Source organism: Harpia harpyja, chromosome 13 (genome assembly GCF_026419915.1).
Source record: "Harpia harpyja isolate bHarHar1 chromosome 13, bHarHar1 primary haplotype, whole genome shotgun sequence".
Taxonomy (NCBI): domain Eukaryota; kingdom Metazoa; phylum Chordata; class Aves; order Accipitriformes; family Accipitridae; genus Harpia; species Harpia harpyja.
The window spans coordinates 43,661,337-43,781,190 of NC_068952.1; the positions used below are offsets into that span (position 1 = coordinate 43,661,337).

At 63.4% G+C, this 119,854-nt stretch overlaps 18 protein-coding genes across 22 annotated transcripts; 10 read left to right on the forward strand and 8 right to left on the reverse strand.

The window, feature by feature from the left end:
• The first annotated feature begins 4,210 nt into the window (after positions 1-4,210).
• LOC128150362 (28S ribosomal protein S24, mitochondrial-like) lies at positions 4,211-6,259 on the forward strand. Its single transcript, XM_052806491.1, has 4 exons — positions 4,211-4,268; positions 4,977-5,045; positions 5,119-5,230; positions 5,925-6,259. Exons 1-4 carry the CDS (start codon positions 4,236-4,238, stop codon positions 6,206-6,208), a joined length of 498 nt encoding a protein of 165 aa, XP_052662451.1. The 5' UTR covers positions 4,211-4,235; the 3' UTR covers positions 6,209-6,259.
• Positions 6,260-6,768: 509 nt separating this feature from the next.
• Positions 6,769-16,409, reverse strand: NPC1L1 (NPC1 like intracellular cholesterol transporter 1). Its single transcript, XM_052806489.1, is given in 21 exon segments — positions 6,769-7,110; positions 7,212-7,374; positions 7,479-7,592; positions 7,861-8,092; positions 8,477-8,627; positions 8,710-8,765; positions 8,928-9,048; positions 9,774-9,901; positions 9,978-10,168; positions 10,686-10,775; positions 11,017-11,154; positions 11,946-12,073; positions 12,267-12,381; positions 12,773-12,955; positions 13,081-13,209; positions 13,298-13,470; positions 13,559-13,659; positions 14,526-15,313; positions 15,315-15,872; positions 15,874-16,071; positions 16,324-16,409. Coding segments are annotated over 21 exon segments (3,999 nt in total). The 5' UTR covers positions 16,378-16,409; the 3' UTR covers positions 6,769-6,922.
• Positions 16,410-17,540: 1,131 nt separating this feature from the next.
• Positions 17,541-22,946, reverse strand: DDX56 (DEAD-box helicase 56). The gene is given in 15 exon segments (XM_052806420.1): positions 17,541-17,767; positions 17,866-17,963; positions 18,142-18,247; positions 18,377-18,426; positions 18,429-18,465; positions 18,566-18,586; positions 18,588-18,640; positions 18,733-19,046; positions 19,612-19,734; positions 20,176-20,420; positions 20,666-20,756; positions 21,405-21,575; positions 21,687-21,847; positions 22,309-22,470; positions 22,799-22,946. Coding segments are annotated over 15 exon segments (1,773 nt in total). The 5' UTR covers positions 22,859-22,946; the 3' UTR covers positions 17,541-17,686.
• A 213-nt stretch (positions 22,947-23,159) lies between these two features.
• Positions 23,160-25,177, reverse strand: TMED4 (transmembrane p24 trafficking protein 4). Its single transcript, XM_052806421.1, has 5 exons — positions 24,976-25,177; positions 24,606-24,706; positions 23,869-23,994; positions 23,605-23,751; positions 23,160-23,497 (listed from the first exon to the last, which is right to left on the reverse strand). Exons 1-5 carry the CDS (start codon positions 25,160-25,162, stop codon positions 23,348-23,350), a joined length of 711 nt encoding a protein of 236 aa, XP_052662381.1. The 5' UTR covers positions 25,163-25,177; the 3' UTR covers positions 23,160-23,347.
• A 443-nt stretch (positions 25,178-25,620) lies between these two features.
• LOC128150319 (interleukin-36 receptor antagonist protein-like) lies at positions 25,621-27,431 on the forward strand. 2 transcript variants are annotated; one of them, XM_052806424.1, is made up of 5 exons: positions 25,621-25,696; positions 25,919-25,979; positions 26,100-26,188; positions 26,277-26,401; positions 27,075-27,431. In XM_052806424.1, exons 1-5 carry the CDS (start codon positions 25,693-25,695, stop codon positions 27,282-27,284), a joined length of 489 nt encoding a protein of 162 aa, XP_052662384.1. In that variant the 5' UTR covers positions 25,621-25,692; the 3' UTR covers positions 27,285-27,431. The 2 variants fall into 2 exon arrangements, with proteins under 2 accessions (XP_052662384.1, XP_052662382.1); XM_052806422.1 differs by lacking the exon at positions 25,621-25,696 and having other exon boundaries at positions 25,725-25,979.
• Positions 27,432-28,069: 638 nt separating this feature from the next.
• LOC128149902 (uncharacterized) lies at positions 28,070-30,853 on the forward strand. Its single transcript, XM_052805457.1, is given in 7 exon segments — positions 28,070-28,120; positions 28,298-28,334; positions 28,447-28,601; positions 29,175-29,330; positions 29,403-29,446; positions 29,448-29,528; positions 30,263-30,853. Coding segments are annotated over 6 exon segments (1,056 nt in total). The 5' UTR covers positions 28,070-28,120; positions 28,298-28,305.
• On the forward strand, positions 30,776-35,077 carry LOC128150504 (bridging integrator 2-like). Of its 2 annotated transcripts, none has more exons than XM_052806728.1 (3): positions 30,776-30,849; positions 32,954-34,652; positions 34,755-35,077. In XM_052806728.1, exons 2-3 carry the CDS (start codon positions 33,813-33,815, stop codon positions 34,776-34,778), a joined length of 864 nt encoding a protein of 287 aa, XP_052662688.1. In that variant the 5' UTR covers positions 30,776-30,849; positions 32,954-33,812; the 3' UTR covers positions 34,779-35,077. The 2 variants fall into 2 exon arrangements, with proteins under 2 accessions (XP_052662688.1, XP_052662690.1); XM_052806730.1 differs by lacking the exon at positions 30,776-30,849 and adding an exon at positions 31,917-31,980.
• Positions 35,078-36,404: 1,327 nt separating this feature from the next.
• On the forward strand, positions 36,405-40,866 carry LOC128150482 (PH and SEC7 domain-containing protein 4-like). Its single transcript, XM_052806694.1, is given in 14 exon segments — positions 36,405-36,533; positions 36,635-36,715; positions 37,625-37,737; positions 37,971-38,029; positions 38,159-38,248; positions 38,348-38,391; positions 38,469-38,516; positions 38,518-38,639; positions 39,087-39,325; positions 39,327-39,358; positions 39,450-39,594; positions 39,677-39,820; positions 40,491-40,606; positions 40,608-40,866. Coding segments are annotated over 13 exon segments (1,356 nt in total). The 5' UTR covers positions 36,405-36,533; positions 36,635-36,650; the 3' UTR covers positions 40,747-40,866.
• A 1,302-nt stretch (positions 40,867-42,168) lies between these two features.
• STARD7 (StAR related lipid transfer domain containing 7) lies at positions 42,169-52,039 on the reverse strand. The gene is made up of 8 exons (XM_052806303.1): positions 51,584-52,039; positions 46,804-47,009; positions 46,469-46,518; positions 45,900-46,010; positions 45,724-45,806; positions 45,530-45,629; positions 44,915-44,999; positions 42,169-43,293 (listed from the first exon to the last, which is right to left on the reverse strand). Exons 1-8 carry the CDS (start codon positions 52,003-52,005, stop codon positions 43,106-43,108), a joined length of 1,245 nt encoding a protein of 414 aa, XP_052662263.1. The 5' UTR covers positions 52,006-52,039; the 3' UTR covers positions 42,169-43,105.
• Positions 52,040-52,762: 723 nt separating this feature from the next.
• Positions 52,763-57,692, reverse strand: TMEM127 (transmembrane protein 127). The gene is made up of 3 exons (XM_052805485.1): positions 57,371-57,692; positions 55,781-55,945; positions 52,763-55,012 (listed from the first exon to the last, which is right to left on the reverse strand). The coding sequence occupies exons 1-3, from the start codon at positions 57,612-57,614 to the stop codon at positions 54,705-54,707; spliced, it is 717 nt and encodes a 238-aa protein (XP_052661445.1). The 5' UTR covers positions 57,615-57,692; the 3' UTR covers positions 52,763-54,704.
• Positions 57,693-57,735: 43 nt separating this feature from the next.
• On the forward strand, positions 57,736-60,118 carry CIAO1 (cytosolic iron-sulfur assembly component 1). Its single transcript, XM_052805484.1, has 7 exons — positions 57,736-57,923; positions 58,302-58,450; positions 58,534-58,645; positions 58,812-58,900; positions 59,090-59,291; positions 59,396-59,483; positions 59,575-60,118. Exons 1-7 carry the CDS (start codon positions 57,785-57,787, stop codon positions 59,813-59,815), a joined length of 1,020 nt encoding a protein of 339 aa, XP_052661444.1. The 5' UTR covers positions 57,736-57,784; the 3' UTR covers positions 59,816-60,118.
• A 346-nt stretch (positions 60,119-60,464) lies between these two features.
• SNRNP200 (small nuclear ribonucleoprotein U5 subunit 200) lies at positions 60,465-83,369 on the reverse strand. Its single transcript, XM_052805483.1, has 45 exons — positions 83,216-83,369; positions 82,435-82,598; positions 81,837-82,008; positions 81,365-81,557; positions 79,822-79,877; positions 79,108-79,206; positions 78,649-78,801; positions 78,091-78,190; positions 77,765-77,901; positions 76,789-76,872; positions 76,386-76,559; positions 74,772-74,909; positions 74,473-74,628; positions 73,961-74,131; positions 73,510-73,703; positions 72,783-72,906; positions 72,243-72,392; positions 71,947-72,057; positions 71,244-71,375; positions 70,678-70,866; positions 69,936-70,133; positions 69,283-69,435; positions 69,076-69,156; positions 68,675-68,758; positions 67,809-67,915; positions 67,459-67,577; positions 67,036-67,190; positions 66,684-66,873; positions 66,291-66,464; positions 65,509-65,669; positions 65,005-65,232; positions 64,475-64,666; positions 64,215-64,393; positions 63,870-64,021; positions 63,459-63,567; positions 63,152-63,260; positions 62,768-62,957; positions 62,462-62,626; positions 62,099-62,220; positions 61,821-61,964; positions 61,552-61,728; positions 61,304-61,464; positions 61,127-61,208; positions 60,941-61,033; positions 60,465-60,823 (listed from the first exon to the last, which is right to left on the reverse strand). Exons 1-45 carry the CDS (start codon positions 83,258-83,260, stop codon positions 60,680-60,682), a joined length of 6,411 nt encoding a protein of 2,136 aa, XP_052661443.1. The 5' UTR covers positions 83,261-83,369; the 3' UTR covers positions 60,465-60,679.
• A 111-nt stretch (positions 83,370-83,480) lies between these two features.
• FAM178B (family with sequence similarity 178 member B) lies at positions 83,481-88,080 on the forward strand. The gene is given in 15 exon segments (XM_052805458.1): positions 83,481-84,029; positions 84,449-85,047; positions 85,167-85,228; positions 85,327-85,437; positions 85,525-85,674; positions 85,777-85,882; positions 85,957-86,026; positions 86,109-86,229; positions 86,307-86,397; positions 86,602-86,778; positions 86,872-87,366; positions 87,369-87,452; positions 87,548-87,649; positions 87,736-87,813; positions 87,912-88,080. Coding segments are annotated over 15 exon segments (2,649 nt in total). The 5' UTR covers positions 83,481-83,767; the 3' UTR covers positions 88,053-88,080.
• A 1,989-nt stretch (positions 88,081-90,069) lies between these two features.
• Positions 90,070-95,795, forward strand: SEMA4C (semaphorin 4C). Its single transcript, XM_052806500.1, is given in 18 exon segments — positions 90,070-90,498; positions 90,500-90,530; positions 90,532-90,550; positions 91,720-91,868; positions 91,955-92,017; positions 92,131-92,229; positions 92,748-92,844; positions 92,931-93,047; positions 93,143-93,204; positions 93,206-93,304; positions 93,406-93,562; positions 93,565-93,580; positions 93,662-93,806; positions 93,887-94,109; positions 94,202-94,317; positions 94,413-94,570; positions 94,655-94,725; positions 94,832-95,795. Coding segments are annotated over 18 exon segments (2,619 nt in total). The 5' UTR covers positions 90,070-90,328; the 3' UTR covers positions 95,659-95,795.
• A 1,290-nt stretch (positions 95,796-97,085) lies between these two features.
• Positions 97,086-98,232, forward strand: ANKRD39 (ankyrin repeat domain 39). Its single transcript, XM_052806305.1, is given in 6 exon segments — positions 97,086-97,305; positions 97,516-97,619; positions 97,724-97,732; positions 97,734-97,928; positions 98,010-98,108; positions 98,110-98,232. Coding segments are annotated over 6 exon segments (546 nt in total). The 5' UTR covers positions 97,086-97,205; the 3' UTR covers positions 98,149-98,232.
• Positions 98,233-98,370: 138 nt separating this feature from the next.
• LOC128150264 (metal transporter CNNM4-like) lies at positions 98,371-99,555 on the reverse strand. 2 transcript variants are annotated; one of them, XM_052806321.1, is made up of 5 exons: positions 99,465-99,555; positions 99,223-99,365; positions 98,912-99,048; positions 98,680-98,775; positions 98,371-98,564 (listed from the first exon to the last, which is right to left on the reverse strand). In XM_052806321.1, exons 1-5 carry the CDS (start codon positions 99,553-99,555, stop codon positions 98,456-98,458), a joined length of 576 nt encoding a protein of 191 aa, XP_052662281.1. In that variant the 3' UTR covers positions 98,371-98,455. The 2 variants fall into 2 exon arrangements, with proteins under 2 accessions (XP_052662281.1, XP_052662280.1); XM_052806320.1 differs by having other exon boundaries at positions 99,223-99,555.
• A 1,314-nt stretch (positions 99,556-100,869) lies between these two features.
• Positions 100,870-110,840, reverse strand: LOC128150260 (metal transporter CNNM4-like). Its single transcript, XM_052806315.1, has 7 exons — positions 109,369-110,840; positions 105,664-105,807; positions 105,443-105,580; positions 104,724-104,893; positions 104,470-104,569; positions 102,754-102,935; positions 100,870-102,651 (listed from the first exon to the last, which is right to left on the reverse strand). The coding sequence occupies exons 1-7, from the start codon at positions 110,819-110,821 to the stop codon at positions 102,442-102,444; spliced, it is 2,397 nt and encodes a 798-aa protein (XP_052662275.1). The 5' UTR covers positions 110,822-110,840; the 3' UTR covers positions 100,870-102,441.
• Positions 110,841-111,411: 571 nt separating this feature from the next.
• Positions 111,412-118,877, forward strand: LMAN2L (lectin, mannose binding 2 like). Of its 2 annotated transcripts, XM_052806317.1 has the most exons (9): positions 111,412-111,598; positions 111,680-111,798; positions 113,418-113,535; positions 114,115-114,197; positions 115,812-115,844; positions 116,209-116,370; positions 116,443-116,557; positions 117,850-117,969; positions 118,633-118,877. In XM_052806317.1, the coding sequence occupies exons 1-9, from the start codon at positions 111,412-111,414 to the stop codon at positions 118,773-118,775; spliced, it is 1,080 nt and encodes a 359-aa protein (XP_052662277.1). In that variant the 3' UTR covers positions 118,776-118,877. The 2 variants fall into 2 exon arrangements, with proteins under 2 accessions (XP_052662277.1, XP_052662278.1); XM_052806318.1 differs by lacking the exon at positions 115,812-115,844 and having other exon boundaries at positions 111,439-111,598.
• The last annotated feature ends 977 nt before the right edge of the window (positions 118,878-119,854 follow it).

Consider the following 119,854-nt stretch of genomic DNA (forward strand, 5'->3'; position numbering starts at 1 on the left):
GACCTCTCAGTCACTCCCAGCAGCCCCCAGTAGCCCCCACAGGGGTTTAAAAGGCCCCCGGATTGGGCCCTGCCCAGGCCCCCAATGGGACACAGCTGTGCTGAGGGGGGGGCCCAGCCCCCCAGCAGCTGGGGCTCATCGCTTCGTTAGCACAGCTGGTGTCATTAGCACCCGGCCCTGCACCCAGGCACCCTTCCCGGGGGGCGTGTGGGGGGCGTGTGGGGGGTGTGTGTGGATGCAGGGTACGGGATGGAGGGTGCAGGGTGCGAGGGGGGGGGTCTCGCCTTGCACAAGGGTGTTGCATGGGGAGGGAATCTCACGTTGCACGTGGTGGGGGTATCGCTTTGCACGGGGGGGGGAATCGCACAAGGGGCAGGGTGCAGAGCGGGGGGCTTTGCGCAGGGCGGGGGGCATCGCCTCACACGGGGACGCGGCCTGGCACGGGCACCTCGCACGGGGACGTCTTGCACGAGGGCAGCGTCTGCGTGTGTGTCCCCTTATCCTTGGGGTTGGCCCCCACATCCCCGAGTGCCGGCACAGCGCACGCAGCCGGGGGCAGCCCCCCACCCTGCCCCAGCACCTGCCTGCCCCCCGTGCTCACCAGTGCCCACCAGTGCCATCCCAGTGCCCCCTCAGCGACAACACAGTCCCCCATGGGTCCCTGCCCCATGCCCACCAGTACACCTCAGGAACATCCAATATCCCCCTGTACCCCTACAGTATCTCCTGTTAGCACCAGTGCTCCCCAGTACCTCTCAACACCCACCCAGCACCCCCAGTACCTCCCAATAATCCCCCATTAACCCCAAGTACCCCCAGTATCTTCCAGTACCCCCAGTACCTCCCAATAATCCCCCAGTAACCCCGAGTACCGCCAGTATCTTCCAGTACCCCGAGTATCTTCCAGTACCCCCAGTACCTCCCAATAACCCCCCAGTAACCCCGAGTACCCCCAGTATCTTCCAGTACCCCCAGTACCTCCCAGTAACCCCCCATTAACCCCGAGTACCCCCAGTATCTTCCAGTACCCCCAGTACCTCCCAATAACCCCCAGTAACGCCAAGTACCCCCAGTATCTTCCAGTACCCCCAGTACCTCCCAATAACCCCCCAGTAACCCCGAGTACCCCCAGTATCTTCCAGTACCCCCAGTACCTCCCAGTAACCCCCCATTAACCCCAAGTACCCCCAGTATCTTCCAGTACCCCCAGTACCTCCCAGTAACCCCCCATTAACCCCAAGTACCCCCAGTATCTTCCAGTACCCCCAGTACCTCCCAATAACCCCCCAGTAACCCCAAGTACCCCCAGTATCTTCCAGTACCCCCAGTACCTCCCAATAACCCCCCATTAACCCCGAGTACCCCCAGTATCTTCCAGTACCCCCAGTACCTCCCAATAACCCCCCAGTAACCCCGAGTACCCCCAGTATCTTCCAGTACCCCCAGTACCTCCTAGTAACCCCCCAGTAACCCCGGGTACCCCCAGTATCTTCCAGTACCCCCAGTACCTCCTAGTAACCCCCCATTAACCCCAAGTACCCCCAGTATCTTCCAGTACCCCCAGTACCTCCTAGTAACCCCCCATTAACCCCAAGTACCCCCAGTATCTTCCAGTACCCCCAGTACCTCCCAATAACCCCCAGTAACGCCAAGTACCCCCAGTATCTTCCAGTACCCCCAGTACCTCCCAATAACCCCCCAGTAACCCCAAGTACCCCCAGTATCTTCCAGTACCCCCAGTATCTTCCAGTACCCCCAGTACCTCCCAATAACCCCCCAGTAACCCCGAGTACCCCCAGTATCTTCCAGTACCCCCAGTACCTCCCAATAACCCCCCAGTAACCCCGAGTACCCCCAGTATCTTCCAGTACCCCCAGTACCTCCTAGTAACCCCCCAGTAACCCCGGGTACCCCCAGTATCTTCCAGTACCCCCAGTACCTCCCAATAACCCCCCAGTAACGTCAAGTACCTCCAGTACCTCCCATTAACCCCCCAGTAACCCCGAGTACCCCCAGTATCTTCCTGTACCCCCAGTGCTCCCAGTAGCCCCATATACCCCCAGTGCCCCCAGTTACCCCCAGTACCCCCCATTACTACCACTACTGCTATCTGTCTGCACTTCAGCAAGGCTCACAGCACGCTCCTTGAGAAAGAAGCTGGTGGCTCATGGCTTAGACAAGTATACTCTTCGCTGGGTGAAAAACTGGCTGGCTGGACGAGCCCAGAGGGTTGTGGTGAACGGAGCTAAATCCAGTTGGTGCCCGGTCACGAGTGGTGGTCCCCAGGGCTCAGTTTTGGGGCCAGTTCTCTTTAGTATCTTTATCAATGATCTGGACAAGGGGATTCAGTGCACCCTGAGCAAGTTTGCAGATGATGCCAAGTTGGGAGGGAGGGTCGATCTGCTCGAGGGTAGGAAGGCTCTACAGAGGGATCCGGACAGGCTGGATCGACGGGCCGAGGCCAACTGCATGAGGTTCAACAACGTCGAGCGCCGGGTCCTGCGCTTCAGTCACAATAACCCCATGCAACGCTACGGGCCTGGGGAAGAGCGGCTGGAAAATCTGCCCGGCAGAGAAAGACCTGGAGGTGCTGGTAGGCAGCCGGCTGAATATGAGCCAGCAGTGTGCCCAGGTGGCCAATAATGCCAATAGCATCCTGGCTTGCATCAGAAATCGCGTGGCCAGCAGGAGCAGGGCAGGGATCGTCCCCCTGTACTGGCACTGGTGAGGTGACACCTCGAGTACCGTGTTCAGTTTTGGGCCCCTCACTGCAGGAAAGACATGGAGGGGCTGGAGTGTGTCCAGAGGAGAGCAACCGAGCTGGTGAGGGGTCTGGAGCACGAGTCTTACAAGGAGCGGCTGAGGGAACTGGGGTTGTTTAGTCTGGAGAAACGGAGGCTGAGGGGAGACCTTATCGCTCCCTACAACCACCTGAAAGGAGGGTGCAGTGAGGTGGGTGCTGGTCTCTTCTATCAAGTAACTAGTGATAGGACGAGAGGAAATGGCCTCAAGCTGCGCCAGGGGAAGTTTAGATTGGATATTAGGAAAAATTTCTTTACCGAAAGGGTCATCAGGCATTAGAACAGGCTGCCCAGGGAAGTGGTGGAGTCACCATCCCTGGAGGTGTTCAAAAAGCACGTAGACAAGGCACTTCAGAACATGGTTTAGTGGGCATGGTTGACGGTTGGACTCGATGATCTTGAAGGTCTTTTCCAACCTAAATGATTCTATGATTACCCCCAGTACCTCCCCAGTATCCCCCCTCACCCCCCATTACCCCGGTTACCGAAATCCGGAATAAAACTCCTTAACACCAACGTGAAGTTAAGAAGCGGGCACTTCGTTTATCGCAGCGCTGGGGACACGGGGGATCGCTCCTCCAAAGTTGTGTCCCACTCAGTATCAAAACCCGTCAGTTTTTACAGACTTTTTCTGTCAGGTCATTGTTACATAAGCTCTTTCCATAAAATGCGTACTATGCTCGTTCTTAAATTTAACCTTCCTAAGGATTGGTCCTGTGATTATACAACCTTATCAATACTCTTATTTAAAACCAATCGTTGGTCAGTTACGCTTAGCTCTACTGACTGGAATCTTCGATACTCAAATCAAGATGGGAAGGGTAAGGGGGTTTCCAAGCAGCAAACTGGCGTCCACGACGGTTTCCTTCGTTTCTTGAAACGGAACATAGAAAAACCTGTAACTTCCTGGTGAGGTTTCTAGGGTTGGCTATTTCCAACCTTAACAATATTAAGGTTCCGATAGTCACGCGTAACGCAGTTCCTAAAGTTTCTATGGCTACGTTTCAAACTTCACAATCCTATACGTTACGCTTCACAATTTTACTTCTCAATCAAACCTAACTCTTCTATGTGATTAAATTTTGATTTCTTTACCAAAATATTTGCAACACCCCCAGTACCCCCAGTACCCCCCCCCACTACCCCCCAAGTACCCCCCATTACGCCCATTACCCCCAGTACCCCCCCATTACCCCAGTACCCCCCCAGTACCCCCCATTACCCCCAGTACCCCCAGTACCCCCCATTATCCCCAGTACCCCCCCATTACCCCCAGTACGCCCCCAGTACCCCCAGTACCCCCCCAGTACCCCCAGTACCCCCCCAGTACCCCCAGCCTCCCACCCCAGTGCCCCCATTCCTCCGCCGCGACCTCCAGCCGCCAGGGGGCGCCACCGCCGCCACCTTCGCCCCGCCCCGCCCCGCCCCGCCAAGATGGCGGCGCCCACGGCTGCCCGGGCGCTGCGGGTGAGGGACGGGACGGGGGGGGACACCGGGGGTGGGGGGCACCGGGGGCTCCAGGCCCGGGGGTATGGGCTGGGGGGGGGCTCTGGGGACACCGGCTGTGGGGGGACACTGGATATGGGGGGGACACCGGGTATGGGGGGGCACTGGGGACACTGGGCATAGGGGACACCAGGCCTGGGGGACACTGGGGACAGCAGCTGTGGGGGGCTCTGGGGATACTGGATATGGGGGACACTGACTGTGGGGGGACACTGGGCATAGGGGATGCCAGGCATGGGGGACACTGGGGACACCGGGCGTGGGGGGGTACCAGATGTGGGGGGCTCTGGGGACACTGGCTGTGGGGGGACACTGGGTGTGGGGGGCACCAGGACACTGGATATGGGGAGACACCTGGTATGGGGGGGCACTGGGGACATGGGGCATGGATATGGGGGCCACCTGGTATGGGGGGACACCAGGTGTGGGGGGCACTGGTCACAGGAGGCTGCAGGGACGCCATGTCGGGGGGACTCCAGCAATGATGGCCCCGCTCTGGGGACAGCGGGCAGGGGGTCCCAGGGCGGCAGAGGAAGGGCTCCAGGCATGGGGGACACTGGGGACACTGGCCCTTGGGGGCACGGGGGGCCGGGCAGGGCCAGACACCCCCCCCCCCCGCCCCGGCCGCTGTGGGGTGCCCGCTGTCCCTCACCCCCGTCACCTCACCAGGCAGTGCCCCGCATCCGCCCCGTCCCCGAGGCCCCCCGGCACCTCCACACCACCCCCGCCTGCCTCAAGGTAAGCCCCGGGGGTGCCCCCTCCCCGCCTCCCCCGCCGGGTCCCCCCGCCTCTGACGCCGCCGTCCCCACAGACGCGGGCGGCGCGGGTGCGCGTGGGCAAAGGGGACAAGCCGGTGACCTACGAGCAGGCGCACGCCCCCCACTACATCGCCCACCGCAAGGGCTGGCTCTCCCTGCACACCGGTGGGTCACCCCACGTCCCACCCCCCCGCACCCCGGGGACGGGGGGGGACCGGGATGGGGCGGCGGGGACTGGGGCGTGTGGGGCACGGGGCGCCCGTGGGCATCGCGGGGACGGGGGGTGCGGGGATGGGGACATACGGGGCACGAGGGCATCACGGGGATGGGGTGTTGTGGGGACAGGGACGTGTGGGGCACACGGGTATTGCGGAGGCAGGGATATGTGGGGCACACGGGCATCACGGGGGGGGGACAGGGGCACGTGGGGCACGAGGGCATCTGTGGGGATGAGCCACAGGGTCGCGTGGGGACAGGAACGTGTGGGGCACACGGGCATGGTGTGGGCAGGAGCACGTGGGGCACACGGGCATCGTGGACATGGGACACACGGACATCTTGGGGACCAGGACGTGTGGGGCACATGGGTGTCACAGGGACGGGGCCACGTGGGGCGTGAGGGCACTGTGGGGACGGGCCGTGGGGCATCGTGGGGACGGGGACATGTGGGGCCCACGGGCATGGTGCGGGCAGGAGCACGTGGGGCACACGGGCGTCGTGGGGACGGGACACACGGTCATCGTGGGGACGGGGACGTGTGGGGCGCATGGCCGTGGCGGGGCCAGCGACGTGCGGGGCGGGCACACGGTGACCCGGCGAGGCGCGTCGGTGCCGGCGCCGACCCTCTCTGTGCCCGCAGGGAACCTGGCCGAGGAGCCGGGCGCGGCGGAGCGGGCGGTGGAGGACGCCTTCCTGCGCCGATTCTTCTACGGCACCTTCCCCGGCGTCCTGGCGGACGAGGTCGTGCTGAAGCGCCGCGCCAACCTGCTGGTGGTCTGCCTGGTGCTGGCGCGGGGCCTGCCGCCCGCCAAGCTCTACTTTCTGGTGGGCTACGCCGAGACCCTCCTCTCCCACTTCTACAAGTGCCCCGTGCGCCTGGAGCTGCAGACGGTGCCCGCCAAGGTGGTCTACAAGTACCTCTAGCGTCCGGCGGTGCCCCCCCGGGGCGGGGAATAAAGCGGGGGTTTGTGCTCACCCTGCCTCGCCTGTGGGTCTCGGAGGGGTTGGGGGGGGCACCCCGTCGCCGTGGGGTGGGCCTGGCCCCGCGACGCCCCTGTGCCCCCAATGGCCCCATCCCTGCGGTGCCCGCGTGCCCCCCGTGTCCCTCTCCCCACAATGTCCACGTGCCCCCCGTGTCCCTGTCCCGATAGCGCCCGTGTGTCCCACATGTCGCTGTCCCCACGACGCCCTTTGTGCCCCACACGGCCCGGCGATGCCCTCGTGCCCCATGTGGCCCCATTCCTGTGGGCCCCATCGCTGCCATGCCCACGTGCCCCACGTGTCCTTGTCCCCTGTGCCCCCCACGGCCCCAGCCTTGGGGTGCCCGTGTGCCCCACATGTCCGTGTCCCTGTGATGCCCGCGTGCCCCACAGGGCTCCATCGCCACCGTCCCCTCGCGCCCTGTATGTCCCCATCGCCCTGGTGCCCACGTGCCCCGCACGTCCTGATCCCGTGTCCCCGTCCCCGCACAGACCCCGTGACGCTTCAGAGCCAAGATGCAGTTTCTGTATAAGGTGCCCCTTCTTCCCCCCCTTGGCTGTCCCAGTTAAACCCAATCCTGAATCTGAGAAAACCAGTTTAAATACGACAGCTGTAGAAAAAGCGGCGGCGGGAGGGGGCGGTGAGGGGCAGCGGGGCTCAGCCCTGCCTGGGGGCCGTGGCCTTGTCCTTGTCCTCGGCCTTGTCCTTGTCCTTGTCCTCGTCCTTGTCCTTGTCCTCGAAGGAGGGGTTGCCGAGGGCCAGCCCCACACCCTGCTCGGCGCCAGCCGCCGTGTCCCTCGCTGTGTCCCCCACCGTGTCCGCCACCGGCACCCGTGGGCTGGGTCCTGCGGGGACGATAGGGGACAGCGGGAGGCTGCCATCGTCCTCCCGGGGGGCACTTCGGGGACAGGGCACCGTCCCCGGGGGGGAGACAGGGGGGTCTTACCAATGTAGCTGAGGAGGACGGGGAGGAAGATGAGGCCGTGGGCCAGCCCCACCAGGGTGATGATGAAGTTGAGGCGGAAGAAGAAGATCTGGATGAGCTGCGCCTTGGCGAAGGCCAGCACCACGATGCCGGGCAGGTTGGTCATGGCCACCCCGGCCACCACCTGCGCCCAGGACGGGGTCAGCGACGGTCGGGTCACCCTGTCCCTCCTGTCCCCGGGGAGGGAAGGGGGTCCGCGCGGCCGTCACCCCCCCGTCCCGTGCCCACCTTGCTGCCCATGTTGACGGTGGCCTCGGCGGCTCGTTCCACCCGGTCGGGCTTGGTGCTGTGGGCGAAGGCGCAGGTGATGTGGGACACGAACTCCACCGAGATGCCCACGGCCTGCGGGGACGGGCTGTCACCCAGGGGCACCCCTGGGTGCTCCTCCGGGCTGCCACGGGGTGGGGGGGGGCCCACGGCTGGGCATGGCTGGTGGGCGCCCATCCCGTGCTTGTGCACCCTGCGTGTCCCAGTGCCCTGTGCCGCCCTGCACGCCGCAGGCTGCTCTGTCCCCACGTCACCCTGTGCGTCCCACGTCCTTCTGCCGCCTCCCGTACCCCCCGCCACCCCACGTGGCCCAAATCCCCGCGTCGCCCCGCGTGCCCCGCACCGCGACGAGGTTGATGAGGGCCACGGCGTTGTAGGGGACATCCCAGAGGGTCATGGCGCCCACGGTGTCCAACAGGATCATGGCGATGGTGAGGAGGGTGGCAACGCTGGAGCGCAGGTCCATGCCCAGCAGGAGGAAGGAGACGACGAAGGTGGGCACCAGGCACAGCGCCAGCGTGATGACGCCCTCGGCCACCACCGTCAGATACTGCTCGTAGTAGACGTAGGTCACCCTGCCAGGGAGCGTCACCGTCACGCTGGCACCCCGAGACGGGCACCCGTGCTGACCCCGGCCGGGTACCGCTGACCGGGCACCCGTGCTGACACCTAACCGGGACACCCGCGCGGACCCCGGCCCCGAACTGGGCACCCGTGTTAATCCCCAGCAAGGCTGTGGGGTGCCCACACTGACCCTGGCCGGGCACCCCAAGCGGAGCACCCACTTCGGACCCCTAACAGGGGCACTGGGGCACCCACCACACCCCAGGCTGGGCACCCTGACCTGGGCACCCACTTCTGACCCCTAACCAGGTACTGGGACGCCCCCAGCACCCTGTGCTGAGCACCCTTCCCCGTCCTCCCGCGGTCAAGCCCCCCGACCCGCGGCGGGTGCTTACGTGTAGGGGAAGACTCGGAAGTCGGGGTGGGTGCCGGGCACCCGGCGCAGGGTGGTGGTGATCTCCTCGGCCAGGTCGCGGGCAGCCCGCAGTGCCGCCGTGTACTCCTGCGAGGTGCGCAGGGGGCTCTGGTACGCCATGAAGCGGGAGGCTGTGGGAGATGGGTGGGTTGGGGGGGGGGGTCAGCCGGGCACCCTAGGGTGCCCACGCCACGCCACCCGCCCTACACTCACCCAGGATGGTGCCGTTGGCGTCCATGCTCACCGCCGTGTCGTAGGCGCCCAGACCGCTGCGGGGAGGGGGGCAAGGGGTGAGGTGGGCACCCAGAGCGTGGGCGCCCATCTGCCCGCACCGACGTCCGTGTGTACGTCTGTGCCCACGTGCGTGTGCGTGCCCCCCCGTGTACGTGTGTTGCCCCTCGTTGCCGGTGCCCCCCCCGGGTGGCACCTACCCCTTGGCGCACTGCAGGGTGGGGTGGTCGTGGAGGAACCAGGGCAGGAACCGCTCGAACTCCTCCACCGTCGGGCGCCGCGTGGCGTTCAGGCACTGGCCCCCGAGGCAGCTGGGGTCATCTGCGGGCACGGCCGCGGTCAGCACCCCGGGGGTGGTGACCAGCACCCAACGGGCACCACGGCAGGCACCCAGTGGACACCATGGCACACAACCAGTAGAGCCCATGGCACCCCAGTAGGCACCCAACGCCCAGCCAACGGCATTCCATGGGCACCGTGGCGGGCAACCAGTTGGCACCATGGCAAGCATCCAGCGGCCACCCAATGGGAATACAACAGGCACCCAATAGGATCCCAGTGGTCTCCGAATGGGACCCACGGTGGCCATCATCACAGGCACCCAACAGACACCTAATGGGATCCCAATGGGCATCACGATGTCCGCCCGATGGGCGCCCAACATACAACCAATGACCTCCACAGCGGGGACCTCACATGCACCCGACGGCCACCATGGTGGGCACCCAATGTACACCATGGTGGGCACCCAGCAGCCACCATGGTGGGCACCCAATGTACACCATGGTGGGCACCCAGCAGCCACCATGATGGGCACCCAACGGCCACCATGATGGGCACCCAATGTACACCATGGTGGGCACCCAACGGCCACCATGGTGGGCACCCAATGTACACCATGGTGGGCACCCAACGGCCACCATGGTGGGCACCCAATGTACACCCAACGAGCACCATGATGGGCGCCGGACGGCCACCCGGGCGTAGACCTCGCGTGCCCCCGACGGCCACCACGGCATCCCCCCAGCGCCCCGGTGCCCACTCACTGCTGGTGGAAGGACAGAACTCCCCGGTGAGGTTGCCGAACCGGTGGATGCGGCAGCAGCGGCTGGTGGGGTTGAGCCAGTCGACGAAATCGTCCACCCAGGAGGTGGCGGGGATGGCGAGGTAGGACCTGGGCAGAGACAGGGCTGGCAAGAGGCTGGCGGGACCCTGCCCGCCCAGCCCCGTGCCCCCCGCGCCCCACTCACACGTTGGGGAAGCGCGTGGCGTACTGGATGGTGTGGGTGAGGGAGTCGGTGGCGCAGCCGGCGCTGGAGCAGATGCTGTTGATGCCGGCCGGGGAGGAGAAGTTGTAGCCGCCGGTGGTGACGAAGTAGGTGGGTACCCCCACCGCCAGGTACTGGTTCAGGGCGGCGAAGTACTCCAGCATGTAGGAGTCCTGGGGGGGGGCACCCACCCATAGTGTCCCGGTGGTCCCCAGACGGGGTCCCACCATCCCCACGTCCCCGTATAGGGCCGTGCCACCCCCCCGCCCGATGTATCGCCCCCGTGCGTTCCCGTACGGGGCCGTCAGCTCCACGGTGGCCGTGCTGTGCCCGTACGGGGCCACGCCATCCCCGCGCTGGCCCCATACAGGGCTGTGCTGGCCCCACAGGGGCCGTGCCGTCCCCGGGCTGTGCCCGTAAAGGGCCGTGCCGTCCCTGCGGTGGCCCTATACGGGGCTATACTGTCCCACGCCTCCCTGTCTGGGGCCGTGCCACCCCCGTGCATCCCCGTACGGGGCCGTGCCACCCTCGCGCTGTGCCCATACGGGGCCACGCTGTCCCCGTGCATCCCCATAGGAGCCGTACCACCCCCGCGCATCCTCGTAGAGGACCACGCTGTCCCCGCGTGTCCCCGGGCACCCGTCACCCCCTGCAGCCTGGGGCGGGGGTACCCCCAGAGCCAGCCCCCACCTTGGGCATGGCGAGCTCCTGGTCCAGCCCCACGGGCACCTGCAGCGTGAAGTAGAGCCCGGCGCAGGCGAAGAAGAGGAAGAGCAGCACCTGCCAGCCAGCGGCACCCCAGTGAGGGGACCCCCCAAATCCCCTCGCAACGCCTCTACGTCCCCCCCCAAACCTCCCACACTCCTCCGGAGGGCCCCCAGCCCCCCCACGTCCCATTCCCCCTCCACCTCCCGAGACCACCCAGACACCCCCCCCGCCTACACCCCACATCCCCACCGATCCCCAGGAACCTCGCCATGCCCACGGCCCCCCAAGACCCCCCCAGACCCCCCCCCCTCACCACGACGGGTCGCGCCAGGCGGTGCAGCAGCAGCGGGGTGTAGTAGCGGTGCAGCAGCGGGCGCAGCAGGCGGGCACCCGGCCCCGCCGGACCCCCCTCGCCCATCCCGCAGCAGCAGCAGAGGTCGAAGCGGGCGGCCTGCGGGCAGCGACGGGTTGGCACGGGGCACGGCACGGCACCCCGGCTGCCGGGGAGGGGGGGGTGCCCTCTGCCCACCCCGGGCACCCCAGTGTCCATGGGTGGGCACCCCACGGCAATCCCAAAGACCCCTGGGCACACGGGCGCCCCGTGCTCGTTCAGGGCACCCTAAGGGCTTTGGGCACCCCGTGCCCACCCTGTATCCACCTTGACCCCCCCCCCCCCGTGTCCACCCCAGGTACCTCAGGCACAGAGGTACCCCACGGGCACCCCATACCCACCCTGGGCACCCCACGCCCACCCTGGGGACCCTAACGTCACCCCATGCCAACCCCTGAACACCCTCATACCCATGGGCACCCCACGCCCATCCTGGGCATCCTCACTCCCACGGGAACCCCGTGCCCACTCGTGGCACCCCATGCCCACCCCGTGCCCCCTCGTGCCCACGGGCACCCCGTGCCCACCCCACGCCCACCCCGTGCCCACCCTGTGCCCACAGGCACCCCGTTGCCCACCCCATGCCCACCCCGTGCCCACCCTGTGCCCACGGGCACCCCTTTGCCCACCCCATGCCCACCCCGTGCCCACCCCGTGCCCCCTCGTGCCCATGGGCACCCCGTTGCCCACCCCACGCCCACCCTGTGCCCCCTCGTGCCCACGGGCACCCAGTTGCCCACCCCATGCCCATCATGGGACCACCCGGGCACCCTCCCACCCGGTGCCCACCCCGTGCCCACCCCCCCAGGCAGGGGCACCCCGTGCTCCCCCCCCGTCCCCGCGCGCCGTACCTCCTGCCGCCGGGCATCGAGCGCCAACAGGGCGACGAACCCCGACATTTGGAGGAGAAAGTCGAAGGCGATGGCCACGGCGGCCGTGAGGGCGAAGGTGCGGACGGCGGGCATGGAGGAGAGGGCGCCTGCGGGTACCCGGCGTCAGCACCCCCGCAACGTACCCCCCCCCAGCCCCGCGCGCCCGCATCCACTGCACCCACCGCGTGCACCGTGCCCGCCGCGTGTGCCGCGTCCCTGCGCTCCCCCCGGCCCCGGCCCCGTGCCCCTGCTGTCCCCCCCATGCCCCTGTGCCCCCCCCCTCCGCGTGCCCCCACTCACCCAAAAAGAAGCAGATGACCTCGGAGAGGCTGCAGAGCAGCATGCTGGGTGCCACCCGCCCCAGCACTCGCCCGATGTGCTGCTCCCGCGTCTCGCCCGGTTCTCGCTGCGACTGCTGCTGGCCGGGGGCGGTGAGGAGGGGGCACCCGCCGTGGGTGGCCCCCACCCCGGGGACCCCGCGACAGGCACCCACCGCCCCGGCCTGGGGGGTGCTTCCACGTGTACGGCGAGGGCTGCGGTGCCCCACGGGGATCCCGGCGCCCGTGGGTGCCCCCTGCCCCTGCGCCCCACGGGGACGTCCCCACTCAAGGGTGCCCACCTGCCCCACGGGGAGACCCTTGCCCAAAGGTAACACCCCCCCCCCCCCCCAGGGCCACATTCCCCGTGGGAATCCCCGCACCCAAAGGTGCCCCTGTGCCCCACGGGGACCCCGTCCCCAGAGCGTCCCCGTCCCCATGGGGACCCCTGTACCCGCCGGGTACCCCCCCCCCGCCATGCCCACCGACCTGGTACTCCTGCACGAAGATGAAGATGTTGTCCGCGCCCACGGCGAGGACAAGGAAGGGCACGACCTCGAGGATGACGAGGGACGAAGGCAACCCCAGCAGCGCCAGGAACCCCATGGAGGCGAAAACGGCGCCCAGCACCACGGCGATGCCCCCCAGCGCCAATGTCACCTTCGACTCCACCTGCAACGGGGTTGGGGCGGGGGGGGGGGGGAGACACGACACGACCGCCGCCCGCTCAGCACCCGGCGGGGGACCCTAGGGTGCTGGCATCACCCCGACACCCACCCTCTGCCCCCGGCGCGTACCAGGACGCGGCGCCAGGCCGTGTACTCGCCCAGCGCCAGGGCGATGTAGGCGAAGACCACGAGGTAGCTGATGGCGAAGACGGGGATGTCCTCCCCCGTGGTGCGGTTGATCTCATCCTCCAGCGAGCGCTGGCGGAAAAGAGACGGGTCGGGGGGTGCCGGGCACCCTGGGGTGCCCCCCCCCCCCCCTCCAAAACCCAGCCAGCGGGTGCTTCACCTCGGCCATGAAGGCGACGGAGAGGCTGGGGCCGTGGGCGCGCTGGAAGTCGCCCACCACCTCGAGGAAGCGGCGCTCCCAGCTCAGCACCCACTCGTGGCGGGGATCGTCGCGGGGGAAGTTGTTGAGGGAGTAGGTGACGATCAACGCCTCCGCCTCCGTGTACTCCGAGCCTGCGGGGACAGCGGGGGACGTGACGTCCCCCACGGGTGACATCCCACCCGCCGCGCCCACCCCGTCCCGGCGATGCCCGGCGCTTACCGGGGTAGCCGCCGAAGGCGATGTAGGGGAAGACGGGGCCGCCGTACTCGGCCATGCAGCTCAGCTCCAGCGCCGTGATGTCCTTGAAGGAGAGCGGGGAGCTGGTGGGGACACGGCGCCGGGTGAGCAGGCGGCTGCGCCCGCCACGGTGCCCCCCCCCCGCCGGCGCCCACCCCCAGCCCGCCGCGGGGTTCGGCACCGCGGGGTCACGCCGAGCCACGCAAGCGGCGCCCCGCGGGCAATGCGCCGTGCTGGGTGCCCCCGAGGTGGCACCTGGGGGGCCAGCAGCACCCTGACCCCGCACCCCAGCACCCCACGGGCACCCTGCCGTGCTCAGCGCCCCACGGGCATCACCCCGACCCCGCACCCCGGCACCCCACGGGCACCACGCCGTGCTCAGCGCCCCACGGGCATCACCCCGACCCCGCACCCCGGCACCCCACGGGCACCACGCTGTGCTCAGCGCCCCACGGGCATCACCCCGACCCAGCACCCCGCGGGCACCCTGCCGTGCTGGATATCCCATATATATCACCCCGACCCCACAGCTCGGCACCCCGTGGGCACTGCGCTGGGCCCAGCACCCTGTGGCCGTCACCCTGACCCCACGACAGCCCAGCACCCCACGGGCACCGTGCCGTGCCCGGCACCCTGCGGGCATCGCCCTGACCCCGTGGGCACCGTGCCGTGCTGGGCACCCCGCAGATAGCACCCCGGCCCCACAGCTCAGCACCCCATGGGCGCCGCGCCTTGCTGGGCACCCCATAGATAGCACCCCAACCCCACGACCTAGCACCCCACAGGTACCGTGCCGTGCCCAGCACCCCATAGAGAGCACCCCAGTCCCACAGCCCAGCACCCTGAGGACACCGTCCCATGCCCAGCACCCTGCGGGCATCGCCCCGGCCCCACAGCCCAGCACCCTACATCTATCCCCCCGGCCCCATGCCCGGGGAGCGGCACCCACTTGACGCAGTAGAGGAGATGGTCGTGCCAGTCGACGGTGCCCGTCTTCTTGCCGTCGGTCTGGGTGGCCGTCATGGCCAGGCGGGTGCCGTTGTTCTGGAAGTACTGGGTGACGCTGTTGACGCAGCAGTCGGCCAGCCCGGGCTGCGTAGGGTTGAGGGGGGCATAGCAGACGTCGCTCAGCGTCACCTCCCTGCCCGCCACCGGTGCCCACGCCGTGGTGGCCGCCAGCCGCTCCTGCAGCTCCAGCAGCGCCCGCAGCACCTCCTCCGACAGCACCCCGCTGAAGTTCTTGGCGCCCAACACCACCGACTCGTAGCCGGAGCCGGGCCGGCCCGGTGCCGTCACGATCACCTGGTTGGTGCGGAAGAAAGGACCGAAGTGTCGGTCGTAAAAGGCTTTTTCTTGCCGGGCACGGCTGCCCGGCGCCGACCACAGCTCCACCGGGTCGGTGGTGAGACGTAGGGTAACCAAACCGGCCGATAAACCGCCCGCCAGCGCCGCCACCACCGCCAGCACCGTCACGGGGTGCCCGGCCACCAGCGTGCCCCACCGGCGGAAAGCCCTCGCCAGGACGCGGTGGCTGGCGTCGCCCAGGCGCGCCGAGCAGCCGGCGGCAGGCGCCGGCGCCGGCTGCGGCGCGGTGCCCTTCTTCTTCTTGGCCCGCCAGCACTGGCGCAGCAAGGCGACGACGAAGACGAGGGCGAGGTGGCCGAAGAGCAGCCCGCAGAGGACCAAGGCGCCGTTGGCGTTGCCCAGGAGAAAGTGGGGCTGCGGGGCGGGGGGGGGCGATCACCGGCGGGCAGGATTCGGCACAGTCCTGGCAAGAGCAAGGCTGCTCCTGGGCGCTGAGAGCCTGGTCGCAGCGCCAGGCCGTCCCGCCCAGCGGCACGATGGCATCGCCGGGCTGCGTGCCGTTGGGCACCAGCTGGAAGTCGATCTGCAGCGGCGCCAAGCCGTTGTTTTTATCCCCTTGGAAATCCAACCAGCGCTGGGTGGTGCAGAGCCGGGCGCCGTAACGCCCGCACATGGTATCGATGGCGTAACCGCCGGTAGCCGGTAACCGGACGCCCCGGCAGGAAGCGAAAGAGTCGTCGGTGAAATACTGCCGGTAAAAACACTGGTACTCCACGACGGCGAGCTGGGGCGTCCCCTGCGCCGTGGTGCGGTTGATGACGCGGGTGACGTTGGTGAAGAGGCTCTGGTCGGGGCTGCAGATGTTGTTGCAGTAAAGGTTGGCGAAATTCCTGGCACACGCCGGGCAGCGGGAAAGGACGGCGCCGGAAAGCGCCACGCTGAGCTGGAGGGCGCTCAGTTGCGCCAGGGAGCAGCAAACCCGCGTCGTCTCCGCGCTCCCCCCGCGCCAGCTCGGGGCAGACGGTGCGGAGCAGCGCCAGCACCGGGGCCGTGGCCGCCCGCGCCGGCGTGTTGGAGAGGCATGGCACTTTGGAGGACACCAGCGAGATGTTCACCTCCGGGTTGCGACCGCATTCGCCGTAGAAGGCGCAGTAACCGGCGCGGTGGATGGGAGTGAACGTCGGCGCAGCCTGTGGCGGGGAGGTGGTGGTGGGGGGGGGGATCGGTGGGCAGCACCCCGTCCCACGGGGCACGACACCCAGCCCCTCCAAACGGCACCTGACGGGCAGCGTGCCGGCGTCCCCCCCCCCCCCGGTTCTGCCACCCCCCGGCCCCTCCGAGCCTCACCCCACGGGCACTGCCACGGCTTTGCCACCAGCGGTCACCGCGGCCCGGCCCCCGGCACCCCTCCGGCTCGGCCGTGCCAACCCCCAGGCACCTACCAGCGCCAGGAAGGCGCCGAGCACCGCGCCGGCCAGCGCGGCAGAGCCCGGCATCCTGGGCAAAAGGGTGCCGCCGGCTTCTCCCGGCTCCTCGCCGGCTCCTATAAGACCCCGGATCCCCTGGGCGGTTGCCCGCCACCGGTGAGCTCTTCTGGCCTGACGACGCCGAAGCCAATCAGCCCTCGCCGGAGCTGTAAAGCCCTTGTGATCATTAACCCTGATCGATAGCCGCCGCAGCCGGCCGACACATCCCCGCCGGGGAGGTGCCCAGGGGCACCCCTGCCCGAGGAGGGGGGCACCCCGCTTCCCCGGCAGAGCCTTGTTTTGAGGGGGGAAAAGAGGGAAGTTTTGGAGCCGTGCCCACCCAGGGTGCCCCGCGGGGTCGTGGGTTTCGCAGGGCGGAGGAGGAAGCGGAGAGGCCGTGCCGGCCATGGTGCCAACCGCGGGAAACTCATCCCGCCCAGCCTAGCGCCAGGGAGACGGGCGCCTCGGCGGTGCCGGCGGCGCGCGCCAGGCCACCGGCAGCGAGGGGGCAAGAGAAACCGTCTCCCTCCCCACGCCGCGTGGGCAGCAAAACCTCCGCCGTTACCGAAGCAGGGCTGCCGTGCCCGCGGGGAGGGGTGCCGCTGCCAGAGCCCTCTGCCCCAGTACCAGGAACGGTTCAGGGCCAGCAGGCAGCCTTGGACCAGAGCGGCGGGCCCCCGATAAGACGCCGTAACCCCGATAAGATGCCTTGGCGGGTGATTTCAGGCACCCCGAGGGGTAACGCCTGCCTCGTATGCCACGGGGCAGGGGCTGGGTGAACCTGGGCACTCCGGGAGGCAGCCGGCCGGGGCGAGCGGGCAGCACGCAAGCCGCGTGCTGCCCAAGGCACGGTGCCAGCTCCAGGGAAAGACGTGCCAGGCTACCAGGCTCACGGCAACGTCGGCACAGGGGTGGTGGGGCGCTTGGGGGGGACCCCGGGCCCCCCAAAGCCGGCAGTGCCACGCCCCCACCGCGTCCTTGCCCCGATTTATGGCCCTTGTACAGCCTTGGCCTCGATAAGGGGGGGGGGGGCGATAACGCCCTGGCACCTTTGCCCGGCATCAACCAGAGACGCCGCTTCCCGCCCCTGCGTCACCAACCTTCCCCCGTCACGTAGCCGGCGGGGGCACCGCACACGGGCCGGCAAGAAGAAGCGCCCGGCAAGGTGACGGCACAACACGGCACACAGCTGGCACAGTCCGTTGGCACCCTTTATTGGGCACGGCCGCCCCGCAGGGTACGGCACGGAGATACCCCGTTCCTCGGCCGGGCGGGCTGCGAGGCGGCCGCGGTGCCCCCTCCCCGGAGCAGGCAGAGTCCGTGGGGCACCGGGGGAAGCTCAGGAGGGCGGCGCGGCCGGGCGCTTGGCGCGGCGTCGGGCGTACTTGAAGCTCTGCAGCGGGTTGCCGGTGCCGCGGGACTGGAGGTGGGGGCGGAAAGAAAAGCAGCGTCGGACCCCCTGGCAGCCAGGGGGATGTGTGTGTGGAGGGGGTCCCTCCCTGCCCGTTCCGCACTCACCGTCGAGCCGCCCCGACGGTTGGCACCGGCGTGGCGCGGCCGCAGACACTTGCGCTTCTTGAGGTGGGGTTTGGCGATGCCGCGGAGGCTGGGGGGCACTGCGGGCAGAGAGCAGCGGGTGAGAGGGTGCCGGTGGCCCCAGGGACGTCCCCGTCCCCCCACAAACATCACCCCCAGGCACCGCTTTGCCTCTACGCCGCTGTCGCCACCCAGGGTCCCAAATCCCACTCCTTTTCTCCCCCCAAACCAGCGCCGGCCGCCGGCACGGGGACGTACCCAGGTACTCGGGCACGTTGCGGAGGTGAGGCTTGACGATGGCGGGGTGCAGGGGCTTGTCGTGGCGCAGGACGTGCAGGTCGCGGGGGTTGTCCTCGAAGTACGCCTGGGGGCGGAGAATCGGGGGGGCTGGCAGCGCCCGGTACCCACCCCACGCTGCCCGCGGACCCCCAGGACGCTGCCCTCTGCCCCCTCGGGCAGCCCCGAGCCCGCCGGGAACCGGAGTGGGGCTTACCTTGAGTTTCTCCGAGTTGAGCAGCTCATCCTTGATCTCCCGCAGCCGGCCTCCTTCACCGCCTGCTTGGTGACGGAGCGCATGGCGTCCTGGGAGTGGGGGACACGTGGGGTGTCAGAGCCTGGCACCCCCCCCGCCAGCCGGTGCCACCGGCCACCCCCTCCCCGGCGTTGCCCGCCGCCCACCTACCCGGCAGCGGTAGCGCAGTCCCCTCGATCTCCTCCGTGGAGAACTTGTAGGGCTGCAGCATCAACTCGCCGTTCTCTGGGGACACACGGGGACACGTGGGGTCGCCCCCCACCCTCGCTCCCAGCACCCGCCCCCCCTCCCCAAAGCGACACGGTGTCCCCCCCGACCTCCGGCGAGCGTGTCCTCGATCTGGGCCAGGGAATCCTGCTCCTCGGGCAGCGCGAAGGTTAGCGCCGTGCCGGGGTTGTCGGCGCGGGCCGTCCTGCGGGCACGGAGGGGACGCGGCGGTGGGGACGGCCACCCGAGGGGGCCGCCAGCCACCGTGGGCACCGCCGCGTCCCCTCCCCGTGTCCCCACGTACCTGCCCCACGGCGGTGGATGTAGGACTCGAACCGTCGGCGGCACGTCGAAGTTGATGACGGCGGCCACGTTTTGGAAGTCGATGCCCCGCGCGACGCCATACTCCGGGTCCTTGCCCTTGCTTGGGGGACACACACACACACGAGGTGTTGGGGTGGCTCGGGGACCCCTGAGGACACGGGGACACCCCGGGCAAGGGGACATTTGGGACACAGACACTCACGTGTGCGCAGGGACGCTGGGAAAAGGGGATCCCTGTGGGTACGAGGACACGCTGGGTACCGACACTCACACGGGCACAGGGACACACCCTGGACAGGATGACCCCAGAGCCACGGGGACAGGGCAAGGAGACCCCCACAAAGAAGGGGACACGCTGGGCACAGGGACCTCCCTTGGGCACGCACACAGGCACACGGGCACGAGGCATAAACACGAGGCATAAACCCCCCCAGACAAGAGAACTGCCCCCCTGCCTTGGGGACATGGCGGGCACGGGGAACCCCCTGGAGACAGGGACATCCCCGCGGGCACAGGGACCTCCTCTGGGCACGGGACCTTGGTGGGGACAGGGACACCCCAAGCAGAAGCACCCCGACAGCTCTGGGTGACCTTCCCTGGCCTGAGCCCTCCCTGGCTGCAGCGTGACATCGCCCTGGTGACACCGCGGCACCCGCGGGACTCACCTCTGGGCAGCACCCCTGCGCTTCTTGCGTGGGGGCTGCTCCGCGGGCACCGCCGGCGCCTCCTCGTCGGTGGCCACGATGTAGTCGTAGATGCCCCGGTTGAACTGGGTGATGACGTGACACCTGGGGACAAAGCGGGTGCCCGTCAGCGTCCCCACCACGGGCACCCCTCTCTGGTGTCCGCCCCCCTGCCCCAAACCCACAGGTACCCCTGCCCTTCTTCCGCGGGCACGCTGCACCCTCCTGGGACCCCCCCAGGGCGTCCTTACCCCCATGGGCATTTCCTCTGGCACCCCAAGGGCACCCTACTTCCCCGGGCACCCCTTAGCTCACCCGAGATGCCCTCGGGCACCCCTTGTCCCCAGGGAGCACCCCGCTTTCCCCCGATCCAAGGCTGCCCCTCACCTTCTTCCACAAGCCCCCAGCAGTCACCCTCCTCCCCGGGGGCACCCCGTCACCCCCTGGGCCCTTCGTGGACACCCCGCTTTCCCCTTTCCCCTCCTCCGCACCACCCCAGGGGTACCCTCACCCAGCCGAGCACCCCACCGTCCCCTTGGGCGTTACCGGGAGCGGGCCGGCAGCTCGGAATTAAGGGCGCAGGCAGGGATGCCAAACTGCTCGAGGAAGAGCTTGAGGCGGTAGCAGCGAGCGAGGGTGCCCACGAAGAGCAGGGCCCGGCCCCGCAGCAGCCGCAGCTTCAGCAGGGCGCAGAGCAGCAGGAACTTGTCCTCCTCCGTGCCGCAGCGCACCACGAATTGCCGCAGTTGGGAGCTGCCGGGTAGCTGCGGCTCCGGCGGGCGCACCGTCACCTGCACCCACCGCGGCAGGGTTGGGGGGACGTGGGCACGGGGCTGTCGTGCCCCCACCCCCCTCCACCCGCTGGTGCGCCCCAGTGTCCGCCGTACCCCGTGTGTCCCCCAAAACGTGCCCCTGTGGGTGCTGCGTTCCCAAGTCCCGCTGTCTCCCCATCTCTGTGCCCACCTCCCAAATCTCCCCTCGTACCCCCCCCGGACACCCTAAACCTCTCCCCGTGCCCCCCCAAGTGCCCACTCACCGGGTTGTGCAGCACCAGCTCCTTGAGGGCCTCCACGTCGGGGCTGAACGTGGCCGACATGAGCAGCGCCTGGTAGATCTTGGGGAGGTGGCTGGGGGGGCGCGGGGCGGGGGGAGGCTCAGCGCCAGCCCCCCAGAACCCTTGGCACCAGAGCCGGCAATACCCGGTTTCCCCCTCTTGAGCCCCACTGCACCCCTCAGCCCTGGCAACGCACCCCAAACGTCCCCCAGCTCTGCACGTGGCCGCCCGTGTTGTCCTGCCCTGGCTGGGCCCCCCGTGTCCTCCAGCCCCACTGTGCCCCACAGCCCTGGCAGTGGCCCCAAACCCCCGGCTGTGGCCCCCATGTTCTCTACTTCCAGCAGTACCCCCCAAACCCTCAGCGTCCCCCAAACCTCCAGCTGTACTCCCCATGTCCTCCAACCCCAGCAGTGCCCCCCAGCCGTGGCACTGACCCCCAAAATCCTCAGCGTCCTCCCCAGCCCCAGCAGTGCCCCCCATGCCCCCCCAGCCCCAGCACTGTCCTCCAGCCCTGGCACTGTCCCCCAAAACCTTGGCTGTACCCCCTATGTTCTCCAGCCGCAAAAGTCCCCCCCAAACCCTCAGTGCCCTCAAACTCCTGGCTGTGCCCCCCAAACCTTCAGTGTCCCCCAAGCCCCTAGCTGTGCCCCCCACGTCCTCCAGCCCTGGCAGTGTCCCCCAGGTCCCCTGCAGTGCCCCCCCGCGCCGGGGTGCCCCTCACCACAGCAGGGACTTGATGTCCTCGCCGAAGCCGAAGGAGAGCAGCAGGTCGGCCTCATCCAGCACCAGCAGCTCCAGCGAGTGCCGCAGGCTCAGGCTGCGGGCGCTGAGGTGTGCCAGCACCCGCGCCGGCGTGCCCACCACCACGTCCGGCTTCTCCATCAGCACCGGCCTGGCGACACACGGCGTCACCCACCTCTCCCGTCAACCCCCCCCCCCGCTTGCCGGGGGGACCCAGGCGTCCGGGGCCGGTGGGTGGGGAGCGGTTTGGGGGTGAGCTTACCGCTGGGCGGCGAGGTCGGTCTGGGCGCAGAGGTCGGCCACCCGCACGTGGCGGGCGCAGAAAGCCGCCAGCTGCCGCAGGCTGCGCACCACTTGCTGCCCCAGCTCCTTGGAAGGCACCAGCACCAGCGCCCGCACCGCCTGCGCCACCGCCGAGGGTGCCTGCGCCCGCCCGCCGTCACCGCCGGCGCACGGGAGAGCTGCCCCGGCGCCCCACAGAGCCCGTCCCTGCCCACACAGCCCAGGGTCCCCCCGTGCCCCACAGCGTGTCCCCCCCCCAGCTCAACACTCCACAGCACCCAGCTCTGCCCCACGGTGCCCACCCGTGCCCAGGCACCCCACCGAGGCCGCGTACCCCACGGCGCTCACCCCTGCCTACATACCCCATGTGCCCCACAGTGCCCACTCCTGCCCGCACACCCCAAACCCCACCTGCCCCACAGTGCCCACCCCTCCCTAGATACCCCACGGTGCCCCCCCCCATGCCCAACACCCCACAGAGCCTGCATACCCGCCGCTACCCACCCAAGCCCAACACCCCAGGGTGCCCCCATGCCCCCCAGCACCCACCCCTGCTTGACACCCCACGTACCCCCCAGCACCTGATCCCCCGCCCCGCTCACCGCCTTGAGGCGCAGGAGGTGCTGAAGCAGGGGCAGCCCGTAGGCCCCCGTCTTCCCGGAGCCGGTCCTGGCCCGGGCCAGGAGATCGCGGCCTTCCAGCGCCAGGGGAATGGCCTCGGCCTGGATGGCCGTGGGGGCGGCCCAGCCCAGCTCCGCCACCGCCTGCGGGGTCCGTCACCTCGGGGGTCCCAACTACCCGGGATCCCCAGTGCCCCACTCCCCCCATCACGGCGGGGGTGAACCAGGCCTGCGAAGCACCCCCACCCCAAGGCACCCCGGTGTCCCGGCCCCTCAGGGCCGCCCCCTCCCCACCGAGGAGCCCCGGTCCCTCACGGCCTCCCCCCCCAAAAGGGACCCCTGTGTGCCGGCCCCCTCCACAAGGCCTCTCCCCTCGCCCACCCTGACACCCGCCCACCCCGACCGAGCCCATCCCCAGGACCCCACAGCCCACCCTGACCGTCTCACACCCCCCTTCCCCGCCCCGGCGCACCCGCAGCAGCCGCCCGTCCAAGCCCATGTGCTCGAAGCCCGGCGCTGTCGCAGCCGCCATGGTGGCCTCCTCGCCCGCCTACTGACACTTCCGCCGAGCGCCCAGAGAGACCGCGAGGAGAGCGGAGGAGCCGCCGTTGTCGCCCCCTACCGGTGGAGGACTGAACAGCACCGGTGGGGGGGAGCCCCCTCCCCGGTCCTTGGCGGGGGGGGGGGGCGGAATCGGGACACGCACACCCGGGGGGGCTTAACAAACAACCTGAGCCCCCCACCCGGCTTGGTGCAGCACCCCAGGCTCCCCCCGCCCCCCAAAAAAGCACCAGCAAACTCCATCGGACCCCAAAAACCTTTATTTCACCCCCCCCCCCCCGCAAATGCCACCGCGGGGGTCGGCCCCCACCCTCCCCAATGGCGGCCAGGGCCCCCCCGCACCCTTCACGTTTGCCCATCACCCCTGGGGTGCCGGCAGGCAGCAGGGGTTCCCCCTGTGGGGGCTGTGGGAGCCCCCCGGGGTGGGGTGGGGGGGGGTCCCAGTGAGGTGAGGGGGGGGCTACACCAGCTTTTTGGCCTCAAAGAAGCTCTTGAGGTGCCTCATCTGCCAAATGCCGGTGAGGATGAGGATGATGGTTTGGGCGATGGACCACCACAGCACCCGCTGGTTGGTGCTCTCGCTCGTCATGCGGAAACGCTCCTCCCGGTACTGTCGGTCAAAGAAACAAAAATAAATGGAGGGGGTGTCATGGGGGTTTGGGGGGGGGGGGGGGGAGAAAAAGGGTTCTACCCACCCCACCGGAGCCCCCTCCTCACCCGTTGGTAGTTTTGCTCCTTCTGGATCTGCTCTACCTGGTCGAGGAGCTGGCGGGCGCGGAGCTGCAGCTCCGTCAGCTTGTCCTTTGCGGCGATTTCGGGGTAGTTGTTGGTGTGTTCACCCACCTGGATGTCCAGGTGCACCCGCTGCGGGGCCGAGAAGTGAGACACACACACGTCAGCGGACCCCCGCTGCCGCTGACACCCCCTCCCCGGGTTTGGGGGGTGTCCCGTCCCGTCCCATCCCCCCCGCCCCGCAATTACCAGTTTGCCGCCGGCGAAGAGCGCCATGCGGGTGGAGTTGGAGTGGAGGCAGATCTGGTGCTCGCCCGGTGTGTGGGAGGTGAAGGTGAACCGTCCTTCGGAGCCGTACTGCCGCGACAGCACCACCTACGCCGGGACGCGGCCACCGTCACCCAGTGCCCACCCTGGGGCAGGGGGGGACACCGGGACAGCCCCCGCGTCTCCCGTGGGCCCCCCAGTCCTGGCTGGTGGGTGCCCCGTGCACCCCAAGGAACCCCTGCCCTTGTTGGGGGGGTACACTGGGCACCCCAGGGACCCCGTGCCCCAGCTGGAGGGCAGCCCATATGCCGCAGAGACCCCACACCCAGGACAGCGGGCACCCCATGCACCCCAGCAACCCCCTGCCTTGGCTGGAAGGCACCCCAAAACCCCCTCCAACCCAGCCAGCAGGCACCCCAGGGACCCCCCACCCAGGCTGGCAGGCACCCCATGTGCTCCAGGGACCCCCCACCCAGGCTGGCAGGCCCCCCGTGCACCCCAGGGACCCCCCCACCCCAGCTAGCAGGCACCCCAAGGACCCCAAAGACACCCCCACCATGCTGGCGGGTGCCCCATGCACCCCAGGAACCCCCTACCCCAGATGCTAGGCACCCCACATGCCCCAGGGGGCCAACCCCCTGCCTGATGGGTACCCGAGCCCCCCGGGGACACCCACCCCGGGGTGCCCGATCCCCCCCCGCCCCACCCGGGACACTCACCTTGCCGTCGGGGTCCTTCACTTCCACGTGCATGCCCAGCCCCGGGGTGGAGGGCAGGAACGACTCTGACTGTTTGTCCCACAGCTGCGTCCGGTAGTTCCCTGGGGGGGGCGGGGGGCGGGCAGCGGGTCGGAGCGGGCCCAGAACCCCCCGGCACCGCCCGCCCCCCACACCCGTCCCGGTATCGCCCCCCCCCCACCCCTCCCGGTTCCTGCGAATCTCTCCTGCCCCTCCCCACCCCCGTCGTTCCTGCGGGAGCCCCCGGTCCCTCCCGCTGGTCCCTCCCGTTACCCCTCCAGGTCCCCGGTGGTCTCCTGGCTCCTCCCCGCCCCCGCCTCAGCCCCCCGCCGGCCCCTCCCGCGCCCCGTACCGATAACCATGGTCTCATCCGGGATTTCTTCGATGAAGCAGCGCTTCTCGGTCTCGCCGATGTGGAAATACAGACCGTGGGCGCTCCAGGCCGCTAACACCACGGCGACCAAAGCCGCCCGCAACGTCTCCCCGCCCGCCATGGCCCCTCTCCCTCCCCCCGGCCCCGCCGGGGCGACACTGCGCATGCGCCGTTGTAGCCCACGAGCACACCGCGCATGCGCCGCCGGCTCCCCCGAACACACCGCGCATGCGCCGCTGCCCTATCCGCCCACACCGCGCATGCGCTACCCGCCGGCGGCCACTCACTGGTCCCCACGATACACCTACGGGTGCCCGCTGGGTTCCCGCCGGCGGCGGCCCGCCTTCGCTTCGCTGCGCATGCGCCGTCGCCACAGCGACACTGGCATGAGCGGAGCGCCCCGCCCGGTGGCGCAGCGGGGAGGGCGCCGCGCCCCTAGCGCTGAGGTTACGGGTTCGAGTCCCGCTTGGGCTAGCTCCGAGGGGGCTCGCTCACCCCCGGCTGTGTCCCGGTGTGCCCCCCCCGGGAACGACCGGCCTCGGTCGTCGCCCCCGGCCGCGCCGAGTTCCCCGGCGGGGCGGAGCCAACCCCTCACACCCCGCCAGCCAGCGGTGTGGCAACACCACCACCAACCTCCTTCCTTCCTTCCTTCCTCCCAGCCGCTGCCCCAGGGCTTGGCCAGGGTTGGGGGGTCCCATGGGTGAGCGGGTGATCGGGGGGACCCCCCCCGGGGAAGGACCCGACGAGGCGGGAGGGGAAGCGGAACCGCGGGGACGATTGCGCCACCGGCAGCCCCCCGCCTCCGCAGGCTGGAAATTTCGGGAGGGGTTATAAAGGCGAGGGGGGCACGCGGGTGGCGGGGATCGGGGTGCCATGGCGTGCCAGCCCGTGCTCACCCTCGCCCTCCTCTTCCTCTGCGCAGAGGCCGAAGGCTTCGCCCTCTGCAACGCTCCCGCCCTGCAGACCAAAGTCTTCCAGTATCGGTAAGTCGGGGGGGGGGGGGGGGCACCCATGGGTGACACCTCGGTGCCGGGGGACGGGGACGGGACACGGGACGTCAGGGTGCTGGGGTGGGCACCGCCGTCACCCGCTGTCGCCGGCAGGATTTGGGACGTCAACCAGAAGTCACTTTACCTGCGCAATGACCAGCTGGTGGCCGGGCACCTGCAAGGGGCCAATGCCGCCCTCGAAGGTGAGATGGGGACATGGGGACATGGGACAGGGGGACACACACACGTGTCGGGTACGTCCTGATGGCCCCGTGCATGTGTGTCCCCCAGAGAAGGTGTTTTGGGTGCCCAACCGCGCCTTCGAGCCCGCCCGGCTGCCCGTCATCCTGGGCATTCAGAATGGCACCCGCTGCCTGGCCAGCCCCCCCGCCAGCCAGCCCACCCTGCAGCTGCAGGTCAGGGGACACCGCGGGGACGGGGATGCTGCGGGGACACCAAAGGGATGGGGACATCAAAGGGATGGGGACATCAAAGGGATGGGGATGCCACGGGGATGGGGATGCCAGGGGGATGGGGACACTGTGGGGACAGGGACACTGTGGGGACGGGGACACCGTGGGGACGGGGATGCCATGGGGACGGGGATGCCACAAGGATGGGGACACCAAAGGGATGAGGACACCACAGGGATGGGGATGCCATGGGGACAGGGACACCAAAGGGATGGGGACGTGAAAGGGATGGGGATGGGGACATGGTGGGGATGGGGATGTCACAGGGATGGGGACACCGTGGGGATGGGGACACCGTGGGGATGGGGACATGGGGATGTCACGGGGATGGAGACATCATGGGGACGGGGACACCGTGGGGATGGGGATGTCGCAGGGACAGGGACACCATGGGGACGGGGACACCGTGGGGATGGGGACATGGGGATGTCACGGGGATGGAGACATCATGGGGACGGGGACGCCACAGGGCACATGGGGATCACCGGGCTGGGGCATCACAGGGATGGGGACACGACGGGGAGGGGACACCTGGGGACAGGGACACCGCAGGTGGCGCGGTCACCCCGTCTCCAGCCGGCCGCCGGTGACGTTCCGGCACCGGTCCCCACCGCAGGACGCCGACATCAGGGAGCTGCCCCGCGCCGGGGTGGCCTCGGCCGCCTTCACCTTCTTCCGCTCCTACAAGGACGGGCTGTGGCGCTTCGAGTCGGCCGCCAACCCCGGCTGGTTCCTCTGCACCTCGGCACGAGGCCACCAGCCCCTGGGGCTCTCCCGGCACCCCGATGCCACCCACCTCCTCGACTTCTACTTCCAGCTCTGCTGAACCCCCTCGTCCCCCGGGACGGTGACGTCCCCCACCGGGGACGGTGACGTCCTCACCCCACGGACGGTGACATCCCCCCCGGGATGGCGACATCCACCCGGGGATGTAGACGTCCTCCCCCTGGGGACGGTGACATCCCACCCTGGGGACGGTGACATCCCCTGGGAATAAAGATGTTTAGGACACCTTGGTCCCCGTGACGTGGGGGTGACAGCGAGGAATGGGGGGGGGGGCAGGGCAGGGCAGAGCGAGCGGTGGCCCCCGGTGCCCATGTCACCACGGCGGGATGGCCGTTGTTGCGCCACCGGTTCGTTAGGGATGGGGACGGGACGTCCCCAAGAGGGGTGACGCAGCTGGCGGGGCTGCCCCGTAGCCGGGTGCCTCCCAGATTCGGCCCCTTCCCGGATTTCGCCCGGCGCACCCCCAACCGCCGCCGGCACGGCACGGCGTGGCACGGCACGGCGTGGCACGGCACGGTGGGGATGGGGCGCGTGGGACTGTGGGGACGGGGTGGACGGGCACCGGGGGGACACGGTACATGGGACCACCGGGACCGTGCACCGCGGGGACGGGGCACAGGGGCCATCCCAGCCACGGTGAGCACGGGCATGATGGGGGGGGACACGGGGGACAGCGGGACCAGGTGGTGTTTCACCATCGCTCCGCGTCCCCGTCACCCGTCCTCCCGCCCAGCCCAGCTCACTCCCGTACAATTACCTGGGCGGGATCTGCCCCCACCACCCTGCCCAGCCCTATAAGAGCCACCGTCACCCGGGGGGACACACACACAACCCAGAGGACGCGGGACGGGATTTCGGAAGCTGACGGGTTTGCAGGTATCGCTGGGGACGGGGACAAGCTGGGTCCTATGTGAGCGATGTTCTGGGGGCGTTCACTCTGGAGCCTACTGACAACTGGGAGCTTATTGGCAACCAGGAGACCAGGTGCATTAGGGGGGGATCCCCCACCCACATCACCCGTGTCACCTACACGCTACACTTTCTCTTGTGCAGGCTTGGCCATGTCCCACGTGTCCAGACCTGCCTTCAGGTGAGCGGTGACGGGGTGGGGATGGGGTCCCTCCCCTCATACCCGGGGCTTGAGTCACCTGGTGTGGCGCCCGCCCTCACCCCTCTCTCCCCATCCTCCCCCCCGGCTGCAGCGGGGCCGAGGGTCCCGAGGGACACCCGCAGCAGTCCCAGCCCCTTGGGCACCCGCTGGGTGTCGCGGCGGGGCTGAGCATGGGGACCGGCGACGCGGCGGAGTCTGTCATCGACCCTGACATGGTGGCCTTGTTCGAGGATTTCCTGGGGAAAGGTAGTGCCCGGTGGGCATGGGGGCCCTGTGCCCCGTGCCTCCACCTGCCCCCTCCGTGTTCCCGTCCCCGTGTCCCTGTGTCATGTCCCCATGTCCGCCATCCGCACGTCCCTGTGATGCCCACACGTCCCCAGGATGCCCGTGTTTCCCACCCATGTCCCCATGCGCCCATGTGCCTCTGTTCCCGGTCCCCACGTGCCCATCACACCCGTGTCCCCCATCCCCGTGTCCCCATGTCCCTGTGTCCCCTAACCCCACATGCCTGTGATGCCTACATGTCCCCGTGTCCCCATGTCCCCACAGGTCCATCACACCCGTGTCGCCCATCCCCACGTCCCCACGTCCCCCGTGATGCCCACATGTCCCCATGTCCCCATGCACCTGTGCCACCCCGTGTCCCCTCCCCGTGTCCCGCATCCCCATGTCCCCCATCCCCACGTGCCCATCACCCCTGTGCGCCCCATCCCCACGTCCCCACGTCCCCCAGCCCCACATCCCTGGGACGCGCCCGCATCCCCACGTGCCCATGACGCCCCGTGTGTCCCCTCCCCGTGTCCCCACGTCCCCTGGCAGAGGTCTCGGAGGAGGCGACGATGTCCTCGGCGGGGGTGCATCCCCTGGCACAGCCCTACCACTACGTGGTGCGGGACACGGAGCAGAACGGGCTCTGCCTGCACAACGGGCACCTGGTGGCCACCAGACTGCAGGGTGCCAACGCCGCCCAGGAAGGTGGGTGCCCTGGGTGGGGAGGGTGCACCCATGGGTGCTCCCACCCAACCCATCCGCCCCATCTCCTCGTAGAACCCATCAGCGTGGTGCCCAACCAGTACCTGGAGCGCCGGCGCTCTCCCCCTCATCGTGGGCATCCGTGGTGGCACCCAGGCCCTCTCCTGCGGCACCGGTCCCAAGCCCCAGCTGAAGCTGGAGGTGAGCACGGGGCGGGCGTCATGATGGGGGGTGGCCCAGCGGTGGGGGGCACCCAGCGGTGGGTCAACCCTAGGTGGGTCAACCCAAGGTAGGCAACCCAAGGTGGGGGCACCCTGGGGTGGTGGGGACCCAGGTGGGTCAACCCAAGGTAGACGACCCAAGGTGGGGTCACCCAGAGGTGGGTCAACCCAAGGTGGGGGCACCCTGGGGTGGTGGGGACCCAAAGGTGGGTCAACTCAAGGTGGGGGCACCCTGGGGTGGTGGGGACCCAAAGGTGGGTCAACCCAAGGTAGACGACCCAAGGTGGGGTCACCCAGAGGTGGGTCAACCCAAGGTGGGGGCACCCTGGGGTGGTGGGGACCCAAAGGTGGGTCAACTCAAGGTGGGGGCACCCTGGGGTGGTGGGGACCCAAAGGTGGGTCAACCCAAGGTAGACGACCCAAGGTGGGGTCACCCAGAGGTGGGTCAACCCAAGGTGGGGGCATCCTGGGGTGGGGCATGCCAAGGTGGATCAACTCAAGGTGGGCAACCTAAGGTGGTGGCACCCTAAGATGGTGTCATCGCCAGATGGTGTCACCCTGAGGTGGTGTCACCTGGAGGTGGGGGGTTCCCCAGGGTGTTGTCGCCTCATGATGGCATCACCTGGAGGTGGGTGTCCCTTGAGATGGTGGCACCTGGAGATGGTGATGGACGCCCGGGTGGTGTCCCAGCGGTGACCCCCCCTCCCATGACAGGAGGTGGGGCTGCTGGACCTGTTCTCGCGGGGGGCCGAGGCCACCCCCTACACCTTCTACAAGACCTTCAGTGGCTCCACGCACACCTTCGAGGCTGCCGCCTTCCCCGGGCACTTCCTCAGCACCACCCAGGGGCAGGGGAAGGCACTGTCCCTGGCCCCCCCCCCCCGCCGTCACCTGCTTCTACCTGCTCCGCAAGTGACCGCGGCACCCGTGGGTGGGGGAGGCACCCGTGGGTGGGGGTGTCCTCCCCACCATAGGTCCCCCCCAGGGTGGGGGAATAAAGCGATGGCGTTTGTCACAGCTTGTGGTGTGGGGTTTGGGGCCGGGGGGGGCAGGATCGGGCCCTGTGGGGCAGGATCGGACTCAGTGGGGCAGGATCAGGCTATGGGGGGGCAGGATCGGGCCCCGTGGGGGCAGGAGGAGGGGCCTGCCACGCCGAGGGGGCGTGGCCTCACCACGGGGCGTGACCGGGGGCGGGTTGGTGTGCTGCCTTGCCCCGCCCCCGCCGGGAGGGGAGGGGAGGGGCGGAGGAAGGGGGCGGGTCCGGCGGTGCACACGCCCCGCGCCGCGCGCCGGCAGTGCCGGTAAGGGGAGGGGAGGGGAGGGGAGCGGGGGGGGGCGGCCGGGGGGTCCCCACGGCCCGGGGGGGGACACGCGGGGTCCCCTTGGGGCCCCCCCCCAATAGCTCTCAGTGCTCCCCAGGGCCGACCCCCCCCCCCCCGGCCCTGGAGGGTCCCCCGAGACTTGAGGGTCCCCCCAAAAACCCTTGGGACCCCGCCAGCGGGGGCCCCCCCATAACTCTGGGGGTCCCCCGTGGCCCCTGAGGGTCCCCCACGGCTCCTCTGGAACCCCCACAGGTCTCTGGGTGCGCCCCGTGGGGTCCCCCACACTCCGTTGGGGTCCCCCCCCAACCTTTGGGGTCCCCACCCCCAGCGCCCCCCCATAACCCCTTGGGGTCCCCCATAGACCTTTGCCCCCCCCCAGACCCCTCTTAGGAGCCTTTGGGGTCCCCACCCCTTGGGGTCCCCCCCGAGCCCCCTCATAACCCTTTGGGTACCCCCCTACCCCTTGGGGTCCCCCCTGCCCCGTTGGGGGGGGGGGCATTTGGGGGGAGGGGGTGCAGGGTTTGGGGGGGGGGGGTCCCACCAGGGTGTCCACCCCACAGTGCACAGGCAGCACCCACTTTGGGGCGCGCACCCCCTGGCCTCAGCAGGGACATCCCCCCCCCCCCCAAAATACAGGCAGCACCCACTGCTGGGTGCAAGACCCCCCCTCCTTGATTTGGGGACCCCCCCCAGTGCTGCAGGAAGCCTCACCCTTGAGTGCTCCCCCCCCCCCCACTCGGGACAGGGGTCCTGGCGTGGGGAGGGGGACAAGGGTGGGTGAGCCGTGACCCCCCCACCATGACGGCGGTGGCTTCTCCGATGGCTGCTATGGGGTTGTGCTCCGCAGCGGCCTACGCGGGAGGGAGGTGTGGGGCGCGGCGTGGGGCGCGGCGTGGGGTGCAGCCCCCCCCCGAGCTGGGGGGGTCGTTCGGGTCCTCTTCCCCCCTTCCCATCCCCCTTTCCTGCCCCGGCAGGGCCGGAAGCCGGCGGCGGTGGCGGTGACGCGGGTGACGTGGGGGCCGTGACGTGGGGGCCGTGGGGTGACGCGGGGGACGGGGACGGGGTGCGGGTGCTGGGGTGCGGGTGCTCGGCCCCCACCCCTGCCCGGAGGTGCCCACCCTGACCCCCTCCCTCCCCTGCCCCCCCCAAGTTCTCCTTCCTCCTCCTCCTTCCTCCTTCCATCCCTCCTTCCTCCTCTGATCCCTCCCTCCTTCCTCCTCCGTCCCTTCCTCCTTCCCTCTCCCCCGCCTCCCTCCCTTCCTCCTCCCTCCCTCCCTCCCTCCTTCATCCCTCCATCCTCCCTCCATCCCCGCTTCCTCCATCCTTCCCTCCCTTCCTTCCTCCTCCTTCCCTCCCTCCCTTCCCTCCTTCCTCCATTCTTCCCTCCCTCCCTTCCTCTCTCCTTCCTTCCTCCTTCCTTCATCCCTCCCTGCTCCCTCCCTCCTTCCTTCCCTTCCTCCCTCCTTCCTCCATCCTTCCCTCCTTCCTTCCCTTCCTGCCTCCTTCCTCCAACCTTCCCTCCCTTCCTTCCCCTCCTTCCTCCATCCTTCCCTCCTCCTTCATTCCCTTCCTTCCCCTCTTTCCTCCATCCTTCCCTCCTTCCTTCCTTTCCTTCCTCCCTCCATCCTTCCCTCCTTCCTCCCCTTCCTTCCTCCCTCCTTCCCTCCCTTCCTTCCCCTCCTTCCTCCCTCCTTCCTCCCTCCTTCCTCCCTCCTTCCTCCCTCCTTCCTCCTCCTCCTTCCCTCCCTTCCTTCCCTCCCTTCCTTCCCCTCCTTCCTCCATCCTCCCCTCCTTCCTTCCCCTCCTTCCTCCATCCTTCCCTCCTTCCTTCATTCCCTTCCTTCCCCTCTTTCCTCCATCCCTCCCTCCTTCCTTCCTTTCCTTCTTCCCTCCATCCTTCCCTCCTTCCTTCCCCTCCTTCCTCCATCCTTCCCTCCCTTCCTTCCCCTCCTTCCTCCATCCTTCCCTCCCTTCCTTCCCCTCCTTCCTCCATCCTTCCCTCCCTTCCTCCCCTTCCTCCATCCCTCCCCCGGTGCAGGGACCCCCCCACCCACCCCCGTCTCCTCCTGCTCCCCCCCCACAGGCCCTGACCCACGGCCATGGGGCCGGGCAGCGGGACGCCGGGCAGGACAGGCAGCTGCCCGTACGCGGCGGGCGGGCAGCCGTAGCGGCGGGCACCGTGCCATGGAGCCGGCGGGCACCACCACCACCACCACCGCCACCCGCCGCCGCCACCACCACCACCACCGCCGGGGTCCTGGCGGCGCAGGACGCCATCGTCTTCTCCGGGACGGGCGCCGAAGGGGTGACCCCCCCCGCCGTGGCACCCGCCGCGGCACCCCGCCGGCACCGACGTCTTCTGGGCCAGCCTGGTGCGAGCCCAGCTCTGCGTCCAGGAGCTGCAGGGAGCCATCGAGGGGCGGCCGGACGGCGACGACCGCGACCGAACGTCCCGGGACGTCTGGCACCACGGCCACGGGGCCGCCGCCGCGGCAGCGCCGAGCGTCTCGCACCGGCGACGCGGTCCCAGCTCTACGGGGGAGAGCGTCTCGCACCAGCACGTGCCCACGGATGGGAGCGTCTCGCCCGAGTTCGTGCCCGCGGGCGGGAGCAGCTCGCGGGAGCGCCGAGGCCTGGGATCCACGTACGAGAACTTCTTCCGCACGCCCACCGGTGGGAGCGTCTCGCCCAAGTCCACCCCCGTGGATGAGAGCATTTTCCGCCAGCACCGAGGCCACGGATCCGCACACGAGAGCATCTTCCGTGTGCCCACGGATGGGACCGTCTCCCCCAAGTCCGTGCCCGTGGGTGGGAGCATCTTCCACGAGCACCAAGGCTGTGGAATCGCATACGAGAGCGTCTCGCACGTGTCCGTGGGTGGGAGCGTCTCAAACGAGCACCGTGGCCGCGTGCCTACCGATGGGAACATCTCGCCCAGGTCCATGTCCGTGGATGGGAGCATCTCGCCCGTGTCCGTGCCCACGGATGAGACCGGCTTGCAGGAGCACGTGCCGATAGATGGCACCAACTCGTCAAGTCCACACCCGTGGATGAGACCAACTCAACCAAGTCCGTGCCCACGGATGGGAGCATCTCGCATCAACGTGTGCCAAAGGATGGGAGCATCTCGCCCGCGTCCGTGCCCCACGGATGGGAGCATCTCGCAGGATCACGTGCCCACGGATGGGAGCATCTCGCCCGCGTCCGTGCCCACGGATGGGAGCATCTCGCATCAACATGTGCCAAAGGATGGGAGCATCTCGCCCGCGTCCGTGCCCAGGGATGGAACCATCTCTCCGGAGCACGTTCCCATGGGTGGGCGCGTCTCGCCCAAGGCTCTGACCGTGGGTTGGACCACCGCGCCCAAGTCGCTGCCCGCGGACGGGAGCATCTCGCCCGAGTTCACGCCCACGGGTGGGACCACCTCGCCCAAGCGCTGGAACCCCCAGTGCAGCGAAGAGGAAGAGGAGGAGGACGACGAAGATGACGACAGCTGCTCTTCCCGGGAGGAAGACGCCGAGGAAGAGGAAGATCTGGAGGAGGAGGAGCCCCACTTCCACACCAACCCCCCTCTTCCAGAGCCGGGTGCCGGCACCCACGGGTGCCCGCCGGGTGCCCCTCTACCGCCCCACGGTGCGCCCTGCGGCCGCTGCTCGTCACCGAGGGGGACGACGGCACGGGGGGCACCGGGGAGGGACGGGGGTGTCCCCCCCCCACCAGCACCCCCCCGCCCCTTGGGTGCCGCCCGGCAGGAGGGGACGTCGGCAGCACCACGGAGGGGGGTGAGTGCGGGGACCCCCCAACCTTGGGGGTTTTTTTTGGGGGGGGGGGGCACTAAATGGTGATGGGGACCCCCCCCCCGGCTCTGTCTTCTCCACCCCCAGGACCCCCCCGACTCCCAGGCCTGATGCTCTCCGACCCCCCGGATCTGCCCCCGGGATCTGGGGGGTCCCCAGATCCCTACGGCTGCAGCCAGAATGGGGGTACTGGGACCCCCCCGGACCCCTGGCCCCACTGGAGCTTACCCTACGGGGGGGTGACCAGGACCCCCCCAGCCCCGGTTACCCCCCAAGGTGTGGCCCCAGGAGGGGGAGACCAGGATCTGCCCCTCCCCAGGCCCCTGACCCCCCAAAGCCGCCCCTGGGAGGGGGGTACCGGACCCCCCCACCCCCCCCAGATTTGCCCCAAGGAGGGGGATTACCAGAAACCCCCAACACCCCCCGTATCAGCCCATAGGAGGGGGGTACGAGCCCCCCCCCAGCCCCCCGAGCCCCCTCAATTTCCTCAAGCCCCCCCCCAGCCCCCCATACCAGCCCATGGAGGGGCGGTACCAGCCCCCCCCAGCCTCCAGCCCCCCCTAGATCACCCACAGCCCCCCCCCACCCCCCTGTATTGGCCCATGGGAGGGGGGTACCAGCCCCCCCCCAATCCCCTGCCCCCCCCGGACCACCCCCAGCCCCCCTCCCCACTCTCCTCCCTGCCACCGCGGGGTCCCCCAGGACCGGGGGTTATCAGGGGGGCCTGGGGGGGCCCCCCCATGCCAGGACACGGCTGTGCCTGGCTGTTGGCGTCCCCGGACGCTTCCTGCCCGGGGGGGGAAGTGGTGCAGGGCCCCCCCCTCCCCGCCACCCCACCACCGCACCCCACCATGGAGGAGCTGCCCCCCGAGACGGGCGAGGAGCCCCCGCCGGACCCCCCCGCCAGCACCCATGGGTGAGGGACACCGGCACCGGCCACGTGGCCTCCCCAGCACCCTCAGTCCCACGTGGGCGTTCCCCCCCCCTTTCCTCTGTCCCCCCCCCCGGTCCCTTCCTAAAGCCCTCTCTGTCCCTCCCAGACCCCCCCCCATCCATCTGCCCCCCCAAACCCTCTCCCAGCCCCCCTGCATCCCCCCGCCACACCCCTGTCTGTGCCCGCTGACCCCCCTCTGTCTGTCTGTGTCCCCCCCGCACCCACCGGTCCCCCAGACCCCTGTCTGTCCCCCCCCCTGGACCCCCATCTGCCCCCCCATTCCCCATCCACCCCCCCCAGAACCCTGTCTGCTCCCCCAAACCCCCACCCAGCCCCCAAATCCTGTCTGTCCGTCTGCCCCCCAGACTTCCATCTGTCTGTCCATCCCTCCCGGACCCCCCCATCCCCCCTGGCCCCCCTCCACCCCCCCCATTCCCTCCCCCCAAACCCCCCAAGCCCCCCATTCCCCCCCAAACCCCTCCACCCCCCCCAAGCCCCCCCATCCCCTCCCAGAGCCGTACCAGCCAGCAGGGCAGAGTCAAGGGGATCCCCCCCAGCACTGGCTGACCCCCCCAAACCCCTGTCTGCTCTGTCTGTCTGTCCCCCAACCACCCCCCAGACCCCTGTCCACCCCCCCAGACCCCCTCCATCCCCCCCCCCGACCCCCCCCATTCCTTCCCCCCATCCCACTCCCACAGCCATACCAGCCAGCGGGCAGAGTTAAGGGGACAGCCCCCCCCCCAGCACTGTCTGACCCCCCCACCTCGTTGTTGTGTCCCCCCCCCAGGTGCCCACCGGGGGGGGTCAGCGGTGACACCGGCGCTGGCAAACGGGGGACAGGGACGACGGGGGGAGGCGCAGCGTTTGGCCGCCCGCCTCTTCCACCTCGACGGCTTCAAGAAGTCCCAGGTGGCCGCGTTCCTCCGCAAGAAGTAAGGATGGGGGGGGGGACACACACACACCCCCACCCTTTGGGGGGGGGTCCCCTGGGTTTGGGGACCCCCCCTCAAGCTCATGTCGTGTCCCCCCCCAGCAATGATTTCAGCGGGATGGTGGCCCAGGAGTACCTGGACTTCTTCCAGTTTGGTGGCCAGACGCTGGACCAGGCGCTCAGGTAGTGATGGGAGGGGGCTTGGGTTTTTTTTTTGGGGGGGGGGGGGGGGGGCAAAGGTATCCCCCCCCCCCCCCCCCCAATCGATAGCGTGGCTGGGATCTGCTGGCAGGGGAGAGATGGGGCTCTTGGAGCTTTGGGGGAGGAGAGATTTGGGGTGGTTTGGGGGCTGTTGGGGTCTGGGGGGGGCAGATTTGAGGTTTGCTGGGGTCCAGGAAGGCAGATTTGGGGTGTTTTGGGACCGGGGGGGGGGCAAATTCAGGATGTTTTGTGGCTGGGAGGGTAAATCTGGCATATTTTGGGGCCAGGAGGGGCAGATTTGGGGTGTTTTGGGGTCTGGGAGAAGACTTGGGGTCTCAGAGTTGGGGGGGGCAGATTTGTAGGGTTTTGGGATCCAGGGAGGCAGATTTGGGGTGTTTTGGGGCTGGGGGGCAGATCTGGGGGCTCTCAGCCTCTCTTGGGGTCCAGGGGGGTAATTTTGGGGTCTGTCGGAATCTACAGAGGCTTTGGGGTCTGTCGGAATCTACAGAGGCTGATGTGGGGGCTGTCTGCCTTGGGGGGGGGGCAGTTGTGGGGTCATTTGGGGTCCATCAAGGTGCTGGGACAGGGGGAGGCACAACAGCAGGGTCTGTTGGAGCCTGGGGGGGGTCCCAGGTCTGGGGGGGGGGGATTTGAGCTCTTTTGGGGTCCTGGGGGAGGGTCCTTAGGGTCGGGGGGGCAGATTTGGGGTCTATAGGATTGGGGGGGGCAGATTTGGGATCCACCAGGCTCTAGATGGGGGGAGATTTGGGGTCTGCGGGGAGTGGATTATAGGGGCAGGGGGGCAGCCAGCATCTGGGGAGGGGTTCTGGGGGGGGCGGGGAATTAGGTGTTTTGGGGGGTCCCGCTGCCATCGCGGGGGGGCCCCCCCAGGTCCTTCCTGCAGGCGCTGGTGCTGACGGGCGAGACGCAGGAGCGCGAGCGCATCCTCGGCCACTTCTCCCGGCGTTACCACCACTGCAACCCCGGTGCCTTCCCCTCCCCGGGTGAGACCCTGCGAGGGAGGGGGGAGCACCCCTAGGGGCCCCCCCCCTACACCCCCAGATCCTCCCCCCCCCGCCAACCCCAAACCGTGCCTCAGTTTCCCCACCCATCACCCATCCCCTCCCAGTGCTTTGGGGCATCCCCAGCTGCACCCCACTGGGGTTCACGGTGACGGGTGTCCTCACCTGGGGGGGACGGACGCCCCCACCCTGACCCCCCCTCACGTCCCCCCCAGATGCCGTGCACTCCCTGACGTGTGCCATCATGCTGCTGAACACCGACCTCCACGGGCAGGTAAGGAAAGGGGGAGGACCCCAAAAATCCACACCCTGCATTTTTGGGGTGCTTTGGGGGGGGGTGTGTGTGCAAAATTATGGGGGGGGGGGTCGAGGGGGCACCCATACACCCACCCCGCTCCCACAGCGCCTCGGCCGTGCCATGACCAGCGCCGAATTTGTGGCCAACCTGAGCGGGATGATGGACGGGCAGGATTTCCCCAGGGAGCAGCTGAAGGTATTTTGGGGGGGGGGGCGGTTTGTGAGGCTGGAAAAGGGTGGGGGGGCACCCCCCTGGACCCTCCCTGAACCCCACTTTCCCCCCCCCTCCCCACAGGCTCTATACGGCTCCATCCGCAGCGAGAAGCTGGCGTGGGCAGAGTGAGTATGGGGTTATGGGGGGGGGGGGGGAAGGAATATGGGGTGGGGGCCACCCCGTGATGCTCAGCACCCCGTAGGGATGAGGAGGAAGAGGAGGAGGAAGAGACGGCGGGGGGGGGGCAGCCTGGCCCCCCCTGGCTGTAAGAAGAGCAACCCTTTCCTGGACCTGCCGGGGGGGGCCGGGGCTGTCACCTACCGCCGGGGCTGGCTGGCCAGGAAGGTGCTGGCCGAGGCCGACGGCAAGAAAAGTGAGTGGGGGGGGACTTGGGGGGGGATTTGGGGTGTTTTGGGGCAGATTTGGGGGCTGCTGGGACTGGGGGGGGGCAGATCTGGGGTGGGTTGGGAGCAGGTTTGGGGTTTCTCGGGGTCTGCGGAGGCAGATTTGGGGTCTGTTGGGACCCAAGGGGGCAGATTTGGGGTATTTTGGGGTTGGGGGGGGCAGACCTGGGGGCTCTCAGCCTCTCTTGGGGCCCAGGAGGGTAATTTTGGGGTCTGTTGGGGTCTACGGAGGCAGATTTGGGGCTGCCCATCTCGGGGGGCAGACAGATGTGGGGCCATTTGGGGTCCATCGGGGTCCCGGGGAGGGGGGGTGCAATGCCAAGGCCTATTGGACCTGAGGAGGGGGGTGTCTCATTTTTGGGGAGGGTGTCTTTTGGGGGTCCGACCATGCCCCCCAACTTCTCCCTCCCTTTCAGCGCCGTGGGGCAGACGAGGCTGGAAACCCTTCCAGGCTGTGCTAAAGGGGACAGTCCTCTACTTCCTCAAACCTGGGGGGCGAACGGGGGTCCCCCGCCGTCCCCCCGAGCCGGGACCCTTCCCGGCCCCCCAGGAGGAGGAAGGACCCGAGGCCGAAGAGCCCTTGGGGGTCCACCACGCCTTGGCCGAGCGCGCCAGCAAATACACCAAGCGCCCCAACGTCTTCCGACTGCAGACGGGCCGACTGGCGCGTCTTCCTCTTCCAAGCCCCGTGAGTACCCCCCCCTCTCCCCCCCGCCGGGAGGGGATAGAGATGTCCCCAAGGGTGATGACATCACCCCCGACCTCATCTGTCACGGTAGGACGTCGGAGGAGATGTTCTCCTGGATCTCCCGCATCAACTTGGTGGCCGCCCTCTTCTCCTCTCCCCCCTTCCCCGCCGCCGTCGGTTCCCAACGCCGCTTCGTCCGCCCCATCCTCCCCGCCGCCCCCAGCCGCGTCCCCCCGGTGAGCCCCCGCTGCCGGGATGGGGTGGGTGTCACCCACGGGTGCCCACCGTCACCCGCCCCAACCTTCTCCCCACGGGCAGGAGGAGCAGCACCGCTCCCACGAGGCGTGGATGGAGCGGGTGGCCCAGGAGCTCTTCGAGCATCAACGCAACCTCCCCGAAAAGCGGGGACGAGCCCGCGACCTGGACGAGTACCGCCTGAAGAAGGAGTATCTCCTCTACGAGGTGGGGCAGATCGATTCCTCATTAATTTCATTATACGGGACACCCGGGCGACGTGGGGGACATTGGGGATGTCCCCACGGTGGTGGCTCATCTCCATCCTTATCTTCCCGATGGGAGAGATGCCACTAGGGGACATGGGGGACATTGGGGACACCAGGGATGTCCCCATGGTGGTGGCTCATCTCCATCCTTATCTTCCCGATGGGAGAGGTGCCACTAGGGGACATGGGGGATATTGGGGACATGGGGGACACCAGGGATGTCCCCACGGTGGCGGCTCATCTCCATCCTTATCTTCCCCATGGGAGAGATGCCACTAGGGGACATGGGGGACATTGGGGACATGGGGGACACCAGGGATGTCCCCACAGTGGCGGCTCATCTCCATCCTTATCTTCCCGATGGGAGAGGTGCCGCTATGGGACATGGGGGACACAGAGGACACTGGGGACATGGGGACGTCCCCATGGTGGTGGCTCACCGTCCTTATCTTCCCCACGGTAGAGAGACCACTATGGGACATGGGGGACATTGGGGACGTCCCCACGGTGGTGGCTCATCTCCATCCTCATTTTCCCGATGGGAGAGGTGCCGCTATGGGACATGGGGGACACCAGGGACGTCCCCATGGTGGTTGCTCACCTCCGTCCTTATCTTCCCCCCCCGGCAGAGACGTCGCTATGAGACCTACGTGCAGGTGCTGGAGACGTGGATCAGCGCCGGCGCCCAGGACCTGGAAGGGTGGGAAGCCCAAGCGGGGCCGGTGGTGGCCCCCCCGGACCCCCCCCACCCTGACCAAAGCCCACTCCAGCCCCTCGCTGGTCCCCGAGCCCCCCATCGCCCCCACCGTCCGCGTCAAGAGGAACATCTCCGAGCGCCGGACGGTGAGGAAGATCGTCCCCAAACGCAACAAGAACCTGCTGTGATGGACACGGGGGGGGGGGAAACATGGGGATATTGGGGGGGGCAACCCCCCCCCCCCCCCCCGGTACGAGGTTCCTTCGGGCACCACCAGTTTTGAGCCAACCTGGGGGAGGTGGGCTTGGGATTAAGAATAGGGAAACTCAGGGAGAACACCACCCCCCCCCAAAAAAAGGGATGAGGGGGGGTTGGGGGGGCCGCAGCCCACCCCAGCCCCCCCCCCAAAGCGTCGCCGCTGCACCCCCTCCCCGCGTCCGCTGCCTGCTGCTCTCCGTCGTGCAATAAAGGTGTGTGTCCCACCGCTGCCACCCCCCGTGTCCCCAAAACACCCGGGGGGGGGGCATAGGGTTGGGGGGGGACACGGCGGTGGCCTCTGTCCTCACCTTGGTAGGGATGGAGAACGGCTGGCGGGGGGGGGGGGTGGCTGGCGAACCTGGGAGGTGACAGTATATACGTTACCTGTAGGGTGACACCCCCCCCGGGGGGTGCAGCCCCCCCAGCACCCATGGGTGTGCACCCACCATCTGCAGGGACCAGCCCCCCCCAGCACCCATGGGTGCACAACCCCACAGCCACCAGCACGGATCCAAAATCACCCGACGCTGCCCGCAGCACCCGGGCACTGCCTTCATTTGAAAGGGGGGGGTATGGAATCCAGCCATCAGCCCCCCCCCCACCAGCAGGGACCCCCCCCCAACACCAGCAGCCCCCCCCCAGCATTGCTGTGACACAGTGTAGGGGACAGGGATGACCCCCCTCCTCTCTGGCCATTTGGGGTGGGCGGCAAAGGCTGGGGAGGGGTCCTGGGGGGGGGGGCAGAATGGACCCGGCCCTCAGTTCCCCCCCCCCACTGCCTCCCCCCCCCCCCCCCCCGTTGCATGCCAAATCCCAGCCTTGTGCCACTGGGACAGAGCAGGGCGAAGCCGCCGACCCGTTCCCACCCTGCCACCCCTGTCCCCAAATCCTCAGTGGGGACATTTTGACCCCCCCCGCCCCCCAGGGGACATTTCAGGGCCATAACCCCCCCGGGCTGATTTGTGCCAACGGCCACAGCGCTGTCCCCCCCCTGCCCCCCAAAATCCCACCAGAGCAGCATCTATGAACCCCAGAACACCCAGGATGGGGACAAGACACCCCCCCACACCCCCCGAAAAGCCCCCACAACCTGGGGGGGGGGCCCTTCCCTCGCCCATCAGCAGCCAAAAGATACTGCCCAGGAGCAGCTGCACGTGCCGACCCGGAGCCACAGCACCAACAAACCCAAAATGATGGGGACCCCCCCCCCCCAAAAATTCTTTATATGGGACAAGCGGGTCCTAGCCCCAGAGCTCACCCTTGTAAAAGGGCTAATTAACACCAGTAACAGGGGCTGCTGACTGGGGTGGGACGCCGAGTTTCCCAGCAGCGAACGCAGGATGCTGCAGGTATGAAGGGGGTGATAAATATATGATAAATTTATTTTAAGTTGGGAATTTATATTTAAGATAAAATTATTTTAAGGTGGGGATTGAAGGGGGTGCGAGAGGGACCCATCCGTCAGACCCCAGAGGGGTTCATTAATGTGGGATGCTAATTAGGATCCCAGGGGGTGCCACCACAGCTGTGGCTAGGACAGATAATTTATTAGTATTTTGCCGATCCTACAGCTTTCGCTGCCCCCCCCACCTCGTGCCACAACCCGGCGGGATCAGCCCCTGTAACACCACAAACAACGGTGGGGGGGGGTCGCGGTGACCCAGGTTAGCACCGGCAGAAAGGTGCCCCCCGCCCCAATCCCACAAGCTCCACCCTCCCCTACAACAAACCAGCAGCTAAAAACCACCCCAAAAATAGCATTTTTCCCCCAGTTCCACCAGTTCAGGCCACCCACCCCAATAACAACCAACCCCTCCTTGCGGGCCGAGGAGGTTGAAGGGTCTTTTGGTGGGGGGAAAAAAACCCCACCGTGAGACGGTGACGTGGAACATCCTCATCCAACTGCCGCCGTACAAAAGCAAGACCCAAAAATATTTGGGGTCGAGAGTCCGAAGAGGGACGAGAAAAGGAGGGGGTGGGCAGGGCAGGGGGAGGCTGTCCGTGCCGCGATAAAAGTTTTTTTTTTTTTAGGGTATTTTTTTCTGTCGGGGAGGGGAAATATTTACCGGTACAGAAAAATGATTACACGACATGAGATTTCATCAGCCTGGCCACGAACACATACGGCGTGGGGGACAGGATCCCCATCCTGAAGAGGGAGCAGAGCTTTGGAGATGAGACGGGGAGGGAAAAAAACTGAACTAAGCTCCAGCGGCAGCGGCACGGCACAGGTCCCTCTCCGGAGCTCGGCTCCCCGTCCCGGGGCCGGAGGAGCGGAGGTTTGGCTTCTCAGGCATATTCCAGCTGGGCAGGGCTGCAGGTACCATCGCTCTTGTGCTCCGCTGCTGCCATACTCGCCTTCCCCTCGCTGCCGCCGCTCTCGATGGGCTTGGCAGACATATAGTCCCGCACTTCGATCTCCATTTTTTTGGCTTTCAGCGCTGCCGTGTGCAGCTTCTCCAGGAAATCCGGCATACCTGGCGGGAAGGAGAAGCGGGAGATGGTGAGCGAAGCGGGAGAGGGACGGGCATCCGCTCGGCTCCGGAGATGCCGGAGAGAAGATCCTCCTGTCTTACGCCCTTCTCCCGCTCCATTCCCATCTCCCCCAATTTTTCTTTACCCTCCTGATTCTTCTTTTCCCTTCCAGTAACGCCGCTCTGCCGCTTTATGCAAGGGGGATCCCACAGCCTCGCTGGCAGTAAGGGGTCTCTGCCGCTTCCCATCCCCCTGCTCAGTGATAACCTCGTGGTTGGGGTGCTTTAGAGTGGTTTGGGTTTTTTTTAATTAAAAAAATTAATCAACTCTTATTTGATTCACAGAGATCTGTTCTGGAAGAGGGGTGCAAAGACCTCAGAGCCCAGCAGCCCCTCCTGTGAGCCCTGGGGACCCTCACCCACCTCCTGGCTACCTTCTAAGTGAGCTGGGAGTGAGCCTGTGACATGTTAATTAATGTTTAATGTTTAAAATTATTGCCTCTGCCCCAGGAAGGGCTGCACCAGCTCCGCCCAGTCCCACCTGGAGATGCCGTTCTCCCACCACTCATTTTTATTCTAAAAAATGAACATTAAGTGCGTGGAGGAGGCCCCTGCACCAGGCGGTTACCGTGGCACGGGGGTGCGTGGGTGATGCCAGCCCCCCCACCAGAGCTTTAGCCGCCTTTTTAGATGCATTAAAGAGCGCACTCCGGAAGAAAAGAGGTTTCAGTGGTTGGCGAAGCAGGGAGGTGCAAGAAAAAAAAAGTTGGTCTGACGCTCGAGTGTGTTGAATGAATGTATTTCAACTCTTTCTCGCCTCAGTCTCTACCATGAGCCACATGATGGCAAGAGGGGCAAAAAAAAAAAAAAAAAAATCACCACAGACAACACTTCTGATTTTATTCCCCTCCCCGATGAATAAAATGAGAGTTAAAGGTGGTGACAGCTCCTTTTTCTCCCAATTTCACAAGAAAACAGCGCTCTCCATCTTTCCCCTGCTGGGGGAGGGGGGGGGGCGGTGCATTGAACCAGTGGGTATTGCAACGCCAAGCGCGCCTCGGGCTCTTCCAGGTTTATTTGGGGGTGGCTCTGCCCTTGGCTCGGCCAGATCCTTTAAATGCCGCTTTTACCCCCCCAACCAGGTAAAGCTGAGCTGCTTCGTGGGAGTCTCGGCACAGGCACTGTACCTCTAAACTAGAAGGAGTTTTCTCCCCTGTTCACTGTAATGGGGAAGAACTCGATTGCAGAAATACTTCAGAGCCACCGCTGCTCTAAAGTAAGGAAAAACCAGCTCATTTTATTAAAAAAAATTTTAAAAAGGATCCTGCTGTTTTTTCCTTCTGCCTGGGGTAGACTGAAGAGAAGGAATATCCTTGTGCACAGACCCCGTTCCTCCTCACAGCCAGGAATGCAGGCAGGACTCCCCGTGATAAAGGAAGAGCAGCCCAAGGCACCAGAAGTACCCCCAAATCCTCCAGAACTCAGTTTTTAAGCTTCTCCGTCTATTTTCTGCCCCTCACAGGTGCAAGAAGGGGAAGGCAGGAGCACCCGGGCTCGCTCCAGAGCAAAGAGCCGGAGGGATTTCTTACCAAGGGGTGAATTCTCACCACCAACGCTCACTCACCGCTCGAGACCATCCAGCTGACGCAGTAACGGGGGAACACAGTCTGAGGGTTGTCGCTGTAGGTCAGCAAGTAGTCGAAACCGTTCTGGGAAAGGAGAAGGCGAGTAAGCCTGAGCTGGCAGAGAAACTCCGCTGGGTTTTGCATCCTCACCTAAATTCCCTTTAGGATCGCTCTTTTGGAGAAGGAGGTGTCATTCCCCTAGTCCTTCAGTAACCCAGCACGCTCTCTTGGGGCTCTGGATACCCTGCGAAGACCCAGCGATGCTTTTTCTGAGAGCATTAAGTGCTAGGAACGAGACTCGCGAGGCTTAAGGCTTTTAAAAAAAGGAGCCTGGTGCTCCGAAGCGGCGTGTTTGGCTCTCCAGGAGCACCACGCTCCTGCAGGAAGTCTCAAGCTACTGGGATAGAGCTTCACGTCCTTCCAGAGCCAGACATGGGATGGGTTTCTCTTGCCTTTGGGAAAATAACTCATCCCTCTTTTCCGACTCTGGACTATTGACCCCAGCTTAGCGCTACGGACGATGGCCGGAGAAGGAACAGCTCCCCTTGGAGCAGCAGGAAGCTCTCTTGTGACAAGCTTTCTGCTCCGTTTCCCAGCCCACTCCCAAAACGTACCTCGTCAAAGGTTTTGTGGGGACGGATGACCATTTGGGATTCATAGGTTCTGACCCGAACGTACTCAGGGTCTTCAGGGACGCTTGGATGCTCCACTGCCCTGGAGGGAACAAAAAAAGGGAGCAGCTCTCGACTTCATTTTACAGATGGGAGACGGCAGAGAGCCGTCGGCAGGTCGGCCCGGCAATACCTACCGTGAGACTAGTACCATGAGGTTGTTCTCTTTGTCTACGCTGTACCGTCGAACGTATACGTAGTCTCGTGAGTACATAGGGTACTGGGGAAGAGAAAGAACAGGCATCAACCCCGCTGCTGGCCGTTTGCCCGGGGGAAGGAGGATCACCGGAGCAGGAAAAAAGGAACCACTCACCGGGAAATGAGTGACCCAGTGAATCACTTCTGATCCAGTGGCCAAGTCTCTCTCGATTACGTCCAATTTGATGACCAGTGAGTCCCACTTCTTCCTGTATTCAGTGTCCAGCTGGCAAGAAAGAGAGACCGAGTCAGAACAAAGTGCAATAGTGTTGTTAAAGGAAGGTAACCGGCCCTTTTCCTCATCCTGTGGAAACAAGCTGCGTCATGGTCAGGTGTTTTACCCACCAGGAAATTATTAAAAACTCTTTGAAAGTCACCAGAAGAGGAAGTGCAGGAGCTGGCAGGGCGGGCAGCGAGCAAGCTCGGACCAGGAACCCGCTGAGCTCCTGCAGCTGACTGCAACCCACACGTGCCGATCCTTCATTTCCAGCAGGGACGGGCAGCAAAACCCGATAAGGGCATGGGATAACTCGCCCTACTTCTGATCTATACTGGGATCGGCTCTAGATCATGTGAATGGTATAAAGAGAAGAGAATATTCACCGTTTCTCCGTCCCACCCCTCTGGCAGAGGCTGTACTTTAGTTCTAACACGCCAAACAGCCCGGATTTCAAAGGCGCTCACCTGTACGTTGAAGAACTGCCTGGGAGTCACATCTGTGTATGACCCAAACACTGCGGTAAAGAGAAAGATTTTAGTCCCAAGGCATAAGCAAGTCTTTAACTCAGTGCAGCAAGGTTAAAACGAAAAGGCATTTTCTAAGGCAGGTGGCAGGGCTGGGACTCCTCCAAAGAGCTAAGCGGGGGACAGGACTACAGAGAGGGATGCAAAGGATGACAATTCCCTTTTTTTCCGGTTTCCTACAAATACAAGCCAGGCAGGATGCAGGAGGGACACCGCTAACGAGGACTCGGCGCAAGAAAAACAAGCTACAGGCAGGGTACGGGGAGCACCGTTACCTCGGTACTGGTATAAGTGGGTACCCTCGATTGGCCGCCGCCAGAGCTTAAAGTGCTTCTTGTCCATGATCATCTCCCAGGGCTGCTCCCCAGGAGCTGCGATCGCCTCTCGTTCCAATTTGGGATCCAGCCGCTGATACTCGCCCGGACTGCCGCCCTGTAACAGGCTGGATATGTTCTCCATGTGCTTCATCTCCTGCGCAGACCTGGTGGAAGACAAAAACCAAAACACCGGTTAGTAACCAAAGCCTCGTTGGAGCCTTTCTGCTACAAACAGAGTCCCTCCAGACCAGCAAAAAACCTTCCCAGCACAGTCCAGGCTTCATCTAGAAGGTTCTTGGTGTGGGAAGAGCAGCCTGGGCTCTCCCCTCCTGCCTCGACATGGAAAACCCACCCTTGCAGCCTTTTTCTTTCAGCCTAAGGGTCTTGTGCTTATATATATTATACAGCATTGAAAAATCATGCCGTGGTGTGTTCAGTAGGGGCTTCCACATGTCCTCTTGCAGGGTAGAAACCTAGTATGGGGTTGAACGCAGCTGCTGGGGAGTCCCTAAGCCAGGTGGCCCTTACAGCACCACAAAATGTCACTGGCAGCACCACAAAATGTCACTGGCAGCACCAGGACGGGCTGCAGGGCTCGCTCTTCAAGGAGAAGGAGGAAAAAAACCCTGCGGGATGGTAGCAGTGTTGTTGTGCTGGCTGTTTCTTAGGGGAAGCGTGCAGGGGCTTGTTCCTTGTACAGATGGGAAGTGCTTCTCCCCCGCCCTGGTGAGATCTGGCAGACAAACCACCCTCCGTCCTCAGCAAATATCAGCCTTTCCATGAAGGAAAAAAAACCCCAACCCCGCAGCAGTCGCCGTCACATGCTCGCAAAACAGGATTTGTTTTCCTGGCTGAATTGAAGCTGCAGAGGATGAAACAAAGTAAGATGGATTTAAGGAAAAGAAGGATTTTTGGATTGAAGGCACCGAGCTATGAAGTTGTTCGCAGGATTGAGACTTGGGGTGCAAGAGGAGGCGGAGAGGGGGCTCCCTGCCATTTCAGGGGGTGGCTTGGCTCGTGAGAGCCTGTCTCGGTCTCCAAAGCGACAAGAGGCGAATCAGCGACGGCAGCTAGAGTTTGCAAGGCAGCAAATGGGAACAGCAGCCTCTCCTATGAGAGGGAAGGAGAGAGAAGGAGTAGGGGCTTCCCACAAACGGGGCTCCACGGACCATCAACCCCCCAGTTTCAGCATCCTTCACCTACAGAAACTGGAACTGGATTCAGATCTCGGGTCTCAAAAATACAGGGGGAAGAGAAGAGGGTAGGAAAACTTCCCACTGCTGGGGTAAATCCCTCTGAGCCACGGCTTCAGCCCCCAAAATACACATTGGAGAGGAACGGCTGGTTTATCTACACCTGGAGTCCTCAACCTTAAGGAAGGAGGATCACTCACTGTCTGCAGCGCTTTCAACCCTCCCAGCGGTACATGAAGACACTAATTATATTAAAGTAATTAGCATCAGCCAGAACTAAAGTACCAATTTGTAACCTGTAAGGCAGGTCTCACTGGTCTGCCTGAATTAATGTTCATGGTCCCTGGAAATCACCAAGCTCCCAGCCTCCCCCGGACTGCTCTGAAAGCTTTGCAGGACAAATTTGATCCACAAACCCACCTTCCCCCAGGTTTGGGGGGCACAGCTCCAGCGTGACCCCCCCCAAACGCTCCTCCGCCCCCCGACACAGCCCTACCATTACCTTCACCGAGCAGGGAGAGCCCCGCTCCCTCCATCCCACCTCTGGTTTATTTATTACAGCCTTCGCTCTGTCCCTCTGTGAGCCGGCTCCTCTCACAGATGCGGCAAAACCCGAACGGTCTGGGTTCGCAAACTGAGATAGGGGTGCAGAGGGCACGGAGCCCGCGGGAGTGGTGGCAAGCTGAGGAATCAGGACCGGGAGATATTTCCAAGCGGGATCATCTCCGTGACCGCAACCGAGCCGCTCCACAGAGGGCAGCGGGATGGGATGGGATCAAACCAGGGCAGGGAGCAAAGCCTCTGTGCTCCTGCTTTGCCACCTCTATCCTCATCGGAGAAGAGCTACAAGAATAACAGCCACAGGATTTATTTGCATCAAGGCACGAGGCTGCTACCAGCCTGGCCCTTCTCCCACTGCAAACAAGCGCCCGTCTCACGGCGTAAGAAACAAAATCCACGATTCCCCTCTCCGTGAGGAAGGGGCACGGTATCGCAACACCCGAAAACCAAACCACCGTCGCCAGTGTTTGAACGGCGAGGGCTTGGCGGTGCCCGCAAGCCCAGCCCCACACCTTAAACCTGCACGTTTTAACTTCTAAACGAAGCTAATGCTGGAGGAGTTGGCCCCCAGCCCGACAGCAAAGCTCTCACCTCGACAGGGCCTCCATCACCCAGCGCAGCCTGCTCCGACCGGCCGTGCGGAGGACGAGGCGCCTCCGTTAGCCGGCAGCCGAAGGACTGGCAGACGCCGACAGCCGCCTGAGCCACTTCCCTGGCCGGCGTCCAGCCCTGGCCTCACTTTACCGGGGGGGGCTGCGTCGGTGTTTCTGCACCCGCTGCGGGCGGGATGCCAGCGCAAGGGATGGCTGGGCAGGCTGGAGGTGACGCCGGCCAGGGGCAGAGCTCTCCCTTGCCATTTTTGAACCCCCCCGACGGCTACAAACCATCACGTCAGGTGGGGATGGCATCGCCGGAGCAGGGATTTTGGTTTTACCAAAAAAAAAGAAAAGCCTTCCCCAAAGTTAAATGAGTGGGGGACAGAGAGCCGGGAGGGGAAGAGAAAGACGATACCCAAGCAGCGAGCTATTTTAAACCCCGGGGAGGAGACACAGCTCCCTGGCTGACACAAAGCCACGGGGGAGCAACCTGGGAGGGGAGAGCTAAGTGGGAAGAGTTTCACCACACGGTTTTATCCTATTTATTTATTTCCGCCATCATTTGGAGCCCGCACGTGGCATACTCCCACCTGCCTTGTAAAAAATACATCGGCTGTTGAAGAGAAGAGAGCAAAGCTCTCCTGCTGACACCTCCTGCGACTCCCAATTCGTTGTAACAATGAGCAAAGACTTTGCTGAGGACTTTATCGCTCCCGCAACTAAACTGAAGCCTAGCGAGCCATGATGGACAGTAAATGATTACAGGAATAAGGAGAAAGTAAATAGTAAAGAGGAATAATAAAAGTGAACTCTCCCTTGCCTCGTAAAGTGCACTGGAAGAGGATTGGGCTTGCAGAGTCCTTAATTAAGGTGAGGAGGCTCAAGCCCGCAAGAGGTAACCTTGAACAAGAAAAGACTGACTCTGCTTTTAATCCCAGGCCTAAGCCAAGCCCTGCTGAGCCCGCTGGAAAACATCAGGCAGGGTTTATCGTCAGCGCTGGGACCTGAAAGGCTGCACGATGCAGAGCGGCGGCTCTCTCTGTCGGGGAATAAAACCAGGATTTGGTCCTTTTTCCAGCGCTGGCTGCGCATAAAGGTTGGGGATCTCTCCAAAGTGTTCGAAGGTGTCATAAATCAGGGTGTGAGGGTTGTTTCTCATTAGCTCTAAGATTTAATTAAGCCTTAGGTAAGCTACTTAAACAAATACCAGGTATTTAACGCCCACAGGATGGTCTGGACAAAGCACCCGGACGCATTATTTAAGAGAGGGGAAAGCTGGCGATGCCCCATCGCACCCCGAGCTTCTCATTAAGTTGTAATTACCCTCTCCTGACTCAACCCTACTTTATCACATGCTACGCTGGGTAATTACACCTAAACGAAGCTGCGCGCTTCCCCAGCCATCTCAAGAAGCGACTCGAAAGGTTGGAGGGTCCTTCTGTTGTCATCCCGTCAGATTGGGGGGCACCGCCCCCCGTCCCCCCCTTATGCCAGCGCTGTCCACAAGGTGTAAATACTCCGTGTAGCAGCACGATGTGGGGGCACCCAGTATTGGGGCGGGGGGCACCCCTTTCCATAGCACTCTCAGGGTGGGAGGGGGGGTAGGGAGCCACCCTGAAACTATCGCAGGGAGGGTTTGGGGGAGGCACCCTGCTGGGACAGGATTTGGGGGGTGGAGGGTGCACCCCCAGATCCTAAGGAGGGGAGGGAGCTCGGTGGGGGGGAACCAAGCAGAAAATTGGGGGGTAGGGGGACACCCCAAGGCCTGAGTGAGTTTGTAGGGGCTACACCATGCAGGAACAGGATTTAGGGAATGAGGGATGGTGCACCCCCCCAGCACCCCACAAAAAGGGCTGGGGGACACCCTCCCAGGACAGCGGCCAGGGGAGGATTTGGGGGAGCACCCCAGTAGATTTACGATGGGCACCCTGTGGGGGAAAGGACTTGAGGGGTGCACCCCCAGGGTAACATACGGGGCAGAACATGCAGAGAGTAGCAATCCCAGGCCCGGAAATGTTTGTGAGGACACCCCCACCCGAGAAAATATGGGGGGCACCCCCAAAGGTTTGGGAGGGCACCCTCGAGCTTTAGAAAGCTAGGGTGCACCCCTAGTGATGGGCAGCTTGGAGGGGGGGGCATCTCCAAAGAGCTTGGTGGGGCACCCCCAGCTCTAGTGCATCTGGCACAGAGAGGGGGGGGGCAGCCCTGAGGATTTGGGGGGCACCCCAGGCCCTAAGGAACGGCGAGTTTGGGGACCCCAACCGCCGGGTAGCCCGGGCCACCGAGGACCTGGGGGGGGGGGGGGGGGGCTGGTTCCCGGACCACCGGGGATAGGGGTGTGTGTGGGGGGGTGTCCCGGTCCCGGGGGGCCCCGCGGCGGACACCCACCGCTGCAGCTCCTCCTCCTCGATGCGCTGCCCGTCCCAGACGAAGACACCGGCCAGGGTCGCCATGAGGCGGCCGGTAGCGGCGAAGGCGGGGCGGCCTCGGAGCAGCCCCCGCCACCACCACCACCACCACCACCCCCCTCCTCCTCCTCCGCAGCCTCGCCTCGCCCGCTCCGCCGCCCCGTCCCCGCCGCTACCACCGCCTCGGTACCAGGCCCGCCGGGCCCGCCGCGCCCGCTGCCCCGTCACGCAGCTGCACTGCCGCGCCAGCAGGCCCAACAGGCCCCGCCGACCCGCGCCGCCCCCCGCCTGGCCACCGGCAGCGGGGGGGGCCTCGGCGGGCCCGGGCGGGCGGGGGCCGAGGCGGGCGGTCCGGGCACAGCGGGCGACGAGGCCGACGAGCGGCCGCCGCGGCTGCAACATGCCGCCGCTCCCTCAGCGGGACGCCCCGCGTCGCAGCCGGACGCGTCATCGCGCCGCGCCGACCACGCTATTGGCCGTCTCCTCGCCGCCCCGCTCCACTCATTGGGCGGCGGAGGGGAGCGCCCGCCCCTGCGCGCTCGGGGATGCGGCGGGGGGGGGAGGAGGGCGGGCAAGGGCGCGCGGAGGGCCCGGAGGGCGGGGTCTGAGGGGGAGAGGCGGGGTTTGCCGCGGGAGGGGCGGGGCTTACCGCGGGGACACGCCCCCCCAGCAGCAGAGTGCAGGGCAGTGGGTGCGGGCAGTGGGTGGTTACTGGGGGGCAGTGGGTGGTTCTTGGGGACAGTGAGTGCAGGCAGCAGTGGTTATTGGGGGCAAGACTGGTTATTGGGGGACGGGGTGGTTATTGGGGGCAGTGGGTGCAGGCAGGGGTGGTTATTGGGGTGCGGTGGGTGGTTACTGGGGGGCAAGGCTGGTTATTAGGGTGCAGGGGTGGTTATTGGGGGGCAGTGGGTCCAGGCAGGGGTGGTTATTGGGGTGCAGGGCTGGTTATTGGGGGCAGTGAGTGCAGGTAGGGCTGGTTATTGGGGTGCAGTGGGTGGTTACTGGGGGGCAAGGCTGGTTATTAGGGTGCAGGGGTGGTTATTGGGGGGCAGTGGGTCCAGGCAGGGGTGGTTATTGGGGTGCAGGGGTGGTTATTGGGGGGCAGCGCAATGAGGGGCACCCCCCTTTCCAGAACAAAGCGCAAGCTCCCACACACGGCTCTTTGCACCCCCTTTATTTCCTCTAGAGAAGGGCAGGGGGGAGCCCCAAACCCCACGGCACCCGCGCCCCATCTAGATTCCATCGAGCTACGGGGATCAGCGGAGAGGAGGGAAATGACATCATTTGTCTCTTTCTGGTTTTGTTTTTTTACAGAAATACAGTATGTTTATGCACAGACTATTTACACTCAAGCCCCTCTCTTGCATATAAGTCACCGGCGGGGAAACCCAAACTGTTTTCCAGCCGGATTGCCACGCCAGCCGGGGAAGAGCCGGCAGGATGTCTTCTTTGGCCGAGGACCCGGAGGTGGGACGGAGGAGGAAGAGGAGCCGCCCCGGGGCCGCTAAACCCCCTGAACGCCACGCTGCCGGGTTCTCCCCACGCTCCGCGCCCTTCCATCAAAACCCTCGAGGGGTTTAAGGGGCTGATTTTCCTTCTTTGAGTCTTGCAGGGCACGGGCAGTGCTCTCCCCGGGCCGAGTTTTTCAGTTTCGTGCCACAGCCTGAGCCCCGGAGATCGGCCGAAGCTCTTGCATAGCCAGTGCTGCTGCGGGTGCAGGGGGAAGGGGAAAGGGATGAGCTGGGCAAGACAGATGGCAGCAAGAAAATAGGTAATAAAAGCCTTAGAGGGACAGCTGAGAACCTACAACACGCAGTATTCCTGTCCTAAAACTCCCTCCCTAAACCACCGCACCCTCTGCAGAGCCAGCCTTGAGCTTTTCAGTGCTGCGGTGCTCGGGTCGATGCATCCTTGCGTGTTTTTTTCCTATCGGGTTTACTTTAAACAGCCCCCAAAAACCCCACTCTGTCCCTGCCAACTACCTCCTCCGGGTTTGGCTGCAGGTCTGGGCATGCCAGGATCGGCCTTCCCTCGGTTCTCCGGCACCGTCCGGGAAAGCGCTAGCTCCTTGAGGTCCGGTGTCTCTCGGGGCTTGTGGAAGGAAACAGGGTAATAAACTAAGAGCAGGACAGAAAAACACCGAGATTAAAAGTGGGGGCAAAAAGCAGGAGAGTCAGATTGGCGCGGAGGTCAGGAACTTGCATAAAAGCTACAGGCAGAGATGCCGGTTTTCCAGCGCAGGCTCAACCTGCTTCCCGGGAGCTGTCGCTGTACCAAAGTCTGGCTTTATCTTGGCTGAAAAAAAAAAACCCCAAGATTTGCTCGGTGAGAAGCCGAAAGCAGCTGGATGCTGCAGTGGTGGGGGACAGAACTCCCCCAAAACCACCGCCGGCGGCAAAAGAGCTTCTTTGAAATCAGCCCGTGCTGTGCCGCCCACTTGCAAACGGGGTTTTACAGCGGTGACAGTCCCCGGCAGCTGGCCCCGAAACTGTCACCGTCCTCCCCCGAGCCTGAAATAAAGTGCAAAATGCTCGCGTGGTCAGCGCCAGTCAGGAAAGAGGAACAGACAGAGCGGCGGGAGGGTTCGCTCTACCTTCCTCCTGCTGTATAGCCACTACAAAGGGCCGTTCCTCTCCCACCAGCACGCCGTGGCGGGTGTTTCCCATATATATATATATATATATATATAAATATATACACGCACGCGTGCACCACACCTTTCTCTGGGTGTGTGTCGCACCTCGGCAGAGGAGGAACCGAGTTCACTGCGCGCCGGGCTGGGAATCTGGCGCAATTTCCCCCTCCTTCCCGGTGCAGGGTGGGGACGAGATCTCCGATGGAGAAGAGCAGATCCCACCACCCCTCATGCCGGGGAGAAGCTGCGTGGGGGGTAACGCCATCGTTATTTCGGCCAGCCGAGCCGGTGCGGGGTTAAAAATCACACCATCGAGTTAATAAAATAAAAGACGGGAAGAAAACGCCGATCGTCTGACCCGTAAAGTTCTTTCCTCTGCACGGGAGAGATCAGAATAGTGAAGGAGGTGCCGAGAAAATGAAGTTCGGGGGCGGAAGAAAGCAACGACTGCGTCCTGGTGCCGGCATCAGGGGGTGTACGCCGGCGGCGGCTGGAATTGATTGATCACTTCGTACTCGGCTGGGTAAGGTTCGTTCTCCTCCATCTCAGACAGGAGCTCCAGGGCTTGCTCCTCTTCCTCGGTGGGGTAGTGACGCAGCAGGTTGGCAGCGGTGGCGAGGATGGAGGCTCCCCCGGCGCCCGCGACCAGGTAGAAGCTGATGGCGAAGGTGACGTAGACTTGGGACCCGTGGTACTTTTTGTGCTGCTGTTGTTGGGCGAGGATCAGCTCCGAGGCCCAGTAGCAGAATCCGATGACCGTGGCACACTGCAGGACTGAGAGACCGGGAAAGACACGCTGAGCAGCCAGCAAAAAAAATAAATCAGCAAGCTTGTTTCACGGCTTTCGGCAAAGGGACGCCAAGCCCGGCTTGGCGGCGGTTTAAGCAGGCAGAGTGCAAAAGCCTGCGGTGAAAGGAAGCGGCAGATGCCTGAAATCCAGCCCCGGAGAGAGGAAAACACGGTGGAGGACCAGAGGCTGAGAACGAACCCGGCCGAGCGGGGAGACCAGCAACACAAAGCAAAGCTGAACGGTTTGGAATGGGGTTTTGGTTTTGGGGTTTTTTTTTTTTTTTTTTGCGACCTAGCAGGAGTGGCAGGGACAAATCGGCGCTCAGCGTTTGGGGTGGGCTGACAGCTCAGGACGTTCCCTGAGCCACTCAGGTCTGACGTGGGTAATTCTGCCAGGGATAAAGGATATTAAAGCTCCTTCGACCTCAGGAGCCAGAAAAGATGGCCTTCTTCCTCAGAAAGGTGCTACGGGATCTCTTGGAAAAATAAGGCCTGTTAGTAGATACTTAATGTTCATCCTTAACCTATTCCCCCCAAGATTTAACTCCAATTTTAGCTGTGTGAGGCTTCCGTGGCCCTTCAGACCCGAAACGCCATGAAGGGGAAGCTCTGTGGGTAGGATGGGCGCCGCAGCTCCCAACCGAAGGCTGAAAAAAACCCCCCAAGTTTGGGGGCTTTTTTTCCTTCCCCTTGAGGGTCGGGGATGGAAAAAAAGAAAGGGAGAGCTTTCCTCCAGCGCCGGCGGGGATTTACCTGTGAGGATGTGAGCGAAAGCGTAGCGGCGAGTGATCTTTAACGCCGGGTGCTTGGGTCCGAAGACGTCCAGGAGGAAAGCCGAGAGGCTGCAGATGATTCCCAGGAAGCAGAAGGCAGCGATGACCCGGAGCAGCAGGACTGTCTGCGGGTTCATGCAGTAATCTGCGAGGGGAGGAAAAAAGGCAGGCGCTGAGCACCAGAAAATTCCTCTTTTCCACCCAAACCACTCAGCAGACAGAGCAACCGGCATCACGACACCCCCTGCTCCGATCCCACCCAGTGTTTTCCTTTGAGGTTTAAAAACGCAGCTCTTGACAGAAACCGGAGCACAGCGGGGCGCTTTTAATTAGGGTCTAGAAAACGAACCTCCATTATACAATAGCAGTTAGCCTGGTCACGTATTTCACTTTATAAACTATTATTACCATGGAAATTAAAGCTAAAGAAACACTCCCAACACACCAAAACAGCTGAGAGAACAAAGCGGGTTGCACGGGTTCCTTATTTAAAGCGAACCTGGGGGTGTTACTAGAAAGTCTTTTGACTAACGCCACGTCCCGCTGGCGAACAAGAGGAGGACGTGACCCCGAATTCAAGTGCCTGCGGGCTCTGCCTGTCCATAACCGGGTCCGCAGCTGGCGCTGGGGGCATCCGGAGGTTCAAAGTCATGCCCCTCGGCTTCCAGGAGGTCGTGGGGGAGAGGAAGGAGGGGAAGGGGCTGCAATCGCCTCCCCCCCCACAAGCCACGAGAGATTTTAATAAAGCAAGCCAAGCGCTCGTTTTATCGTCACATTAAAAAGCGCTAATAAACACGCCGGTGTGATACACGGCTGGAAACGAGGCGCAGGAGCGCGGCTCTAACTCCATCCCTGCTGGGAAAGTGGCGGGGGGGGGGGGGGGGAACTGATGACTAAATGCTCTCCTGCAAGAGAGGGGGGGACTCTCCTCGTGCCACCGCGGCTGTCGGGCTGAAAGTAACCAAAAGCAGGAAAACAAAGGCGTAATGCAGCCGCCCACTGCGTTTTACCATCAGAATTGTGCATTTGAAGGCATTATCCGCATTCACTTCTTGTTTTAACTCATTGAAAAAAAAACCCCGACGACGCACAAATCCCGCCATAGGGATGCAGTCGCCTGTTAGCTCAGAAAATGAGTTGGGAACAGCGGTTTTGTGCTTCTCTCCTTCCTGGCTGATTTAATCACGCCAGAGCCGCTCAGGCTGGGGGCCGAGGCCCGTTTCACTGCCGGTAACGGCATACGCACGCGTTTATCGCCGATATTCGGAGGTGAATTTGTACAGCGGGGCGGCATGCGCCGAACCCCGAACAGATTCGACGCTAAAATGGGGAAAACCCACCTCGTTTGGGTGACGCTGGAAGGCAGAAACCTTTATTAATAACCTTCAGGAAGAGGCACGGGGGGGTGGCTGAGGCTCAACCCTACCCCCGGGGCCCAGAGGGGACGGCGTGGCGGCCCAGGCGAGGCCCGAAGCCCCCCCCTGCCCACACCGGGCCCGGCGCCCCCGAGCACCGGGGCCGAGGTGGGGACGGACGGAGACGGGGACGAACCCACCCGGCCCGGCCTCACCTCGCAGCAGCTCGGGGTCGACGTATCCCAAGACATCGGCGACTCCCAGCTCCTGACGGGCGCAGGTCCCGCCGTGGATACGGAGCCAGGCGGGTTCGGCCAGCGCCGTGCAAAGCGCCGTGATGGAGAGAGCACCGGGCAGCGCCGAGGCCAGGCTGCGCTCCGGTTGTTTGGGCAGGCCGCTCCCCGCCGCTCCCCTCCGCCGACGACCGCCGGGCAGCCCCGGCCCGCCCGGGGTGTACATCCCGTCCCGCCGCCGAACCTCCGGGCCCCGCCGACGGCCGCTCCGCCTCGGATCCCGGCCAAACCCCCCCCCAACCCCGGCCTCCCCCTCCGCCACCGCCCCGCTTCCGGTTGAGCGGCGCTTCCGCTTCCGGCGCGCTGACGTCACGCCGCGCCGCCGGCAGCGTCGCCATGAAGGAAGCCTTGGAGCTGCTGTGCCGCGTACCGGCGCATCCCGACTCCCGCTGCTGGTTCCTGGCCTGGAGCCCCGGCGGAGGGCTGCTGGCCTCCTGCGGCGGCGACCGGCTCGTCCGGCTCTGGGGAAGGGAAGGTGGGCGGCGGCGGCGGCGGGCCGGGGGGTGGGCGGGGCGAGGCGGGGGGGCGGGGGCGGAGGGGCGGTGAGGGGGCGGGGCCAGAGAGGCTGTGGTAAGGGGCGGGGCTAGAAGGGAGGGGCTGCGGTGAAGGGGCGGGATCAGAGAGAGGATGTAGTGGGGGCGGGGCTACGGTGAAGGGGCGGGATCAGAGAGAGGATGTGGTGAGGGGGCGTGGCTAGAAGGGGCTGTAGTGAGGGACAGAAAGGCTGTAAGGGAGGGGCTGTGGTGAGGGGGCGGGGCTAGAGGGCGGTGTGGGAGGGGCAGCTTGCAGGCAGGGGCGGGGCTTGGGGCGGGGCCTGTCCCCCGCCGGTGGGCAGCAGGGTTGTTGCCCCCAGGGCCGGGCTGGTCCTGCCGGGCGGTGCTGGGCGAGGGGCACCAGCGCACGGTGCGCAGGGTGGCCTGGTCCCCCTGCGGCTCCTACCTGGCCTCCGCCAGCTTCGACGCCACCACCTGCATCTGGAAGAAGCAAGAGGATGGCTTTGAGGTGAGACCCCCCCACACCCCGTCCGGCCCCCGATCCCCCTCCCCGTACCCCCCCCACTCCTCCCCTCTCCTCTCCCTCCCCAGTGCGTCACCACCCTGGAGGGGCACGAGAACGAGGTGAAGTCGGTGGCCTGGGCTCCCTCCGGCACCCTGCTCGCCACCTGCAGCCGAGACAAGAGCGTCTGGGTCTGGGAAGGTGAGGGGAGAGCGGGGGGACGGGGGGGAGCAGCCCTCCCCCCGGGCACCACAAGGGACAAGGCGGGGGGGACAATGGAGGGGCCTGAGGCGGGACGTGGCTGAGCCAAAGCTGACCCCCAGCCCCAGCCTCCCCTCCTCTCACTGTAACAGTTTTCTCGCTGCAGTGGATGAGGAGGAGGAGTACGAGTGCGTCAGCGTCCTCAACTCCCACACGCAGGACGTCAAGCACGTGGTTTGGCACCCCAACCAGGAGGTAAGAACTGCGCCTGGCCAGGGCGACCCCAGTTTCCACCCCAGACCCTACCCCAGTGCTGGGAACGGGCCTGGAAAGCGGCAACCTCGTCCCGTTCTGGCTCCACCAACCTCAAACCACGGGTGAAGGGCAGCTTCACGGGTGCAGGCAGCTGCCTGGCGCCTGGTTCATTCCTCTGCCCTCCCTCAGCTGTTGGCCTCGGCCAGCTACGATGACACGGTGAAGCTGTACCACGAAGAGGAGGACGACTGGGTGTGCTGCGCCACGCTGGAGGGACACGAGTCGACGGTGTGGAGCGTAGCCTTCGACCGCAGCGGCGAGCGCTTGGCTTCCTGCAGCGACGACAAGACGGTGCGCATCTGGCGCCAGTACAAGCCGGGCAACGAGGAAGGTGAGGCTCCGAGCCCGTCTTACATGCCACAGTGCTTGGAGCTGCGCGTAACCGGCTGGGGAAAAGAGCGGGCAGGGAGCCAAAGTTATTCTCTTGCTTTCCAGGGGTGGCTTGCAGCGGCACCGACCCCACCTGGAAGTGCGTCTGCAACCTCTCTGGCTACCACACCAGGACTATCTACGACGTGGCCTGGTGAGTGGAGGGAGGCGGTGGCGGAGCCGCCCGGCTCCCATTTCTCCCGGCGGCAGCGTGGGTGACCCGCCTGGCGCTGTCTCCGCTCTAGGTGCCACCTCACCGGGGCGCTGGCGACGGCCTGCGGCGACGACGCCATCCGAGTCTTCGAGGAGAGCGCGTCCTCCGACCCGCAGCAGCCCACCTTCGGCCTCGCCGCTCACGTTCCCCGGGCGCACTCGCAGGACGTTAACTGCGTGGCCTGGAACCCGAAGGAGCCGGGCTTGCTGGCCTCCTGCAGCGATGACGGCGAGATCGCCTTCTGGAAGTACCAGCGCCCCGAACTTTGCTGAGACGTTCAATTCTCTTGCGTGTTGTCTCCCCTACCCAGCAGCGGGACCCTTCGGCGCTGCCGCCGGCACCCAGCCCCATGCCGGTGCGGAAAGCAGGGCAGGGAAGAGGGTGACCAATCTCTTCTGCCTCACGGGCTGGACTTCTGCATGCCCAGGACCATGGGGGTCCCACCAGCCTCCCCGGGGATGCACATGGGAGCACGGTGCCTTTGCCGGGATCTGGCTGGCTTTCAGAGACGGGGCAGGACTTGCTCCCCGCTCCTTCTGCCCCACGCTCAATAAATCTGTGCTCTCCTGGCCAAAGCCTCCGGCTCTTCCTTTTGGTGCCGTCACTGGTGCAGCCGGCACCCTCGGGGTGTAGGTGCTCCCCCAGGAGCTGCACGAGGTGGCAGAGGAGGACAGGCCTGCCAGGGAGCTGGTTTTACACCTCATGGTGAAGCACAGCCCCAGGGAAAGCATTTAGGTCTGCTGGCGCCGGCATAGTGCTCCCAGAAACGGCTACTAAGCTAACTCTGCCTTAATTAGTTCTGCTAATGAACTTTTTTGAGCCCCACAGTGAAGGCACAGAGCTACTCGGTGAGTAGCCTCAGGGTCATGCCCGTTCCCTCCTCCCCTTTCCCCCCCAGACCCAGCAATGCAGAGGGCAAGATGGATCTCAAGATTTATTCCAGCTGCCACAGTTACGCTTCTGCGTGCAGCTCCTGTCTAAAAAACACTGTACAAAACATCACCACCTTAAAAAAACAAAACAAAACAGGAAAATACACAGAATCCACAAAAAGGGAGGCGACACAAAGCGCTACCACGGCTGGGGTTTGGTGCCTGAACTACTGGGGGATCCTCACTGGGCCCTGCGGCCCCACGTTAGTCGGAGTCGCTGTCGCTTTCCGCCTCCTTCACGTCCACGCTGAACTTGTACTCCTGGTCGCAGCCCATGTAGGCGTCGCTCATGAAATACAGCGTGTAGTTGTGCGTCCCCGTAGCCGGGGCCACAAAATCCAGCTTCACCTACGCAGCGAGGAAGAGCAGCTGTTGGGGTGGCAGCGGGCAGACCGGGCACCCGTCCAGCACACTCAAACCACGTCCTTTTGGGTGCCGGCCGCCCCTCTGCCCGGTCCCCCTCACCTTGGCTTTCTGCTGCAGCGTCAACCGCTTGATGGAGATGAGGCTGTTGGATTTGGAGTCGCCGATCACCACCCACCAACCTTCCTCACGTTTCTGCCGGAGAGGTAAGAGTTAATGGGCTGGGGGCAGTGGGGGACAATCCCCCCATACTTTTGCCACCCCAGTGTCACCAGGTTCGGCACATACCTGTGGGAAAAGGGGAGCGATGACGGGCCCGGTGACCTCCTCTTCACGCTCCAGCTGCACCAGCACCACCACGGGCCCACCGCTGCGGCAAGAGAACCGAGACCCGAGGGTCAGGGCATCCCCCCCACCAGTGCCGGCACAGCAACTGGGGGACCGCGCCACCCCTCCCCGCCTCACCTGCGGATGCTTTCCTTCTCCACCACCTCGTAGGAGAGCTCGATGTTGGGGTAACGGTTACAGAAGCGGGCAACGTCTGCGATCTGGGCATCCGAGAGCTGCAGCAGGGCGTTCCGGTCCTCATCCTCCATCTCCATGATGTCGAAGACGCTCTCCACCCCCTGCAAGGAAAAAGTTTTCAGCCCTGCGCTTACCCGGGGCTCCTCAGTGGGCGAGGGCAGGACCACAGCGCTTCCCCCCGGCTTTACCTTGTCGGTGCAGCGCTTGATGTGCTCAGAGGTGAAGTGAGGCAGCTGCTTGAGGTAAGAATCCTTCGACCACATGGCCTGCGTCACCATCTGCGCCAGCTCCATGGCAGCCAGCGCAGGGCTGAGCCAGCCGTTGCTGGACAGCACGTCCACGCAGGCCTGGATCAGCCGGATCGCCTGGATGTGAGGGGACAGGGACAGGTCAGACCACGGTGACACAACGCAGTGACACAGGCAAGGCGGGCAGGTTCCCACCCACCCCGTCGTACCTTGCTGAGGATTTCCTCGGTGTCTGACTGCAGCTCGGCGCTCAGCTGCATGCGCGACAAGTGAGCCTGCAGCAGGAGGTTGGTCTTGACGTGGGGATCGTTGAATTTGGGGTTGGTCAGCTTGTGGGGAACTTTTTGGGCCAGCTACGGGGAGAAATGATAAACCCATCAGTGCTTCAGCCCTACAGAGCCAAAAACGCGGGCAGCTTCCTTCCCCCGACCCTGCAGGAACCCACGTCCGTCCCCTCCGACCCCAGATCTGACGCGCTGCCGCTCACCTGCCGCAGCAGGTTGTCCTCATGGTGCCTGATGGGGATGTTCTCGTACTCTGCAGCGTTGGAGATGATTTCAATCAGCCCTCGCACCTTCGTCTTGGCGTTGAGGGACATGCTGAAGAGCTCTGGGAAAGTCAGAGAGGTAGAGGGGTCAGGGGAAACGAGACAGCATTACGCCCCACGGTACAAGAGACACCTTCAGGCAGACAACACACAGCCTCATGCTAAAGGACAGTTTTACACACCCGACCACACGGCACCTTCTCTCCATCGCCTGTGGCACAGGGAGCGACGCAGAGAGTGGACAGAGAGCAGGAGCGCCAGCGAGCACTTGCATGCGGTACCTGCCCCTCGCAGAGCCCTTACCGATGGTGGTGTAGTTGATGTAGTAATAAGCGGCAATCATCCCCAGGTTCAGTGGAGCCACGTCCATCTCGTCCTCGATGCTGATGCACTTGGACTGCTCCAGGTCACTGAGGGTCTGTTCCACCAGCTCAGAGAGGTGATCCGAGAGATGCCTGTGGGACACACCTGCGGGTACAGCAGCATTGCGGTGGGCTCAGAAACTCCCCAGGACAGAGAGAAGCTGCTCTTGTGAAAGCAGAGCCCACAGGCAGAGGATCCCCAATATCCTCCAACCCTGTATCCACCAGTGCAGACCCCTCTGCTCACCTTGCAGGTTGTAGTAGTTTGGATTCTGCGTCATCCTGCGATACAGGAACGTCCAAGTGAGGTAGTCCACCGCATCCTGCTTGTTTTCGATGGTCTTGGTGACAATCTCGGCGTTGAAGTGATCGTGCATGCAGTGGTCCAAGTGCGACTCCACTGGCAGGGGCTCATAGAGGAATTTCTTGAAGAAATCCTACGGCGGGGCAGGAGTAGAGGGAAGGGGTAAATAAACCCCAGCACCTCCAAAATCTGGGAGCACCTCCCAATCAGCAGGGCTCCGAGTGAGGGTTATACATCCAGCCTGCCCAAAGCTGGGAGAAGAAATCCACTCCCCAAGCAGGAGACAGACATTCACAGGCCAGAAACAGTGCCCTGCTTCTCACCCACCTTCTTGGATCCCTGGCACATGATGACACAACGGCCCTCGTCGTCCTGCAGCGGACGATTAGCGTGGCCCACCATCTGCAGCACGTCATAGATGGGGTAATCCACGTACCTGGGACACGGAGAGAGAGTTAACGAAGCTCCACGGAAAGCTACCACCACTCTCCCGCAATTCCCAGCCTCTGCCTGGACAGGGATGAAGCCCTTTGGGATTAGGGCCTCGTTCCTCCATGCTCAGCACAGCCTGAACTAGCAGGGTAGACGCCGAGGGAAGCCACGGCCGGTCTCGCCCGCAGCGCAACACACTCACGCGTGGATCTTGCCGTTGTAGTACTGCGTGTCCATGATGATCACCAGGTGAGCGGCGATGTTCATACCCCAGCAGAGGCTGCGGGAGGCAACCATCACCTGAACCGCCCCTGAAAGGTGTGCAGGGAGAGCAGTCAGCCCGTGGGCAGAGCACGTCTCCGGGTCACAGAAATTCGGGGCGGGGAGAAAGATCTGGGGGTTCTGTGCTTGAGTAGATCGGTCTCAGCATACAGGGAGGTCCAGGAAAGATGTTGAAGTTTAAGATTGCAGCCTTTTTGGACCCGGGAGACACAGAAGTGACACGAGGCTTGGGCAAGCTGTTGCCTCCAGTCCAAAGACTGTGAGCAGTGCCAAGCTCCGGGGAAAACGGTTTATGGTTGGAAGTGGTGTGTTCCCATCCCACCCTGCTCACCGGAGCTGAAAAGCTGCTCCACCACTCGCCGTTCCATGGCGGTCAGCCCCTCGTGCAGGTAGCCCACCCCGTTCACGAGCGTCTCCTTCAGGGTGTTGTCGTTCAGCTTGTCCAGGTACGGTACCAGATCCTTCTCCGCACAGTGCAGGAACCTGCCCAAGAAAGGGAGTAAAGAGACCGCTGCCAGGCCCAACAAGCCTGTCCCTCCCCGATACCACAGCAGATGCTTGAGTGACATCTAACAAGACCATTTTCCATCACTAGTTCTCCCTCAGCCCAGCCAAACAGCCCAAAAACTTGCTCCTACCTCAATCAGAGGAGGGACACGGGCCACAGCACGATTACCTTTGCCTCTGGACATCCGAAGCGCACGTGGTGAGGATGTTGATGGCTGTGAGCCGCGTCTGCTTGCGGGACGGGACGAAGACGATGACTGGCTTTTTGGGCGAGTGCTTCATGATGGCATGGTAGACAGGCTTGGCCATGGAGAGCAGGCGAGTCTGCGTGTGGCTGATGTTGAAGCCCTACAGAGGAAGAGGAGCAGGCAGTGACACTGTCTGGAGACCAGGCAGAAGCGAAAGGAGACGAGGTTGCCCAAACCCTACCTGAATGTGCAGCTCCAGGGGCACGGGGCGGACGTTGGGGTGGAAGTTGAAGGTGGAAGTGGCGCTGCAGCCCAGCCAGTGAGCCACGTCCTTGGCGTTGGACAGGGACGAGCTAAGGGCCACGATGCGGATGGGTCGCTCGATTTGGGAGGAGATGTAGCGCATGCGAGAGCAGATGACCTCCAGCACCGGCTGCAAGCGGGAGAGGGCAGGTTATAGCAGGAACAGGAGGGGAACGCTGACCTCTCCGCACTGCGGCCGCCTCTCCTGGCTGAGCTCCAGCCACTTCAGCCCAAGCACTCTCACCCATGGAGACGCCAGGGGATACCACTCCTGAGCTTCCCCAAGGATATGGCCCTCCTATCCCAGCCCATCCTGCAGCCTGGGGAAACTCCCAGCAGGAGAAGCTGACCTCGGACCAGATATTAGGAGTGAGCAACCATCCACCCCACAGCGGGTCTACTACCAAGACCAACGTGATGACGAGCATCGCTCAAACAAGTAGCTGCCTCCTCCCCTCCCAGACGCACCCCATTTTCGCCCCCAATGAGATGCACTTCGTCCACGATGAAGAGGTTGACGTTCTGGACGTTCTTGCGCTGCTTCCAGCGTCGCGAGAGGATGTCCCATTTCTCAGGGGTGCTGATGATGATGTTCCCTTTGCCCAGCAGCTTCAGGTCGGTGCTGGTCTCCCCCGTCAGCAAGACCACCTTCTTATTGAGACGCTCCTGGAACTTTTCGTACCAGTCCAAGAAGACCTGCCAAAAATGCAAGGGATGCTGCTGTTAACCTCAAATTAGAACAAATCCTACCAAATCCCTAGAGACACACATATGCACACACCGACATCAGCAGGTCGGCAGTGGGGCGGTGTCTCTTTGCTCCCTCAGAGAGACCACAATTAATCAAAAGACTCTGGAGTCATCCTGAGGGACGTGACAGCAAAGAAGGGATGAGGAAAAGTGAAACAGGAGATGAGGAAGCTAATCTAAGCTGGGGTAAGGCTCCAGTTCCCTGCAGGATGCCGGGCTTACCTGCTCTGCCAGGGCCTCCATGGGGGTGATGTACACGCAGCGTCCCTCCGAGTTCTGGAGCAACATCCTCAGGATGGCAAATTCAGCACAAATGGTCTTTCCGCTTCCCGTGGGGGCACCCACAAACACATTGTCATCACTGTTATAAACCGTGTTAAACACTGGGGACAGACAGACAACACAGAAGAGAGCAGTTTAAGGAAAATCTGCATGGATTTCTATCAAAGCTCTAGAAACAGGCAGGGAAAACACAGCCCAGACCCAGCCCGCGCAAGGTGGAGCTACAGGAAAGGCTGTTTTAAGAGTTTTAGCCCAGGATCCACCAAGCAAAACAGGTTCTAGTCTGTCACAGTAGCTCGTAAGTGTGAATTCCCCACTCAGGCAGAGAAACACAGACAGGGCAGCTTTGGTTTGCTCACAACTCCACCCATACAAGCAGCACAGATGCAGAAATTTGGGGCCAGCCGGCTGAGTGAACCTGAGCCACGGTGTTAGCACAGACATGGCTTCCAGGAGCAAACCTGCTGCTCTCAGACAGCCCCGGACTACCTGCTTGATGTACTTGAGGAATATATCAAAGATACTCTGGCCCATGGAGAAAGACTTCAAGCCATCAAACCTCTAAGGCTCAAGAAGGTAGAGGGGATACACTATTTGCTACAGAAGTTCCTCACATTATACGAATAAACCCCACAAAACCAAGGCTATGGGACTGTGAACACCAAAGGGGCCAGGACTCGCCGAGGGGCAGTTTGGAGGAGGTGAGCAGAGGCAATACCCACCCTGAGTCTGGATAGGGTTGAAGAAAGGGAACTTGTCCTGGTAGAGGCTCTCGAAGGCGCTGTTTCGCAGAGCCGACACAGGCAGCGGCTGCAGATCCAGCAGCTCAGTCGGAGGAGGGTACTTCTCAGGGAGGATCAGGTGGCGGAAGGAAACAGGCAGCTGGGTCTCACAGGCTGTCAGACACATGAAAAAACATCTTCAATCTCCGAAAGCACTCCAACGGTTTCATCTCCGAGATCCCTTTGCCAATGCGATCCCCAGCCCTGCTGTTACTTGGATGTCAGAAGTCTTTCCCCCAACACAGCACTAGGAGAGGGACCTAGGCGCCCTCTGACACCCTAGGGAGAAGCGCTGCTGTATAACCAAGGTGCTCCTGAAAGAATGAGACTTACAGAGCCAGCGGTCAGAGACCACTCGGATGAAGTACTGTGGGGGCAGCGGCTCAAACACGGGCACGAAGAAGGTGACGAGGTGCTCGTCCTGCGCGTACTTGGCTTTCAGCAGGAAGTACTCGTGGTGCAGGATCACTTCGCTGTCCACATCCTCCACCAGGATCCAGAAAGCTTCGGATGAACCATGTACCTGAGCAAGGGCAGCTGTTACCTTTGTATCAGAGTCCAGATCCCCCCGCTTCCAGACCTCCAAGAGCTAAACACCAGCCCTCCCACAGAAATCCTGCCCCAGAAGTGCCCTCCTCCTCCCAGCATGGTATTTAGCCTGATGCTATTTAGCTGCACAACTCACCTTTTCATCCCACTGGAAGTCAGGGGCAATGGTGAGCTCTACTTTCAGGGTGGAGCGGGTAATGGGCTGCAAGTGGACCGAGAGCTCCAGCTTTGGAAACAGATGAACGTATTTGTGGATGGTCTTGCCCATCTTGGGCATTCGGATCAGTTCCCCTGCAACAGGAAGGCACTGCCGTCAGGACAGACAGATAACAGCGTGACCAACAGCTCCCAAACTGAACAGTATTCGCTATCAGCAATCCAAGCAGCCAGAAGGTGCCAGGGCAAAGCCTCTGCCCTCCTCAGGCTGTAACAAGACCCTCACCAGTCCTGCTCCTTCTATCAGATAGGAACAAGGCCCCCAGACTCTGGGTCAAAACACAGCAGAGGAGAACAAAGAGGCAGACACCTCTCCCTGCCACACTTGCCCGTGTCTGCGTACCTATTTCGTTATGGTTCAAGTCATAGAGCCGTTCAAACGGGAAATTCTTCTTCTCGATTTTCTTCACCACTTCTTCAGGCAGTTTCTTGAACTGGCGCAAAGGGCACATGGACTGCCACCTGCCGAGGACACCGCAGGGTGAGACAAGCAAAGAAACAGAGACGAAGCCTTCAGAGCACCAGGCTCTCTGTGCTGCCGAAGACCAGCCCTCGGCCAGACACACGCGGCAGCTCCTTTACACCCCGACAGGCGCAAGCACTCTCCTTCCCAAATGCTGCAGACCTAGCCAGGCTATGCTGAAGGATCTCATCCAGCCTGCAATCAGAAAATACCTCCGGGATCTCACTTACATTCGTTTGTCAATCATCTTGCAGAGGTTAAGAGTCTTGTCAGTGAGCTGGGCCCAGCCACGGTTCAGGACGATCTCAAAGATGGCACGCATCAGCCGCCCAGCAGACTGGGGGAACAGAGAGCAGCTCTCAGAGCTTGGCTGCGATCATCACATTTAACTCTTCCTTCCTTTCTACCCATTTTCCTGCCCAGCCACAAGGTGATAGAATGGTTTGGGTTGGAGGGGATCTTCTAAAGATCATCTAGTCCAACCCCCCTGCCACGTGCAGGGCCATCTTTCACTAGATCAGGTTGCTCTGAGCCAGATCCAACCTGGCTTTAAACACTTCCAGGGATGGGGCATCCACAGCTTCTCTGGGCAACCTGGTCCAGTGTCTCACCACCCTCATCGTAAAAAAATTCTTCTGTATATCCAACCTAAAACTACCCTCTTTCAGTTTAAAACCATTATCCCTTGTCCCATCACTACAGATGCTGGTAAAAAGTCTTTCCCCATCTTTCTTATAAGTCCCCTTTCAGTATTGAATCATACTTAAAAGGTCCTTCATCCCAAACACCTACAGGTGGAGCAATTGCTCGATTCCCAGCCTTGGGAACTTGGCCTTTGTGGTAGAAGAATAAGGCTACACTGTAGTCCTCTAGCACTGAATTATTTTGATTACCAATTGGAGACTCCAATGAAGATCTAATTCCCATCCCGATAGGAGTTAGACCTTCTCACCACTCACAGCTCTAGTTATTCTCAGTGATCTATGACCACAAACCCCATTTCCGAGGCACAAATAGTTGTCTGAGACTGAGACATGGCTGGACTGCACACACCTAAATGGAAACAGAGAGGCCCCAGCCACGTTTCCTCACTCACCTGGGTAACGTACACCATGTCTGCCATGAGAGCAAATCCTTCCAGCTTCAGTTGGGAGATGAAGGCCTGGAGGAGCACGTTGATCTGGGGAAGCAGAACAGAGAGGCTCTCAGTGTCCTCTGCATCATCAGCACCTGACCCTGGTGGGCTTTGACGCATGGCAGGACAGAAGTGATCAACAGGGACTGACTGTCCTACGCCGCAGGACAGCAAGCTCAACCAGAGACAAGAAGCACCTGCAGCTCTTTGAGGATCTCTGACACAGTCCAGGATGTCCCACAGAGGGAAGAGAAAAGAAATCCTCCCCAGAGCGGCATTTACCATGACAGCTCTCCCACAACGATCACTGCTCCCCACAAGACAGGTGGAGAAGTCCCCTCGAAGGGGCAGGCAGGGCTCACCTTGGCACTGGGCTCCTCTATGCTCTCCTTCACTGGGATGGGAACTCGCTCCAGCAACTTTTGAAGCTCGAGCTTCTCCTCCTACAGAAAACCAAAGCAGAAGAGATGAGAACGGTCCCTCACAGCGCTAGCTCTGCACCTTCCCCTGCAGCATCAAGACCAATGCCTCAGGGCTGTCTCACTTGGGACGGGTGTCTGGCTCCATACCTCCCTCACGGTGATATTCCTGAACTCCGAGGACAGCGAGAAGACCCGAAACAGCTCAATTTCACTCAGGGTGGGTTTCAAGAGCTGATTGTAAGTTTGCATCGTCTCATTGGTGATGTAGTAGTGGCTGGCAATGCGGCCCAGCTCTGTCACCTGCCACAAGGACAACAGCCAGAGTGAAGCAGCAAAGACACCTGACTGTTCATAGCACAGACAGAAGGTGCTGAACGGGAACTAGGTTGCAGCAGGGGAGATGTCTCCAGAGAAGCTAAGCATAAACCCTCAGGCTACAAATCACCCAGGAAAGCTGCTTTTTACCTAGCACACAATTCCATACATCACAGCCTCCTCTTTCTCATCTTGCTGCCTCTGAAGCAATGAAAATGCAACGGGAATGTGAATTTGCTTAGGAGGCAGCAGCAAACACACAACAGTGACAGACCGAGGGTCAGATTTTACACCAGCACTCTCTGTGCCAGCAAACGGCTCCCCGGAATCACAGACATGCACAACACCGGGTCTGAATGATGCGGCATCATTCCCTGGGATCTGTATTTAATCAGGGAGGTGCCTCTTGCACACTTTCACTCAGCCAGAGGATGCTCCTGTCCAGCTCTGCTTGGTCACAGCACCTTTCCCAGGTCCCATCTCACCTGGAAGTTCCCCGTCTTCTTGTCGTACTTCACCAGGTTGTTCTTGTCCAACATGAGGGCTGCGGTGTGAACCAGATCCAGGCGGCGCTGGTCCAGCAGCGGATCCCCCTTCAGATCATCGTGGGATATCCCGTAGAGAGTGGGGGAGCGCAGCATTCGGATGTACAGGTAGGTATAGCCCAGCCAATTCACTGCATCCTGAAGAAACACCAACACACCGTAAGAGCTGACGAACACGCCTCACGGCAAGCAAGGGTGATGCTCCGGCTTGGAGTCCAGCGCTCCCAGCACTAGCGTAGGACACAGTAGGCTGAGCCCAGCTGAATCCAGACAGGTCAACATTAAACCAGAGCTTGGAAGCCCAGCAGTGCCATACGCAACTCTTCTCCACTACCAGAAAAAGATTTAAGGAATTAAAACCCAAAAAACGCCACCTCCACATGCAGACTTTTCCCCAGCATCCTTCTCCATGTGGAGAGCTCTGTCTGCTCTGAATTACAGAAGCATCTACCCACTCACCTGACACACCAGCCGGCCTTACAGGAAGGTAGTTCTCATGGCTGCCCTTCTGAATCTTAAAAATTTGCTCCCTGGGCAGCAAAGGTTGCAAATATCTTTGCTCCCGTACAACGATGGCATCTTTCCCCAACAGTGATCATCCTTTGGCCCCTGCAATTCCCACCAGCTCTCTGGGTGCAACAAAGGGCACGCGTACACAGGGAAAGCAAAGATTCACACTCGCCTTTGCGTTCTGGACATTGCCGAGCACAGTCTCTGCATTCAGCATGTCTGGGAGCTTCGACACCATCTGACTTTCAATGGGGAGCTGCTGGTTGAGCAGAGACAGGTAATACTGCAGCTCACCGTGGGATGTGATGAGGATCCCCTCTCCTTTGGTATCGTACTGAGGCCTCCCAGCACGCCCCAGCATCTAAGAAATGAGAAGGTGACGTCAGCAAAACGTAAAAGCTTTTAGCTTGGCAATTTCTCCTTGCTGCCATGTCCTGGGGCTTTACTGCCAGATTGCTCAATCTGCTGTTACTTCTAGCTGGCAGGAGACACAGAAATATCTCAGATGTGTCTGGGCAAGATACTGGGAGAGGAATCATTTGTCCTCTTCTCCTACTGATCTGCTTCTCCTCTGCCCTCGCAGCAGGGCTGTTCCCAGAACAGCTGAGACAGTCTGACAGTAGAAAACAGGGAGTGACTACACTGAGAAAATACAAAAGCAGACGTCGAATGTGCCTCAGCGGGAAAGGAAAAATCCTGCCCTGGGTCCCGGCAGCATCTTTGTTACCAGAACTTCACCTGCAGGATGTCCAGAGCACCCAGCTCGGTCCAGCGCCCTTTCTCGGGGCTGTACACCTGCGTCCCCTTGATGATGACGGTGTGAGCAGGGAGGTTCACACCCCAGGCCAGTGTGGCTGTGGAGACCAGCACCTGCAGGAGCAAAACAGCAATCAAAACCAGGTAGAAGCATCTTCCTAGGGAAAAAAAAGTATCTAAAATGCTGGTCCTGACATTTGAGACACACACAAAAGGGACAAAGTCTGAGAACTGTGACTGTCTCGACAGCTCAGCAGAGGAAGCTCAGATAAACAGCAAGATCTTTGCCCATATTTCCCAGCTCACTGCATGACCCTGAGAAAATCCTCTGCCTTCCATTTATAATGCAGCCAGGAAATCGCTTGGATGGGGTTTTTCCAAAATGGCAACTTTGGGGAAGATGGCCTGCTCTGGGACAGACCTCTAACTTTAAATGCTCAGCTAGGCCCAGGGGAGAAGTTCTTGCCCTCTCCGCTCCTGGCCGTGTGCTTTTAGTTTCTATTCTTTACACGAAAATCAAGACTGCCTTCATCAGGCACCAGCTTCAGTAGAGCAGGATGGGAGTTGGCTACGCTTCATCCTCTTGATTTTGCCCAAAGGGCTATTGGAAAACACGACTCAATCGTTTCTTGTGAAGTACCTACCCCAAACAAATGTGCAACTCCTCCTGGGAAGTGAGGCTCACCTGAATGTGCTTGTCAGCAAACAGATCCTCCACCAGTGTCCGGTCCACTCGCGTCATCCCGGCATGGTGAATGGCAAAGCCGTAAGGAAGGAGGTCCTTCAGCTCCAGGTTCTGCAGCAGAAACACAACCAGCTCTAGGTTTTCCACCCGAGCCAAGTAACACCAGGGAGAAAAGAAGCAACAGAAGGTAGTGCATATCCTAGAGGAAAGACTGCGGAACTCCACAAAACTGGCAGCATCTTTGTAGCTGTGCTCCTGCTATCGCTGCGTCGGAACAGCCCTGGCCGGGCAGTTACCTTGCACTGCTCAGCTTCGGTCCTCAGGACCTCGGTGGAGGCTGAGCCCTCCCGCAAGAAGAGGCCCAGGGTATCTTTCTCCAGGCACATGTCCCTGATGGCCCGGGCAGTCTTCCCAGTCTCCTTCCTGGAGTGCACGAACACCAGCACCTGTTAAACAAGCAGATGGTACCATTGCTGAGAGAGAAATCATCATGGTCGCAGCTAGCAAAGATGCTTGACTCAGCCTGCTCCTGGTGTTCAGGGTGGGAAGAGATCTAGAATTAGTCCAGATGCCCTGTGAACCATGCACAGAGCTCCTGATTTAATAGGGTAGCATCACAAAACCTCCTTCATCCTAAAAGGACAGGTCATATATTAATCAGACAGCTGGCACAGAGAGAAAACCTGTGTTCCTTCCTCTCTTGGCAACGACCACCCAAGCCTACCCTCTTCTCCACTGCAGTGTTTCTGCAGCAACAGCAGCTCGAAAGAGTCTCACCAGCAACAGACAAGCACGAGGATTAAGTGTGTCAGGAACAATAAAATAAAGTATCAAACCTGGTTCTTTCCAGCATGCTCCATAATCTTCTCATAAACAATCTCATTCATTATCTGGAAGCGTTTGATTGCTTTCTTTTCTGTAATACCCACATAGGTCTGCTCTAGGGGCACTGGTCGGAAGCTATAATGAAAAAAAACCCCAAGTCCATAAAAGAGCAGAAGAATGGAGAAATCCTGCTACAAAGGTCCTGTCAAAAGGCATCCTGTATTTACTGCTACCAAGTTCAATATACCTCCTTTGTGCCTCAATTTAGTCAGAGATTTGATGGCTCCAGTTCTGCCCAGTTAGATTAAACAGTAGGGGACAGTAACATGTATTCCTGTTTCCTGGAATCCATTTGCTACGCACACACTCAGGGAGCAAAAATGGTGTTTCAGGAACTGCCATAATCCTATTTTAGGCTTCCTTCAAACGGCTTCTGCAGCACACAGGTACAGCAGAGTTTATCTGCCTTCTCTAAAGCATCTTCTTGCAAGTATGACATTGCAGGAAGCCTAGCACACATTCTGAGGCTGTATTTAACTGCTTCAGTCCTGAACCTGCATTTACCAGCACATCTAAGAGCAAACAAATGCTTGTCGAAGTAGGCTGAAGGCCCGGTGAGACTCTGGCTCCATCTGACAGATAAACACTTAACTGCCTCCACAGGACGCAGGTCTTTCCCAGCTCTCAACAGCTACCCACCATCTGACCGTAAAGATCTCTCCCAGCTTTCCATGGTACCTGTTATCAAAATAGAACAAGCCTTTGGCCGGGTCCACTCTCAGGAACGTAGCCACGTCCTCGTAGTTGGGGAGGGTGGCACTCAAGCCAACGAGCCTCACGTCCTCCTGAGTCATCTCGATGTTGCGGATGGCTCTGGCTACCAAAGACTCCAGGACAGGACCTCGGTCATCATGCAGTAGGTGTATCTCATCCTAAAGAAAGGAAACAGGAACAGAGTTATTCCCACTCCAAACCCGCTCTATTTACCCGGTTTTGTTCTGGTTTCTTAGCTTGTGTGGACTGAAGCACACTCATCCCACAGCTCAAACGCCCAGTCTCTCCACAACCAAGCACCAGAGACATCTTCAACCGCTAACGCACGTTCAGGAACCGCAACACCGAAAGACCCAGCGCCCGTCATTGCCCCCCTCCTCCACACCAGGGCTTTGCGGGCACCGGCGCTGCTCACCAGGATGACCAGCCGCACCAGCTGGGTATAGGTGCGTTCTCCTCCCTTGCGGGTGATGATGTCCCACTTCTCCGGGGTACAGACGATGATCTGGGTAGCGCTGATTTCCTCCTTGCACAGCTGGTGATCCCCCGTCAACTCAGCCACGTTGATGCCATAAGTCGCCAGGCGCTAGGAGGAAGCCCACAGGCGGTTAAGATGGATAAAGGTGCGTTCCTGGGGGCAGCATTAGAGCAGCGCAGCCCTGAGACGCTCGCAGACAGTTTCATACTTGTCCCGCTACAGCACTGGAAGAAATGCGCAGATTTCATACCCCACACCGACATCCAAAGCCTAGTGAATGCAGACTACACAAACAGAGATTAAAGGCACAACCCAAACTCATCCTCTCCCGACAAGCTTCTGCCAGAGCTTATAACTTTCTGTAAGCATAATATAAGGAAGCCACCGCAATAAAGCTCATCCTCCCTAACCTACAGTTCAAGCAGGAGCAGGACCAAACCTCTCCTTACCTTCCCAAAGCTGCCCACCATCTCCTGCACCAAGGACCTCATGGGCGCGATGTAGATAATCTTGAAATCATCCACGTTGATGGTTCCGTCGATATTAATGTGTTTCCCTATTTCTCGCAACATGCACATGAGGGCCACGTTTGTCTTCCCAGCACCCTAGAACGCAAGCAGAACCAGTCCCATCAAATTTGTGCCCTCTCCAGGGTAAAAGTTCACCCACAGCAGCCAGCCTTTTCTGCCCAAGCAGGTCATCCTTCTGGATTCCCCATCACAGAGGACCCGAACAACAGGATCCTTACCGTGGGAGCACACAGCAGCAAGTTCTCATCCGACTCCAGTGCAGCACGGTACAGTTTGCTCTGAATACGGTTCAGTGTTTTAAATCCCTCGAATCCAGCCTGGGCATATTTGGGCAACTTTTCCACAGAAACCAATTGCTGAAAAGTGAAAACATCAAGCTCAATGCCTTTGTTTCAGTACCTCACAGGCTGCAGGGCATATGTGAGACCTCAGAGACACCCTGAGGAGTATCAGGGTCATGTTGTCTCCAGATGGCCAGAAGAGAAGCCCCATGCCCAGGAATTGTGCAGCAGGTTAGGAAGAGATCAAAGGAGGCTCACTAGCTGGCCCACGCGCTCCAAGGAGTACAAGTTATAGCTGCTGCGCCATCAGAAAAGCAAATCCCCGCTATGTTCTCATGATGGGACAGATCAGACCACATTTCCCCTGCCAGCGCTGATCAAAAGAGGCAATTTATCACAAGGCATGTGATGAATCAGTCAGATCTTTGGCCCACACTGCACATCACAGCAAGGAGGGAGCAAAAGCAGAGGCAGAGCCAGGGGCTCAGGAAAGCAGCTAAACAGAGCATGGGAGCCCTGAGACAGAAACCACCAACACTCGAGAAGTGAGAAACTAGAATTCAGGAACTCTCTTCAGACATGTGAAACCTCTTAGCTTAAAATAACGGTTCTTCAAGAAATCTGAGAGGGCTTCACAGCCACATCAAAGCCTGCTGAGTCCCAGGAAGTATGTCACGATATAAGCAACAACTCACAGAATGGTAGAATAGTTTGGGTTGGAGAAGACCTGTAAAGGTCATCTAGTCCAACCCCCGCCACGAGCAAGGACATCTTCAACCAGATCAGGTTGCTCAGAGCCCCATCCAGCCTGACCTGGAATGTTTCCAGGGATGGGGCAGCTACCACCTCTCTGGGCAACCTGTGCCAGTGTTTCACCACCCTCATTGTAAGAAATGTCTTTCTTATACCTAGTCTGAATCTGCCCTCTTTTAGTTTAAAACCATTACCCCTTGTCCTATCACAACAGGCCCTGCTAAAAAGTCTGTCCCCATCTCTCTTATAAGCCTCCTTTAAGTACTGGAAGGCCGCAATAAGGTCTCCCCAGAGCTGGTATGGATACTGGGAGTTGCCCTGACCCAGGTGCAGGACCTTGCACTTGGCCTCGCTGAACCTCCTGAGGTTCACATGGGCCCACTCCTTGAGCTTGTCCAGGTCCCTCGGGATGGCATCCCTTCCCTCTAGCAAATCAACCGCCCCACTCAGCTTGGTGTCATCTCCAAACTTGCTGAGGGTGCACTCGATCCCAGTATGTCATTGATGAAGATATTAAACAGTACTGGTCCCAGTACGGACCCCCGAGGAACACCACCCCTCACCGATCTCCATCCGGACATCGAGCCGTTGACCACTACTCTCTGGATGCGACCATCCAGCCAATTCCTCATCCACTGAACAGTCCATCCATCAAATCCATCTCTCTCCAATTTAGAGAGAAGGATGTCGGGGGGGACCCCGTCAAAGGCCTCACAGAAGTCCAGATAGATGACGTCAGTCATCTCATCACTCAACACACCTAATGCTAAATAAGGGGGAACAAAGCAGGTCACCTACCTCTTCGGAGCCAAAAGGCTTCGGCTTCAGGGCAGGCACGTGCACCTCCTCGTAGCCCTTGCGCTGTCTGCGGAAGGAGCCATCGGGGAGCTGGCATCGCTTGTTGGCCATGAAGTGACTACCTTGGGCAAACACCAGATCCTCCAAGTCCAGCACCTGCCGGGGAGCCAGTGCCTGGGAACACCAACAGGAAAGGGGCAAGGATTAGAGAACAACCCTCTCCTGCCATTTTCACTCTGGGACCAAAGGAAAAGCAACTGCATCCAACTGGCAAGTGCCTCTTTAGCACATTAGGGGCTTATTTGTGGTGTCTTCCTGCCCATGCCGCTTCAAGCACTCTTTTTGCACTTACTGGGGATGCTCGTCAGAAGGGCTAGGAATAGATGACTTTAAAGAGTTTTACCTCTCCTCCTTGGTCCAGATCCATGGTCTCCAAGTCAGTATCCATCCGGGACTGACGAACACGTTCCCGGCGAGAGCGTTCCTCCTGTGGGAACAGATGAGAATTCAGCCCCAGGGAAAAGTTGCCGAGCCTCCTCTGCGGACTGCCAGGCTCTCCTGTCACACATGGCTTCGCACCCTGCGAGTCTGTGCAACCAGAGCACCAGGAGCCGTGATTTCTTCCGAGCACAGGCATTCACGTAACCGGAGACAATAATTTTTGGCAGTAGAAACCACTGCCCCCAAGGCCAGGATGTAAACCTGCCTTCCAGGAGAGCAGATGAAAGGAAGCAGGGAGTGAAGACACACGAACGTGCAGTGCCTCAGCAAAAGTCCAGCCAGCTGCATGCCAGCAGCGCTCCTCAAACACAGAGACGCCAAACTGGCCCCTCACATCAACATTACCAGGTTTTTTTTCTAGCAACAAAGCAGGAATATGGTATTAATTCCCCAAAAAACAACCCCCAAATCAGTCACGGAACTGCTATCACCCAAAGGCCAAGCAGAGCTAATCCTGCATGCCAATAAACCCGTTGAGTGTCACATTCCAACCCCAGGTAATGAGGAGCTAATCAGAGGTGACCAGGGTGTTTTATTGTGGTGAGCCTCACATCAAGGAGGCCCGGAGGTGAAATGGTGCTGTTACAAGACAGTTAACACCAGTATTAAAATGCGAAACTTGCAGATATTGACATTTTCCTGGAAAAGCGGACATCCGAGCGACTCAAAAATAAGAAGTGGTAAATATATTGTCCTCTCAGCTGAGTCTCAGCCGTCACGTAAGCAACATTTCCTATGGTTTCAAGATCCCAGCTGAGTCAGCAGACTCCTCTCTCACAAACAGCAACCAAAACATATAGCCCAACGATGACCACAGATGGCAGCAAGGTTCCCACAATTTCTCCTCTCGTCCTGCCCGAGGTTCCCTCTAGCCTTACCCGGATAAGATCCTCCTTCTCTGTCTCATGCAGCTGATACAAGAACTTTGACAGCTCAGGATCTGCTTCCATCTTCCCCATTATCCTTTCTTTTTCAGCTTCACTTTGTGCACTGGCCAGCAAAGTGCAGTACAGGACTGATGAAAGAAAAATTAAAGGATAGCAGGTGGGCCTAAGGGTTGAACCAAAAGAAGCTAGCAAAGAACAAGGGCCCAAGCTTCACAAAGCAACACCGATGGCAGTTAAAAAGCCTCGGGTTGTGCTAGAATCACGTCAGAACACCAGGGAAACAACAAAGTGGGATGGTTAAAGCGAACGCCACTCACTCATCATCCGGTGCTGTCGCAGGACTTTAATGAAGTCGAAGGTGTTAAAGCCCAGGAGCAGAACAAGCTGGTTCTCACATTCCCGGTCATCGCTTGCAGTCTGGAAGAAGAAACGAGGAATGACCGGTTACCTCTGCGTCCCACAGAACAAGAATCCCTGCTTCGCACTGAACTGAACTCAGGTGGAGCTAAACAGCAGCTACGCCCAAGACTAGGTACCCGATTCGGACTGCAGATAAAAATCCCATCCTCTCTGACTCCCCTTCTTCCCCAGCGAGTTGCGATGCCCAGAGCACACAAGCATCAGCACCAAAATTAGCAGGGAAACAGACCCTGACAAAAACCCAACCATCTTTCCCTTAGAAGAAGGTTTCTGTGAATTAAGACTAAGCCCAGCCTAGTCCAGCACTTATCTATCTTCCCGGCAAACATGCCACATCCACAATTGCATTTCATTTGAAGAAACATAGGTAATGAGTTGTTGGGGCAAATTCCTGTTTTCCAGACTGAGAGGTATGCTGAGACTGCTGCAGTCCTGCAGATCAGGTGGCCACTGACCTTCAGGATCTCCAGCACTTCATCTGCCTTCTTCTGGGAAACAATGGCATCATCGTAGAAGCGGCTCAGCTGCCGCTGGAGCCAAAAGGCGTCGATGTCTCGAGGATGCAGATCCTTCTTCTTCGAACTCATCAGCTCACCCGAAGCCACAAGCTTAAGAAAATCCCACAAAAACGTTATTTTCCTGCGAGAGGAAAGCAGGCACACAACCTTTGTGTTGTGGAGCGAGCATTTGGGGCCTCTCTCTACCCCGGCAGAGGAGCTGAGAACCAGCAGATGCAACTGTGCAGCTGCCAGACCTGTTAATTTTATTAACGTTCATTTTGGCCTCCATCAGACAACAGCTTCAAGGCTCCTCTCCACCCACAAACAACCTTAACTCCATCCATAGACCAACAGGATCCCCGACCCTCCTCCAGACGACCCCGAACCACGTTTCACGTGTTCCTCGTGACTCACGTTGGCCGAGAGGGTGCAACGGACAACGGCTTCGTCTCCCTCCATGTCATCGTCGGACGCCTCATCACGCACTTCGCCATAAATGTCCTCATCACCTTCCTGTTGAAAGGAGAGTTCCAGTAAACGGCTTTTGCAGACATCAAAAGAGAAGCTTTTCCTCAACAGAAATTATTAATCTGGCAACTCATTCCTGAGGGGAAGCAGCCTGCCTTGTGCTTTTAACAGGAACATCATGCTGTTGTTCAGGTGAAGGACCATGTGATAAGATTATTTCTACTCTCTACAGAGAAGTCTTGCCAGCGACTCCTCCAACAATCTCGTATTTGTCTCTCTTATCATTCTCTCAGCCTCTTCCAAAAAACAATCTCAGGGAGTGTTTCTATGAAACACTTCCAACCAGCGCATTTGAATTTCTCTCTTCCTCCCGATCTGTCAAGTTTCCCCACAAGATCTAAATATCACCATCTGTTTTCCATCATACTGACTCATGATAAGCCTTGGATTAGCAGGATAATCAACAAATCCTCCCCAAGCCAGGAAGCGACATCTAAAATAATCCGGCTTTTCCTTCCTGGCAGAGACATCCCAGCCCAAGCTAATGCCCACTTCCCAACATGACCGAATAAAACGGGACAAACGCGGTCCCTGCGATGCGGCTCGGAGTGAGGGGACAGCGCAGAGACTCCACTGACACCCTGCAGCCTCATCTCGTACCTCCTCATCAGACTCGAACTGCACGTTCACCCCGTATGTCTCATCAATATTGTCATCTGCAAGGGAGAGCGCAGTTAGTTCATCAGAAAATCTGGGCACCACACGCAAGGTTCACAGATCCACATACCCGCCCACACCTCTGCTCATCCAAAAGATGAAAAGAACGTGGTTTGGGGGCTTGAAAACTGTCCAAACGTTTTTCTGGCTTCTCTGTGCGCACGCTACCTACCCCAGAGTAAGGCTGGGTTTGGCACCACGTGGTGATGCATTTCTTCCCCCTCTCTGGGCTGATCTACGAACTCGGGAAGTCTCGCTAGGCCTTAGCATAAGTGTAATGAGCCGGGCAGTTAAGCGTCCCTTGACCATACCAGGAACTCTTGCATGGCTAAGACAGGGAGCTGCACTGACTCTCCCAAGGACTCCTGTTGCCTGGCAGAGGTTGGGGACGGGAGTAGGAATAATCAGTCATTTCCTGACAACCTTGGGACATATCTCTGTCCTCTCCTGACAGCCCTGGAGCCTTCCTTATCTAAACTGTAACTCACGTGAAACGGTACCAGCGCTACTGGAAACCCAGTAATTTCCTGATGACTAAAGCCAATCATCTCCCAAATCTATAAGCAGCGGTACTAAGTGAGACCCTTTGGGCTCTCCTGGACTGCAGCAGGCTGTGACCAGCAGCTCCCTCTGAGCGGGACGCCTCTGGGAGCTCACAAACTTTCCGGTTTGTGAAAATCAGAGGTCTGTCGCCAAAAGCCGACACGACCTGGGCTGATTCTCTCCGCTCCTTGAGGCCCAACCCTTCGCACGTCGAGAAAGACGCCAAAGCATTTAACATGAATATTTTCACTGAACTCGAGGGGAAATTTTTAACAGGTATACCTCTTTTACTCGCACATATGTATATCTCTTTGTGTCTTCATGCATGTGTGAGCACTGACCGGAATATTCTATAGCAAGTATATTACAAATATTGCTTTTCAAATCTATACAAAAGTTACTGCTGTGAACTTTATTCAGCTGTGAATGAATCTCAGGCTGCTATTATACTCATAATCCCTTTAAATATAAACCATTGACCAAGTCTGGAACTAGGAGTCGATCCAGCCGCACCTAGACTCTGACAGGAGTTCAGAAAGCAAGGGGGTCTTCTCTGAACCTCGTGACTCAACAGGAGGGTCTCGCTTACCCTTTTTACATTCCCGATCTCTGTACCAATCACGATAAATCAATTCTAACCCCATTTTCCTTTGTATGTTTCTCTCTCAACCTTTTGCATCGTCAGTTTCATAGTTTTAGTTTGATTCTAACTTAATTTTCCTTTGTATGTTTCATCCATGTATTAAGTAAGAGCGTGAACCTTGCCATCGAATTCTGTGAAGTCGCGCTTTTATATACATTCCTGTTAAATCATTTTTGTTAATACCCTTGACAGTGATTCTTTAAGCGGTCCAAACCACTCCATTTCGTGACACACCAGTAACCTGCCTTTCTGCCAGCCCCGTCCCTGAAGCTGCAGCCCATGACAACGCCTCTCCCATACCCATGTTCTGGATTTCCTTGTCTCCACCGTAATCCGTGATCTTCTTCCCCAGGTTCACCAGCACGTGGTAGCGGGTATCATCGGTCTGTCCCAGCAGCAGGTCGATCTCCTTCCGCCTCTCCTTATCGCGCAGCTTCTCATTCTTCAGTACCGCCAGAACTTCGTCGGCGGCTCCGCAGAGGATGTCGCGTGGCTGCAAAAGGAATAACGCATCACACGGAGCAGAAATTTGCTACGTGAAGGGTACGGGGTTGGTCCCTCCTATTTCTGTACCCTTGTATAGGCACTGAGAGGCCAACCCCAGAACAAAGGCACCACTGCAACATCTCCGAGCCCAAAAGCCAGCACCGACAGAGCAAATCCATCCCATGGGATTACCGGGAAGGATTAAAACATCCAAGGGCCGGATCTTACAGGCTTTGAATCCTTAGCCGGAGCAGGAACACCCGCCCTGAGGCCTCCCCGTCCTCACCTGGTCCCCAAGAGCCGCCTGAATGAAGCTCAGCAACACCTCGTAGGTCTCGCGGGTCTCCTTGGTCTTGGGTTTGTAGATGATGCCCACCATCTCGTCGATGCCCTCGGAGAGCAGGGTGTAGCCCTTCATCTTGTTGATGTCGTGCCTGTCCTCGTCACGCTTCCTTCTCCTGGAAAGGGGCAGGGAGGAGAGCGCCTGGGTCAGCCCCGTGCCGGAGCCCTGCTCCTGCTATTTCAAGTACGGCTAGTCTCTTTTATTTGAAAAACAAAGGAGAAAAGTAGATGTATTTTAATTTTTCACTTCAATTTTAGTTTCTTGACATGGAACAAGCGACTCCAAATGAAGAAAATAATGCCTCTGTATCTTCCAGGCTGGCGGTTTTCGGTCTGCAGCCCTGTGCTCACGCCACCAAAACATTTTCCTCTAGAAAACATCCCCAACACCATTGAATTCTACCCTTTTTGTACACCTAAACCAAATCAAGGCTACATTATTCAAAGACGAGAATGAAAAATTAACTGCCCTGAGTATTTTTCACTCAAATACAGTTCTGGGCCAGGGCTCTGCGGCCCCTCGGCTCTGAGCTCACACTCACTTTGCTCGTCTCTCCTCCTGCATCTGGGGTTTGGTTCTCTGGGCCTTGTCCCCCATGCGGGTCCCTTCCAGTTTGCCCACCAAGGACAGGACCTCTCCCGTCGGCTCATCCCGCCGAGTCCGGTCGATCAGCGAGCGGTCGGCTTGGAGGACGAGGTTGGAATTCTGGGAGAAAACAAGAACAGGAGCTGATGGGGGCCGGGAAGGAGCTAACGTGGGTCTCGCCGTGGGTCCCATCGGGGCCGGGGAGAGGGGCCAGTCCCATCCGGGACTCACGGCAGGTCTGCTAACCGCCACCCGCACACCGTTTCTTGTAACACAACGCTCTCCGCATTGCTCGAGGCACAAATAATCTGGGTTTAATTAACCGGGGTGTTATTTAACCCCCCCGCACCACCACCAGGCGCGGGTTTAGACTTTAAACTGGGACTGAGCCACTCGGCCCCATCAGGGCCCATCACTCCTCGCCCGGGTGCTCTGTTACTTCTCGGTGCCCGGAAAATTCCGCTTTAAGGGGGAAAAGGTCCGGAAAAAAAAACTTAAAAGGGGGTTTTAGTCCCCAGAAAAGCTCCCCCCCCCGGTCCCGGTAAAGGGCCGTTACACGGAGCTCTCCTCAGGCAGACCGCTCTCACGGGAAGAGCCGGGGCCGCCACGGACCCGGGGGTGGGTTTAATGGCACCTCCTGGGTTAACGGCACCGGGGAAAGGGAGAGCACCGGAGAGATCCCGGTACCGGGCCGCTGAGGCGAGGGAAGCCCAAGGGCCTTCGGGGGCCGCACTCACCGCCTTGTACTCGTACTGCAGGCTCCGAGCGGTCACGTCCGCCATGGCACCGCCGGGCTGGAGGCCGCACCGCCGCCGTGCACCGGATCAGGCCGCGGAACGGAACTTCCGGGGCAAGCGGAAGCGGGTCCCGGTCTCTGCCGTGGGGGCGCGACCCGGAAGCGCTTCCTCTCGGAGGGGAGCCCCTCCCATCATGCCCCACCGGAGAGGCGGTGACGCTCCGCCGGCCTCCCACTCTGATTGGCTGACGGTGCCTCGCTCGGCTGCTCCCCGCCCCCCTCGCCAAGAACTGGCCGTGATTGGTTCAGCCGCCCGGCTCCTCCCCTCCGCGCGCTCCGATTGGTCGCGGCCAGACAGTTGAGCCGTTGACGGTTGAAGCTTTGAAAGCGCCGGGGCGCCGCGGGCAGGAGTGGTCACCTCCGGGCCCGCCCGCCTCCTATTGGCTCTCCCCAGCGTAAGCCCCGCCTTTTTCTCACAGCCCCGCCCCACGCCGCCATGGCGGGCGCTTCGCCGCCATTTCAGGGTCTGCCCTGAGGGGCGCCGGGCCCGGCCATGGCCCCCCACCCCGAGGGGCTGCGCTGGTACCAGATCCCCCTCTCCTCCGCCCGCATACCCCGCTCGGGGCTCTTCAGCTATGGCTTCCAGGCCAGCCTCCAGCGCTACCAGCAGCTCCGTGCCCTCAAGAACCTCCGGGTGGGCCGCCCCGTCGCCCCGCCGCCCCCCGGCCTGTTGGAGCCCTGGCCCCCCGGCCCCCCGCCCGCCAACAGCCCTCCCCGGGTCTCCCACCGCCCACGGGGCGCCGGCAGGGCACGAGGTGAGCGTGGCCCTGTGCCGGGGACCGGTGTGAGGGGAGCCGTCACCCTCCTGTGGACCCCACGGTGCCCCAAGGGGGACCCCGGTCACCCCCACGTTGTCCCCACAGACCCCATGCCTCAAGGGGGGGTGGCCTGGTCACCCCTGCGTTGTCCCTACAGCCCTCCCTGTGCCCCAAGGGAGCCCCCAGTCCCCCCCACATTGTCCCCACAGCCCTCCCTGTGCCCCAAGGGGGCCCCTGGTCACCCCCACATTGTCCCCACAGTTCCCTGGCACCCCAAGGAGGGCCCTGGTCACCCCTGTGTTGTCCCCACAGCCCTCCCTGCGCCCCAAGGGAGCCCCCAGTCACCGCCACATTGTCTCCACAGCCCTCCCTGTGCCCCAGGGGGGCCCCTGGTCACCCCCACATTGTCCCCACAGTCCCCTGGCACCCCAAGGCAGGGACCTGGTCACCCCTGCATTGTCCCCACAGCCCCCATGCCCCAAGGAGGCTGGGGGAGGCTTGGTCACCCCTGCATTGTCCCCATGGCCCTCCCCCTGCCCCAAGGGGGCCCCCGGTCACCCCCACATTGTCCCCACGGCTCTCCCTGAGCCCCAAGGGGATCTGTGGTGACCCCTGTGCTGTCCCCACAGCTCCCCGGCGCCCCAAGAAGTCTCCTGGCACTAGGAAACGGGTGAGCAGAGGGCAGCAGCCTCCTGGCTCCCCTCAGCCCCATGCCAACCGGCAGGATGCGGCCAGCCAGGGCTCCCCAGGATGCCGGGTGGCACCGGACAGTTCCGGGCATGTCCCGGTGCTGCCAGAGGCAGCTGGGAGGTCCCTGGGCGGTGAGGCCAACCATGGCCAGCGCCCTGCAGCTGGGACAGTGCCGCAGCAGGCAGGCAGGAGCTTTGGGGGGCAACTGCCAGGCACGACGGGGGGGACGGTGTCCCCCACAGACAGCGAGGACGATGACCTGATCCCACTGAAGGATATGCTGCTAGCAGGGGACGAGCCCCTGAGCTCTGCAGACCACCAGCAGGTAGGTCCCTGCCTGAGGGTGGGTGCCCCGGCATCGGGGGGTCCTTGGGGACTTCTCGGCGCCCGCTGGGTGTTGTGGTACCTGCTGAAAACTCACTGTTTCCTTGCTCTGTTGCCCAGGTTGTGTGCCCACAGCCGGATCCGCTTGCCAACAGCCTGGATTCACTGATCCGGGAGAAGAGGTAAGGTTGGTACCCCACCCTGGGCACAGGAGTGGGCATGGAGGCTGTGCTGGGCATCCTGGGGTGCTCTTGCCCTGCCCTAACCGCCCCCGCGCCAGGGAGCAGAGCCAGGCAGCCATGCTGCAGGCCAGCCTGGCCTGGGTGCACGTGGATGACGCCAGTGCCTCCGAGTCCCCGGACGAGGACACCCAGCTGCCCGAGGAGTACAGGTACCCCTGCCAGCTGTGCCCGGGTGGAGGGTTAGGGGGGTCCGCACGGTGCCCGCTCCCCACCTGACGCCATCCTCCCGCCCGCAGGGATCTCCTGGCCCGCTTCACCACGAAACCCAGATTCATCCCCGCCGTCCACCCCGGGGAACCCGTCTTCTGCGCCCACCCGGCACCGGCACCCACCCTGGACACCCAGGGGCTGCAGCCTCAGAGCGTGTTGGAGAGGTTCTTCCTCTGGTGAGCGCCGGGCAGGGGGTGGGCAGGACGTATCGGGGGTGATGGCGGGGGGGACAGGGGACGCGGGCAGAGCCCCGCTCACCCCCTCTGTTCCTCCCCCAGCAACTCGCCTGCCTGCCAGGCAGCTTTTGTCCGCAACGGGGGCCTCAGCCTGCTCTACCGCTGCGCACCCACCTGCCCGCTGCCCGTCCTGCGCTGGCTCTTCCAGGTAGGCCACCGTCGCAAGAGGGTGCCCCCTCCTCCCGCGGTGACACCCCGGTCACTCCTTCTTTGTTTCGGCAGCTGATGACCCTCTGCCCGGACACGACCAACGCTTCCCAGGCGCTGTGGGAGATCTGGCTGACCACCGGGGGTGAGCGCGGGGCGGGTGCAGGGCTGCCTCACCAGGGTGCCCCCCAAACCCCTGCCCGCTCTCACCGTCCCCTTGCCCGCAGGCGAGCCCTGGTGTCCCACGGTGCAGGAGATCGGTTGGGCTATCGCCCGTCTCGGCGCTGACCTGAGTCCCCTGCGCCGCCAGCGCCTGGTGCCCCCTGAGCTGTGCCCCACGGAGAGGAGGTGAGCCCCGGTACGGCGGGCAGGAGGGTGCTGCCCACCCTGCCAGCCCCCCTGCCAACCCCTTCTGCTCCTTCCAGGAACCTGGATCCATCCTGCTCCCCGAGACAGGCGAGCCCCGATGCCACCAGCACGCTGGCCCTGGTGACGCAGCTCGGTGACATCTGCAAGGTGGGAACCAGCTGCCCGCACCAGCGATGTTGCGCCTTCATTATCTCTGCCCTGCTAATTGGGTGGACAGTGCTGATGCCAGCTCCTGGAGGGGCATCCGCTGGGGCTGCCACCGGCCGTGCCAGCCTTGTCCCTGCCCCGGTGGGGACGTCCGCACGGTGGGTTTCGGGGGCTCCTCGGTGACACGCCGCCTTCCCCCTCCAGTTCTTGGCGCTGTGCCTGGTCACCCAGCCGTGCCGCTACGCCGACAGTGCCCGCCTGGCTCTCGTCACCCTCCTCTCCTTCCTCGGCCTCGACCGGGCGCTGCGCTGCCAGCCCCTGCCCGAACTGCAGCATCTCCTGCACTGCCTGCTGGAGGGCATCCGGGACTGGCAGGAGCAGGTACCCAGGGCAGGGGGGGATCCCTTCGCCCCGTGCCCACCCTCCGCACCCCTCCCCGAGGGCTCTGCCCGCAGCGTTTCCCTCTCTCCCCAGCTGCCTGCCCTCTGCCTGTCCCTCTGCCAGCTTTCTCGGCACCACCACAACCTGGTTGCCCTCATGCGGCTGCTGCCGGACCTCACGAGCAGGGGCAGGTACGTCCCTGCCCGCAGCGCCGCAACCGGGTGGGATGCCAAGCAGAGCTGGCAGCGATGGCCTGCCAGGCGTCCCGTGCCACCCGCGCCCCGCGGATTGGTGACGGGGAGCCCGGCGGGAGCTGGCACGGCCCCGCGGCACCGTGCCAGGGCCGGGCGGGCTGGGATGCGTCTGCCTCTAATTCCTTTATTCCAGACGGTTGCGCAGGCACAAAGCGGGCAGGATCCGGCTGCCGGCACCACCGCCCCTCGCCACGGGTGTCCGGAGGGCACCGGGGTGACGCCGGCGCTGCGTGGACGGCACCGTGGGATGGCGGTGACGGGCGCAGAGGCGGGCACGGGCACGCGGGCACGTGCCGGACCCTCCCTCACACTCTTCCCCTTCTTCCCAGGGAGCTTCGCCGGCACCTGAGCCTTCATGCCATGGCCCGGCTGCTGAGGGAGCCGCCGTGCACCGTGCCGCCCCCCGGGGCGCACGCAGAGGTGGGTGCGCCGAGGTGGGACCGTGCCGGGGCTCCGGCGCCCACCGTGAGCTCTGGCACGGGGCGCGGGCGCCCTGACACCCGCTTTCCCCCAAGCTGCAGGTGCTGGGCCGGTTCCTGGTGCTGGCGCAGCCGGATACCCTGCGACGTCTGGTGCTCGCCGGGGGCCTGGAGGAGCCGGAGGACGCTGACCAGGAGGTGGGTGCTCCCCTCGATGGAAAATGGGCGCCGGGGTTGCCCCGCACGCCTTTCGGTGAGCCCCCCGTGCCCGCTCCCACCCGCAGGCTTGCTACCTGAGCTACAGCCTCCTCCTCCTCGCCAGCAACGTGGTGGGCTCCGAGCACCCGCCGGCCGAGCAGCGGGTGAGCACCGGGCCCTGGTGGGGGACCTATGGTGGGGCGGTGGGGGGGGTCCACCGTGTCCCTGACACCCCCCCCCCTCTTGCTGCCTGTCCCCACAGGGTCACCTGGAGCAGCTCTGCGCCCAGCTGGACCGGCATTTTGGGAGGGGGCTGCGCGAGGGCAGCGGGCTCCTCTTCCGAACCCAGCTCAAGGGCCTGGCCGCCCTCCTCTACGTCAAGTGGCAGGAGATGCTGGCCTAGGGCTGGGGGGTCCCGGGGTCCCCCGGGGCACCCCCCTACCCAATAAACGCCCCCGGCTCCTCCTGCGCCTGCCGGGCTGTTGGGGTGGGGCGGCCGCCGGCACCCCGAAAGGGCGTCGGGGCCTTAGAGCCCCCCCCGTTAGCGGGGGCCGGGCGCGGAGCGGCTCCCGTGGGGCCGGCTTGACCCGAGCGGACCCGAGCGGAGCCGAACCCCCTGGCCGCGGCCCGGCCGTGACGTCAGGGCCGGGGGCGGGGCCGAGCGGAGCCGCGCGGCGCGCACCCGCCGCCGCCCCGACCCGCCGCCGCCGCCGCCGCCTCCCCGCCGCCCCGGCCGGGCCGCCCGCCCCGCGCCCCGAGGTGAGTGCGGGCCTCACCCCCCACACACACACACCCCCCCCGCGCACCCCCCCGCCGCCCCCGCCCCCGCCGGGCCCGGCCCGGCCCCCCCCCGCCCCGCCCCGGTATTGTTGTGGCGGAGCCGCGGGGGCGGGGGGAGGAGGGGGAGGCGCTTTGTTCCTCCCGGGACCGGCGATCGGGACCGGCACCCCCCCGGCGGCATCGCGCCCCCCCCACCCCGCGCTGCCGTGGGGGACGGACACCACACCCCCCCCCCTCCCGTAACGGCGGCCGCCCCGATCCGTGGCTGCACCGGTTCCCCCCCCCCCACCCCGCCCCCATCGGTACAGGCGGCCGGTGCCGGCCCCCACGCGCGGGGCAGCAGGGCGCGGCGGGGAGGTTGCCCCCACCCGCGGACACCGGGTGGGCTCATCCCGCGGGGATGTACGTCGCCGCGGGGGTACCCCCCCCCGGGATGGCACCGCCGCGGGGCTGCGGCACCCCGGTCCCCCACGGGACCCCCGGGCATCCGGCACCGAAAGCGGGGACCCCGGGGACCCCGTCCTGCCCGTGGCACCCCGGCCGTGACCGTGGCGCCCTGGCCATGGCCTGTGGCACCCTGGCCGTGCTTTTGTCCCCAGGGCCGTGACCGTGGCACCCCAACAGTGCCCATGGCACATCAGCTGTCCTCGTGGCACCCTGACCGTGCCTGTGGCACCCTGGTCATGCCCGTGACACCCTGACGGTGCCCATGGCACCCTGACCATGCCCGTGGCACCCCAGCTGTGCCCGCGGCACCCTGGCCATGCCCGTGGCACATCAGCTGTCCTCGTGGCACCCCGGCCATGCCCGTGGCACCCTGACCATGCCCGTGGCACCCCGACGGTGCCCGTGGCACCCTGACCATGCCTGTGGCACCACAGCTATGCCCGTGGCAGCCTGGCCATGACCATGACACCCCAGCTGTGCCCGTGGCACCCTGACTGTGCCCACGGCACACTGGCCATGACCATGGCACCCCGACTCTGCCCGTGGCACCCTGACCATGCCCGTGGCATCCCGGCTGTGCCCGTGGCACCCTGGCTGTGCATGTGGCACCCCAGCTGCAGCCATGGCACCCTGACCGTGCCTGCGACACGCTGCCCACATGCATGGCACACCAGCTGTGCCCGTGGCACCCTAACCGTGCCCGTGGCATTCCGGCCATGCCCGTGGCACCCTGACCGTGCCCGTGGCACCCTGGCCGTGCCCGTGGCACCCTGACCATGCCTGCGACACGCTGCCCACATGCATGGCACACCAGCTGTGCCCGTGGCACCCTAACCGTGCCCGTGGCACCCTGGCCGTGCCCGTGGCACCCTGACCGTGCCTGTGACACGCTGCCCACGCGCATGGCACCCCAGCCGTGCCCGTGGCACCGGCAGGCCCCTGCCTGCAGCCCCCCCTCCCGCCACAGGCAGCCTTGCCGGGGCGTCCCCCATTCCCACGCCTGCGGGGACCCGTTCCCGGCCCCCCACCCTCCCGGAAATCCTTCCCCAGCCGGCGCAGGGCCCCCCCCGGACCCCCCCCCCGGCTTCCTGCTTCCCGCAGAGCAGGGCAGAACAATTCCCGGCCGCCCGCTCGCCCGGTCGCATCCTGCCCGGCTTGAGGCGGGGGGGAGCGACAGCGGGGGGCACCCGCCCCAGGACACCGGGGGGTCCCAGGGCAGGACGCGGGTGAGGTGGTGGCCGCCCGGGTGGGGTGGGAAGCGGAAGGGCCCGTTTCCTTCTCCGTGGATCCCCCCCCGGTGACTCGTCAAGGCCGGAGGAGGGACCGTGGCGGGGGGGGGGGCAGCAAATCAGGGACCCGCGAGTGTCCCCCCCCAACTCCGCTGCGTGGGGTGCCCTCGGCCTCGTGACGCGCGGCCCTCAATGCCCGCCTTGTCCCCGCGCCGCCCGCGTGATGCCGTCTCCGCTGGTGTCGATGCCCCGTAACCCTAACGGGGGCCGGGCGTGTCCCTCCCCCCCCACCCCACCAGGCCGTGCGTTCCCCCCCCCCCTCCCCGGCGCCATGGCCCCCCACCGGCTGCTGGCCCTCGCCTCGCTGCTGGCCCTCGCCGCCGCTGCCGCCACCCCCGGGGTCCTCGTGGAGCGCCGTGCCCCGAAAAAACCGTCCCCTACGCGGGTGAGTACCGTGTGCCCCCCGCCCAGGGGTCCCCAGGGAGAGGGGAGCAGGTTGGGGAAACTGAGGCACGGCGGGCGGGCGCGTCGATCCCGTCCCTCGCCGACACCGGGGTGACGCTCTGGTGGCTGTCGTCGTCCCCCCACCAGCTTGTCAGCACTGTGGGGACTCCCCCCCCCCCCCGCCCGGGTCGGTGGCCCCAAAACCGGGGGTTCTGCGAGAGCAGAGGGGGGACACGCAGGGACGCCGCCCCGTGTCCCTGTGCTGTGCCAGCGCCCGGGGTCTCCTGCCATCGCTGCCATCCCCAGCCCTCTGCCGCATCCCCTGTCCCCGTGCTCTGCCATCGCCCACGTCCCCTGTCCTCGTGCCCTGCCATCGCTGCCGTCCCCAGCCCTCTGCCGCGTCCTCTGTCCCCGTGCCCTGCCATCGCCCGCGTCCCCTGTCCCCGTGCCCTGCCATCGCCCCCGTCCCCAGCCCTTTGCCGTGCCAGCACCCTGAGATGCCACCCTTTAGCCGTGCCAGCACCCTCCGTGTCCCTGTCCTGTGCCAGCACCCTGTGTCCCCATCTGTGCCGTGCGCCGTGTCCCTATCCCCGTGCCATGCCAGCACTGGCGTCCCTGTCCCTTTGCCGTGCCCTGCGTCCCCATTCCCCTGTCTCTCTGCGGTGGCAGCGCCCCACGTCCTCTACCCCTGCACCGTGCCACCGTCCCCACGCCGTGTCCCCTGTCCCTGTGCCGTGCCCGCGCCCGAGACCCCCATCCCTTGGCCGTGCCAGCGCCCCGCGTCCCCGTGCCGTCCCCGTGCCGTCCCCATCCCGTGCCAGCCCCGCGTCCCCGTCCCTGCCCGGGGGGCCCTGGCGTCTCCCCCGTCAATGGGGCCTTTCTGCGGGGCCTGGGGGCGGGCAGGGGGGGCACGGGGTGGGGGGGGGCGGGGGGTCTCGCCAAAGGCCGCTGTGTTCGTCCGGCGCTGCCAGCGCCTGCTCCGGTGACAAAGAGCCCTTTGTGCGGTGCCGGGGCCGGGGGGCTTCCGGCAGTGGGGTGCAGTTGGGGGGGGGCCGCGGGTGCCCCGGGGGTGCCAGCGGTGCCCACCCTGGGAGGGACCGATCGATCGTGGGGCCGACGGTGGCCTCGCCCTGATGTCCCCCCCCATGTCCCCCTCCCCAAACCCCGCAGAGCTGAAGGACGTGGCCAAGCGCTTCTCGCAGGGGGGGGTCTCGCACTACCTGACGCTGACGCTGGACGAGGCCGAGGCGCTGCTCTACGTGGGCGCCCGCGAGGCCGTCTTCGCCCTGGCCACCGGCACCGTGGAGCTCAAGGCGGCGGTGAGGTCCCAGGGGACCCCCAGAGGGGGAAATATTTTGGGGGGGGCAGTTGTTTCCAGCCCAGTGACTCTTAATTCTGTCCCCAGATCTCCTGGCAAGCCCCCGCGGACAAGAAAGCCGAGTGCATCCAGAAGGGCAAGAATAACCAGGTGGGGGGCACGGGTGCCGTGGCCGCAGCGGGGGGGTTAAAGGGCACCCCGGTGTGTGTCCCCCCCCCTCTGCTGCCACCCCCTTAACCGACTGCTTTTCCACCCCCCCCCAGACCGATTGCTTCAACTACGTGCGCTTCCTGCAGAGCTACAACAGCTCTCACCTCTACGCCTGCGGCACCTACGCCTTCCAGCCCAAGTGCACCTACATCGTGAGTGCGGCCCCCGGGGGGGCCCCCCCCCAAAACCTGTCAGGCCCTGGTTCACCCCCCCTGCCCCTGGGGATGAGGTCCAGGGCAGCCCCCGGCCTCAGGAGCATCATCTAGGGGTGTCCCCGTCCCTAGGGGTGTCATTCAGGGGTGGCCTTGTTCCCATGAGGGTGGTCCGGGGGTGTCCCCTGTCCCCTTGGAGCATTGTTAGGGGTGTCCCTGCGCCCAGTGGGGTCATCTGGGGGGATGTCTCTGTCCACAGGAGGGTCATCCAGGGTGCCCCTGTGCCCGGGGGGGTCACTGGGGAGTGTCCCTGTGCCCAGGAGGGTGGTCCAGGGGTGTCCCTGTCCCTGGGAGCATCATTTAGGGGTGTCTTTGTCCCCATCATGGGTCATCCAGGGCTGTCCCTGTCCCAGAAGGGTCATCTGGGGAGGTGTCCCTGTGCCTGGGGCTGGTCTGGGTGTGGGGGGACATGAATCGGGGAGGAGGTCGGGACCCCCGCCCACTCCTGTGCTCCACAGGAACTGTCCGGCTTCACCCTGGACCAAGTGACTTTTGAGGACGGCAAGGGGAAGTGTCCGTACGACCCCACCAAGGGACACACCGGCCTCATCGTGGGTAGGTGGCAGCGCCGGGCACCCGCTGGGGTTGGAGGGGTGCCCGCTGCACCCCCCAGCCCCCCTCCCTAAACCCTTGTCTCGCAGATGGGGAGCTGTACTCGGCCACATTCAACAACTTTCTGGGCACGGAGCCCGTCATCCTCCGCAACCTGGGCCCCCACTACTCCATGAAGACGGAGTATCTCACCTCCTGGCTGAACGGTAGGGGCGGGAGGATGTGGGGGGACACGACGCGGGCACCACCGCCCCCCCCGGCACGGCGTTATCCTCCCCTTTCCGCCCCCCCTCCTCTGCAGAGCCCCACTTCGTGGCTTCGGCTTACGTGCAGGAGAGCGCGGCCAGCAGCACCGGGGATGACGACAAGGTACGACAAGGTTTACTTCTTCTTCAGCGAGCGGGCGGTGGAGTACGACTGCTACGCGGAGCAGGTGGTGGCCCGCGTGGCGCGGGTCTGCAAGGTACGGGGAGGGGACGATCCGTGCCGGGGACGCTGTCCCGGCGTGGCTTCGCTCCGCCGGTGAGCGCGGTGGCCCTGTCTTGATGCCGGCTGGGTGCCCAGGGGGACGTCGGCGGTGCCCGCACGCTGCAGAAGAAGTGGACGACCTTCCTGAAGGCTCGCTTGGTGTGCTCGGCGCCCGAGCAGCAGCTCCACTTCAACCGCCTCCAGGCTGTCTTCACCCTGCCGGGGGCCGATTGGCAGGACACCACCTTTTTCGGGTCTTCCAGGCCCGCTGGTGAGTGCACAGGGAGATGGCAGCCCTGGGGTTCCCCGTGACCGGTGGCTCCCCCTAAAAAACCTTCCCCGTCCCGTGCAGGGGGGACGTGGATGTCTCGGCTATTTGCCAGTACCACATCCTGGAGGTGAAGAAGGCGTTCGAGGGGCCCTACAAGGAATACCGGGAGCAGGCGCAGAAGTGGGGCCGGTACTCGGATGAGGTGCCGAGCCCCCGTCCCGGCGCGGTGAGTGCCGGCACCGGGGTAGGAGGGTAGAAGAGGGCGCGGGATCTGGCCGCGCAGCTGACAGTGCCTTCCTTCCCCAGTGCATCACCGACTGGCACCGCCGGAACGGCTTCGCCAGCTCCCTCGAGCTGCCTGACAACACCCTCAACTTCGCCAAGAAGCACCCGCTGATGGATGAGCCCATCCTGCCCCACCGTGGGCGCCCGCTTCTCCTCAAGAAAGACGCCAACTTCACCCAGCTGGTGGTAGACCGAGTGCCCGGGCTGGACGGCACCGTCTACGAGGTGCTCTTCATCGGCACAGGTACCCGCCGGGGCTGGGGGGGAAGCTGGGGAGGGGAGCGCGGAGGGCTCCCGGCGTTGGGGACGTCCCTCACCGCCTGCCGTGACCCGTAGGTGACGGCTGGGTGCACAAGGCGCTGAACCTGGGCACTCGCGTCCATCTGGTCGAGGAGCTGCAGGTTTTCGAGCCGGCGCAGCCCGTGGAGAGCCTGGTCCTGGCCGGTCAGAAGGTGAGCGGTGCCACGGGGAAGGGGCTGGCGCCCGGGGTGTCACCTCCTGGTGTCACCTCGCCGTGTCACCTCGCCCGTTCTCCCTGCCCTCGCAGAAGCTGCTCTTCGCCGGCTCCCGTTTCCAGGTGGCCCAGTTGCCCCTGGCCGACTGCGGCCGCTACCAGTCGTGCACGGACTGCGTCCTCGCCCGGGATCCCTACTGCGCCTGGAGCCGCAACGCCAGCCTCTGCGTCCACACCGACGGCCTCAACGGGTAAGGGGGTTTCCTGGGGGGGGGGGGGGGACACCCCGCCGCGGCACGGGGTCCCCCCCTCACCTCCGCCGCCTCCTTCCGCAGGTCCCAGCTGGTCCAGGACGTGCTGAGCTCTGACACCCGTGCCTGTACCCTGCCGCAGGTGGCCAAGCAAGGTAGGACACCCCCCGCCCCGGTGCTGCGTGGAGCCAGGAGAGGGGGGAGCCATGCAACCCCCCCCTCTTTACGCTTCCCCTCCTGACTCGGTCCCCTCTCCCGCAGGGCCCATCACCCCCAAAAACGTGACGGTGGTGGCGGGCACCGACCTGGTGCTGACGTGCCGTTTGGGCTCCAACCTGGCGCAGGCGCTGTGGACCTTCGAGGGCCGGGCGCTGGCGGCCGAGCAGGCGCTGGTGCTGCACGACGCCCGCCTGCGGGCTCTGGTGGTGCCGGGAGCCGGAGCGCAGCACAGTGGCACATACCGTTGCTTTTCGGAGGAACAGGGCGCCCGTTTGGGCGGCGAGGTGTACCAGGTGGCGGTGCTGGCCGGCCCCGGGGTGCCGCTGGAGACGCGGGCGCCGCTGGAGAGCCTGGGGCTGGTGTGGGTGGTGGCGGTGTGCCTGGGCGCCCTGTGCCTGGTGCTGGTGCTGGTGGTGCTCTCGCTTTGGCGGCGGTTGCGGGAGGAGCTGGGCAAAGGCGCCAAAGCCATCGAGAGCACCCTGGTGTACCCCATCGAGCTGCCCAAGGAGCCCCCCAGTCCCCGCTTCGTGCCCAGCGCCGCCTCCGACTCGGACGAGAAGCTCTGGGACCCGGCCAGCTACTACTACTCGGACGGCTCGCTCAAAATCGTGCCGGGTCACGCCACCTGCCGCAACGGCGGCCCCCCCGGCGCCGCCTCGCCGCCCAACGCCATTCCCGGGCAGCCCCTCCACTCGCCCACCCGCATCCACCTGGGTCCCCTGCGTGGTTCCTCCTCCAACGGCTACATTCGCCTGGCGCTGGGTGCCGAAGAGCGGCCGCCCTGCGCCGATTTGGCCGAGGAGCTGCGGCGCAAGCTGCAGCAGCGCCAGCCCCTGCCCGACTCCAACCCCGAAGAGTCGTCGGTCTGAGCCGCCGGTGGGGCGGCTTCCCCGCCGCCGAGCAGCCGTACCTACCTCAGGACCCGGCCCGGCACCCGCCGCGGGGACCCCGGTGCCGGCACCCGCCGCGGGGGCCACCGCCTCGGCGCCAGCACCCGGCTCGGGGCTGCAGCCGCGGGCGCCCGGCACCCGTCTTGGGGACGGGACCTGCCGCCCCCAGTGCCAGTACCCGTTTTGGGGACTGCCACCCCGGCACCCGCCTTGGGGCCGTGGCACCGGCACCCGCGTCACTCGTTTGGGGGCACCGGCACCCCGTCTTGGGCACCGGAGCTGCTCTTGGTCACCGCGTCCGCCTTCGGTACCGGTGTCCCGGGCAAGGGATCGACCTCGGGGACTGCCACCGGCCTTGGGGACGCTGAGCCCCCCCACCCGGGCACCACCGAGCCCCCCCCCGGGCACCGCGTCCTGCCCCGGGCAGCGGCCGCAGGATGTTTTTTTGGGACGATTTAAGAACCGATCGGGTTTTTCTTCCTGAGAACTTTTTCTAATGCCCCCACCCCTCCCTTGGCCCCCCCCAGGGCTTCGTACCCCCCTCGGCCCTGGTTGTAAATACCCCCCCCACCCGCCTGCCACCCCCCCTTGCACGCCGCCCGCCTGGGCCCCTTTTGTATAACACCCCCCCCCCCCAGTGTAATTTATTTGTTACTGAAATATATTTATTTGCTGTAAATACGTGAGTATTTTTATATTAATAATAAAAAAGAGTAAAAAAAAAAAAAAATTCTATATTGAAAGCAAAGCCCGCGGGGGCCGTGTCCGGTGCTGGCTGGGGGGGGGTGCGAGGAGGGTGCTGGGGCCCCCCCCGGCCGCTGAGCTCATGGAAAAAGGCCGCACTCGGGGCTATAAAAGGGCATCGCGGCGCCGTTCCCAGGGCAGTGGGGGGGGGGGGACCGGCCCGCCCCCCATCCCCCCGGGGCCTGAGGCCTGGCCTCATGCCCGTGCCCCCCCCCGGATGCCGGGGGTCAGAGTGGGGCGGGTTGTGGGGGGGGGCGTGCGTGTCCCTGGGGAGGCCCTGCCGGGAAGCCGGGGGGGGGGGGACGGGACCTGGGAGCGGGGCCAGGGGCTGCCCGGGGCGTGGGAAGCGGGGCTGGGGGGGAACCCTGAGCCCCCCCTGGAGCTGGGGGGGGGGGGGGCTGAGCCCTGGGCCCCTAATAGCTGGGGGGGGGGGGGGCGGGTTGAGGCTTGGGTACCCCATAGCTGGGGGTCGGTGGGGAGGGAAGGCCCGGGCCTCCCGTAAGTGTGTGTGGGTGATCCCCAGGGGACCCCACAGCGGGGGGGTGAGGCCTGGCCCCCCCATATCTGGGGGGTGAGCCCCGGTGTCCCCCCCCGCTGGGAGGGGGGGGGGGGGCGGGCACAGCCCGGGCAGCGCTCAGCCACGGCGGCGCCCCCTGGCGGCGGCCGTAGCGCTCGGAGGAGCGGCGCCGTTCGGCTCCCTTCGGCGCCGTTCGGCTCCCCTCGGTTCCCTTCGGCCCTTCCCGTCTTCCCTCGGTCCCGCTCGGCCCATCCCGGCCCGGGCGATGGCGGCGGGTCGCCGCTGGCCGCCCGGTCCCTGCTGCCCGTCGCGGGTGGCGGTGCCCAGCGTGCACCAGAGCCTGCCCGAGATGGACTTCGAGCGGGGTCGGGGTCTGGGGGGGGGGGGGGGGGGGGGAACACACCCGGGACCGGGGGCAGCGGTGTGGGTACGGGCAGGGGCAGGGCACGGGGGTGCGTGAAGGGATCGGGGGGGCGATGGGCCGGACCGGGGGTACGGGCAGGACACGGGTGGTGGTGGGGGGTGTCCTTCGCTGCTTAACGCCGTGTCCCCGTGTGTGTGTCCCCCCCCCGCAGGGATCTGGTCGGCGGCGCGGGATGGGGACGAGCCCCGGGTGCTGCAGCTGCTGGAGCGGCGGGGGGAGCCCAGCCAGCCCGACCTGGCGGGGTACACGGCCCTGGTACGGGGGTGGGTACAGGTCGGGGGGGTACGGGGGGACAGACCGACCCCCCCCCCCCCGCCCACACCCCCTGCCCTGCTCTGCTTCTGCTCCCCCCCCCACAGCACTACGCCCAGCCGCAACGGGCACCTGGGGGTCTGCCGGCTGCTGCTGCAGCGGGGCGCCCGCTGCGACGCCCGCACGCCCGGGGGTGCCACCCCCCTGCACCGCGCCAGCTACTGCGGCCACCTCGCCGTCGCCCGGCTCTTGCTGGCCCACGGCGCCGACCCGGCTGCCACCGACGAGGACGGCCGTACCAGCCTGCACAAGGTGGGGGGGTGGTGGTGGGGGGGGTGTCCCCTGTCCCCCCTCCGGCCGTGGCACCGGCGACGACGGATGTGTCACCCGCAGGCGGCTGAGCAAGGCCACCGGGAGCTCTGCGCCCTGTTCCTGCGGCACAGCCCGGCGTTGGCCGGCATCCGCGACGCCAAGGGTCGGCGACCCCGCGACGTGGGCCGACCCGGCGGTGCGGGACCTGTTGGATACCTGAGGGGACACGGCGGAGCCGGGAGAGTCGGAGCTACCGTGCCGCGGGAGACACGGTGCCACCGGACCCCGGTCGCCGATGGATAAACAAAGCACTCCGCCTCTCTGTCCCTTGCGCCGGGTGCCGGCGCGGGCCGGGGCTCACCCACCGGTGGGGGGGCTTGGCAGCAGCGGGGGGGCCACAGCACTATTTTTCAGCTGCCAGGAGGGAGGCACAGACACCCCACACTCTTCCGGTGGCTTTTATTTCCTCAAAAAACCACTAAAAATGGGGAAAATAGTGTTTGTTGAACCAGGAAACGCTGCAGGGCTCACGCTGCGGCCACCGGCTCCCACCCTGATGAGCAGCCGGGAGCGCCGGGGAGGCAGAAGGGCTTCGGCCCTGGCTCTCCGCTTCCCCCCGGGATGCTTTGGTGTCGCCTGCGGCAGAGGAAACAGCAGCCGCTGAGCTCGCGGCGCCCATGCCGGGGTGGCGGTTAGCCTTCGAGCCGGGAAATGCAGCAAGACACATGCGAGAGAGAGATGTGTGACTTACGTGTGGGGAGGAGGGAGCCTCGCAGGGGGCACCCCGAATCGCGCATCCTGACAGCCGCTCTGCCCTGCCATGCCATGGTCCAGCCTCACCTGCTCGCTGCTGAGAAGAACCGGAGATGGAGGTGGCCCCACCAGCACCCCAAAACCCCCCAGCCATGCCCAGGGCATGGTTCCCAGTTGGGCACGGCTACTGGGGCAGCCATCACCATCCTGCTGCTGTGCTGGCTCCCTACCTGGTGTGGTGTTCTGGTGGCTCAGGAACGCGGGCTGGCTGCTGGGGATAATTTTTGGCTCGATGCTTTTGGGTGACTTGGCTGGATTCAGGGGCCCGGCGGCCGCAAGGGCACCGAGATAACCGCAGCTGCATCACCTGGGTGGAGAGTGGGTCAGTGCCACGCGGCACAACCACAGTCTGGCAGCAGGGTCGGGGATGGCAGGAGACCTGCGGGCAGCTCGGCACGGGTCACGGTGCTCCCAAAAATGCCGGGTGAGGCAGAGGCAGGCTCCCAGCAGGACCCCGAGGGACGACGGATCCAGCCCCTACCTTGGCCAGCTGCAGGTCGGTGAGCACCCGCACACTGTAGTCGGGGCAGTACGAGGAGCAGCTGGTGTAGTCGGCACAGCCCAGCTGCCGATTCTGGATGCCGGGGATGGGTACACGGTGGATGGCGGTCAGAGAGCCAGAACCTGCCAAAGAGTATCTATCTCCCTTTGCACCCCAAAAAACAGGCGAGTGGGTCCGGCGCTGCCCCGGGAGCGAGCTCCAGTGCTCCTGGCTGCTCTCACCTGCAGGTAGTGGTGCCAGTGCGGAGACGCCATAGCAGGTGAAGGCTCCATTTTCAAACTTCAGGCTCTCCTTCCCGATCTCCACCTCCATGCGGCCCTGCGGAGAGCGGGAAGCTTGGGGCAGGCAGAAGGGAGCGCTGCCTGTAGCCTGCACAGCACGGGACAGCCTGCAGCACCGGCACAGCCGCCCCTCAACATGCCCTGACAGGCGCAGAGAGCACCCAGTGCCGCGCAGACATCACGGCAGGACCCAGGAGCGGACACGCACGGGGCCGATCGGCCACGGCCGGGTCCCAGCGCAGCCGGTGGCGGGTGGTGCCGTACCTGCAGGATGAGGATGAAGTAGCGGTGCTCTGGGGCGAAGCGTTGTCCTCCTCAAACTTCAGCTCCTGAATGACACCGGGACGGCTCAGCAAGCACAGCAGGGCCTTCTCGGGGATGCGGACCGGGCTGAAGAGCTCCAGCTCCGCAGGGAGAGCGGCCAGCGTCGGCCCAGGCGCCACCGGACAATCCGCCATCGCCGTGCCCGGGGAACCCTGCAAGCAGCCCAGCGGGCAGGGTGATGGCAGCCCGCTCCTGCCCGCACTCACCTCGCACCGGGAAGCGCTGCGCGGTCAGCGGGAGCTGTGTGGAGAGCTTCGCCGTGGCTGCACCGTCAGCCTTCCTCAACGGGGACATACCCTCCGTGCGGCACGTCGAGCTTGGGGTGGGTGACAGGCGAAGGGGACGGGGCGGGGGGGGGAGCGTGCGTGCGGTCCCCAAGGCTCCGAAGGCCAGGTCACGGGCGCGGAGCGCCTTTAGCAGGTCGGAGCACAGACGGGCAGCCGGGTCCGGTCGCTGCCGCAAGATGGCGGCCGCCGTGGTCGAGTCCAGCCGGTCTCCGGTAAGAAACGCTTCTCCAGAGGCCGCAGTACCGGGGCCTGTCACCGTGGAGATGGCGGCGCCCGGTGGCCTTCAAGCCTCCGGTAGGGCCTGTCCTGGGGGAGGCGAGGGGCGCCCGGTGCCGGTGCCCAGGCCCAGCGCAGCGCCCGGCCCGCCATAGCGTCCCGCCGCCGTTCCCCGCCCACCTCCACTCGGGGGGAACCAATCGGCGGCCGCCTCACCGCCTGTCGCTCCGCCTTCTCCGCGGCCGCCCCCACGCCGTAGCCAATCGCCGGCCGCTCCTCGCCCCGCCCCGCCGCCTTTCCTTCTCGCGGCCAATCGCCGGCCGCCCCACCTCACGCGGTGCAGCCAATCGCCGCCCGCTATCCCTTCTGGGGGCGGTGCCTCACCGCCGCGCTGTAAACAACACCCCGGAAGGATTTAAAGGGGCCGCGTCCCACAGCGGCGTCCCCGGGACCCTCCGGTAACCGGGACGCGCCCTCCGCGGCTCCCCCCCCGCCGCGAAACACGGAGGAGTCCGACGTACAGATATAGATTTTTATTACCCAAAGGGCACCCCCCCCCCCCCAAAACCCCATCAAATAAAATTCTACAGTCGGTTTCGCAACCGGGAGGGGGCGGCGGGAGGAAGAGGAGGTGTGTGTGTGGGGGGGTCACAACCGGGAGGGGGAGGCCCGGCCCCCCCCGCACCCCCCCGGGCCCGGCCTCCCCCAAATATACAAATCAAACCTGATGCGAAAAATAAATACGAATTCGGGGGGGGGGGGGGGGGGGGGGGGGAGGGAGGGAGAGAGGGGGTGGGGTATTTGCATAGAGGAAGATTTAATTAAAAAAGGGGCTTTTTTGTCTTGGTTTATTATTATTATTAATTATTATTATTATTATTATTATTATTTCTAGTATCTCCCCGCAGAAGGACCTAGGACCTGATCGTCGAGATGTGATTAACAAAAATAATTAACCTTCTCCCAATAACTTACAGAATTCATCCAGGGAACTTGTGCTTTTTTTTGGGGGGGGTGGTAGTGGTGAGGGGGGTGTCTCATACCCCCCCCCCCCAACCCCCCTGCCCCCAGGGCACGAAGCTCCGGGGACTGGGGGGGGGTCCGGCTGGTGCTTACCGGGGGGGTCCCATGTCCTGCCCCGAGGAGGTCACCGGGGGATTTTGGGGTCCCCCGGTGCCGGGGTGTGTGTGTTCGTGGGGGGGGGGACGACACAGCGCTGGCCCCCTCCTGCCTGTACAACTTTGGTCACTAGCTTTGTGCCGCCCCAAAAAGCCGGATCCTGCACCCCTCCTCGCCTCACCGATCCCCGTCCCCCCGGCACGGATACCCTGAGACGCCCCATGGCAGGGGGGAAGGCACCGAAACCGCCGGGGGGGGGTGTGGGGGGGGGACACACCGTCCCTGCCGTCCTCAGCACGCTCATGACACCGGTGAGTGGCAGAGGGGCCGGGGCGGGTCTCCTGGGATGGCGGAGGGTCTTGGTCGTGCCCGGCTTTGCGCCGGAGACGCTGAGCCCATCCCCTCGGCTTCAGGCCCGCCGCCGAGCTCTCCGCCGCCGCATCCCCCCGGTGCCCCGGGCCAGCAGGAAAGGGGAACGGGCACGGAGCAGGGTCGCGGCATCGATCGCCTCGGTTCATCCGGGAGAAGGACGAGACGCCGCCGTCACGCCGTACCCCGGGCGTCCCCGTCTACCGTTGTGCCCCCCGAAAACGCCGGAGAGGGGCCGGGATGCCCGTCCCGGGGGGGCCGCGGCGGAGCCCCCCCCCCCGCCTCCCCAAAGCGGCGTACGAGACCTGAAGCTCCCTGAGCTGAACGAGCGCCGTCGGCGGGGCGGCCGGCGGAGAGTTGTGCCGTCTCCACCGCATTCCGTTTAAATTAATTAAAAATAAGCCAGTCTGGAAAGCAGCAGCAAATCCCGGCTCCGTTTCCTACCGCGCTGCCGCCACCTCCTCCAGCTCAACCGGGCTTCTCCGGCGACCGCGGCACGCGGCACGGCATCACCGAGGAGATGCCGAGCGTTTCCTACCGGGGCAAGGGTCCCTAAAACGGGCACGCGAGGTCCCTCCCGGCGCGTGCCGGCGGGGCCGGGGTCAGATGGAGTTTTCCAGGGGGCTGTGGTTGCTCCGGCGGCTCAGGCAGTTCCTCTCGTTCAGGAGACTGGTGGTCTCGTCGGCAGTGGTGGAGGGTTCCGGTTTCTCCGGTAAACTGGCGTCTGGTTTGGGGGCGTTGCTGTCGGGGGATTGGGGACAACTGTCCATGCGGGAGGCCGTCAGACCATTCTGGTATTCCTGCCGCGTGATCTGTGCCGGGGAAAAATAATAATAAGCGAGGTGGGGATGAGGAGCGGTGCCGGACCTCGCCGACGGCATCCCCGTCCCCGTGTCGGCGGGCTCCCGCCTCACCTTGACGAACTGGAGGTCGGTGAGGGCGCGGACGCTGAAGTCGGCCACGTACTGGGCGCCGGTGCCGGCGTTGAGCTGGTTGTTGCTGCCGCTGACCGGGGAGGAGACGGAATCGGAACGTTCGTGGTAGCTGAGGGAGGCCGAGCGGTTCAGGCTGCTGACGTGGGACGGGGAGCGGATCTCTGCGGGGACAGGAGGGACGGGGTTAGCCACACCGCGGACCCCCTACCCCGGGGAGGGTCTTACGCTGGGATGAGGCCTGGCAACTCTCTGCCTGCCGGTTACGGGGTGCCGAGCCCCCGGTGATGCCGGCCCCGGCTCCGGCGCGTGCTGTGTGAGGAGAGCCCCATCCCACAGGCTCTAGGGACACAGAGCCCAGCGGTGACAGGGAGCGACGGGATGCACGTCCACCCCAGCGCAGCCCTGTGCCCCCCGCGGTTGAGCGCTGCCGTCCCCCAGCTCTGCCGGGCAGCGCCGGATTTGATCCCTGCCCGTCACCTGCCGAATGGCCACCGACCACGGCCAGGGAGTCCGGAGCCCCTCCGGTCCCCCTGCTCCAGGCCAGGCGCTGCCCAGGGGACAGGGGACCAGGGGACAGTCCCAGCCCAAGGACACTGTGACTCCCCGAACCGGTGGATCAGTCACCCTGCATGGGTTTAGGGCCGAGGTGGGGGTTACGGGGACAAGGAGGGCCTGGTGACGTGCTCGGAAAGCCGGGGTGACACAGGAACCACATGCAGCAGCAGGGAGAGTGGCACCTCCTCACCAGCCAGCCGTCGTGGGGACAGCCACCACACCGGGCTGCCCAGTCGGCGCTGTCCCCCTGCTCCTCCGCCGTAGCCACGGCAAAGGCAGACGGGAGAAATCGGGACGGTTACGGGGCGTGCAGGACCCTAACGCCACCGTGAGCGGGGCCGGGTGACGCCGGGCAGCGTCGTGCCCAGCTCCAGCCCCATGCCGCAGCCCGCACCGGGGCAGAAGCCACCTTTTCTCCTCCAGAGGCACTCGGATGTGGCGGGGAGAAAGCCGGCGGTGTGGGGAGGCAACCGGGACGGCCTTGGGGCACACGGAGCCGAACAAGATGGCGAGCAGCCAGCCTGGTGCGGGGGGGACAAAATATCTGGTGCTGCATTAATGGGGTGGGGACGCCCACTACGGCGGGTTAATGCGGTCACAGCGGGGTTTGGCACGCCATGCAGCCGCACCGTTTACCTGTCAACCTGGCAAACAATGACCCTCGCTTTGTGGATGGGCGCCGGGGCTGGGCTGGGAGGGCTAGGGCAGAGAGACGGACAACACAACACACATGCAGAGGACAAGGTCAAGAGAAGCTGCTGGGGCAAAGGAGAGGGCGGCTGCGGGTATCTCGGCCCCTCACGGGGCCGGTGGACGGGCGCTGGTGACCCCACGACGCCAAGCCGAACCGTGAGGGTCGGTGTCTGGCCGCTTGGAGAGCCTGGCAGCGATGGGAGGGCAGCCCGAAATCGGGGCAGCGGGTTTTCAGCCTCCGGCTCGGGCACGGACCCTCTGCCTGCTGCCAGACACGCTCAGGTGTCTCCCTGGCCACAAGTCCTGGCCACACAGCCCCCCAAGACGGCTCGGGGGGCACCGGCAGGGGCTCAGAGCCTCCAGCATCTCCTATTCCCACCGGCAGCAATAAAACGGGGTGGGAGAGCTCTGCCCGCACTGGCACCCAGGCGATCGGGGGGTGCTTACCGGATACAGGAGAGGGGCTGAGGGCCATCACCCCGTAATAGGAGAAAGCTCCCGCTTCAAACTTCATGCATTCCTTGCCGGCCTCCACCTCCACCTTGCCCTGCAAGGGAGAGACACCGTCAGACTCTGTGAGCCCCACCCCACAGCGCTGGGCTGGAGGAGACCCCCCCCCACAATCGCAGCCTTCCCGGGGTGACGGTTCACCCAAGGGACCCCACGCGCCTGGCTGGCAATGCCACCCCACGCCCGGGTACCTGCAGGATGAGGATGAAGTAGTCGGCTGCCTTGTTCTTGCAGTAGAGGAAGTGGCGCGGGGATTTCTTGTTCTCCTCGTCGAACTTCAGCTCCTGGATGACGTCGGAATATTTGAGGAGCCGCAGCAGGATCTTCTCCGAGATGAAGTTGGGGGTGAAGAGCGTCACCTCTGAGAACGAGAGGCGAAGAGGCATGAGAGCCGCAGCCCTTGTCCCTCTCCTGTCCCTCCAGATGAAGGTGCGTCCCCCGTCCCTCGGGGTGGTTCCCTGCATCAGGCTGGGCCCCATCGACACCTCCCTGGGGCAGAAGCCCATGGGTCCAGCCCCAACACCAGCTCCAGGTGCCCAGCAAGGCCAGCCCCAGCCTTGGGGGCACCCATGCCGGGGAACAGGACCATCCTGGAGGGACAGGGACCTGCCGAGCATCAAGAGGCAGGGCTGGCATCCCTGCGCCCCGTCCCTTCTCATTTTGGGGGAGACAGAGGGGAGGAGAGTGGGACAAGATGCAAACGCCCCGTAATTTCTGAACGAGATGGTTGGAGCGACTCTTCCTTGGCGAGGGGATGGGAATGGAGCCCACGTGGCTGCCAGGGACGCGGCAGCGCAACGAGCCCAACCAGGTCGGTGCCAGGGAGCCGTCAGTGCTGGTGCTCCATAGCCGGACTGAGCCCAGGGGTGCCTGGAGCCCTGGGGGGGCTTCCCCCCACCAAAAAACTTACCCGTGGAGAGGAAGCGGTGAGCGGCCAGCAGCAGCTGTGGAGAGACCTTCACCTTCAGCTCGTTGACGGGGTCCTTGAAGGCCGAGAAGTCCCTCTTGTTCTTCTGGTTGCCCACCCGCTTCTTGCTGCGGTTGTCGGCTGTGGGGAGCAGGCTGTCAGGGGGGGCAGGCGGGACCCCGGCACGCGATGAGGAAGGGACAGGGGCCGAGTCCAAAACCTACTGTACGTATCCGACTCGTCCAGGATCTCCGACTTGATGATCTCCTCGATGACGTCCTCCAGCGTCACCAGCCCCAGCACCTCGTAGAAGGGATCTCCCTCGCCCTCGTTGTTCACTTTCTGCACGATGGCCAGGTGGGACTTCCCTGCGGACAGACACATGGACGTTGGAAGGGAGACCACCCTGGGGCACCCCCTGCCCCACCGCTGGGTCCCAGCACCCAGGGATGTCACCGGGACCAGCCCTTCCCTCCCTGCCACCCTCCTGGACAGGAAACAATAAACCAGTTAAAATCTAAACGAGCCCCTGGGCTGGGCATTAATTCCCAGTGTAATGACAGTAATTAAGCCCATGACAGTGGCGCCTGCGAGGCTCAAGGCACCCCCGTGCTGCCGTGGGGTGCGGGCTTGGCCAGGGGGTTCACGGGAGATGGGATGTGTCCTCGGAGGAGCCCGTGCCACATCACCGGCGCGCGGCACGATCTCGGCGGTGCCGGATGAGCGCCCGTGGGCTGAGGGCACCCCAGCACAGGGGGATTGCCGCCGCTGCCACAAATCCGGTTTCTGCCAGTGACCCCGACCTCTCCGAATTTCCTCGGTGGCTCTGCCAAGCTGACCCAGGGCTGTCCCATCCCGCAGGAAACACTCCGGACACCTGGTGCCGCAGCGGCCGCCCGATCCCAGAGCCAAAACATCCGGGGGAAGAAAGCCAAGGGCAGGCAGCCACTGCCCAGCCGGCCCTGGCAACGAGCAGGCAGGTCCTTGCTGGCGGGAAGACCTCTCCAGCCCTGAATTAACAACTCTCCTCGCTTTTCCGGCCTCACCCCACGCAGGCAGGACGCAGTTTGCCTTATTCTAGCTAAATCCAAACCGCCGGCTCGTGTCGAAGCTGGCGTCGCTCCTTTCCCAGCTGCCAGGCGCTGGCCAAGCCTCTCTGTGAACCAATGGTTCTCCTGCTTCGTCCCAAAATCGTGCAGAGCTGCCAGGAAAAAGTCCTCGGACGAGAAACATCCACCTCCGCTCTGGGAAGAGGAGCCGAGTGGCCGTGTGGAAAACCGCAGCTTGCCCAGGCCGGGCCAACGCACCCGCGAGACCGGTATCCTTAGCCTGGGGAAACTGAGGCACGGAGGAAGGCGACATTGCCTCCCTCACTGCAGCGCAGCCCAAAATAAAGTCACTTCTACGTCCTCAAGCACCACGCTTGCCCCCAGGCCAGCAGCAAGGTGTCCCACTCATTGTCCTGCTCCAGCTGCAGCATAAATCTGCCTTTCCCAACACTGTCTGCTATTTAATTTTAGAGCTGGCCACTGCAGGCCCCTTGTTGCCCAGCGAAAAGCTAATTTTAGGGATGGGCACCACGCAGCTCCCCTTTTTCTCCTTCTTCAGTCAAGCTCATGCAGCTCAGGCAACCCTGCTGCAAAAAGCTGACGCACAGAGGGGCAAAAAGACCCTAAAATCATTGCTTGGGCCGTGAAAACCCCTCACCCACCTGTCTAATCCCCTTCAGTGAGGTGCAGTGGCTCCTTTGCTGACTGTGTGCGAGGTGGGGAGAGGTGAAAGGATCGGGGCTGCGGGGCCAGCCCCGATGAATCAGGCAGCAGTTCCTCTCCGGGATGAGCGGCCAAGGCTGAGCTCGGCAGGGAGCGGCCGGTGGCAAAGCAAACACCCCATGGGGAGCCCAAACCGCCAGAGCAAAGGGCATGGGGCCAGCTGCCGCAGCATCGCCAGCGGGGTGTGACGGACCCCGCACACCACCCCGGGACCCCCTTTGCCGTGATAGTCCCCATACGAGGTGGGAGAGCAACACCCCGAGCTCGGCAGGGAGGCTGGGAGCTCCCCGCAGGGTTGTTCCCCACTCGAAGCTTCGCGCCGAGTGTGTGCCGAGAGAAGAAGATCGGGAAGAGGCGCTGAGCCGAGGGCCGACGTCGCTGCGGGAGCTGTCACCCCGAGGCCAGTGGCTGGGACACCTCTGTGGCACTGGAGGGGAGAGGTCTGGCTGCCGAGCGCCGCAATTAGGACAATCGGAAGCACGGCCTGTTGATTTTCTCCCTCTTTATCCTTTTCCTGGGTGCGTCTCCTGCTTCCAATCCGAGTCCCGATCAGTGGGATGAGGGCAGAGATTCGCCGCGGTGCTGCATCCACGAGGAACGGGGTTCAGAGGGGACCTCAGAAACAGCCCAGCCCCACAAATTACCTGCCTCTGACCCAGAGAGGCAGCGATGAAAAAATAACAATACAGGACATGGGCGGCTTTGTAACCGGAATGAGTGTGCTTTAAATCCTTTAATAAGGATTCGTCAGAGGGAAAGCCGGTGCCAGCAGCCAGGATAACTCCAGCTCTGGCAGCAAAAGGACTCCGCTTCTGTACTGCTGTTTTTTGGAAACGGGGTGGAGCGGTATGGCTGTGTGCGGTCCTACGGTGGTTCTCGAACCGGCATGAGATGAATTGAAGGAAAAGCATTTGCCAAGGAGGTTTTTCATGCATCAGGGCAACTCCGAGACGATGAGATCCCGTTGTCATTGCCACAACCACAGGCAACGCTGCACCACGACCGAGGGGTGTTATTCCCATGCCGATATTTTTGGGTGCCAGGGAAGCACAGTCACAAAGGGAGGCAAGAGCAGAGCTGCCCTCAAAGATCAGCCAGGCTTGAACCTATGAGCTCCCAAGCTCAAGCCTAGCTCTCGCTGTGGGAGGAATTATTAGATCGCCTAAATCTCGGCATGACCCGTGCCTCCCCCCCCCCGAAACATCCCTGACGGCGGCAGGACGCAGCAAACCACCCGGCTCTCGCGATGCGCCCAAACCTCCGCCGGGCGAGTGTAACGGGAGCCAGAGGAGAGAGCAGGGTCACGCACGGCTGAGGGTTGGCCTGGCATCACCCGGCACAGCTGCTCCACAGCCGGGCTCTTTATTTCATCCCAGCCTCGACGCAGGCAGCTGGTCCTGCACGAGCAAGAGCTGCGAGAAGCTGGGGAGGGCAGGAGGGTTCCCTGCCCGGTCTGGCAAAGCCTCGAGTGAGGACCCCCCGGGCAGGTCAAATCCTGCACAGAGCTAACACAGCCCTTCCCGCTCCCCACCGGCTCAGCCTCCGGCGAGCCTGGGTCCCGCTCCTTCTACCAGCCCTCGGGCTGCTCTCGCTTTTAGGTGCCCCGATGCCATGAGTAGGAAGCAGAGCGGGGATGGGGGCCGGCACCGAGCGGTGCTTCCCTGTGGCGGAGTACAGCCCAGAGGAGGGAGCCAAGCCCAAACCAGGAAGCCGAGCAATTTTCCAGCAGCTATTCAAGGGCCTCCAGGGCCGATAATTAAAAACAAGGAGCAAGTAAACACTCCCAAAGTGTTTCTCGAAGCTGGCGCTGAGCTCTGGTTGCTCCGCCACCGATGAAGCAGAGGCTCTCCCTCCCCGGTGCAGCGCCGTTACACACCAAACCCCGGAAGCCCGGGTGCTTCCAGGCACCGAGCAGCTGCCCCCGGTTCGGTGCCGCGCTGCTCGTCCCCAGCACGGCAGCAGCGTGTCCCCAGGCACCCGGTTCCCTCCGGATCACGACCGCCCGAACCGTGGGGACCCCAGGCAGCCCCGGCGTGGGCAGCTCCAGCCCCGGCGGGCAAAACGCCCCAAAGTTTTGCTTCCGGCATCCGCCGGCCTCCTCTGGGAGGAAGAACGTAGCACCCTGGGGAAGCAGCGGCACCCCCCTGACCCCCTCACCCTTTTTGAACTCCTCCAGCATGGCATCCAGCTTGGTGTCGTGGAAGACGACGTGGACGGGGTGGTTGTAGAATTTGGTGATGGTTTTGAGGGGGGTGCAGTCGTCAGGATCGACGAAAGCCAGGTCCTTGACGTAGAGGATGTCCATGATGTTGGAACGCTCGTCCTCGTAGACGGGGATGCGGGTGTAGCCGCTCTCCATGATCTCCGACATGGTGTTGAAGTCCAGGATGGCGTCGCTGTTGATCATGAAGCAGTTCTGCAGCGGGGTCATCACGTCCTCCACCGTCTTGGTGCGGAGCTCCAGGGCCCCCTGGATCATGTTGAGCTCTTCCCTCACCAGGTCGTTGTAGGGTTCCGTCACCTTCAACATCTCCACCAGCTTCTCCCGGTTGTAGACGGTGCCGATCTCCTGGCCCAGGACGCAGTCGAGGAGCTTGCTGATGGGGTAGGAGAGGGGGAACGTCACCAGCATGAAGAACTTGGTGACCAGGATGGTGTTGGCGCCCACGGCCAAGCCGTGGCGGGAGCAGAGCGCCTGGGGCACGATCTCCCCGAAGATGACGATGCCGATGGTGGAAGCGACGACGGCGCCGATGCCGGAGCCGATGAGGTCGTCGAGGAGGATGGTGAGGGTGGTGTTAACCAGCACGTTACCCAGCAGCAGGGAACAGAGCAAATAGTTCCCCTTACGGCGGATGGGCTCGATCTTGCGGGCGTAACGCTTCTCCTTATCGGTGCCGCAGTTCTGCACGATGCGCAGCTCCATGGGGTCCAGCGCCATCAGGCCCAGGTTGAGCCCGCTGAACATCCCCGACAGCACCAGCAACCCGGCGATGAGGATCACCTGCAACCAAAGGGGCAGCAGCGACTTCTTCTCCTCCAGCACCACGATCCGCCCGTCGGGGCCTTGATGGGGCAGCCAGGGTTGGCCGGGTCGGCGTTGGGTGCAGAGGACGTAGGTTTTGGCTTGCTCGTCCTTGCGCAGGGGCTGGACGCGGACCCGCAGGAGGGCCGAGGTGTCGCGGGCCTCGGCCGGGCCGGGCTGCACCAGCAGGTCCTGGGAACGCTCGGGGCAGGTGCCGTTGGGAACCGAAGCGTTGGCGGCCGGCCGTAATTCGGCGAAGGCCACCCGTTCGCCGGTGCGGGGGCCCAACCCCAGCCCGTAGAGGCGGAGCAGCACCTCGCTACCCTCCGTCACACGGATGGGCCCGCGGGCCGGTGACCCCGCCGCCGGCTTCGTGCTTTCCTCCAACCGCATCCCCAGGATCACGCTGTCCCCCGACGGCACCGCCCCGCCGGGCAGCGCCAGCAGCAACAACAGCGGCGGCAGCAACGGGGGAGACGACGACGACGACGAAAACGGGGAACCCCCGCCGATCCCCCCGGGGCCGCGGCCGAGGCCTCCCCCTCCGCCGCCGCCGCCGCGCCGCCGCCCGCCGCCCGGCGCCATGTTAGTGTCTCGCGGCCGCCGCGCTCGCGGCCGCGTCACACGCCCCGCCCCGCCCCGGGGGAGGAGGGAGGGCGGGGGGAGGGAGGAGCACGTCCCACGCCGCGCCCCGCCCCACCGACCTCCCCCCGCGGCTTAAGGGGGCGATGGCAGAGTGGGCTTGAAAGGGGTGGGGACCGCCGGGGGTCTGGGGGTGAGAGAGAGGTGTCACCTGAAGGGGACGGGGGGGGGGGAAGGTGGGACCGCAGGGGGGCGGTGTCACCTGGATGGGGGTGTCGGTTAGGTGAGGGGGTGTCCCCTGGGGAAGGCGGATGCGTGGGGGGCCGGGGGACACCAGGACCTGGGGGCGGGCACGAGGACCAGGGAGGGGCACTAGGGTCTTGGGGAGGGGGGGATCTAAGAGCGGCGCGGGGGGGCACTAGGGACCTGGCGGGGCAGGACTCAGGCCGGGGCAGCAATAGGGCTGGTGGGCGCCAGGTGCCGGCGCGGACGCTTTAAGGCGGCCGGAACTACATTACCCATCACCCCCCTCCCCGCCCCGCCTCTCGATTGACAGACAGGCCGCGCGGCCAACCGGCCCGCGGCAAGGCGTGATGGGGACGGCCAATGGGCGGGCGAGGCGGGTCTGGAGCGCGGTCGGCGGAGGGAAGATGGCGGCGGCGGGCCGGTGGCGGGCCGGGCTGGCGCTGCTGGCGGTGGCCTGGGGATTGGGCGGGCCGCGGGCCGAGCAGACGGAGGAGCACCTGAAGCGGGAACACTCGCTCTCCAAGCCGTACCAGGGTGAGTAGGGCGGGGGAGCCGGTGGATGGTGCCCGGTGCCCGGTACCGGCGCCCGGTACCCATCTTGTGTGTGGGCCGTAGGTGTGGGCTCGGCCAGCTCGGGGCTGTGGGACCTGCTGGGTAACGCCATGGTGATGACCCAATACATTCGCCTCACCCCCGACGTGCAGAGCAAGCAGGGAGCCGTCTGGAACCGAGTGGTGAGCCCGGAGGGGACCGGGGGGGGGGGGGCGTGGAGGGGCCTGGACCGGGCTGGGAAACACCGGGATGGGGTTGGGGGGGGCTGAGGGAGAGGGTCGGGACCCGGGGGAGGGGATAGAGGCGGGTGGGACACCGGAGGAGTCGGTTCAAGTCAGGTTTGGGGGGGATTTGGGGTGAGTGTGGGGGAACTGGGGGCCAGGGGGGGTTGGGGGCTAAGTGTGTGTGTGGGGGGCTGGATAAGGGGATTTGGGGTGCGGATGTATGGGCAGGACCCGGGGCTGGGGTCCTGGGGAAGGGGGTTTGAGCTGGGGGGAGGATCTTGGCAGGGGGGTGGTGGTGTGTCAGGGTGAGTGGGCAAGACTGGGCTAAATGAGGGAGGGTGGGGGTCCAGGCCAGCAGGTATGAGGGGTTTATGGGGGGTGGGGGTGGTTTGGGGGGTGGGGGGGTACAGGGGGTGTTTGGGCTGGGGGGGTTTGAGGGTCCAAGTCAAGGTGGTGGTGGGGGGATTGGGGTGGGCTGTGGGTGGCCGTAGGGACAAGGTGGTGGGAAGCTGGCTGGGGGTGTTGAGTGGGGCAGGGGAGGGCCGTGGGGGTTAGAGCTGGGGGGCTTTGGGGGCTGGGGGACTTTGGGCTGGGGGTAGCAGCGGCACTTCAGCTTCCAGCCTTTGGTGTGGTGATTCCTGCAAGGGTTGAGTCCCCTCCTTGTGAACTTGGGGTCTCTATTGGGACACCCACGGCTGGAGCGCGCCCACCGCTCCCTTTGCCATGCCCACATCTCGGAGCGGGGCCGGTAAAGTGGCGGTTTGACGTGGTGTACCAGTGCTGCGCTCTGTTAAGGTGTTTCGCTGTCCCCACAAGCCTTTTGCTCAGCAGACAGCAAGGCTCCCTTCAATACCTTGACAGTTCCCGTTGAATTTCCGTTTTGGGTTGAAATCGGTGGGGTTTTCGTGCCCCAGGATCCAATGGTTTGGAAAATGCCCTACGAGACCAGAAGCGATCCGTCACGCTCAACTTTTATTGTTATAAAGTATTGAAGGAGGTTGTTTTTATTTTCTTGGGTTTACGTCTCCCAAGAAACGTGGTGGCTTCTGAGTGAAGCCACTGGCTGGCTTCACAACATCGCGTGAGCGAATCTGTTACAAGCTTGTTGTCTTGTGTGCCTGTTAGCGCAGGGAGTTTGTTGGTAGCTCAAGAAATAATTGGTTCGTCAGCAATTAGGAGCTGCTCCTCAGGCTTTTTGTGCTCTCCTTTTCCCGGGTGTGAGTTACTGATTTTGCTGTTGCCTCAGAATAGTGTGAGATCAGAATCAGTCCCTTGGCTTTTTATAGCCTTGGGTGATGACCAATTCCCTCAGCTTAATGATCTCCCTTGGGATTAATTATTCTTGCTCGCATCCAAAATATGGGACAGCACGGACTGTTGGCAAGGGCAACGGGGAGCGGCAGTGCGCTTTCCGGTTTGACGGCGCGTGGAGCTGCTGGCTGTTGCGATGGGCAGAGGATGGCGCAGCTGGCTGCGGTGGTCCGTCCCCGCCAACCCCTCATCCTCATGGGCAGGGAAGCGGCAGATGCTGGCACGAGGGACACCCTAATTTCACATCCTCGCTCCTTCTCTTGCAGCCATGTTACCTCCGAGACTGGGAGATGCAAGTGCATTTTAAAATCCACGGGCAAGGCAAGAAAAACCTGAATGGGGACGGCTTTGCCATCTGGTACACCAAAGATCGCATGCAGCCAGGTAAAGCGCCGGCAGTACCTGCCGAGGTGGAGGCTGTGCCTTGAGGGGAAGGTGTCGAGTGGCACGTGCCACCTTCTTGAGGACGCATGTTGGCCAGACTTGCCCTCCTGGTCTCTAGGCTCAGTCGGGGAAATCGCAGCAGCGAATTGCAGTGTTTTGGGGCCTTAGGGCTGTTTTTCTTTCACCCTGGCAGGCGAAGAGGGAGTAACGACCGTGCATGAGGCTGCCTCTGAGCCTCGGCACCCTGGGTTGGGGGTTTACGGGGGCCCTGGGAGGCTGGAGTCAGCTCTGGGGTAGGCGGCTTTGGGATTGTTTTGCCCTGATCTTGAGATAGGCCGTGTAACGGGAAGCGTGGGGCCTCACATGCTGGGAGTCAGGTCCTTAAAAAACAGACTGCGGAGGAAGCTCGATCCTTGACCAGCAAAGGGGAGGGGATTTAATCTGGCGCTCTGACTTCCCTGCTTGAAGGGTCTGTGTACTTGATTAACTGCTCAAGGCCACACAAAGGGACAGTAACGAACCCTTTGCAACGCCTGCCTGGTCTTGCCACCCTTATTCAGAGCCTCTCCTTCCTTCTAGGACCTGTCTTTGGAAGCAAGGATAACTTCCTGGGCCTGGGAGTGTTTGTGGACACCTATCCGAATGAGGAGAAGCAGCAGGAGGTGAGCTAGGAAGGATAAACAGGACCGTGCTGCTTGCCGGCTGCCTGCAGAGTGTGGCACGGGCAGCGCCAAGGTTACGGCTCGTGTCGCCGCAAACGCAGCTCTTCATCGGTGCGGTACGATCTTTTTTGAGCTCTTAAATCAGAGACCAGATATTACTCTGCTTCCTCTCCACTGCCTTTCCCCTGCCATGCTCCACGTAGTTGGTTTTTCTTCCTAGTGAGGCAATAACTCTTCAGAGGCGTGAAGAGCTGAGGGGTAGTTTTGTGAGAAAAGGCTTTCAGGGCAGGAGAAAACTAGTTGGTGACGCCACCTCCGTGTTGTGAGCTCCTGTGCTTTCTGGAGGCTGCCAGCAAGTAGCAGTTGAGGTGAAGCTGTACCAAGTGCGTGGTCTTTGTAGACCTTGAGTAGAGCAGTACCCGAGCTGCCAGCCCAGGCCTGCCAGCACGATGGGGCTGTTTCATGGCAGCTAGCTGGCAGGAGGCTTTCCCTGCTCTCAAGGATGCAGCGTGGCTGTGCTCTGCCTCTTTGCAAGATGCCCGTCTAGAGACCTTTGTGTTCCTGATGCGTCTGTTGTTTCTTTGGGGTTTATTGGCGTCTGTTCCTGTGAAGAAAGGACTGTAGAGGCAGTTAGAACCAGGCCCTTCCCACCCTGATGCTGGAATCTGTTTCATCACTCCAAAAACAAAGCTGGGCCCTTTCTTGATTCCAGTTTCCCCTAAAAAATAGGCACTATTTTACCCCAAGACCTTGGTGCTAACCCCACCGCCCCGCAGGACCTGCTTCATCCCATGGAGGGAGACAAAAGGGTGCGGTTGGGATGCGCCCTGACCTCGGAGCTGCCGAGCAAACGTTGAGTAACTACCGGCTTTTGTTCGAACATCCAAAGAAGCCGGCTCTGGTGCAGGGGTGGACTTTGTGCTCGTAAAAGCCTTTCTGAGCTGCCTGGCTCTGCGTTACCGGCAGCGCAAGGGGATTAGCATGTTGTTGGATGGATCCTGTGGATTTGTGGGGTGGCAGCTCTGCTTTTTTGGGGTAAATGGATGCACAGCAGGTCTTATTTAAAACAAACGATCAGTGGAACATTGGTGTCCGGATTCCCAGCTCAGTCTGCAACTGGAGGGGGCTGCCCTCCTCCAGTCAAGCACCGAGGAAGGGAAGAGATGGAGAAATGTTGATTGGCCAGTTGCTATGATGGTGTGTGGGTTCACAGCTGCTTTCTCTCACCTTTAAAAGGACAAAAAGAAGTGTCTTATTCTTGAGGGAAGAGGGGCAGGTTAGTTGTGGGTCCCTGGGGAACTGTCATGGCTGATGTGTCCCTTGTTGGGGTGCTGGTTTTTGTGCAAGCGAACCGCTGTGCAGTGAGGAGGAGAAATGCTGTATGTGGCAACGCTCGATGTGGCTTTCGCCCACTGGCGCCGTTTCCTTGCCGTGTGTCCCGGGATTCGACACCTAACACCTAAAACCCCTCTCAGCTTTAGTCTCCGCTAAGCCGACAATGCGCCGAGCTCTCTAGGGAGGAAGTTTCGAGGCTGCAGGTTAATACTAAACTCTGGTCTGTGACCGTCTTGCTTCTGTGCTCTTTCTTGCTTTGCGATAACCCTGGACTGGCAGGCTCAGAAGAGGAGGTACAGCCCAGGAAATCAGGTACTTGCTCTTGCTGACCTACCCGTTCCCAAGCTGTTGGGTTTCACCTTGGCTCACAGTTGAGGAATTCCCTCCTCTGATCTCCAGAAATCCCTGTGTGAGAGACTGCATGGAAACTGGCTGTCCTCCATCCTGGGTACCTGGGAGCTGAGGCTGAGCCCCAGGAAGGCTGGGGGATGGAGTGGGATCGTGCTGTTGTCTTGTTGAGGCAGATTCTTGGGGGGTGAAGGAGTTTGGGGTCCGTAGGGCTGTCGTGGCTCTTGACCCTGGAGGTGTGCCAGGATTCACAGGCAGCTGGTAGAGCCGAGCCGCAGCTGGTGGGGCGAGAGCAGAAACTCACCCCGAGCCTTGACCCCCCTCACAGCGCGTGTTCCCGTACATCTCGGCCATGGTGAACAACGGCTCTCTCACCTACGACCACGACCGGGACGGGCGACCGACAGAGCTGGGGGGCTGCACGGCCATGGTGCGCAACCTCAACCACGACACCTTCTTGGTGATCCGTTACGTGAAGAGGAGACTGACGGTGAGTGCTGCCTGCCAGGGCAGAGTGGGCAGTGGGACCATGGTGGGGCTAAGGGAGCTGCTTCTTTCTCAGGTGTTGATCGATATCGACGGTAAGCATGAGTGGAGAGACTGCATCGACGTGCCGGGCGTGCGCTTGCCCCGCGGGTACTACTTTGGGACTTCTTCTGTCACTGGAGACCTGTCAGGTACTGCCCTGGGGCCCCCAGCCTCGTTTCCCAAACTGCTCTGGCAGCTCCTGCGCAGCTTTGGGTATCTGGAGGTGCAGCTCAGTACCTGGTGGGGCTTACAGAAGCATGTGAGGGCTCTTCCATGCTTTAAACACCTTTGAGCTGTGAGCGGGCACCTTGTTTTTTATCTTGCAGCAACTCCTGAAGAGCCAAAAGCCCGGTCTGGGCACGTTACTCCCCCGAGCGCTTTGTCTAGGCAGCACTTCCCACTTTCCGTGAGCTCCCTGTGGAGCCACAGCCTGACCTCAGCCAGCCTCTCTTAACGACATGGCAGTGAAGCAGCTGTACCAGCTCAGCCGGAGGGTCTGTCTCCAAAACATGCACCTTGGGAGGAGTAAAAACAGGATGAGCACTGAAAAAAAAATCTGTACTCTCCTGCCGCAGCCCATGATGCCTGGGTTAGCCCCGAGGGCAGCGCTGGAAATAACTGCCTTTGCTGCAAACGCCCCAGGCGTTACAGCCAAGCTACGATGCTTGCTCCTGCTCCCTGACCCTGTCTCTGGGACATGCCTGGGAGTATTTCACTTTGGATTTCATAGCCTGAGAGCTATTGCCTGCCTGTTACTGAGGGAGGGACCAGCCAGGTGTGCCTGGAAACGGTGGTGCAATGTGGGCCGATGTAAATCAGGTTTTGCAGAGAGCTAAAGCCCTCCCCCTTCCTCAGCCTAATACTTCTCTCCCGGTGCTGGTCGAGGTGCCGTGAGGCCTGATGTTATCCCGCTGTGCCTCTTTCAGCAGGTTTTAAGCCCGATTGAGTTATGCCTCTACAAAAGCGCATTGATGGCTGGTGTCTGGGCCCATTGTTGCCTCCAACAAAAGTTCCTTTTCTCTCTCAGATCTCTGCCCAGTGCCCGGGGAGCTGGCAGGCTGGCGTGGAGCGCTTGCCTTGTCCCACTAATAACTCCACCATCACGAGCAAAGGAAGTAGGGCCACATGAGGCCGATGCTAACACATTCCCTTCGGGTGGCCGAGCGGTTTCGAGTCAGATGATCTCCCAGCCTGGGCTGTTGTTTTTCAGTTTAAGTAGCTTAAAGGTTCCTGTTGGCAGAGGGCCCTGTGCTGGGGCGCAGGTCTCAGCCCGATGTAGACCCTGCCCTGCGGAGGTGAGTTTTCCCCCCTTGGGAGGGAAGAGCCAGCGCCTTTTGCCCCAAGTGGTAACATCCCACAGTGCTGCCTGTGGCACTCGAATCCCTGGCTGGAGCCATACTTATTGGTGACGTCTCAGGATACGTTTCTGGTCTGTTTCCAGACAACCACGACATCATTTCGCTGAAGCTTTACCAGCTAACGGTGGAGAGGACGCCGGAGGAGGAGAAGCGGGACAGAGAGGTGTATTTGCCAGTTGTGGACAACCTGAAGCTGCCGGGAAGTGAGTAGGAGCTGCCGGCCTCATGCAGGGGAAGGTGGCACTGGCAGGGATTTGGAGGGACTTGTAGGGTTGTGGAGCTGTGGTGCTCACGGAGCAGAAACCACATCATCTCGCCAGCAAACCAGCCAAGCTCCAGCTGGAATCGGGAGGTCCGTGCCCTGTTCCTTCTGCTGATGGTTGTTCTTGCCTGCTGTGTGACACAACTGGTGTCACAGCCCGTCTCTGGAGTGGGCATAGTGGGCAGCAGTGCTTGCCCTTGGAGAGGTGCTGCCTTCCTGGAGAACCCCGGCCTGCCGGGCTAAGCGTGTCCGCTCCGCTTTGCTCGTGCCGTGACCAAAATGGGGTGTGCTGGTGCACTGGAAGCTCACAGAGGTTTGAAGCTCAATGGTGCCATCTCACCTCCAGAAACTCCACTGCAGATGTGTCCACGAGCCCCTTGTGCGTCCTGAGGTCTCCGGGCTGTAGCCCTTACGACGAGCTGGCCCCGAAAGCTTTGGGGAGCCAAACCCTGGGGTGGTGTGAGCCTGGCAGGGTGTGTGTGGGGTTACCGGTGTGTCAGTGTGGGGCGGGTAAACTCCCCCAGTGCAGGCAAATCTCAGCTGGGTTTTGGGGTGCTGGGCTCTCTGGGGGCTCACAGGTTGTTTTTCTTCCTCTGTCATGCAGTGGAGGCACCGCTGGAGCCCATGAGTGGCCTGGCTCTCTTCTTAATCGTCTTCTTCTCCCTTGTTGCCATTGTTTTTGCCATCGTCATTGGAGTCATCGTCTACAACAAGTGGCAGGAGCAGAGCCGGAAACACTTCTATTGACTTGGGACTCCCCACCCCAGGATGGCCTGTTGCTAGTCCTTGCTAGCCACGTCCTGACTCCCACCCGTCCCAGACTGGCCAGAATGTGATGGACTGACCCTCATGTCCCCCCCAAAAACCCCAGCGGGGACGTCCGCCACTTCTTATCAGGCTCCAGAACTCCCACGCTGCTCCCGGTGGGAGCAGGGATCCTTGGCGTGGCGTGCAATGGACTGGGAGCCGAGCGCTGCGGGGATGGACCTGCTGTCCTATGGAGGAGCTTTGCTTTGTGAGTCGTTTAAGAGGACGGGCTGTGCCGTGGGGTGCCGGCGGCGCTGAGCCATCTCTCTGCCGTACAGGGAGCCCAAATGCGGGCAGAAGTCACCACCTCGGCTGTGAAATCCCAGCTGAGAGGGATGCCAGCGAGTGCCTGCTTTCCTCACCAGACTCCTACCAGTCCTTGCAGCGTTACCATAATCCTCACAACCCGTTGTCTCAAGCAGTTTTGTTTCCAGGAGGGATTTTCCAAGCTGTTCATCCCGCTCCGGCTGCTTTCCATCGCCTGCCCTTAGGCTGTCTTTGGAGACCAGACTGCTTTTCTTTATGCTTTGAATTCCCCTGCCACTGTGCAACCCCTCTCCGTCCCGCTCGTCGCCGAGGTTTGGTGTTTTGGGGCAGGGAATACTGATGGCTTTCCCTGGTGACAGGGTAGGTCAAGCTGGGAACCTGCCTGGCTGCCGGGCTCACCCCTTGGGGAGCAGCCGGTACCCTCCGTGAAGCCAACCTGGGGCAGCCCCTCGCTGCAGACCCCTCCTCGGTTTGGGGTGTAACACTGGGTTCCCCATCATTCATAACCATTTGCTGCTACGTCTCGGGGCTCGGTCCCTCTCCCCGCTCCATAGGGCCGCCGCTGAGCATGCCGCCGCCTCCGCACGCCTCCCGTCCCGGCGCGGCCTCCTGCGCCGGTGCTGTTTGCATGTCGTGTTGTGGCTTCTGGCAGCTTTCCCCTCGGTGCTCGCTGCATCCCGGGGCCCCTCCGAGGAGGAGCTGAGCCTCGTGGGGCGATTCCCCTGCCTCTCGGAGCCGGAGCTCTCGCTGCC

Coding starts and splice junctions, on each gene's coding strand:
- LOC128150362 (XM_052806491.1), top strand. CDS start 4,236: ATGGCGGCGCCCACGGCTGCCCGGGCGCTGCGG. Junction 4,269..4,976: donor CGGCTGCCCGGGCGCTGCGG/GTGAGGGACGGG, acceptor TCACCTCACCAG/GCAGTGCCCCGCATCCGCCC. Junction 5,231..5,924: donor CTGGCTCTCCCTGCACACCG/GTGGGTCACCCC, acceptor CTGTGCCCGCAG/GGAACCTGGCCGAGGAGCCG.
- TMED4 (XM_052806421.1), bottom strand. CDS start 25,162: ATGCGCAGTGTCGCCCCGGCGGGGCCGGGGGGAGGGAGAGGGGCCATG. Junction 24,707..24,975: donor GGATGAGACCATGGTTATCG/GTACGGGGCGCG, acceptor CGCCCCCCCCAG/GGAACTACCGGACGCAGCTG. Junction 23,752..23,868: donor TCTTCGCCGGCGGCAAACTG/GTAATTGCGGGG, acceptor TCGGCCCCGCAG/CGGGTGCACCTGGACATCCA.
- LOC128150319 (XM_052806422.1), top strand. CDS start 25,870: ATGGCGTGCCAGCCCGTGCTCACCCTCGCCCTCCTCTTCCTCTGCGCA. Junction 25,980..26,099: donor ACCAAAGTCTTCCAGTATCG/GTAAGTCGGGGG, acceptor TGTCGCCGGCAG/GATTTGGGACGTCAACCAGA. Junction 26,402..27,074: donor AGCCCACCCTGCAGCTGCAG/GTCAGGGGACAC, acceptor TCCCCACCGCAG/GACGCCGACATCAGGGAGCT.
- LOC128150504 (XM_052806728.1), top strand. CDS start 33,813: ATGTCCGTGGATGGGAGCATCTCGCCCGTGTCCGTGCCCACGGATGAG. Junction 34,653..34,754: donor CGGCAGCACCACGGAGGGGG/GTGAGTGCGGGG, acceptor CTCCACCCCCAG/GACCCCCCCGACTCCCAGGC.
- STARD7 (XM_052806303.1), bottom strand. CDS start 52,005: ATGTTGCAGCCGCGGCGGCCGCTCGTCGGCCTCGTCGCCCGCTGTGCC. Junction 47,010..51,583: donor GAGGAGGAGGAGCTGCAGCG/GTGGGTGTCCGC, acceptor GTCTTCCACCAG/GTCTGCGCAGGAGATGAAGC. Junction 43,294..44,914: donor CAGCTGGATGGTCTCGAGCG/GTGAGTGAGCGT, acceptor CCTTCCCGCCAG/GTATGCCGGATTTCCTGGAG.
- TMEM127 (XM_052805485.1), bottom strand. CDS start 57,614: ATGTACACCCCGGGCGGGCCGGGGCTGCCCGGCGGTCGTCGGCGGAGG. Junction 55,946..57,370: donor CGACCCCGAGCTGCTGCGAG/GTGAGGCCGGGC, acceptor CTCCCCTCGCAG/ATTACTGCATGAACCCGCAG. Junction 55,013..55,780: donor TTTCGCTCACATCCTCACAG/GTAAATCCCCGC, acceptor CCGGTCTCTCAG/TCCTGCAGTGTGCCACGGTC.
- CIAO1 (XM_052805484.1), top strand. CDS start 57,785: ATGAAGGAAGCCTTGGAGCTGCTGTGCCGCGTACCGGCGCATCCCGAC. Junction 57,924..58,301: donor CCGGCTCTGGGGAAGGGAAG/GTGGGCGGCGGC, acceptor TGTTGCCCCCAG/GGCCGGGCTGGTCCTGCCGG. Junction 58,901..59,089: donor TTTGGCACCCCAACCAGGAG/GTAAGAACTGCG, acceptor GCCCTCCCTCAG/CTGTTGGCCTCGGCCAGCTA.
- SNRNP200 (XM_052805483.1), bottom strand. CDS start 83,260: ATGGCGGACGTGACCGCTCGGAGCCTGCAGTACGAGTACAAGGCG. Junction 72,058..72,242: donor CCGAAGCTGAGCAGTGCAAG/GTAACTGCCCGG, acceptor TTTCTGCTGCAG/AACCTGGAGCTGAAGGACCT. Junction 67,191..67,458: donor CTTGAACCATAACGAAATAG/GTACGCAGACAC, acceptor TTCCTGTTGCAG/GGGAACTGATCCGAATGCCC.
- LOC128150264 (XM_052806320.1), bottom strand. CDS start 99,555: ATGGAGGTGGAGATCGGGAAGGAGAGCCTGAAGTTTGAAAATGGAGCC. Junction 99,049..99,222: donor CCGACCTGCAGCTGGCCAAG/GTAGGGGCTGGA, acceptor CTCTCCACCCAG/GTGATGCAGCTGCGGTTATC. Junction 98,565..98,679: donor AGGCTCCCTCCTCCCCACAC/GTAAGTCACACA, acceptor CCTCTGCCGCAG/GCGACACCAAAGCATCCCGG.
- LOC128150260 (XM_052806315.1), bottom strand. CDS start 110,821: ATGGCGCCGGGCGGCGGGCGGCGGCGCGGCGGCGGCGGCGGAGGGGGA. Junction 105,581..105,663: donor GGACGAGTCGGATACGTACA/GTAGGTTTTGGA, acceptor TGCTCCCCACAG/CCGACAACCGCAGCAAGAAG. Junction 104,570..104,723: donor ACTTCATCCTCATCCTGCAG/GTACCCGGGCGT, acceptor TCTCCCTTGCAG/GGCAAGGTGGAGGTGGAGGC.
- LMAN2L (XM_052806317.1), top strand. CDS start 111,412: ATGGGGACGGCCAATGGGCGGGCGAGGCGGGTCTGGAGCGCGGTCGGC. Junction 114,198..115,811: donor ATGAGGAGAAGCAGCAGGAG/GTGAGCTAGGAA, acceptor CTGGACTGGCAG/GCTCAGAAGAGGAGGTACAG. Junction 115,845..116,208: donor GGTACAGCCCAGGAAATCAG/GTACTTGCTCTT, acceptor CCCCCCTCACAG/CGCGTGTTCCCGTACATCTC.